Genomic DNA, 119,487 nt, shown 5'->3' with positions numbered 1-119,487 from the left:
TGAACAACGGGATGACAATGCTACAGTGCTTTGTTTTGGGGCCATACCCAGAGGTGCTCTGTGCTTACTCCTGGCTCTACACCCAGGAATCAATCCCAGTTGTGCTCAGGAGACCATATGGGATGCCGGGTGTCAACCCAGGTTGGCTGTGTGCCAGACAAGTGCCCTATCCACTGCACTTTCCCTCCCGCCCTATATACCACAGTTTTCAAGTTGAATTTTTAGCCATGAAAGTTCTCACAGAGCTTTAACAGTAAAGCACTATATGTCCCATGTGTGAGGCTGTGGATTCAGTCCTTCATTGGCACTCTAAGGCACACAGATATACACATGCACCTCATGCACGCTCCTTACAAGCCAGCTTATATTGTGTGTTGTGCTTTAGGGTCTTCACCAACCACTGGAAGAGGCAGAAAGAGGCTGAAAAACCAGTCTTCAGCCTTAATGGTGAGACATTCCAGAACTATACACAAAAACATGACCTGGAGCATCTCATATCATCCCAGTTCACACTTCGTGTTAGGAGGGCCAGGAGAACAGTCCATGATTGGAAGTTTGCCACAAGCGGTGGGGAGGGGGCAGTTAGGGTAGAGAAGAGATCACCGTGACGATGATGGTGGGAAATGACCACTCTGGACAAGAACTGAGTGCTGAAAGCAGGGAAAGGGATATGCTTGATAACCTTTTAGTACCTGTATTGCAAAACATAATGCCCCAAAGGGGGGAGGGGAGGGAGAGAGAGAGAAAGAGAGAGAGAGAGAGAGACAGACAGACAGAGACAGAGAGACAGAGAGAGACAGAAAGAAAAGAGGAAAAGTGCCTGCCACAGGGGAAAGCTGGGGGTGGTGGGAGGGAATCGGGGACAATGCTGGTGGGAAACGCACACTGGCGAAAGGACTAGTGTTGGAGCTTGTATGACTGAAACCAAATCATGAACAACTTTGTGACTGTGTATCTCATATGTATCTATTTGTAACTGTGATTCAATTAAAAAAGAAAAAGATTTGTTGTTGGGGGCTAGGGAGATGATAGCTTAGTGGATCAGGTGCAGGCTTTGCATGTGAGGGGTCTGGCTTGGAACCCCAGTGCCTTATAGTCCCCCTAGCACTGCCAGGAGCGACCCCCAAACACCATGCTTGAAGTAGGCCCCGGGGCCCCCTGCTTAAGAAAAAAAGGTTTGTGGGTCTAGAGTGATAGCACAGTGGGTAGTGTGTTTGCCTTGCAGGCGGCGGACCCAGTTTCAATTCCCAGCATCCCATATGGTCCCCTGAGCAACGTCAGGAATAATTCCTGAGTGCAGAGCCAGGAGTAACCCCTGTGCATCGCTGGGTGTGACCCCAAAAGCAAAACAATAAATAAATAAATAAATACATAAATAAGAAAAACCATCTGTGATGGGCTCCGACTTGGCTCATTATTGCTCTGTTTGGCTTAAGCCCGTGGACTGGAGTATTACTAGCCACGTGGTTCACCAAAGTTACATCTCGGCAGCCGTGGATGAGCCCAGGTCACTCGGGCGACACAGGACAAGTCCTCGCATCTCTGCCAGGGAAAGGGAAGCAGGACTGTGGTACCTGGTGTGACTTTTTTGTTATTCTTTTTGGACCACACCCAGTGGTGCTCAGGGTTTACCTCTGGCCCTGTGCTCACTCCTGGTGGGGCTCGGGGAACCCTAGGGGATGCCGGGGATCAAACCTAGGTCGGCTGTGTGTCAGGCAACTGCCATCCCTGCTGTGCTATTGCTCCATCCCCCAATGTCTGGTGTGTTTATACATGTGCAGGGCTCTGCATTCATGAGGGACATTGAAGGCAAAGGGCACCACTAAGGAGCTGCCGGCTGTGTGACACACTGGAGGGCAGTGCCAGCTGCAGCAACTGTGAGTCTCAGAGGAGCCAAGGGTGGCTCCAACACTGCTGTGTGGGATTGAGGAGACACAGGCATGAGTCACCTCCCCCAGGCCACTGGCATCCCCAGCGTCTCCTCCCCAGGCTTCCAGAGCAAGAAAGAAGTGTGTCCTTGCCAGTAGCGTCACTTCACCTTTTTTTCAGCCTTTCCTCCCTGCCCTGAGCTTTTCTGAGGGGGCCCATGTACAGGGACTTGGCAGGGAGTGTCCTTTCTGGTCAAGTGCTCCACCTATACGACCGGGCTCAGGTTACTCCACTGGCAGCGAACAGGTGGCTATTTTGGAATTGCTAGGCTGATGCCAGGCAGCATAATGAGGCAGCTGGGCTGCTAGTGGGGATAAAGAAGCACAGTGCCCAAAAGAGGAGGGGGGAGAGAGAGAGAGAGGAAGAGGGGGAGAGAGAGAGAGGAAGAGAGAGAGAGAGAGAGAGGGAGTGAGGGAGAGAGAGGGAGTGAGGGAGAGCGAGGGAGAGAGGGAGAGAGAAGGAGGGAGAGAGAGGGAGAGAGAAAAAATGTGGGGAGGTAGGGGTGATGGGAGGGAACCTGGGGACACTGGTGCTGGGAAATGTACACTGGTGGAAGGATGGGTGTTGGAACACTGTAGGACTGAAACCTAATCATGAATAGCTTTGTAAGGATCTATCTCACAGTGATTCAATTAAAATAAATCTTTCTTTTAAAAAAGTGCCTGCCATAGAGGTTGCTGGGTTGGGGCCAGGTGCCGTGGTGGGAGGGAAATGGAGATTATTGGTGGTGGGAAATGTACACTGCTGAAGGAACTGGTGTTTGAATGGTGTCTGACTGAAACCCAATCATGAGCAACTTTGTAACTGTGTATCTTATGGTGAGTTAATCACTGTATCACTGTCATCCCATTGTTCCTTGCTTTACTCCAGCGGGCACCAGTAACATCTCTATTACACTCAGCCCCGAGATTTTAGCAGCTTCTTCTTTGTTATCTTTCCCAACAGTTGGAGGTTCTTTCAGGGTCGAGGGAATAAACCTATTGTTACTGTTTTTGGCATATCAAATACGCCACGGGTAGCTTGCCAGGCTCTGCCCAGTGAGTTAATAAAATAAAATAAAAAAATTAAAAGAGATTTAAATTTAAAAAAAAGCACCCTGTCCAGGGAGTAGTTAGGACATCTTCTAACATCTTTTGCCCTGGGGCTCATAGTCTTCTGCATCTTTTTCCTGATCACTACCTAGGAAGTGGGGGACAGACGTGATTGAGGGCGGGGACTCCCAAGTCATGCTCAGGAGGGCTGGGGGTCCCAAGGCCATTCTTGGTCAGCCAGGTCTATGAGTCCATGCTGGGGCCCAAGGATGTGGTACCGCTTGGTCTCTGCTCAGTGCCTGGAGCCTCGGGCTGCACCCTGTGATGTTGGGGGGAACCAGTGGTCCTGGAGCTGAAGCTGGGCTGGATGCATGCCTCACCAGAGTGTGTGAACCAAACGGTGAGCGAGGTCCTCAGAAACCTTGAGTTTCTTCTCCTTTTTTCATATCTATGTGTTTCCGGAGAGATAGTACAATGGCTAGGGCATTTGCCTTGCACGTGGCCAACCTGGGTTTGATCCCCTGAACCCTACCAGGAGTGACCAGAGCACTAGGATTTCAGGGGAGGTGTTGGCTGGGACTAATGGCTCTGCTCTGTGTCCATCACGCTGCATGAACACCGGCTTTGGGTTCTACAGACAGTGCTGAGGAGTGTCAAGTCAACTTAACAGAAATAGGCAGGGGCTTTCTGAGGGCCCCAAGTGATGAAGTGTGGGCTGAAGATTGTTGCTGCCCTTTTAGGTATAAGCCCACACTAATGGTAGGGCCAAGACAGCTGTGCTCTGCAACAGAGCATGTTTTCGTTGGACTAGTAAAGCCTGCAGCGCCCTTCCCTTTATGGGCACCAGAGAAGACTGACCTATTCCTAGGCAGTGATGTCAGTCCAGTCACAGGACCTCTGTGGGTCCCTAGTGTGGTTCCTAGATGTACCTAGAGGCAATTTCCAGCAGGTGGCGCTGTTGCAGGGACAATGACCTCAAGCTGAACCAGGCCGTCTATTTCCCTGGACTCTCCTTCTCCCAGAAAGAAAAAAAATCTGATTTCTTCTGGACCACTGAGAATCCCCTCTCTAAACCCAGGAGTCTCTGAAATGACAAATCCACTCTGACACTTGTGGGTGTTCACAGTACAAACTTGTGTGAGCCTTCCTTGTTTCTACACTCAACTTTGGCTGGCCCCACAGTCGTGACCCAGCAGTTCCACCCAGAGGGCCCCTCTCGGTTACAGCAGCATAGACGCAAACTCGTTCTTTGTTTCTGGAGGGAGACACCACCCCATTCCTCAGGGCGGCTCTCTTTGTCCGGGGCAAAGAGCAGGGAGGAGCTTGCGTTCTTGACATAACCAGCAAGAATGTGCACGGACACTCAGAACACCTGGCCAATGACCTTTCCCAACATTTCTACCCCAGACCCACTTCCAGCCTGGGCCTGCTTCTGTAGATCTTTAAGCTTTGTTTCATTTCATTTATTTGATTGATTTGTTTTTGTCTGCTTGGGAGGAACCCCCCTGATGGTGCTTGCGGGGGGTGGGGGGGGCATGTGATTCTGGGTCTTCTCATTGAATTCAGGTCTTCTACATGCAAAGAACTCCCTTAGGCCCATTTAATAACCTCCCTGGATCTCGTTTACTTTATTTCCTTCCCCCTTAGCTTCATTGTTGCTGCTGTTGTTGTTTTTTCATTTTTGTTTTTTTCTTTTTGGGTCTCACCCTATGATGCACAGGGGTTACTCCTGGCTTTGCACTCAGGAATTACTTCTGGCTGTGCTGGGGGACCATATGGAATGCTGGGAATCAAACCCGGGTCGGCTGTGTGCAAGGCAAATGCCCTACCCGCTGTACTATCACTCCAGGCCCGCTGCTGCTATTGTGGATGTGGCCAGGGGTCACACATATACCTGACGGTGGTGCTCACACTCAGACACAGTGCTCAGGGTGGGGTCACTCCCTGTAGTTGTGGGACTTGTACACAACTAACTACTGTTACTTCATCCCATCCAGGGCACTTTTAAAAATCATCAATATGGGGCTAAGTGACAGCATAGGGCACTTGTCTTGCATGGGGCTGATCCTGGTTTGATCCTTGGCACCATATCTGATCCCCAGGAGTGATCCCTGGGCACAGAGCCAGGACTGGTGTCCCTGAGCATCACTGAATGTGGTCCAACACCATCACCAACACCTGCCAAAACACCCTGACCCCCAACCCAGACCACCTACAGCAAGATCTCTGGGACTCAGGCATATTTTACAAAAAAGCAAGTCTTCCTCCTTGCAGCAAGGATCCAGAGAATTACTTAAACCAATCAATACACATCTCGTCCTTCCCCAGCCTTCCTTCCAACAGGAATCTTGAGCCTAGTTCTGACCTCAGATACCTAAGTGAAAATGTGATGTATGTTTTTTAGAAAAGCTGTTACATTTCTGATGAGAAAGAGCCGATGAGGTTTGGAGTGTTCTTTCCCCCCCTTCTCCAGTTCTGAATACAGAGGTGACAGCCACAGCTACAGTGGCTGTTCTGAGTAGGAGGCACCAAGGACAGAGAGAGCAGACAACACACTAAGACTGGTGGAATGAAAAATTTTAGAGTCTGATCCCAGGAGTTATCAGTAAGCTGCTAAACAAAACCTAGTATCCATTATTGTCAAAACTGAGTGTGTGTGTGTGTATGTGTGTGTGTGTGTGTGTGTGTGTGTGTGAGAGAGAGAGAGAGAGAGAGAGAGAGAGAGAGAGAGAGAGAGAGAGAGAGAGAACTCCAAATCAATAGCTCTTATTTCTTCATGAGTTTTCTGTTGACTGCATACAGGAGAATATATTTCTCACTGAAATGAACTTGGGGACACTTAGTGACATTTATCACATGAACAAAGGAAACTATACAGAAATATAGGTGGCAGTGTTCTTGGTCATGGCCCACACTAGAAATTATCTAAGTATCCATCATCTTGAGGAAGGCTCAATGAATCTAGTAAATTCATATCACTAAACACCGTTGCAGCAAGCAGATGGGCTCCTGCCTTCTCATATAACATGTTATCTTAAATGTCTGAGATAGAGATTCTAAACATTTCCTTCCTTTCTATATTGCATAGAGAGCTTTTAGAATTCCCAATATTGGGGCCAGAGAGATAGTTCATCAGATAAGGCACTTGCATTGCACACAGTTGGGTTTTTAAAATTTTGTTTTTGGCCCATGCTGGGAGATTCTCAGGGGTTACTCCTGGTTCTGTGCTCAGGAATCACTCCTGGCAGTGCACAGGGGACCATATGGGATGCCAGAGATTGAACCTGGGTCAGCTGCAAGCAAGGCAGACGCCCTACCTTCTGCCTCGGTACTTTCCCTCTGATCCTGTGGGCCACTGGATTTGATCTCTGGCAACACATCCGGTCCACTGAGCCCTCCAGGAGTGATCCCTGAGCACAGAGTCAGGAGTAAACTCTGAGCACAGCCAGGTATGGACCCCAAAAATAAACAATAACAAAAAATCCTAAAATTTTTCTAAAATTGCTTCCATCAAGTTTGGGGGCCCGACTACACCATGACAGTCACATTTCTGAGGGGTGTCCAGGTTCTGTTGTTAACTTTGTTCAGGTGACTCCAGTCTCACAGCAACTTTGAAAACCAGTGCTCTGAGACATCACTGAGTGAAAACTGTATTTTTTTTCATTAAAAATGTATTTAAAAATTGTATTATGGGGGGCCGGAGCGATAACACAGCGGGTAGGGCGTTTGCCTTGCATGCAGCCGGCCCCGATTCGATTCCCGGCATCCCATATGGTCCCCCAAACACCACCAGGAGTAATTCCTGAATGCAATGCCAGGAGTAACCCCTGAGCATTGCTGGGTGTGACCCAAAAAGCAAAAAAAAATATTGTATTATGGTTTAGGTTAACATGGTGACAACAGTGTCAGAGTTTATGGTGTTGATGTACAAGTAAGCGCACCCCCTGTTATCAAAGTGCCCTCCACCACCCCTGCCCCCTCTAAGTCCTATTTTTATTCTGCCCCCACTTTGTTAATCAGTTCATCCAAGGTGCCAGACGCCCTACCTTCTGCCTCGGTACTTTCCCTCTGATCCTGTGGGCCCTCTGATCTAGGGACCATATGGGATGCTAGGGACCAAACCCAGGTCAGCCATGTATGAGGCAAATGCCCTACCCACTATACTATCTTTCTGGCCCCAATTTATACCACTTTAAAAACTTTTTTTAATTGCATATTTGGGCCACACCTGGCAGTGCTCAGGGTGGACTCTTGACTCTGCTCTCAGGGATCACTCCTGGTGGGCTCAAGGAACCATATAGGATTCCAGGGATCAAACCTGGGCCAGCAAATACCAGGCAAGCTCCTTACTCACTGTACTATCACCGCCCCATATATGCCACTCCTTTATCCATCTGTCCTTGAACATTTGGGCTGTGAAAACGAACTTTAGGGTGGGGTGATGGCTCAGTGCCCAGTGTGTACCTTGCAAGTGTGAGGCTCCTAGTGCCATCACACGCTGTGGCACTACCGCTGTGTGAACCCTCCCCCACTGCTGAATGTGATCCACAGATCTGCCATTCACAAGGAAGCATGGTCCCCAGGAGCACTGCAGCAACAAGAAAGGAGAGAGGAAGAAGGAAAAGGAGGAAGGGAGGGAGGGAGGGCAGGGGGAGATGGGGGGGAAAGCATTATGGTGTGGGAAATAAACTACCCAAATCAACAGGGAGGAAACTTGGTTATAGTAACTTGGCAAGCTGGGAGAATCCAGACCCAGACCTCCTCCCATGGAAAGTGCCTTGTTCTTTAACCTTGAGTGATGGACAGCGAGAGAGGTTAGAACCACAGCAGGCTTGCATCACAAAAAGACAGATCCCCATCTCAGTGAGTTCTTTTCTTGGTTTGGTTTTTCGTTTTTGGACCACAGCCACTTTGGTGCTCGGGATTTACTCCTGGTGGGCTCAGGGGACCTCTTGGGATGCAGGGGATGGAATGTGGGTCGACTGCATGCCAGTCAAGCCCCCTTTTCCTTCACTCCCTTTATTGTTATTTTATCTTTGGTTTTTGAACCACCCCTGGTGGTGCTGAGTTTTTTTTTAACTCCTGGATCTCCACTCAGGAATCACTCCTGGCGGGCTCAGGAGACCATGTGGGGTGCCAGGGATGGAACCCTGGCGGGCTGCCTGGAAGACAAATGCCTACCTACTGTACTATCTCTCCTCAATTAGTTCTTTAACTTGGGTCTTCATTTGACAAACACAAGCATCCTGTTATTATTCTTTTATTTTATTTTATTTTTTGTTTCGGGGCTGCAACTAGTGATGCTCAGAGTTTACTCCTGGCTCTGCACTCAAGGATCACCCCTGGTGGCGCTTGGGTCAGACCCTAGGAGATGCCTTAGATGGAACCCGGGTCTGCTGCATGCAAAGCAAACGCCCTACCCGCTGTCCTATCTCTCCTGGCCGGTAATTCTTCTTTTTTCAATTGTGTCACACTGAGCTACATAGCTACAACGTTGCTCATGTTTGGGTTTCAGCCATACAATGTTACTGTTACAGTCATTCCTAAGTTTCAACTTAACTTCCCGCGGCTGAGTTTAGAGTAGTGGGCAGTCAAAAACAAAAATAAAGAAATAAATAGTGGAATCTAAGACATTTTAAATCCGACTTTGTTGATTTCACATTGGTTTGCATAAAATACATTTCCGATGCTAGAAAATTTCTGTAATAAAACTTCCACCTCTGGGTACGCTGGTGGGGGGTAGTGGACTGGTGAAGGGATTGGTGTTGAGAGGGTTGAAGGTGTTGGTGTGGAAGGGGTTGATATACGCCTTGAAACTCAATCATAAGTATCCTTGCAGCTTTGAACTTCACAGTGATTCAGTTAAAAAAAAATTAATGAAAAAAATTAAAATTCCCCCCAAAAGTAAAAAAAGGGTAGTGGACAGAGAGGGGCTGGGGGAAGGGGAGGGGGCGCTGGTCAGCATCCCAAGGGACCAGGGAGGCCTGAACGGTGCCAGGACAGGAGGCGCGCGCCGGGCCCCGGCCCCGCCCTCCGGCCGGAAGTCGGTGTCCCGGGAGGCTCCGGCTTCCGGCGTTGTTGCCCACGTGACTTCCGGTGGAGACATGGCGGCTCTCTGCAGTGTCCGCTGGCTGACCCGGGTGAGGCGCGGCGGGCGGGCGCGGCGGGCGGGCGGCGGGGCCGGGAGGGGAGGCCGGGACCGACCTCACGGGTCGCGTGTCGGCCGCAGGCACTGGTGGCCGCCCCGCACCCCGCGCCATGGAGGAGCCTGGGCACGTCGGCCGCGGCCCAGGCCGCCGCGCGGAGCCAGGTGAGCGCCCGCCGCGCCCCGCGCCCCGCGCCCCGCATCCCTCCCCGCGCCCCGCATCCCTCCCCGCGCCCCGCATCCCTCCCCGCGCCCCCTCCCCGCGCCTCCCCCCCTGCGCGCCGCATCCCTCCCCGCGCCCCCTCCCCGCGCCACCCCCCCCCCCGCATCCCTCCCCGCGCCCCCTCCCCGCGCCACTCCCCCCCGCATCCCTCCCCGCGCCACCCCCCCCGCATCCCTCCCCGCGCCACCCCCCCCCGCATCCCTCCCCGCGCCACCCCCCCCCCCCCCGCATCCCTCCCCGTGCCACCCACCCCCCCAATCCCTCCCCGCGCCCCCCCCCCCCCCCCCGCATCCCTCCCCGCGCCCCCGGCCCCAGCCCCGCCGCGGCTCCAGCTCCCCGGCCCGCCCGCAGGCCGAGGACGTGAAGGTGGAGGGCGCGTTCCCCGTGACCATGCTGCCGGGCGACGGCGTGGGCCCCGAACTCATGCACGCCGTCAAGGAAGTATTCAAGGTGAGCCGCCCGGGGGAGGCGCGGGCGCGGGCCGGGCTGCGGGTCTGCTCCCACTCCCCGCCGCCCCCTCACCCCGCGCCTGGCCTGGGGGCACCTGCCCCTGCAGGCCGCCTGTGTCCCAGTGGAGTTCCAGGAGTACCACCTGAGCGAGGTGCAGAATATGGCCTCTGAGGAGAAGCTGGACCAAGTGCTGAAGTCCATGAAGGAGAACAAAGTGGCCATTATTGGTACGTGTGTGTGTTGTGTACTCGGGTCCCCCCCCCCCGCCCCCACCCCAATGTCATTTAAAAAGTCAGAGGAACAGGCCGGTGACCATGAAGCTCCCCTCTGGCTTGCTGATCCGCCAACGCCCCCTTGGGAGCCCAGGAGTCGTGTGACAGCTGACTCTGCAGGCTCCCCGGGTGACGGAGCGGGTGCCAGGCCTGGCCTGGGAGTCACTCCAGGTCACCTGGTCTTGTGTCTTAAGAATACCACTTCTAGCAGCTGCTTTTCTTCGGCCTTCCCTTCTCCATAGTAGATTGTCGCCGTTTCATTCAGTTCCCAGGCCGTGTCCCCACTGCCCCAGTCCTTTTTGTCTTGGAAGGAGCTGCCATGACTTTCTCAGGCCCGGCCTTCCTTAGCTTGGGAAAGTTAGTTCTTTGTGCATTGCTCCCTGTTAGGACCCACCTTGCTCAGTGAATTAGCACCCTAGGGTTGTCCCCAGTGATTCTGACCTGCCCTCTCTCCAGGCATAGCTGCTGCCTTCCAGTAACCAGTGTGAGCTGTCCCAGTTCTGGGGCCAGGACTGTGGATTTAAGGAATGTGTATTGGCGGGGGGGTGGAGGAGCGGGGAGGTCCACCCTCCTCAAGCTTAGTGAGGAAGTCAGCCTGACTTTTTCCACCCATGCCTGACTTCTGTCTTAGAGATGTAGCCACTCCAGTTTCTGTCTCCATATTCATAAGCCTGTCTCTCTCTCTCTGCATCTGATTCTCCTTTTCTTGGGTAGACTTTTGTCATTGTATTTAAGGTCCATGCCACTCTAGGATGAATTCAAGATCTTTAAACTGCTGTACCTCTTGCATATACAACTTTCCAAAATCAGGTCATTTTTGCTTGTTGTTTTTGGGCTACGCTCGATGACACTCAGGGCGTACTTACTCCTACTTACTCCATTGAGGAATCACTGTCAGTGGACTCCGTGGGGAGTGGGGAAGGGATGGACACACACACATGACCATAGGGATGCTGGCCATTGAACCCTGGTTGGCTGTGTGCAAGGCAAGCGTCTTGCCTGCTGTACTCTATCTCTGGCCCACAATAAGGTCGTTTTTGTAGGTCCTGGGGGCTTGTTTTGCCTTCTTGGGTTTTTTTGTAATTTTATTTTATTTTTGTTTTTTGGGTGACACCCGGCAATGCACAGGAGTTACTCCTGGCTCATGCACTCAGAATTACTCCTGGCTGTGCTCGGGGGACCATATGGGATGCTGGGAATCGAACCCAGTTCGATCATGTGCAAGGCAAACACCCTCCCCGCAGTGCTATCACTCCAGCCCCATTGTTTTGCCTTCTTTACACATTTGACTAGTGTGGCTGAAGTAGTGGGTCTTCTGGGACAGTGATTTTCCCGAGGGAGTATTCTCTCTCTGCTCCCATACGTGCTGCTGATAATTCTCTCAAGATAGTCACGCCAGCTGCACCAGAGCTATGCTAGTCCAGTGGGTAAGACACTTGCCTTGAACACGGCCATCCTGGGTTTGATCCCTGACACCCCCTGGGCCCCACCAGGAGTGATTCCTGAGCACAGAGCCAGGAGTCAGACCTGAGCACTGCTGCTGGGTGTCACCCAAAAACAAAACAAAAACTGGAAATTATATAAATAGTTGCATCTTCTGTATGACTTGTCTCCCAAAGCACTGTTGTTTGTCCCTTGAGGGCAGGAATCACAATTTTCTGGTGGTTGTCCCTACTACTGGTATACATTTACTACATATTGACTGAAAAAAGAAAAAAGGACATATAAGCAGAGAAATGTCAAGAAAGGTCATAGACCGAACCCTGGATTTTGTTCTCCAACTGTTCAACCCAGACTCTCAGATTATATGAAAAAAATCTTCAGTCATTCTTTTAGGTTATTTTGATGTTACCACATCACGGATGGAATATAAAGCAGTGAACAGAGTAGTTTTTGGTTGTAACTACAGTGTTTGCCTTTGTTCCTCATTTCATCATGTGGGTAATGCCTGTCTCTAGTGATTCTGGCCTGCCCTGTCTTCCAGGCAGTAGGGATTCCTGATTTTTTTGGGGGGAGCTACACCCAGTTGTGTGCTCAGGGCTTACTCCTGGCTCTGTGCTCAGGGATCCCTTCTGATGGGTGTGGGGGGCTCATTTAGGACCAGGGATCAAACCCGGTCAACTGTGCTCATAATAAGCGCCCTGCCCACTGTACTGTCGTTCCAGCCCCCAGGTCCCTGCTTAGAGTGGGATATGGGGCTGGGTTTGCCTTAATCCCTGTGGGGATTACCGTCTTGGTTCCCTTGGAGCCTGTGCCCGATATTCCTCCCAACACTTCTTGCAGGAAAGATCCACACCCCGATGGAGTATAAGGGGGAACTGGCCTCCTATGATATGCGGCTGAGGTACGTGATGCGGGAGCTGTGGGTGAAGAGGGTACCGGGGGGGGGCGGGCAGGCACCGTGCCCCTGACTCTGCCCTCCTCCCAGGCGGACGTTGGACTTGTTTGCCAATGTCGTGCACGTGAAGTCGCTTCCTGGGTACATGACCCGGCACAACAATCTGGACCTGGTGATCATTCGAGAGCAGACCGAAGGCGAGTACAGCTCCCTGGAACACGAGGTGAGGCCCCAGGAAGCGGGCAGGGCAGGGGCAGGGGTGGGGGTGGGGGAGCAGCAGAGGGCCTGCCCTTCTTCCCAGGCCCTCCAGCTGCTCCTTTCTCCTCCCCGCAGAGCGCCAAGGGTGTGATTGAGTGCCTGAAGATCGTCACTCGCACCAAGTCCCAGCGCATCGCCAAGTTTGCCTTTGACTATGCCACCAAGAAGGGGCGGAGCAAGGTCACAGCTGTGCACAAGGCCAACATCATGTGAGCCCACGGCTTTGGGGTGGCAGGAAACCCCGTACACTTTCTCTTTGGCTGAATCTCTTCCCTTTGGTTCGTGGACAGGAAACTCGGGGATGGCTTGTTCCTGCAATGCTGTAAGGAAATTGCCGAGTTGTACCCCAAGATCAAGTTTGAGACGATGATCATAGATAACTGCTGCATGCAGGTGAGGCGGCTTCGGGGCCGCTCTCCGTGGTGCTGGGGGCAGAGGGAGGGACTCTGCTCCATGCCCATGTCTTGTCCCCGCAGCTGGTGCAGAACCCTTATCAGTTTGATGTGCTTGTGATGCCCAATCTCTACGGGAACATCATTGACAATCTGGCTGCGGGCCTGGTGGGGGGAGCCGGCGTGGTCCCTGGCGAGAGCTACAGTGCCGAGTACGCAGTCTTCGAGACGGTGAGTGGGGCCTCCCTGGCCCAGGGTCTCCTCTTCCTAAGTGGTCCTGGCCCTGTGCTGCCCCTCCAGCACACTGCCTTGCCTTCTCCCCACCCCGGGCCCTGCTCTGACTTCCGCCCCTCTCCCCACAGGGCGCCCGGCACCCGTTTGCCCAGGCGGTGGGCAGGAATATTGCCAACCCCACAGCCATGCTGCTCTCAGCCTCCAACATGCTCCGGCACCTCAAGTAGGTCACAGTGGGCTGGGGGCAGAGGTGAGGTAGTGTGAAGGGGGCGGACAGGGCTGGCATCTGAGTCTCCTCCTGTCTGCATTGGCAGTCTCGAATACCACTCCACCATGATTTCCGATGCCGTGAAGAAGGTGATCAAAGTCGGCAAGGTAAGTCTGGAAGGGCTTGGCGCTCCTCGGGGCCTCACTGCTGTTCTCTGGAGAACCTGACCGGGGCCTCCTTCCCCTCCAGGTGCCCACAGCACCTGCACCTACCCGACCTTTCCCTCCCTCTCGGCTGCCTGTCCATCTCTGCTTCCTGGTCCCCCTCGGGACTCCCTCTCCTGCCCCACCCTCCAGCCCCGGTGCCTGCAGGTCTGAGCGAGGCAGGCCGGGCCTCCTGGCGAGTGGAGCAGCCGAGGGACGAGCAGGCGGGGCAGAGGATGAGACGCCAGGCGCCCCCTTGGCTCCGCCTGGAGGCCCATCCTTGTTTGCCTTCTGTTCTTACTTCCTGGGTCTGTCTGTTCCTCCGAGGCATTTCATCCTGTCACCAGTCTGCTTTGCCCGTCTCATTGTCCTTCTCAGCCATCCCGCCTGCTGCACCACCTAGCTCAGATAGGGACTCTCAGGAGAGAAGAGCGGATGGGCACCTCCCTGCATCTCTGCTGTATGGCATCTCCCATCTTGTTCCCCCTTTCTTGGATTCCATCTTCCATCTCAGTGCCCTGCCCACCCCCCTTCATGGGCTCTCTTCTCTTCTCCCCCACGGCCGTTGCCGCTGGTGGCTACAGGTGCGGACTCGAGACATGGGCGGCTACTGCACCACCACCGACTTCATCAAGTCCGTCATCAGCCACCTGCACCCCCAAGGGGGCTAAGCCCATTATTCTTTGCAGCCTAACAAGGAAGGACCATCCCACCCACACATCCCTTCAGTACAGTGGACCAGCCAGAAGCAAGCCCTTAAGCTAGAGCCAGACCAGTCACTCCCGCTCCTAGGTTGTCCTGGGGCTGGCTCCCTCAGGGACCTGTATAGCAGCTAGGTGGGGGGTGGGGGTAGGGATGGGGCCTAGGCCTCAGGGATGATGGCAATTCTCCCCCCACAGGTCCGAACTTCCGACATGGGTGGCTATGCCACCTGCCACGACTTCACTGAGGCGGTCATTGATGCCCTGCCCCACTCATAGGCCCCACCCACACCCATAGGTGGTATCCAATAAATACACTGATCACATTCGAGGTGGCTTTTTGTCTTTATTGGGGGGTGGGGGTGGGGAACAGCACTTGAAGCACATGCCGCCCAAGGGAGAGGAGGGGAGGGAGTGTCCTTTAGTCATCCTGGGGGTGTTTTTTTTGTTTTTTCTTTTTCTTGGAGCTGCTGCTCTTGCTGCTGCAGCCAGCTTCCTCCGGCCCACTGCTGCTCAGTGGCTCCTCTTTGAAAGAGAATTTCCGCTTTTTCTTGGAAACAGCCTTGTCCCTGGCTTCTTCCTGATCACTAGGAGGTGACCTCTTCCTCTTGGGAAGACTTGTACTGCAAGTCGCCTCTTCGAGATCATCACTATTAATTTGCTCATCCTTGGAAAATGATTTTTTCTTCTTGGGCTTGTAGGAGACAGAGGGCTCCTCCTCTTCCTCCATGCCGTTCTCCTGAGGCACCTCCTGCACCTCCCGATTTTTTTTCTTTTTCTTCTTTTTGGGCTGTTCATTGGGCTCCTGCAGGGGCAAAGGGCGGGAGAGCCATGTCATCCACCGTGCACACAGAGGCGACCCTCCCCCCTCCACCACTCCAGGCGTAAGGAATCAGGACACTGGTAGGATGTGAATGGGAAGGTCTACCACTGCATGTAGTTGGGAGCCCTTGAACTACTGAACCAACCCACCGTGTAGCCAGCCACCTTTGCTCAACTGTGCACTGTGACCCCAGACGAATGATTCCACCGCAGTGCGTTGGAGGCCCCCCCCCCCCACCCCACTGTGCAATGCCACCACCTCTGGACACAAGAGAGCAGGCCGAGCAGTTCACACTTCCCCGCTGAGGACTCCTGGGAGGCAGCCGAGGACAGAACGCACTTGCCCAGGGGAGGGGTATGTGCTACAACCAGCTCTGGGCTCTCAGCAAGGTCTCTCAGCACCTAATTCCTTCCTATAGGATCAAGAGGTAGTTTTGAAGATCGTTGCAGGTCATCCTCAGTTCAGTGCGCAAGGAAGCCTGCACTGGAGAGCACGGTGCGCTGGGCACGTCCTGTATCTGCTGCTGGAACTCCCACCTGGGGCCACGTGGACTGCCCACAGCACTGACCTCACACTCCTCGGCAGTCTCGGGCGTGCTGCTGGTTCCTGAAGAGGCCAGGGCCACCGCGGCCAGGCGCTTCTTCTCCTTCTTCAAGCGTTTCTTCTCCTCCTTCTCCAGCCTCCTGGCGATCTCTGCAGCTGCTTCCTCTGCCTGGCCGGAGAGAGGTGCTGGAGCAGCTCGGAAGGGCCTGGGCTCTCCCGGCCGCCTTCCCAGCTTCGTCGGATCAGGCTCATTAAATCAGTTATTTTTTGCCCCTCCACTCAACAAGGTCAGGCCCAAGAGAGTTCATCATCTCCAACACAGCCAGCTACAGTGATGCCCACCCTAACGCCCTCCACACTGACCTCAACCATGGCCTCCTTCATGACATCCAGATTCTTCCGTGGAATCTCTCCCGTCTCATAGAAGGACAGCCGTTCCTCAACTTGCTCTCGAAGCTTCTCCCCAAATACACTTGTGGGCACCTCTGGATGTGTGTGTGTGCGGGGCAAACAGAACCCGTCAGCCCCTAGGGGACAAATGACCCCCCACAGCGCCAGTATTCCCTCTCAAGCTTCACTCAGACCCAGAGTATCACCACTCACTAGGCAAACTGCTGTTGACGAAAAATACTGACATCACTGTAGAAGCTCCTCCCCGCCCTCCCAACCCCTCTCCTGCCAACGCCTCACTACCCATACCAGAGAAGCAATCGATTCGTGAGGCAATACTGCATTTGTTTGCCAGGTATCGGGAGATGCGGCCCTTGTTCTTGGCAGCTGCTCGACCAATGAAAGTAGAGTGGAAAATGAGTCCATATTTGGGAGTGTTACCCCTTGTCTTCAAGGCTCTGGGAGAAGAATATTCAGCAGAGACTTTACGATCAGAAATCTCCACCCCCCCTTATCCAAGACAACTGCCCCCAAACCCTCTCCCCCAGCCAGGGAGGCCCCAGGCAAGGCTGGGCCTCTCCCCAGCAACCCGCAGCGCCCAGAGGCAGATGGAAGTCATCCAATGTCGCTGACCTGGAAATAACGCTGGGCCCTGGGAATCACTCAGACACCAGGACGGGCCCATCACCCCCACAACAGAGGCCTGTATAGGTCAGGGAGCCCTGGTCAGCCATCACTGTGATCCCCCAAACAAAGCAGTGGGCACCAGAAGTGGCACCTGAGTGTGGGCCAGGTGCCCCCACCGGTACCTGAACAGGGCCTTTTCAGCCCCAAGGATCTGCACGGTGGACGCTGGGTACTTGGCCAGGTTGGTGAGACTGCCAGCGTGAGCAATGAGACGTGCGCCAACCTGGAGACAGATTCAAGAGTGGGTTGGAGGAGCCGGGCCAGCAAGCTGCCAACCACAGGACCACCCTCTGCCTCCAAGCCAATAGCTACTGGGTGTACCCCCTTTATGTACCGCTTCCCCAATCAGGGCGGACAGGCTGGGGGCCACTTGGCTCATCTTGGACCGCAGGTAGGTGTGCAGACTCTGCCGGTACTCTGACAAAGACACCACCCGGCTGGAGAAGCTCTCTATATTGATCAGGTCGATGGCCGATATATCCATGCCTGAAAGAGAGAGACCAGTGTGAACACAGGTGTCAGCCCTCTCCATGCCCAGGGCCTCCTCCTGGAGGCCAGGCTCTGCACTGACCCATGGAGGACCGCGAGGCATCCAGAATGGCCCGAGCCTTGGCCCCGTCCATTGTCAGCTCCTCCAACTTCTCTAGCTTCTCCTCGTTCAGCTCCCGCCGGTTCCCAATGAACTGTGCAACGCGGCAGTATGTAGCATTGTCGTTGATGATCTTCACCAGCTCCGGGAAGTGATAGCCGTACCATTCCCTGCGAAGAGTCACAGTCACTCCCTGGTCCAAATGGGGGAAGAAAAAAAAAAAAAAGCTACGGCCTGAATCTACCCACCCAGAAGAAACAAATGGATCAATTTCCAACCCTCAAGTCCATGTCACCCCATTCACAATACAGACCAGGCAGAGGCCTGGGCTGGGGTGTATATGGGGTGGGTTACTATACCTCCTCTTTCTATACAGTCAGTGTAAAGAACACAGCCTGTGGTAAGCACTGGGAGGCCCAGCCAACCCCGCCTCAACCCTCCCCAAATCAACCCTGATGGACGATACTAACGGCAAAAGACCCCAAAACCAACCAGTGCACTAAGCCAATGCCCCAGACCCACAGGGGCTGCCCCACATCTTACCTGACACGCATGGAGAAGGTATTGATGTCCTTGTCCAGCTGGTCCAGAAGACTAATAGACTGGATGATCATATTGTCCACCCGGTTCACATTGAACTTAACCTTGGCACGAGAATAGCTGTGTCCCAGCCCCAACTGGGCTTTACACGCGGAGAAATCCGTCAGACCATTCACCAGGTTGTGGAAATGCAGGCGGATCCCTGCGGGAGGGCCGGAGGGCCGGTGAGCAGGGAAGGGCTCCCTCTTGGCACCCGCAGGTGCCAGCCTAGCAGAAGGGGGCAGCAGCAGCAACCTTACATACTTTTAGCTAATTCTCCTCCCCTAAGAGGCAAACCCTGGTGTGAAGGCCAATGACCTCACCTCGCATAATCTCCATGATCACGCCTCCTGTCTGGCAGTTGAACCCCAACTCCTCCTGGATAGCGGCACCGATCTTGGTGTCTCCAACCCCCAGGAGCACCTTCTTCTTCTTGGATGGCAGGTAAGTCTCCAACAGCAGGCGGAGGTCCTCATGGAGGATCCCTTAGGGCAAACAGAGCTCCCACTAACACTCCATCCCAAAGACTCCGCCCCCTTACTTGGCACCCCCGCAGAGCATGCTGGGATGGCATGCCTAGCCCCGCCCCTTTCAGGCTTTGCTCAGGGACAGGTTGACTTCAATGAGTGCACTCAGGGGATTGACAGATCCAAGTCATCATTGCAAAGCCTCTTATCAAAGGGGAGAACAGGCCTCAGGCCTGCCAACACCACAAACCGGTTTGCCCTTAAGGAACGGTTTGCCCTTAAGGAACGGAACCACCACTTCCCGTTAACGGAACAAAGCAAAGGACCTCATTTAATTGAGCTTAGCATTAAACCAGCCACCCATCTAATAATGGCACATCACTACTCTGCCCAAGATGAAGTGGGTGCCTTCAGAACGTTTCCCCTCTCACGCTGCCTAATTCTTGAGGTCTATAAAGCCATTTTAATTTACATCCGGTGCCTGGCCGATACTCCGGGATGCGCACGCGATTCAGGCCAACTCAATTGCAGAAAGGGACGTCCTATCGCAAGCTCACCCCCCCCCCCCGCCACCTCCCGCGCAAACCCCGCCTCAAATACTCAGCGGCGCTGGGCCCACCTTCAGACACGGCATTGGCATTTTCTAAGGCAAGCTGGGACGAGGAAAAGGGACAAAAGGCCACAAGACGCACGATGTTGTGGAACTTGCCCAGGTTGAGCACACACTCCTCGACCTGGCGGGAGAGAAAAAGGAGAGCGCGGTAGAGGGCCTCCTCCCGGTGCTGGACTCCCGAGGCGCCCTCTGCCAACGGTGGTCTCGATTCCGGACTGACCGGGAAACGAGTCCCGGCTCCCGGTTCCGACGCTGGGAGGCGTGCGAAGGATGGAGGCCCGCGCGCCCCCCGCCCCGCCCGACCCCGCGCGTCTGGACCGCGCGCGGCGGCCACGTGGGAGCGCGCGGTGCATGACGGGGTCGGCCGGGGCCCGCCGCGCGGCCTGGAGCCCCCCACGGCGCACCCACCTGCGGCAGCAGCAAGCTGATCTCCTCCACCTCCTTCAGGGCCAGCAGCGCGTAGCCCACCGCGTGCTCGAACAGCACGTGCAGCAGCACCTGCAAGAGGGCAGCGGCGCGGGCATCAGAGCCAGCTCCGCGCAGAGGCACGGCTCCGCCCGGGTTCCGGTCTGCGCCCCGGTTCGTGCAGGCCCGAACCCCCGGCCCAAATCGCGGCCTGGGTCGCCCCTCGCACCCCTCCCCCACTACCCACACCTCTCCTTACCATGGCGCCTGCTGTCGGCCCCGCGCCCAATGCGGCGCAGACGCTCCGGCGCGCAGCACTGGACTCCGGAGGCCACGCCTCCGCTGTGTCGCTGACCAATCAGGATCCGGGCGCGGTGCCGTGGGCCAATCAGGAGCCTGGGACGGTACCACTTCGCGCCGCCGCGGGGGGAGGCGGTCGGTGGCGGCAGCGGATGGTGGCGCCCCGAGAGCGGGTTGCGCCGGCCTGTTCCGGCCTGGGCTGCGGCGTGTGCGCGCGCGCGCGGGACCCTGCGGGGGCACTGCGGGGGCACTGCGGGAGCTGCGGGCTGGGGACCGGAGGGCGTAGGCGTATTGCCCAGGAATCAGTCGTCCAGGCCTGCGTATTTACATCCAGGGACCGCCGGATCGCCGAGCTTGGCGACGCGCGGTTGCGGGAAAGGAATTTAGGCGGGGCCCCGCAGCGCTCACGCCGCTTCCTGTGGGCCCTGATCCTCTCTCCGTGCACCCGACGTTTCCAGGACCCCGTCCTCGGCCGCTGGCCTTGTAGTCCACGCGGCCCAGGACCCCGAGGGACACTCGCCTCCCACTCCTTCCACCTCTCCCGTGACCGATCGGGAGGGCGGCGCGGCTCTGCGGGAATCGCGCTCCTCTTAAAGCTGGATTTAGGGGGCTACGCAGCATTTTTATTGCTGATTATTTGGAAATGAAGGTAGTGGTTAGTAGAGAAACGTGGTCTCTGCCGGCAGCTTTCCCCTCCCCGCGCCCCCGCAGGCCCCCGGCCCCGTTTGTCTGCCACGTGTTTGTTGCTCACCCTGTTGAATGGCCCCAGCGGACGCCTCTCCGCGGCCTTTGCGGAACTAGGAACTGCTTTGAAATTTCTATTGCTTAAATAATCTAGAGCTATACACCCCAAAATCTGGCTAACCTTAAACAGTACGTGTTATGGCAGCTTTTAAAAGAACACTAAATTAAAAAGCCACCCCCCCTTTGTTTTTTTTCTTTTTTTTTGGTCATCACTTAAATTCTCTTAACTGCCTTTAATGAATTGAGCAGTCTCATTTTCTTCGGTGCATATTACAAATAATCCAGATACTGGGTTTATTCTTAGAACCTAATTACTAACTATCATAAAATTTGATCATCTCAGTACTGCTCACTACTGCTCCAATCTGTTGATCACTGATTCACGAGTCTGAATCAGTGACTAGTTCACGTTTTAAAAGGAGATGTGTGTTTTTGAAACATGTGTGTTTTTGGTTTGTTTTGTTCTGGGGCCACATTCGGTGATGATACTCAGGGCTTACTCCTGGTTGTGGCCTACCTGCTGGCACCTTCCCTCTGGCACGGTTTAAAACAAACTAATTTAAAAAAAAAAGTGTGGGAGAGGTAGGAGAGAGAGGTAAAGCTGGCCTGGGCTTAGATCCTTATCTCACGTGGCTCTTTCCTTCCCAAAGCCAGGGGGAGGGGCGGGCTAAGGTGACCCTCCTCCTCCCCCATCCCTACAGCCCCAATAGCTCCTCTGGTTAAGGCCTTAGAGCTGAACTGTTGGCCCCGTTGGCTGAGAATCTAGAGGGAGCCCATTTGTACTCCCCAGTGCTTTTGTGGCCCCTGAGAGGGGTCCTTTGGGTTGGTGGCACTGGCACTTGAACTCTGGTGTTCTGCTCTTCCATGACAAGGGTTTTCCATTTGTCCTGGAGATTTCATTTTCTGACCCGTGGACTTCATACTTCTCATCAGTTCTAGAAACTTCCATCCTGTCATTTCCAGTACTGGTGTGTCCTGGTGATGGTTTATTTTATATGTCAATGTAACTGACTTGAAGGATGCCCAGAGAGCATGTAAAACTATTATGGTCAGGGGTTGGAGCGATAGTACAGCAGGTAGGGCGTTTGCCTTGCACGTGGCCGACCGGGGTTCGATTCCCAGCATCCCATATGGTACCCTGAGCACCGCCAGGAGTGATTCCTGAGAGCAGAGCCAGGAGGAACCACTGAGCATCTCCAGGTGTGACTCTAAAAGCAAAACAAACAAAAAAAAACCTTCATTACAGTCAGGGTGTGTCTGAAAATGTCTCCAAAGGAGTTTGAGCGGGAGGAGCTGAGTCAAGCCCATGTCCTGCCCAAAGATGATAGGGGTGTGTGTGTTGAGGGGCAGGGGGATCACCCAGTGCTTGGAGACATGAGAACAGAAAGAGGAGGAAGTCAGGGTTGGTTCTCACTCCACTGAAACAGCTATCGTCTCCTGGCGCAACATACCAGCCCTCCTGAGCTCAGGCTCAGGTCTGGACTCGAACACCAGCTGCTCTGGCGTGGGCCTTCCTCCCCAGACTACGTCACACCCCCACCCCACCTCCATCACCAGCATTCCTGCTTGTAGTTGGCAGTTGCAGGCCTGTTACCTCGGGAGCCAATCCTTAGAAACCTCCCCTTCCAAAAAGCTCGATCTGATTTCTGTTTCTCTGCAGTGCTCGGGGGTTACTTCCGGCCATCTCAGGGGACCGTGTGGTGCTGGGATTCAGCCTGAGGCTCCAGTCCGCAAAGCGTGTGCTCTCACCCTTTGAGCTATCTCCCGGGCTTCTGTTTTATTTCTAAGTACGATTCTTGCCTCATTCACTTAAACTTTGCTTTTCTTTAATGGGTATTTCCCTCTGGGTTTTGCTTTTTTTTTTTCTTTTAGGGTCACACCCGATGATGCACAGGGGTTACTCCTGGCTCTGCACTCAGGAATCACTCCTGGCGGTGCTCAGGGGACCATATGGGATGCTGGGAATCGAACCCAGGTCAGCGCATGCAAGGCAAACGCCCTACCCGCTGTACTATCACTCCAGCCCCTCTGGGTTTTGCTTTTGCTGTGTTCTACAAATTTGGGATTGAAATCCTTCATTAAAATTCCGTCCCAAGTTTATTCCTTATTCTGATGGTTTCTGCAGCCCACGTGCTGTTTGACTGGCTGTAAGGTTGATGTCCCCCTGGCTTTCCCTTGCTATGTTGTAAACATTTGTATCCTCTTTCTATTTCGAAACCCCAGCCACCCATCACTGCCCACAACCCTGATTTTGCCCTAGGAAGGACGTTTACCCTTTGGACGAGAATGCCAGCTGCTACTCCTGACCAATTTTGAGATTGCACAGACATGTGGGCTCCTTAACCTGAGATTTACTGTCCTGATATATGATCCTGGCTTCTGTCAATTTCAATTCAGTTCCTTAAGTGCCCGTGTGGCCCTGGCAGCTGTCATCATTACACATGCATTAGACCCAGGAGACTAATTTTAATCTGCAGAAAACTCACAGACCTGAAGATGGGAGCGGGAGTGGGTACTGGGAGGACTTAGCTGAGAAATGAGCCCAAAGCTACAACTATTCATCTTTTCACAACCCAGTGGAGCAATTCATTTCAGATGGCCCGTCACGGGCCCCAGAAGACATACATAAGCTGTGAGCTAGAGGGAAGCTTGGAAACTGTATGATCTAATATCTTTCGTTTAATTTGGGGATTGGGGGCCATAACCAGAGGTACTCAGGGATCACTCCTGGCTCTGTGCTCCGGGATCACTTCTAGTGGTGCCCGGGGAAGTTGGCCATGTGCAAGGCGAGTGCCGTGACCCCTGCACTTAACTCCAGCCCTCTGTGTCTGAATGTCTGTATCTAGATATTTGCAAATGAGAAATCAGTCATCAATTCTCAGAATTCAAAGCTATTTTCAAAGCTTAGTGTTCAAATAGAATTGATTCCACCACTACTACCAATTAGCTCTGTGTGTGTGTGTGTGTATGTGTGTGTGTGTGTGTGTGTGTTGCCTGTTAGATACCATTCTAGGACCTGGGATACAATATTAAACAGACCATCTTTGGGCCAGAGGGGTAGTATAGCAGAGCTAGGGCATTTTCCTTGCATTTGTCCAACCTTTGACCCCTCCTCCAGCATCCCATATGGTTCCTGGAGCCCACTAGGAGTGATTCCTGCGTGCAAAGTCATGAGTAAGCCCTGAGCACAAGTGGGTGTGACCCAAAAATCCAATAAAAACCACCAACAACTGAACCCCCCTCCTCCCCCAGACCTTTATATAAAAACAAACTTCCTGCAGTGATAGAGTTTGCTCTCTAGGGGGAGAAGGAAGACCAAGGAATTCGTAACTGTCAGGTGTTAGGTAGGGGTAAATGCTTTGGAATGCGGCCTTGTCTTACAGAGGCTGATGAAGAGGCCACATTGAGCACCGTCTCCAGCCGGGGAGTGGGGAGTAAGTAGTGCCGAGATGGCGGTGAGTAATCAGGACACTGGTGAGGTTCTGATCGCAGACACTGCCCCAGGACACGGGGTTGGCATGGAAGGCAGCCTGCGCCCTGCGTAGCTCAGGAGGGCCACATGCTTAGAAGGGATCTGGGGGCACTCAGAGAAGCATTGCCCAGTTGGAGAGCGGAAACAAATGCCAGAAACAGGAATCTGCTGGAGGTCTGAGTCACCCCAGCCCAGTCAGTTTCCCAAAGGACAGAAAAATCTAGCAGGTAGGTTCTAGGACAGGAAGCTTTTGGCGAGAGCAAGAGGCAGTGGGTTGAACGTGGGGCACCTCTGGATCCTGCAGCAAGTAGAATCAGAGATGGGTTTGGAAGTGAGGGCTCAGGAGCTGCCCTAAAGCAGCCAGTCTCAAGGGGGGGGGGCTGTGGGCCTCTAGGATATTGTACAGGTGAAGACCATGTCCATGGGGCTATAGCACGTTATAGCACGAGATTAGAGAACAAACTGGCTGGACTAAGGGACACTGGAAGGAACCGAGGCTGGCAGGGGACTGTGGCTGGGAGCAGCTCGAGAAACACTGTCCTAGAGGACAGGCTGTTCTGGAGCGGGGAAGCTCGGGATTTCATCACCCTGCTCAGGATCAAGCTTTATTTTATCTTACTTTTTTGGCTTTTGGGGTCACACCTAGCCATGCTCAGGGGTTACTCCTGGCTCTGTGCTCAGGAATCATTCCTGGTGGTGCTCAGGGCACCATATGGGATGCCAGGGATCAAATCCAGGTTGGCTGCATGCAGGGCAAATGCCCTACCCACTGTACTATAGCTCTGACCCCTGACCCGCCCCCCCCCCCCCCCAGGGTCAAGCTTTAAAGTCATGTAGCGGGGCTAGTGAGAGAGCTCAGTGGGTATGGCATTTGCCTTGCATGCAGTGGACTGCATAAAACCCATGGCATCTCATGGTTTCCTGAGCACCACCAGGAGTCAGCCCGGATGTGGTCCAAAGACAACCACATATGTAAATGTCATGGAGGCCCTGGCTGGGGTGGCCTCAGCTCATTCCCTGTAGCTGTGACTGTCGACCCCTGGGGTGGGACCCTACAGGGTAGCCCGTGTGCCTCTTCATTTGCTTCCTTGGGTGAACACTAACCACCTAGGGCCCCGGTGAGGGGGATCTATGGAATGTGCCGTTTCAATCCCAGTACCTTGGGCCTGGAGGAACGCAGGCTTAGAGCCACGGGCCTTGCAAGCACGTGGTCCTGAGTTCCAGTCCCTGTTCCACAGAGAAAGAGCCCGATTCTGGCCGCTCTGTTGTTTGAGCCTGGCGGCTCTGCTGTCTGCAGCTCCCAGTGTGCGGTGATCTGGGGCTGCATCACAGCCAGGTGTGTGTGTGTGAGCACCGCGGGGGGCAGGCGTGCAAACCTGGACGATGCTGCTGCTGGGTGTGCGGGCACCATAGCCTGGTGTGTCTGCAGCTCCAGGCACCGGTCACTGCAGCTTCATCAAGAGGGGAAGGCGGCGAGAGGGGTAGAAAACCCCAGGGACTATTTCAGGAAAGGCAATTTCATAGAACCACCACAAGATGGCACTATTCACTCGCGGTGAATAACGAAATCCGTATCTACAGCCAAACCCTACAATTTAGATTTTTTTTTTTTCAGAGGTGGTGGTGGTGGTGGTGGTAGTTTTATTTTGGTGGTTTTCAAGCGGTGCCCAGGGAGCCCGGGGACTGTTCTTGGCAGTTCTAAGCTAAGCTGGCTGAAGGTTGTTTGCCAGGGTATGAAAACGACTTGCTAACTCAAGCTGTGCAGTTTTGGGGGCCACTGGGACACCCGGCGATGCTCAGGAGCTACAGGGGCCACACTCAGCAAGTTGCTGGGGATAGAATCATAGTTGGGTACAATCCCCTCCCCCCCACCCCAGACCATCTCCCTGACTGGCCCCTGACCTCCCCTTAACTGAATATGTACAACGTAGTCTGCAGAGGTAAGGGAGAAAGAAAAGCATCTGAGAACTGTCTTCCAGCCCCACTTCGGGTACAGAGCAGATTAGAATGAAAGAGGGTAAACGCTTGGCTGGGATGACGTATTTTTTATGTTTTTGTTTTAGTTTTTAGGCCACACCTGGCGATGCTCAGGCAGGGATTCCTCCTGGCTCTGCACCCAGGGGGCCATGTGGGAAGCTGGAGATCGAACCCGGGTAGGCCGCGTGCAAGACAAGTGCCCTCCCCACTGTACCACTGCTCCGGCTTGGTTGATGGTTTGTGTGCTCAGGTTCCATCACACTGTCTCTGGGAAGGGATAGGGAAGGGAGGCGTTTGGGCCACACTCTGGGAGCTAGTGGGCTGGGAAGTGTCTCTTCCTGGCCCTGAGCTCAGGAGTGCCCCCTGCTGGTGGTTGGGGGGACTGCATGTGGTCCAGGCACTTAGAATCAGGTGGGCTCCATGCCAGGTGAGTAGCTTTACTCCTATGAAGGCTGGCCCAGTGTTTTGTGTGTTTTGGTCTGGGGGCCACTCCCAGTGGTGCTCAGGGGTTACTCCTGGCCCTGCACTCAGGGATCACTCCTGGAGGTGCTCAGGCTGGGAGACCTTATGGGATGCTGGGGATGGAACCTGGGTCAGCCGTGTGCAAGGCAAACGCCCTCCCTGCTCTGCTCTACTATGGCTCAGCCCAGCGTCTTTTTTTTTTTTACTTTGAATTTAGTACAAAGCCTGGTATTTAGTCTCACATGCATCAATTTGTTGAATCCGAATATAGTGTGGGGGAGGGGTCCCGCTGCTCTTGCTAGGAGGAGGGCTGGTGACCATGGTCTCCGTTGGCGTCCCCTGCCCCGCCTCTGACCTTGGGCCTTCCTTCAGTTGTTGCAAGCTAGTACTGCACTGGAGAATAAACGATCTGGCACGGCACTGGGGCCAGGTGCCAGCTCAAGACCAAGGCCAGATCCCAAATTTGATGGCCTGGGCAGAATTGCTGGTTTTGCCCTTGGAAGCTGTATTTCTCTTTTTGTTCCTAGGGACTGAAAGTAGTGGAGTCCCTACCCAGCTTACCTGTAAATTTTAAAGGTGGATCCCACCCAGGAGAGCTTATGAAATTGTTGCGCGATGAAAGATGAAAAGGAAGTTTATCGACAGGACTGGCCCCACAGGAAGGAGACGATGGAGATTTCATAAAATATTTATCCCCCCCAGCTTTGCCTCCCTGCCCTACTTCCTCCATTTGCTTTTCTTTTGACTCCCTGTATACTTGGCTTTGTTTCCTCTGACATAATATTTGTGCTCTTCCATCCTCCCCGCCCCCACTGCCAACCCCACACCACCACTTTGCCACTGGCCACCTAGGGTCTCTAACAAGAATCCAGAGAGGTTCCTTGTCTTGCACGTGGCCCACCCAGGTTTGATCCTTAGCACCTCCGACAGTTCCCCGAGCCCCACCAGCAGTGATTCCCGAGCACAGTCAGGAGTAAGCCCTGAGGACCACCTGGTGTGGCCTAAAACACCAAAGCAAAGCAAACCAAAAGAATCCACTTGGGGGGCTGGAGAGAATGTCCAGCCGTCAGGGCACTGGCATGCGGCTGACCTGGGTTCAATCCCCAGCACCCCAGATGCTTCCCTGAGTCGTGCCAGGAGTGATCTCAGAGCACAGAGGCAGGAGTATGGCCCGAGGGCGGGAAATTCAGCCTCTGGGTGTGGCGCCACCTGGTGGTTGTAAATTCTCTCTCTCTCTCTCTCTCTCTCTCTCTCTCTCTCTCTCTCTCTCTCTCTCTCTTTCTCTCTCTTTTTAAAAAATTTTTAAAATTTTATTGAATCACTGTGAGATAGTTACAAGCTTTCATGTTTGGGTTACAATCTCACAATGATCAAACACCCATCAAGTGGTTGTAAATTCTCAAGGGCAGCCGGTGTCTCCTGGGCTCTGGCCAGGGGTCTTGGGCAGAGTCCTGTCTGCCGGGCAGGTTTGTTTCTCACTGACCCCTGCAGAGGCCCAGGGGAGGGACTGGCCGCGGGGCGGCGTTTGGGCAGGGCTGCTGAGAGGGTCTGTGATGACCGCGGAGCAGCGTCTGTGCCCTGCGCCCTTGGTGCCTGCCCTGGCCCCCGACCGTGCAAGCCTCAGGGCGATCAAGGACCCTCGGGAGCAGCACCAAAGGCGGGTCCTCTTCTCTTTTTTCGTAAGTAAGGGTCACAGCAGCAGTGCGGGATGGGGATGGCTGGGGTCCGAGCCCCGTGGTGCCTAGCAGGGCGCTGGGGTGGGGGAGGGAGCGCGCAGAGTCCCAGGCAGACTCAGGGCACCGCAGACTAGACGTCTGGCCTCTTCCTCTCTCCCAAGTTGTGTTGTTATTGTTTTTTTTTTTTTTCTTTCAGGTAGAGGTGGTGCTGGGGGCAAATCCCAGGGTAGCAGTCAGGGGGTCACTCCCACCAGTGCCCAGGAGTCTGAGCAGCGCTGGGAAGGGCACCCCGGGCTCCCACGTGTAAGACCTGGGCTACGCCCTCTGCGCTGCCTCCCCGCCCCCCAAGGGGTATTCTTACGGGTGCCGAGCACGTGATCACTAGAAAGGGAACAAAGGAGGAGAGTAAGACCCGGGGCCTGCGTCCTGTCCTTGGCTCCGAGTCAGGGTCCTCTGAGCTCTGTCAGGAGCCGGCCCTTTGCACAGAGCCAAGAAGCCCTCAGCACCGCGGGCAGTAACCGCGTCCCTCCCCATGTAAAATAAATAAAAACTGGAGTGTTTTTTTATCAGAATCAGTTTTTAAAAATTAAATCAACATAGTTTACAGTAGGGTTGATATTATTTTTCGGTCACTGTCACTGTCATTGTCACTGTCATCCCGTTGCTCATTGATTTGCTCAAGCGGGCATCAGTAACGTCTGCATTGTGAGACTTGTTGTTACTGTTTTTAGCATATCGAATACGCCACAGGTAGCTTGCCAGGCTCTGCCGTGTGGACGGGATACTCTCGGAAGCTTGCCGGGCTCTCCAAGAGGGGCGGAGGAATCGAACCCGGATTAGCTGCATGCAAGGCAAACACCCTACCAGCTGTGCTGTTGCTCCAGTCCATTATTAATTATTATTATTATTATTATTACTATTTTTGCTTGGGGGCCACACCCAGCAGTGCTCAGGGCTTACTCCTGGCTCTGTGCTCACTCCCAGTGGTGCTCGAGGGACCCTCTGTGTAGCTGGGGCTCACCAGAGGGCTGGCCACATGCAGGGCTTTGCCCCTGGCTGTCTCTCCAGCCCTGGTGGCACTCTTTAACCCTTGCGGTGCTGCTTCATCAGGCCCTCCCCCAGAGTGCCAGCATCCCAGGGCCCCTCCCCCACGTCACTCCCGGCTCCCCCACATCTCAGGACTTGTTTCCGTTGGGAGTTGTCTGATCCCTGGCATGTTGTTTTCAACACAAGAGCCCATGCGAGCTCACTTGCTGGTATCTGTCTCTTTCTTTCTCCCTCCCTGTGCTTAGCATGACCGCCTCTGAATCCTTCGACCCCCTCTGAGCCCTTCCAGGCTGCAGCCGTAAGGCTTCGTGGTTCTCCTGGCCGGACACGGTGCAGCTGTGCCCGCCCGCCCCCTCCCTCCTGCCCTGGGGCTGGCCGCCTGCAGGTCTCGGCTGCGGTGACAGCTGTGCGTGAGCCGGGCCCAGGCTGCTGCGTGTTCCTGGGGGAGCCGCCCAGCAGAACAGTCCCTGGATCCTAGGGAAATTCTAGCCTCATTTTTTTTTTTAAATTTGAGAATCCTTTTTTCCAAAGAGGCTGACCCAGCGAGATAGCGTCCTGAGATGGGGTCAAGGTCAGAAGCCAGGACCCCTGGGCCTCCTCCTCCAGGCTGGGGGACTTGGCAGGAAGTTGTGTCCTGTGACATGAGATAAGTCCGAGGTGGTGCTCTCGGCCTGCTGCCTCCCCCCAGGTCTGAATCAAGGGAAGCCCCTGAGTGTTCAAGAGCTGGAGGGTGCTGAAGGGGAACTGGGAAGGGCAGGGGGGGGAGAGGGCAGAGGCCCCCTGCTGGAGCCGGCTTCTCCCCTCCCCCCGCCTGGAGCCCAGCCTCTACAGTCCAGGAGAGCCGGGAGAATGGGCGGTCCACGGGGAGGCAGGAGAAGCGCACTGGTCTGAGGGGTGTCAGCGGGGCGAGTCGGCGCGAGACGGGGTCCCCGCGAGTCCCCGCTGTCGGTGAGGAGACCCGCGAGCACGCTTGGCAGAGGCTGACCTCCGGGGCTGAGTTTGCCGCCTGCCGCCCCTGGCTGGAGAGGGCAGGGGCGCAGGCTGCGCGGCCCCCCGGGGAGAGCTGGGGGGACCCTCACTCTGAGCCTTGGCGGGGGCCGGGTGCTGGCTTTGGCTAGTGGAGTCAGAAGTGGTTCCTGGAAAAGAAAAGCAAGAGCAGAATGAGGAGGGGGGGCGCCCCTCCTCCCCCCTCCCCTCCTCACCAGCCGTGGCTGGAGCTCAGGGACTGTGGGGACGGGAGGGGACAGGTCCCCCTCCGCTCAGCTTTGTCCAAGGTGCCCTCCCTGCTGGACTATCGCTCTGGTTCGGAGAATAAGTTTTTTAGGGAAACTTATTTTGGTTCCTATTTTTCTCCTTTAGTGTTTCTGCCCATGAGTGTGGAAATGCATCCTATTCAACTCTTCCCTGCCCTTTTTTTGTGATATTACAATATAAAATCTCATAAACGCCATTTCCAGACCCACTTGACAATATCAGATGATTTCCAGCATTTTTCTTCAGCAATTCATAAACTGCCAGTCAGTCCCCTGGTACTTGTTATCGGGGACCCAATACTGGAGGGTGTCAGGGAGGTGCCGGCTGGTCCTACCAGAACGCCTGCAGCGTGGAACAATCTTTCACGCATTCTGAGAGACTCAGTAAGAATCAGTTTCTTTGTTTGGTTCTCAGGGCTTACTCCTGGCTCTGTGCTTAGGGGTGGCGCCTGCTGGGGCTCCAGGGACCACATGGGGGTGACGGGGATTGAAGAAAGGTCAGTCCCAGGCAAGGCAAGCACGTGTGGACTCTCTCCAGTCCAGGGACAGGTTTTGCTTCTCAGTGGAAAGAACCGCCGCCACCCCCCCCCCCCACACACACACAGAAAAAGCTGCATCCCAAACTGGCCTTCAGCTCCTGTGTTTTGTTTCATTGTCACGATGAAGGCTACAATGAGTGTGGGCTGAGGCTGTTTCATTTAAAAAGGGGACAGTCCTTGGGAACAGGGCAAAGCTCTGAGCTTACTCGGGCTCTGTGCTCAGGGGTCACTCCTGGTGGGCTCGGGGGACCATTTGGAATGCAGGGGCTATGTGCCAAGTAAACACTGTTGTACTATCACTCCAGCCCCAAAGGCTCTCATTCTAATGTTTTGTTATTTTTTTTTAATTTTTATTTTTGGGTCACACCTGGCGATGCACACTCCTGGCTCTGCACTCAGGAATTACTCCTGGTGGTGCTCGGGGGACCATTTGGGATGCTGGGAATGAACCTGGGTCAGCTGCGTGCAAGGCAAACGCCCTACCTGCCTTGCTATCGCTCCAGCCCAAAGGCTGTCTATTTTAAAGAGAATTCCGGGGAGCTGGAGAGCCATAGCGTCTGCTTGGCATGCAACCGATCTGGGTCCATCTTGGGCACCCCGTGTGGTCTCAGGAGACTGCTAGAGGTAATTTCTGAGCCATAGGACCAGGAGGGACCCCAAAACCAAAAACGAGAGAGAGAGAGAGAGAGAGAGAGAGGGGGGGGGGGGGGAGGGAGGGAAGAGAGAGAGGGAGGGGGAGAGAGAGAAACAGAGGGAGGGAGGGAGAGGGGAGAGAGAGAGAGGGGGGGGAGGGAGGGAAGAGAGAGAGAGGGAGGGGGAGAGAGAGAAACAGAGGGAGGGAGGGAGAGGGGAGAGAGAGAGAGAGAGAGAGAGAACCCAAGCTGATAGCTGGCTCTGGTGGGAGGTGAGAGGCTGCTGGGTACAAATCCCATTTCTCCACAGAAATTACTCTCATGGTGGTGGAGGGGCAGTGACTGTATACGCCTAAGGTGTGGATGACTTGTATCTAAAGTAGAAATAAAGCATAAATGTTAACACCACGTAAGCCATGTCACTGCAATAAGAAGAAAGAGGGGCAGGAGTTAGCTCAGTGGATGGAACCTGTGGTTTGTGTGCACACCGGAGGCTCCGGGCCAGTGCTCAGCACTGCATGGTGTGGTGCTGCAGTGATGCCCCCAGTGGCCCCCAGCAGAGCAGAGTGTGGGCAAGAAGAGAGGGAGGGAGGAGGAAGGAAGGACAGAAGAATGGAAAGAAGGAAAAAGGAAGGGAGAGGGAAGGAAGGACAGAAGGAAAGGAAGGAGGAAAAAGGGAAAGAAAGGGAGGGAAGGATGAAGGAGAGAAGGAAAAAGGAGGGAAAGGAGGGAAGAAAGGAAGGAAAGAGGGAGGGAAGGGTAGAAGGAAGGAAGGAAAGAGAGAGAAGGAAGAATGAAAAGAGGAAAGGAAAAATGGAAGGAAGGAAGAATAGGGAGAGGAGAGAAGGTGGGAAGAATGGAGGGAGGGAAGGAGGGAAGCAGGTAGGGAAGGAGGAAGAGGGAGGGGAGGTGGAGGAGGATTCACTTAGAGCAGCACAGAAAACAGTTCTTGTTGCCAGGCAGCGGGATTGTGTCCGCCCACAGGTAGGGCACCCAGAGGGGATCTGGGCGGGCCGGCAAATTAGTAGCCAGACATCAAAGGCTCTGACACGGGCAGTGAGAGCCTCTGGAGAGAAAGTGAAGATGACTAAGTCGCTCTGACAGGCTCCCCCTGGCTGAGTGCCCATAGCCCCTGCGAGAGCAGCATCAAGAGCTGCATCTTTCTCCAAGCGGGGTTCGGGTGCGGGCGGGTGGAGCCAGGCTCTGGGAGCCCCCCCAACCGTGCCTGCCCCAACTTCACGCAGTCCTTGGTTGTGTCACATCTCACCAGCAAGAGGCTGGGGATGGGGGCAACAACCTGCACGTGGGCTGGGGTCCAAGAACCCACCTGCCCTTCTTTGTTCTGGTTTCCTCTGGTTTGCCTTTGGGGCCACCCCAGGCAATGCTCAGGGGTTGCTCCTGGCTCTGTGCTCAGGAATCCCTCCTGGTGGGGTTCAGGGGACCATGTGGGATGCTGGGATGGAACCTGGGTTGGCTGTGTGCGAAACAAGTGCCCTACCCACTGCACTATCTCTCCAGTCCCAATTCTTTTTTTTGTTTGTTTGTTTTTTTGGTCACACCCGGCAATGCACAGGGGTTACTCCTGGCTCTGCACTCAGGAATTACTCCTGGCGGTGCTCGGGGGACCATATGGGATGCTGGGGATCGAACCTGGGTTGGCCGCATGCAAGGCAAACACCCTCCCCGCTGTGCTATCACTCCAGCCCCTTTCTCCCAATTTTTATTTTTTAATTTTTTAGGCCACACCAGGCAGTGTTCAGGGCTCACACCTGGCTCTGTGCTCAGGGATCACTCTTAGTGGGCTTGGGGGACCATGTGGGGTTCTGGGGATCTAACCCGGGTTGGCAGCATGCAAGTCAAGCGCCTCCCCACTGTACCACCGTGCCAGTCCCTGCCCGCCACTCTTTACTGCACTTTTCAATTTATTGCTGCCTCTTATGTCTCGACTGCATATTTAAAAGTGGTAAGAGAGTAGCTCTGAAAGGTTCTTATCACAATAAAAAAAATGATGGTAACTGTGTGGGGATGGATGTTAACTAGACTGCACCGATCGTAGTTCAATACATGCGCACAGCGAACGGCACTGTCATACACCTGAAACTAATAGGGTGTAATAAACCGCAATGTAAAAGAGACTCGATTGCAAGGAGCATAAAGAACAGTCGCCATAGAAACCGTGGGCAGAGACAGAGGACAGAAATGAGCCCAGCAGTGGGGAGAGGGTGGGATGGCCCCTCTTCCCACGCAGCTGCCCTGCTCTGTGACTCGGCTCCTGGCTCCAGGAGATTGGCCAAGCACTTGAACCTGAGCCACTGTGTGGAGAGCGGGGGCCTCCGCCCCCGGCATGAGGTCAGCGCTGTGATTTACTCTTATTTTAATGTGTGCAGTTCCATATAGCTGAGAGCTGTCAGAATCCTGACTTCTGGGCCAGAGCTTGCTCTGCATGTCACCCCGCCTGGTCTGGTCCCCAGCGTCGCCGTTGTCCTCTGAGCCTGGCTGGGACTCACCGCGGGGTGCAGCGGCAGGAGTAAACCCTGGGCACCTCCGGGTCTACTGTTTTTTTTTTTTCTTTTTGGGTCACACCCGGTGATGCACAGGGATTGCTCCTGGCTCATGCACTCAGGAATTACCCCTGGCGGTGCTTAGGGGACCATATGGGATGCTGGGAATCGAACCCGGGTCGGCCACGTGCAAGGCAAACGCCGTACCCACTGTGCTATCGCTCCAGCCCTGGGTCTACTGGGTGTGATTCCCTCTCGAATTTTTCTTTTGGACCACACCAGTGCTTATTCCTGGCTCTGCCCCCCAGGAGTTACTCCTGGCAGTGCTCGGAGGACCACATGGGATGCGGGAGACTGAACCTGGGTCAGCCGCGAGCAAGGCGAGGCCCTGTCTGCTGTGCTCTGGCCCCTCTACTTATTCTGAGGGTTAGATGGCTCCCCGACATGCTCAGCGGCCCGGGCTACTTTCTGCCTGGCTGTGCTGCTCAGGGCTCACTCTAAGTCTAGTGGTTTGGTCCTGCTGGGGCCCCCAGGGCTGCCCTGGGGGGTGCTTGGGTGGGGGCACACCGCTCGAGCCTGGAGCCCGGGTCCTCGTCCCTGCCAGGTTTGAACCATCTCCCTGGGCCCCAGAAGCCTGATTTTTTTTTTTTTATTTTCCTTTTTGGGTCACACCCGGCATTGCACAGGGCTTACTCCTGGCTCTGCACTCAGGAATTACCCCTGGCGGTGCTCAGGGGACCATATGGGATGCTGGGAATCGAACCCAGGTCGGCCACGTGCAAGGCAAACGCCCTCCCCACTCTGCTATCGCTCCCAGAAGCACCGAAGCCGGTAACAGATGTTGTTTCTGTCTTTGCTGGTTTCACGAGGGCCGCATGGACCCCCAGTCCCCTCCTGGTGGCGTGCAGTGCGGGGATCATGCCCAGGGCCTCTTGCAAGCCTGGGCACATACATGTTCCACTCTGGAGCCACGATGCCCCTCACACCTCTCTGTGTGGCCTTGTGACAACCACGCCCCCCGGCTTACCTTCCTTGGTGGCGTTTTCAGAACCACCTTTAGAAACATCCTGGGAATCTCTGCCTGGGGCTCTGCCTTTGACTGATTTGTGGCTCTTCTCAACTTCTCGGAGCTGCAGGGAACAAAGGTCTCTGGGTCTGGGCTGGGGAAAGGGGTGCTGGGGGTCTCTGAGTGCGGGATGGCGAGAGTCTTGGGTGACGAGCCTGGTTTCAATTCTTTTTTTTTTTCTTTTTGGGTCACACCCGGCGATGCACAGGGGTTACTCCTGGCTCTGCACTCAGGAATCACCCCTGGCAGTGCTCAGGGGACCATATGGGATGCTGGGAATCGAACCCAGGTCGGCCGCGTGCAAGGCAAACGCCCTACCCGCTGTGCTATTGCTCCAGCCCCTGGTTTCAATTCTTAATGGCACCCTAGCTGCCTTGTGGTCCTCAGGACTGAACAGAGTGGGTGTCCTGGGAGCCAGGCTCACACAGCGCTTGAAGGAATATCCGGCCAGGACAGGACCCCTTCGTTCCTCTAGTGATTTCTCTGTGTGGCGAGGAGTCCCCGAGTTAATAGAGGCAGTGTGGGCAGGGACGTGACAGACAGCGAGGAAGAGGAGGCGAGAGGCTTGGAGAGGGCTGGGGTCCGCCCTTCACCTCGTGGGTGGGGCTGGATCTGGGCAGGCAGTGGCCAGAAGCCAGGGGTAGTGGATGTTGAGAGGCTGGAAAGGGACTCAAAGACCCCCGGGGTCTGGGACACAAGCCATGTGTCATTTCGGCCACACTAATTCCTTTCAGTATTTATAATATACTTTTACTAAAATACTTGCTATACCACACCCAGCAGTGCTTAAAGGCTTCCTGGCTCTGCGCTCAGGAGTCACTCCTGGTGATGCTCAGGGGACCGTATGTGGTGCCCGGGGTTGGACTGGGGTTGTCAGGAAGCACTTCATTCTCTCTCTCTCTGGTCTCTAATTTTTAATTAATTTATTGTTTCTCTTTGGGCCACACCCGGCGATGCACAGGGGTTACTCCTGGCTCATGCACTCAGGAATTATTCCTGGCGGTGCTCAGGGGACCATATGGGATGCTGGGAATCGAACCCGGGTTGGCCTCGTGCAAGGGAAATGCCCTTCCCGCTGTGCTATCACTCCAGCCCCCTTTGGTCTCTAATTTTTATTTATTTATCTATTTATTTATTTATTTATTTATTTATTTTGCTTTTTTGGGTCACACCCGGCGATGTACAGGGGTTCCTCCTGGCTCTGCACTCAGGAATTACCCCTGGCGGTGCTCAGGGGACCATATGGGGTGCTAGGAATCGAACCCGGGTTGGCCGCGTGCAAAGCAAACGCCCTACCCGCTGTGTTATTGCTCCAGCCCCACTGGCCTCTAATTTTTAAAAATTAAATATTTATTTATTTTTTATGATCTTGGGGTAGGTTAAAGCCACACCTGATGGTGCTTAGGGCTTAGTCCTGGCTCTGCTCTCAGGAGCCACACCTAGTGGTGCTTACGGCTTAGTCTTGGCTCTGCTCTCAGGAACCCCTCCTAGTGGTGCCCCAGGGGATGATATATGATGCTGGGGATGGGACAGGGGTTGGCAGAATGCCAGGCAAGACCTTAGCTCTGTGCCATTTCTTGGTCCCCTATAATATAGTTTTAATCTGAAGAATTCGTTTTGGGGATTGGGTTCGTTATGTAGGAAGAGCAGCTGAGTTTCTTACAATCTCCCCTGCTCTGGAGCAGCCTCTGAAAAGTTAACCCGTTGCTGCCAGGTTCCCTCAAAATGCCTGCTATAGGAATGCAGAATTCTGCAGCCATTCCCCAGAATGAGGATGGGGAGGGGGGAATTGGCCTAGAAGAAAGCCCTTCTGGGCAATGTAATTTCGGGGTTGGAGTGGGTAGGGCACTTGCCTTGCTGGCAGCAGACCTGGGCTCCATCCCTAGACCCCCAAACCCACCAGGAGTGATTCTGGAGGGCGGAGCCTGGAGTAAGCTCTGAGCACAGCTGGGTGTGGCCCCCAAACAAAACAAAACAAAACAACAAAATAATCTTCTAACCCCTCAGTCAGCCACCCCCACAGACTCACCGCTTGGATTTTCTTCCTCAGCAGGGCATTAGCTCGAGAGAGGCTTTTGGACACGGAGTTCAGGTAGTAGATGGCCAGACTGCAAAAGACAAAGGTGTCCCTGAGGTACTTTGATCTTGGGAAATGATAAGCGTTTCCTTGCTTTTCTCAGGGAATCAAGGTGGGCTTCCTGTAAGAGGGGCCAGTGGACAGCAGAAGGCTATCCTACAGTCCCAGATCCTCCTCTCAGCCCCCAGGAGGAGTCCTCAGGAGGAGGCACTGGACACCCCCCTGTATTTCTTTCTTGGCTAATTAGTAGATATTTTATTCTAGGTGCCTGCTGGAGGTGAATTCCCCCGTGTCTGTTACTGAGCAGGACCGCCTCGTTCCTAGATGCTATTCACAACACGCAGCCTGTGTCAGAGCACGGCAGTGCTTCTGCCACCTTCCTATCCTCTTGGCCTGCTGCCCGATGTCCACAGGACTCTGGACTCGCACCCTGGACACAGGCACTTTGGGGGAACTGTCGGTTCTGGCAGCCCCACCAGGGGGCGCACTGTGCAAGCATCATTCATGTCAGCTTCTCAAGTGTGGTGCACAGTGGCCTCCGCTCCTCAGACACACACACACACACACACACACACACACACACACACACACACACACACACACACTTCAGAGGCTTGCAGTGTGCAGTGTGACCCACTGGATACTGGCTGGAGATCCCCAGGGGGGAGTCAGCCAAGTTTGACAACCACTGAATAAAATACTTTCATGTGTGTGTGTGTGTGTTGCGGGGGTTGGTGTGGGGTGGGAGGCGGGGAGCAGGCAGGAGAAGGGGCTCCAAAGTGCTGCTCTGGAGACTAAGTGATTCTCAGCCAACCAGACCAGATGGTCCAAAACCAGGGCCAGAGGATGCAGTGAGCACCTCCCTTGCGTGCTGGGGACCACCTGGGCTACCCTGCAGGGGTCTCCAGGGTGGCACTTGGCAATGCCAAGGGCTCAGGCAGTGCCAGGAACTGAACCCAGGTCAGGCACATCCAAGGAATGTGTCCTAATCGCCCTACTGTCTCTTCAGTTCCTTGAACTACTTTTTATCTAGGTCTTCTTAAAAATTCCTTTTAGTAACGGTGACATATACTAGTAGAAAGGTCACCGTTTAGCATGCACAATCCAGGGCGGTAAGTACGTTTGCTGTGTTGTAAAGCCACCCCCGACACTTCCAGACTCATTCATTACCATCCCAAACAGAAGCTGCATCCATTAAGCAGCTCCTCAATTCTCTCTCTATACTCAAGGCTGCTCGTTTCTGAGACTTGCTCCTCTCCTCACTCCCTGCAAGCCAAGCCCCTGATGTGTGTCCCTGGGCCTGGGTGCTTCTCTTAGCATGGTGCTCTCTACTCTTTGAGTAGAAAAAAGCAGAGCCTAACTTTTTCAAAAGCAAAAACCAAACCAAACCTAAAACTCTCCATTTTTAACTGAACTAAATGTTTTATAGGTGAAAACTATCAAGGGCCGTGAAATGCATCTTCCTAATGAAGGAGTCACTGAGCTGAAGATTTCCCTGACGACTATGAAAACTGAGTTTCCTTCTGTCTCCTTTCACCAAGCTCTCAGTGTATCCCAGCGAGGGTAAGGGGAGGACAGGAAGTTTGGAGGAGAGAGGAGCGGGTTTTAACCGATAATCAAGAACTGATCAGGTAGGGCGTTTGCCTTGCACGTGGCCGATCCGGGTTCGATTCCCAGCATCCCATATGGTCCCCTGAGCACCGCCAGGGGTAATTCCTGAGTGCAGAGCCAGGAGTGACCCCTGAGCATCGCTGGGTGTGACCACCTTCCCGCCCCCCAAAAAAGAACTTATCTTGGGTTGGAGCGATAGTATAGCGGGTAGGGCATCCGCCTTACACGTGACTGACCAGGTTGGATATTCAGCATCTCATGTTCCCCCAAGCACCACCAGGAGTGATTTTTGGGCGGAGAGCCAGGAGTAATCCCTGAGCGTTGCCAGGTGTGGCCCAAAAAAGAACTGATTTTTTCCAAAGACGTTCTTCTATAACCATAGTCTTTGCCTGAGCTTCTCTAACTTACATTCCAAAAAGATCTACAACCAGGACTGGAGAGAAGGTATTGCCTTGCATGCAGCAATCTAGATTGAATCCCTGGTACCACATAAGGTCCTTGAGCACTGCTAGGAGTGGACCCTGAGCACAGAGACAGGAGTAGGAGAGCTGGGAGTATGCCCTAAGCCACGACCAGCTGTGGCCCAATAGCAAAAACAGCAATAGCATTCCCCCCAAAAAACACCATGTATTACTGTAATTCCGTTGTTTGTTGATTTACTTGAGCGAGCACCAGTAATGCCCCTATTACACTCAGCCCTAAGATTTTAGCAGTCTCTCCTTACTCGTCTTTCTCAACGCTCTTTCAGGCTCAGGGGAATGAGACCTATCGTTACTGCTTTTGGCATATCGAATACGCCACGGGTAGCTTGCCAGGCTCTGCCGTGCGGGCAGGATACTCTCGGTAGCTTGCCTGGCTCTCCAAGAGGTATGTATATATCTGTTACTGTATTTAAGATATGAATACGCCATGGTAGCTTGTCAGGTTCTCCAAGAGAGAGAGCTAGGTTATTAGCTTTCGGGAGCTTGGTTTTATAGTTTTATAGTCTCTGGATGTTGGCTGTTAATGGGATTACACGGCACCGGGGGCAGTTTCTGGGTGTGACTGCCTAGCTACTGGAAAATGGGGGATCTGGGTGGAAGAGGCCCAGTCCCAATTCAAGCAGCCTTGGTGATCTCAGCCCTGGGTCCTGCACACCTGGGTTCCTCCGCCGGCTTCCCCATGTGTGAGGCTTGTCTGAATGTGTGGAGTGTGGTCCTGAGCTATTTCTGTAAGAACTCCTTACAAAAATAGTTAGATAATTCAGGTTTCTTTTTCCTTAAGTACTAACCTCAAACCTTCTATGGAGTCCTTTATCTCCGGAACCCAAAAACACCCTAATAAACAAAAAAACCCAAACCCCCAAAACCCAAAACTACAACCTCCCAAGACCAAGAGAATCCTATATGACTCAAGAGTGATGAAGGTAAATTTCTAAGAGCCAATTTGGTCCCACAGAATTTTTTTCCCATAGTCCAATACCTTTGTCCAACCTGTGTTTGTTACTGATGAATAAATGTTGCTCACACATGAATATTTTTGAATTTTTAAATGCTAATAAATAGCAGGAAAGCAAAGTGAGGCATTATGTTACAACTTGATAGTTTGTCAATAGCATAGGATATTTCTTTGTTGAATCACAAATTTTGGGTACTTAAAGAACAAAATTTCATGTTTATATGTAAAAAAAAGAGTGAGGAAGGGAGAGGAGAGATAGTGCAGTGGATAGGGCCTTGCCTTGCACACAGCTGACCCAATTTGATCCTTGGCATCCCCTATGGTCCCTTGAATCAACCAGGAAGGATTCCTGAGCACAGAGGCAGGAGTAACTCCTGAGCACCACTGGAGTGTGTCCCCAAAGCAAAATCCAAAACACAGAAGAGTAATAAAGAATGGAACTAATTTTTTTTTTTTTTTTTGCTTTTTGGGTCACACCCGGCGATGCACAGGGGTTAACTCCTGGCTCTGCACTCAGGAATTACCCCTGGCGGTGCTCAGGGGACCATATGGGATGCTGGGAATCGAACCCGGGTCGGCTGTGTGCAAGGCAAACGCCCTACCCGCTGTGCTATTGCTCCAGCCCCAAGAATGGAACTAATTTTCTACCCCATAAAGCATCATGAAGCAATGTGATTCCCTGAGCCCTCAGTCTGCCGAGTGGCGAGTGGCGTCCGTGGCACCGCCGGGAGCTGGCCAGCTCTCAGGGGCTTCCAGCTGCTGATTTACAGCTGGTGCCCGAGCCCACCGGGTCATCCCTCTGCAGGTCGAGCTGCCCCAGTCAGCCCATGCCGTGGCCTCTGAGCGGCCCCAGGGACTTCTCTGACTCTGGCTTGCAAAATCTCTGCCAAAGACGACTTCATTATTGCATTTAAATAAATTCTGGGTGCTCTAAAAATAATAAAAATATTAATATATATATTTTAGATAAAAAGTAGGTAAAGGGATATCCTTGATAATGTTTCAGTGTCAATATTGCAAACTACAATTCCCAAAAGGGGAGAAAGAGAGAGAGAGAGAGAGAGAGAGAGAGAGAGAGAGAGAGAGAGAGAGAGAGAGAGAGAGAGAGAGAGAGAGAGAGAGAAGAGAGAGAGTTTTGTTTATATCACTAAAATTATATAGGAAGATGTGTGGGTATTTTTTAAATTTAACCATGCACACAATATATAGATATCATCAAGATCAAGATATATTTATGATAGTGAAAGCAGACATTTCTTTCAGGCAAACCATTCTATTTACGAACACAGAACTTTAGTGTTGGTCAAAACAACACTAAAACAGATAAACCTGAGACAGAATAAGACCTGACAGAGTTCCCCTCCAAAAGAGCCACTGATTCAGTTCCCATGATCTGATCTGTGCAGGAGACAATTTTGTTTCTATTTTCTTTGCAGGGGAGCATCCTCTCAGCCACTCTTGGCCAGTGAGGTTAGCATCTGAGTGTGAGGGGCTAATCACGTGCTGCTCAAGCCCTGCAGTGCCGGATTACCCCTGCAGTGCTGGGGGCGGTGCCCTCAGGACTCTACCCGTGATGCTCAGGGGACCATGTGGTCCTGGGGATTGACCTGGGATTGGCCTTGGGTAAGACATGAGTCTTAATCCCTGTGTTATCTCTCTGGCCACCAGGAAACAATTTTGATCGATATTAGAGAAAGTAAAGAAATTTTTTGTTGAAATTGTCTGCCATAGAGGCAGGGGGAGTGGGGTGGGAGGGGGGTGGGGACATTGGTGGTGGAAAATGTACACTGGTGGAGGGATGGGTGTTTGATCATTGTATGAATGAAACAAACATGAGAGCTTTGTACATGTAGCTCACGGTGATTTAATTAAAAGAAAAGAAAAGAAATCTTTTGTAGTTTTTTTGGGCCATGCCTGTCGGTGTTCAGAGCTTGCTCCTGGTTCTATGTTCAGGGGTCACTCCAGGTGGTGCTTGGGGGACCAAATGGGGTTTCAGGGATCAAACCAGGATCAATTATGTTCAAGCCAAGTGACTTAGTCCTTCTTTTTTTTTTTTTTTTTTTTGCTTTATGGGTCATACCTGGCAATGCACAGGGGTTACTCCTTGCTCTGCACTCAGAAATCACCCCTGATGGTGCTCAGTGGACCATATGGGATGCTGGGAATCGAACCAGGGTCGGCCACGTGCAAGGCAAATGCCCTACTCGCTGTGCTATCGCTCCAGCCCCGTGACTTAGCTCTTCTATTATCTCTCTGGTTTTAAGAATTTATTTTAAGGGACCGGGGATGGTGTTGGTGTTAGAGCACTTGCATTTGTGAGTTCAATCCCTAGCACTAGAAAAAAAATTGGTTTTACAAATGGTAAATACTTAGTGTAGGTTAACTGAAAGATTCAACCTGAGGAATGATAGAAATATAGTTTTATAGGAGAGACTGGAGAAATAGTGTAGTAGGTAGGGCGCTTGCCTTATATGAAGATTGCCTTTGCCTTATATGAAGATTGCCTGGGTTTGATCCTACTCATCCCATATGGTCCCCTGGGCACTACCAGGAGTGATTCCTGAGTTCAGAGCCAGGAGTAACTCCTGAGCATCACTGGGTGTGGTCCCCAAACAACAAAAAATATATGTATACACAGAGTTTTATAGAAAAGTTCAGATGGCAGATGACTTTATTGTAGGCAGGCAGAAAGCCCCAAAGCAAACTAGCCCAAAGGCACGGAGGTATTTGAGATGCAGAAATCCTTTTGAAAAGGCTGGGAGCCCACTGAGATGCAGAACTAAGGCCCAGAACATCTGCTGTGCCCCTGGAGAGGAGAGGCTCCAGGGCAGAAACATGGGCTGTGATAAGACTAGGAAAAAGACCATCAATATTCCCAGCTCTTCCCCTTGACAACGTCCTAGCAACGGACTTTACCTACACAGGAGTAACTGAAGCAAGGCGGGGTGGGGGCTTTAGAAAACCTAATACAACTAACTTTTCAGAAAGAAGCGAGAGCGTTTGCTCTGTCCTGGGGGGTCACTCTCATCTCAACTGGGCGGATGTTCACCCTCCACTGTGGGGCCGCCCCCATCATTTCTACGTTTTAACTTGAGGGGTTCACGCTCGGGTTCTTTCAACATGTTTCTCTTCTTTCTGCCCATGTATATCCTGGACAGAAATATTTCACTTCACAATTCATTACCGTTCTGAAATTCTTTTTTGTAAAGGAGACAGTGAACCTGGTGGAGTCAAGGACTGACTTTCCTTCTCCTGCAAAAAGAGCAATTCCTCACCCCAACCTGAGGCCATGCATCCCTATGAAACTGGGTGATGGGGACAAGTTTCCATGCCATAAAAATTAAGTGGAACTCAGGTGGAGCCTGAAAGCTGCCTCAGAAAGTCAGACAGGACCATCCACCTGGGCATGTGCTGGGTAGCAACTTTACCCATCCTAATCCTCTCAGGCATTTCCTGGGGTTATGGAGTGGGTTGAGTAGGAAGGCTCTCTCTTTCTCTCTCTCTCTGACTGCCTCTTTCTCTGCCACACCCAGCAGTGCTTAAGACTTACTCCTGGCATTGCACTCAGAGATCACTCCTGGTGGGGGTCAGGGGACCATACGGGATGCTGAAGATAGAACCTGGGTGGGCCATGTGCCAGGCAAGCACCCTACCAAGCTCTACTGTACTATTCCAACCCCTCTATTTCTCTCTCTCTCTCTCTCTCTCTCTCTCTCTCTCTCTCTCTCTCTCTTGCCACACTCAGTGGTTCTCAGGGCTCTTTCCAGGCTCTTCCCTCAGGGATCACTCCTGGCAGCTTGGGGAATTGGGGATAGAACCCAAGTCAGCTATGTGCAAGGTAAGTGCCTTACCCACTGTACTATTTTCTTTTTTTTGGGTCACACTCTGTGATACACAGGGGTTACTCCCGGCTCTTCACTCAAAAATTACTCCCAGAGGTTTTCAGGGGACCATATGGCATGCTGGGAATCGAACCCGGGTCAGCCACATGCAAGGCAAATGCCCTACTTGCTGTGATATCACTCCAGTCCCCCCAATGTACTATTTTTCAGGTCCCAACACTTGATTTTTTTGTGTGTGTGCCACACCTGGCTGTATTCAAGGTTTACCTCTGGCCCTGCACTCATGGATCACTCCTGTGGGCTGGAGGACCATATGGGATACTGGAGATTGAAGTTGAGTCTACCACATGCAAGGCAAGCATCCTAGCCACTGTGCCATCTCTTGGATCCCAACACTCAATCTCTTGAGGCTACTCCCTCCCCTGCTCTTTACTTCACCTAAGTCACTAGCGACACAGGAAGCGAGACAGCCAGGAGTCAGGTGACCTAGAATATTTCAGGAGCTGCCCAGGAGACCTACTGCTTTCAGGGAAACCCACCTCTCCCACTTGGAACAACTTCAAGTCCTCTCAGTTGAATGGGATGGGCTGAGCCAATCAAAACCCATCAGGCTGAAGTCCCCTGGCCACCATTCCTAAGCATTTCCTTCATTTTCCATCCTAAGCGTTTTTCCTTCTTATAAATGACTCCCGAAAAAGAGCCAGGGAGGCAGATTTGAGCTGCACTCTTTGGTTCAGACAATTATGCCAGCTTTTTCTGCAAAAGCCCAAGTGGTCATCTTGAGTTCTGTGTACTTTGGGTAGAAAGAGCCCACATTTGGCAACAAGAGAAGAGAAGGGAAGACGAGCCAAGGCAGCCTTGCCAGCACCTACTCAGTGTGTGTGCCCAGCGGGCCTCTCCTGCCAGGGAAGAACAGAGCGTGTGAGGGTGTCATGGTCCTGGGGCCTGCTTCTTGCAAGCCTATTTCCTCTCTGTCTTTTCCCTTGCTCCTTTCAAGGGGCAGTTTTGGTGTTCTAGAATTTCCTCAGGCCATCACTGGGCAGTGGGAGCTATCCCCATGATGCCAGCCTTCTTCAAGCCGGGACTGGAAGGAAAGGAAGCTTGAAACCTGGGTGTAAGGAGATTCTTTGGTTTTATTTTGTTTTATTTATTTATTTATTTATTTTGCTTTTTGGGTCACACCCAGCAATGCACAGGGGTCACTCCTGGCTCATGCACTCAGGAATCACCCCTGGCGGTGCTCAGGGGACTATATGGGATGCTGGGATTTGAACCTGGGTTGGCCGCGTGCAAGGCAAACGCCCAGCCCCGATTCTTTGGTTTTAGAGAGCCCTTTCGCAGGCTCTAGAATGATGGCAGAAACATGAACCCAGGACCCCGCAATTCCCTACCCAAAGGTCTGTCTTAGAGAAGCACTCACATCTGTGCCAAGAGACACACAGGTATTGCAAACTCATCTTTGCAGTAGATAAAAGAGGAATGGAACGATGGCCTGTGGTTCCCCATGCAGTGGGCCGAGCCACTGAAATGTGCTGGTTGCTCACCAACAATAAATTCCCAAACATAATGTTGAGTGAGAAAAGCTAAAATTTTAAACTCATAAAACAAGAGTGCATTCATGGATAATAAGAATATGTGGGATAGCACAGTGGGTAGAGTGTTTGCCTTGCATGTGGCCAACCCGGGTTCGATTCCCAGCATCCCATATGGTCCCCTGAACACTGCTAGGAGTAATTCCTGAGTGCATGAGCCAGGAGTAACCCCTGTGCATCACTGGGTGTGACCCAAAAAGAAAATATGTATGGAAATGATGAAAAACACATCTAAATGGTTGCTATTTTTGAAGAAGAATAGAAGGGTTTAGGTGTGGCTTGAAAGATGGTTGTAACATTTGAGTTTTTTTAGAAAGAGAGAGAGACATCTGAAATATCTATAAGTATTAAAATCTGCTTAACCTTGTGATGTTATACATGTTTTTTTAAAATAACAATATTTTATAATTTTTTTTGGGGGTTGGTCACATCTCATCGTGTTCAGGGTTTATTCCTGATTCTGTGCTCAGAGGTTATCCCTAGAAATGCTTGGGGCATGATGTGGTGACAGGGATTGAACCAGGGTTGGCCCATGTTTCATAATTAAAAAAATGTATACCCAGTAGGGTTTTTCTGGGTTCACACCCAGTGGTGTCCAGGGGTTACTCCTGGCTCTGCACTCAGGGATCACTCCTGGCGGTGCTTGGAGGACAGACAATATGGGATGCTGAAGATAGAACCTAGGTTGGCTGAGTTCAAGGCAAACGCCCTACCTGCTCAGCCTTCACTGAATCCAGTAGATTTTATCTTATTATTATTTTTTTAATGTAGGAGTACTGTTATTCAGTCACTGATTAAGCTGACTGAAGCAAGCATGAACTTCACTATCCAGTAGGTTTTTAAAAAGAAAAAAAGTATTATTTTTACAAGTGCATTGCTGATGACCCCTTGATGGTTCACCACCTCATCGTGGTGGTGGGTGGCAATGGTACCAACCAGCGAAGAGTGAACTAACAGGTACTGCCCAGAAATGCAGACAGGTGCGTGTTTGTCAGCATGCAGATCGTTACAACATGCCAGTTGATCAAATGCTTGCATTCAGTAGACTGGGAGCACCTGTAAGGACAATTAGAGGCTGCCCTAAAATCCTCTGTCCCTCTTGGAGAGCCCAGCAAGCTACCGAGGGTATCCTGCCCGCACGGCAGAATCTGGCACAGTAACAATAATGGGCCTCATTTGCCTGAAAGAGCCCCCTTGGGAAGGACGAGCAAGGAGAGGCTGCTAAAAATCTCAGGACTGAACTAGGCTGCCAAAACGAAGAAGGACTAAAATGACTGTACTTTCAATGCACGTACGCTGGCATCAGAAGCATCCATTGAGGACCTGATGGTGCAAGTGCAGAAGATCAAGTACGACGTCATTGGACTGACTGAGACGAGAAGGCATCAATTACATCACGTTGTTTTCGACATTGGAGAAGAATTGTTCTTTGGAACATGCGACAGTAGAGGCGTCGGTGGTGTTGGTGTCCTCATCAACACGAACTAGGCCATGAGCATCTATTCATTTGAATGTCTAACAACCCAAATGGAATGCTTATGTTTGAATAGATGTGGCTCATTGCCGGCAGTTTCTTTCTTTTCTTTTTTTTTAAATTTTTTCTTTTTGGGTCACACCCAGCGATGCTCAGGGGTTACTCCTGGCTTTGCACTCAGGAATTAGTCCTGGCGGTGCTTGGGGGACCATATGGGATGCCGGGGATCGAACACGGGTTGGCCGCATGCAAGGCAAACGCCCTACCCGCTGTGCTATCGCTCCGGCCCCTTCATTGCCGGCAGTTTATATCTTCGTCATCTATGCACCAACATCCAACTATGACAAAGAAAAATTGAGAATTTCTACATGGAGCTGGAGAAGTTCTATAAAGAAGACCACACCTTCTACAAGGTCATTGTTGGTGATTTTAATGCCAAGGTAGGACCAAGAAGGTCACCTGAAGAACTCCACATTGGGACCCACGGCCTAGAATGGAACAAACAGGGTGAGAGACTGTCTGAGTTCATCATGTTGCCCAAGAACATCATTGGTAACTCACAGTTCCAGAAGGCTGAATCTAAACGTTGGACATGGGAGTCTTCCGGTGGACAGTTCCACAATGAAATTGACCACATCATATTCAATTGATGGTTTTGCCTGACTGATGTCACTTTTGTTCCAATTTCCAAACAGGATTAGACCACCATCTCCTTTATGCAAAATTCTACTTCACGGAGTGGGGAGAAAGGGCTGCAAAGTTTAAGAAGAGAACTCCCAGAACGACCACCAACTGGGAGCTCTTTGGTACTACTGCAGCAATATGAGAAGATGCCGTCGTTGACAACATCGATGAAGAATGCGATTGACTGATTCAGCACTTTCATGACTGTGTGAGGAATGCCGAGAGTGAGAAAGCCACTAAAAAACACCTGTCTTCCATAGAAAGACTGCACTCATCTATGGTATATAGAATAACAGAGTGGGAGACTAACACCCAAGAACTGTAGAAATAAGTACCAGGAGGTTGACCCCATGGCTTCGAGGCTGGCCTCACGTTCCGGGGAAAGGGCAACTCAGAGAAGCGATCACCAACTACATTGTAGTCGAAGGCCATGTGGGGGAAGGGAGTTGCGGGCTGAATGAGGGCTAGAGACTGAGCACAGCGGCCACTCAACACCTTTATTGCAAACCACAACAGCTAATTAGAGAGAGAGAACAGAAGGGAATGCCCTGCCACAGTGGCAGGGTGGGGTGGGGGGGGGAGATGGGATTGGGGAGGGTGGGAGGGACGCTGGGTTTACGGGTGGTGGAGAATGGGCACTGGTGAAGGGATGGGTTCCCGAACTTTGTATGAGGGAAGTATAAGCACAAAAGTGTATAAATCTGTAACTGTACCCTCACGGTGATTCTCTAATTAAAAATAAATAAGTTAAAAAAAAAAACACCTGTCTTCAGAAACTCTCAAGTTCATTCACCAATGTGGTTTGGTACGAGCCTCAGGCAATCACAAGCTAACGTCTGAGCTCGCAAAGCTGTGCAGAGAAGCGATAAAGTAAGACCTCAAAGAGAGAAGAGCAGCAGTGTTTGCTGATGTGGCAGAAGCCGGGAAAAGTATTCGCAACACCCGCCTATCTTTCGCCAACTACAAGACCAAGATGATTGCCCTCCGACGTCCTGATGGATCTATCACATCTTCCAGAAGGGCAATGGAAAAGGTTATCCACGACTTCTACTCGGATCTCTTCTATAGCTACGTCTACCTGCCCACATACCAAATTCCGCAGGATGGATGTGTCGTTCCCAGCACTCTCCCTTTCAAAATCCGGCACAACATTTTGTCAGTAAAGAAGAGTACAGCACCTGGTCCAGACAAGGTCAGACCCAAACACCTGAAGAATCTGCTGCCAGTACTCATCAATGCACTGGCTTGGCTCTTCACACTCTACCTGTCTGAATGCAAGGTCCCATCCCAATGGAAAACCAGCAGGACCATTCTGTTGTTCAAAAAGGGAGACATCCATGACATCGGCAACTGTCATCCGATATGCCTGTTGTCTGTTGTCTACAAGCTGTTCACTTGAATCATCCTGAATAGGATTGGCAGAACACTAGATGATGGTCAACCATGTGAGCAGGCCGGGTTCTGAAAAGGATTCAGCACAATTGACCGTATCCACACAGTGACCAAGCTCATTGAGGTTTTGCGAGAGTTCAAGATGCCGCTCTGTCTGATGTTCATTGAGTTAAAGAAGGACTTTGATTCTGTTGAGACTGAAGTGGTCATCGAAGCCCTAGCCAAACAGGGCATTCAAACTCAGTATATCAGGATCCTCTGTGAGCTGTATCACAGATTCACCACCAGGATCTCACCATTCTTCAAGGAAGTGATTATTGATGTAAAGAGAGGGGTTTGGCAGGATGATACCATTTCACCAAAACTCTTCAGTGCCACCCTCGAGAACGTCATGTGATGAGTGGAATGGGAAAGAATGGGAGTGAAGATAGACAGTCGGCAACTACACCACCTCTGCTTCTCTGATGACATCATTCTTTTTTTTTTCTTTTTGAGTCACACCTGGAGATGCACAGGGGTTACTCCTGGCTCTGCACTCAGGAATCAACCCTGGCAGTGCTCAGGGGACCATATGGGATGCTGGGAATTGAACCTGGGTTGGCCGCATGCAAGGCAAATGCCCTACCCCTGTGCTATTGCTCCAGCCCCACTGATGACATTATTCTAATAATAGCAAACATTAGCCAAGTGGGACAAATGCTGGCTGACTTCGACTGTGAGTGTGGAAAGGTCGAATTGTAGCTCTATCTTGTGAAGACAATGTTCATGAGAAATAACTAGTTCCTGACGTTCCATTTGCTCTCAATGGAATGAACATCTCTGAATGCAGCAGTTATGTGTATCTGGGTCGAGAACTCAACATGACGAATGACTTGGTGCCAGAAGTGTGCAGGAGGAAGAGAGCGGCATGGATGCCTTCAAGAGCATTGAAGAAGTTGTTAAGAGGGCCCACTTCGCCACGCCCGCAGCCCTAGTATGACTGAGGAAGACAAGGGAGCTGCTTTGGACACCAGCAGCCCGCCAGCAACCTGCAGTATGTGATTTGAGCGTTTCCGCCAGGCCCCCCGTGCGGGGGCCCGGCGTTTCTCTCTCTCTTTTTTTTTTAATCTCTCTCTCTCTCCCTCAACCTCTTCTGGGCACAGCACAGCCTCCACCCCACTTCTCTGAGCACAAAATGGAGAGACGCACCCAAATGCACGGCACGGCTGGCGGGGGATCGAGGGCGGGGAAGTACCGGTCTCCGCCCACTTCGGACACTTAAAGAGAGTGCAGCCACGTGGGCTTTCCCACTTCGCCGCGCCCGCAGCCCCAGTATGACTGAGGAAGACAAGGGAGCTGCTTTGGACACCAGCAGCCCGCCAGCAACCTGCAGTATGTGATTTGAGCGTTTCTGCCAGGCCCCCCGTGCGGGGGCCCGGTATTTCTCTAGGTTTTTCCATCCTATGAGCACCATAAAAGGGTAAAAGATTCTAGTGATAGAATTTCAGGCAGAATTTTCCCTGGACTTTATACAGAAACCCAAAACCGCGCGGCCGCTGCTGCGGCCGCACGACCTAATGTCATCTAATCATCCCCAATTCTTTTAACCTCTCTCTCTCTCAATCCCTTCCTCCCGAGCACAGCGCAGGGTCCTCAGCTTTCTGAGTGCAAAATGGAGACGCCGAGCCAGCTGAAACAGGATGCGCGCGCGGGAGACCCCAGGAGGGTGGGGGCGGTGACCCCCGCCCACCTCAGATAGATACTTAAACCCACCTCCCCCACTGTGCGTTCCTTTGGGCCGTGCTGTGGATCGAGCATGATGGAAGAACCCAAAAGCGCACCCTTGGACTCCAAGCAGCCCACTGAACTAATTCCGGCACGGGATCGGAGACCCCACGGCGGGCTGCGAGAGTGGAAACCAGGAATTTTCCAATTCTTTTAACCTCTCTCTCTCAATCCCTTCCTCCCGAGCACAGCGCAGGGTCCACGGCTTTCTGAGCGCAAAATGGAGACGCCGAACCTCTCTCTAGTTTTCTCCATCTTATGAGCACCATAAAAGGGTAAAAGTTTATAGTGATGTTATTTCTGGTTGTACTTTCCCTGGACTTTATATAGAAACCCAAAACTGCGCGGCCGCGACAGCCTAATGTCATCTTAGCATCAGCAATATGTAATGGTTCCTTCTTAATGGGTCGGACTTTTGTGGGAGATCCTAACAAGAATAGTAAGTCTGTTGCTGAAATATTGAAGGCAATCAAAGTGGTAGCCATCTCTCTAGACTGAACTAAGCTATATCCCCACGCCGGCTGAGAAGAAATATCCTTCTTTCTCGGGAAGAAACGCGGCGTGGTGTCAAACATAGTGTGATGTCCATTAAGCAAACAGACCTGGTGGCGTGGGAATGGGATATAAGGGGAAAAATTATGTACATGGAACAGCGGGACGCTGGTGGAACCTCGAGCCAGAGCCGATACCAGCGCAAGACCTTCGGTTCCAGAAACTGCTTGCAGACACTCTACTAGACTATCAACTAAGCCAGAGCCCCACGCCTGCTGATGACGGGAAATAACCATCCTCTTCGGTTTTTTTTCCCTTTGTCAGACAGCGTGGCGATTACTAAACAGGCGTGAACTCGGTGGCGCGGGGCAAGGGGGAAAAAGAAAAGTTATGTAACAAACAGCGGGACTTAATATCTCTATATTCTTAGCAATGGAGAACTATCAAATGCCTCCTTGGCAATAGGACTGTCTTTTTCTTTTTGGGGGGAAACCCCAGCAACGGTAGTGAGTTGTGTGTTGAAACATGGAATGTAATTGAGATAAAGTATAAACGAAGTGAAACTTATCACGTACAAGGGTGGGGACTGGGGAGGTGGGAGGGGGTGGCAGATATACTGGGGAGTTTGGTGATGGAAGATGGGCACTGGTGAAGGGAAGGGTGTTTGAGTATTGTATAACTGACATAATCCTGAGAACTATGTAACCCTTCACTTGGTGATTCAATTAAAAAAAAAAAAAAGAAGTTGTTAAGAGGATGAAGAATCTGCGGCTCCGGGCACATCTTTTCAATTCCACCGTTATTCCTGCACTAACATATGCCTCAGAGATCTGGGCCCTACAAAAACAGGATGAAAATGCTGTATGGGTCTACCAAAGAGGAATGGAAAGAGCTATGCTTGGAGTATCACGTTTCACTCAAGTGAGAGAAGGAATCCAGAGTTCTGACCTCTGTCGACAATCGAGGACCAGGGATGCTGTCTCGTTTGCCAAGGCTTCGAAAATCAGATGGGCTGGACATGTAATGCAATTTAGAAATGACCGCTGGACTAGAGCTGTTACCGATTGGATTTCACAGGATGTCAAGAGAACTCCTGGCTGCCCATCTATGAGATGGTCAGACTTCTTCGTCAAGACCCTGAAGGAACAGTTTGAGGCTCTTTGTGTTCCTAAAGCGAGCAGACGCCATTGAGCTACACTAGGCTGGAGCGATAGCACAGCAGGTAGGGCATTTGCCTTGCATGCAGCCGACCTGAATTTGATTCCTCCATCCTTCTTGGAGAGGCCGGCAAGCTACCGAGAGTATCCCGTCTGCCTGGCAGAGCCTGGAAAGCTACCCGTGGCGTATTTGATATGACAATGGAGACATTACTGGTGCCCGCTCGAGCAAATAGATGAGCAATGGGCTGACAAGTGATACAGGTGATACAAGTGATTGCTGATGACAGTACCTCAAGTTCAGGATTCTTGCTTCCCACATTTTTTTTCTTCCTTTCCTACTTTCCTTGAGCATTCATTGTCTTTTATGTCCTAGGCATTAGGCCAGTGTTGAAGATACAGAATGAACCAATGTTCTGATATGCAGGATGCTCTGGGAATGGCCAAAGCATCCCTGAGACTCAGCCCTCTGGCATTTCTAGGGAACATTCTAGAGGGTGTTACAGAGAATCAGAATCCACACCTATGCCACATATCTGAGTTTCTTTCAGTAACTCCAGTACCATCTGCATGTGTGAAGTTTCCTCTCCACCCCACCCAGAAGTCATCTCAGCTCTGATGACTGACACATCAGTCAAATCACCAAGGATTAGTCACCTCCATCTACACACACTTTCACATCTCCCAGCCGCACTCAGCCTGCACCAGGAGCTGGTGTACAAATGCCCTGGATTGGGGCCAGAGCAATAGAAAAGCGGATATCGCCTTTACCTTGCATGTGGTCAACCCAGGTTCAACATTTGGCATCCCATATCCTATATGGGATGCCAAGGTGGTACTCCTGAGCATCACTGGGTGTGGGCCACCCTCCATCCCCCCAAAAAGCACAAATGTCCTGGATCCCCCCATCCCTGAGCAGGGAGCAGCTCCCTGGAGTGCCCCAGCAGCATGAAAATCCTTACAGTGATATGACGCATCTTCCTGTCCCTTCCTCCTCTCCCTTCCCCACCCCTTTGACTGGCATTTGAATCTCAGTCTCAGGATCTGCTTCTGGGAAATGCAAACCATAGAGTTCCCCAAGGAAGGAGCTGCCATGGAAGTGTCAGCGGTAAGGGGAGGTTTCCATGTGGCAGAGCCAGAGCCACCCCAACTAACTTACAACATCAGCAAAATGGCTGGGATGATGAGGCCCGGGTTGGCGAGGAAAGCAAAGATCTTGCCCAGGAAGGTGGGGAAGTCGTTTTCGATGGTCTCTTGGATGACTTCATACATTCTGTTTTTCCCACTGGAAAGGGAAAACAGGTTACAGCATGCCACCAACCTCCTGGACACACCCATCCCACGTCCATGCCCCCACAGGAGTGGTGAGCTGCCTCTTACCACTGCTTTCCCGTAAGAGCCAGAACTTCGCTCTATAGGGGCTGGGTAGAACGGGTCTCCATGGGGGCCGCCATTTTGGATTTTGTCTAGGACTTATGTCTGGGAAGCTCCCTGGCTCTGTACTCGGTCCCTCACAACTTCTCACATTCCATTCATCACTATGCCTGACACCCTTTTCTTCAAGATGGAAATATGGTTTCCCTCTGCTCTCCTGAGTGGCGGTCACTTTTGATGTAGCTGTAAGACTGACTTGGAATTTTGGGTGTTGGGGGAAGGTGACTGGCAAGGATAAAGTTACTGTGATGAATGACCTCACTGTGCTTCTCAAAAATACCTACAATTGGGTCCAGGCTGCTGGAAGATTGAAAGGCTTAGGCAGTGGGGTGACGTGAAGTGAGGTCGTTTGTGGTGACATCTGTGACTTGGCTTCCCAAGCCCATTTATTAGTCTAGAATTGGCTCGCAGAGTCCGAAGCAGACCTGCAGAGAGGAGACCTGTGTTCCCTTTGGCAGGTGGCCTCTTGTTTTTCATAGCTACTGAGTGGCTAAGTCAGGAGGCTTGATGTTCACCTAAAAGCCTCAGTATTGCAGCTTAGAAGTGAGATGAATCTGTGACACAGGTCATATCACTTTTTATTTATTTTGGGGCCACACCCAGCAGTGCTCAGGGCTTATTCCTGGCTCTGTGTTCGGGGATCACTCCTGGTGGTGCTTAGGGGATCATATGGGGTGTCGGGGAACAAGTGTAGGTCAACCATGTGCAAGGCAAATGTCTTTCCCACTGTACTACCTCTCTGGCATTTCTGCCCCCCTCCTTTTAACCTCCTCAGATAAATCTCCAAATTCATCACAAATTCACAGCTGTTGGACATAATCCAGCTAAGCTATCTCCAGAGAACATGAATTCTCCTTTCTTCCAGTTTTCGAAATCACGTTCCTCATTTACCAGTAGTGGAGTAATTACATTGTGTTTGATTGTGGGAGCTGAAGAAGTGTATCCAGAGAAAACAGGCTTGTTTTAAGAGTTAACAATTTCCATCAAGAGCAGCTGCTTGAAGAACTGAAGACATGAAAGCAGTGTCCTATTCAAAAACAATGTGAATGATTTCCAGCACTTTCCCATGGTTCTTGATGAGTCAATTGGCTGATGCTACTGATTCTGCTCCTTTGCTAAGGAGTTAATGCCAAGTTTGAAGTGAATGCAGATTGGATTTCTATGACTATTCTATGTGGAACAAAATATGGGTGAGCATATTTTCAAAGAAGTGGAGAAAACACTAATTTAGGACAAGCTGAACTGGAATCTGCTATGATGTGCTAATAATGATCAAAATAGAGAGAGAACAGAAAAGGGCTTAGCTGGACCAATTTAAAGAGCTTGTGGAATTTTTTTAGGTGTGTACTGACTATGGAATTCATTCTTACTCATCAGTAGGTAATTTGCAGAAAACAATCTATCAGCTGTGACTGAAATAGCAGCATCAATGGAGAACCTCATTTGCTCTCATGACTAGTCATTTTTAGGTTCATAAATTTTTGTCAAAAAATACACATGAAATACCCTGACTTGTTCTGCTATTGTTGGTGGGGTGAGTGCTTTAGGCAGTCTGGGCGAGTCTATATGAGGACCAGATAATAGGGGAGTGAAGGTGTTTGCCCCATACTTCTTCCCCCATTTAGATCCCTGTGAATACATATGGTCCCCCCTCACCCCAGGACAGAAGCTCCATAAAGATATGAATTTTTGCTCTTTTTCTCCCCCTTCTATCCAGAAGACAACTGCTCACCAATCAAACTAGACCCATCAACTGTTCCTCAATGGTGTGTGTGTGGGGTACACCCCAATGATGTTGGGGACTAGGACCATATCTGTTGATGCTGGGGGATACTCCTGGCTCTGTCCTCTGGAGTGACCCCTGGTGATGCTAGGGATTGAACTAGGGGCCTGTTGCATGCAAGGCAAGTACATATCACTTTTTCCTTTATTTGGGGGCCACACCCAGCAGTGCTCAGGGCCTACTCCTGGCTCTGTGTTCAGGGCTCACTCCTGGTGGTGCTTGGGGGACCACATGGAGCGTCGGATATCCAGTGTGAGTCAACCATGTGCTATCTATCCAGCCCCACACCAAGCATTTCTAAATGAGAAGGTGGCATAGACAAGGGGGACATGTCTTCCATCAGCTTGAACCACAGAAAACCTTTTTACTCAGTAGATGGAGAGCTTTGCTTGTACATTTGAAATGATCCCCATGGACACAGTGATTTTGAACCTCCCTATTTCTGCAGTGACTTATCTCTTTAGACAACGTCTGCTGGACTCTGTAGAGTTTGTACACTGAGCTCTCACTGCAGGTAAATTCTTTGTGCAAGAGTCCCAAAGATGCACCACTTCTAGTGGCACACGTGTGATGGTGGGAGTGGGGGAGGGGGAGGAGGGGCACCAGGTGACCTAGTTTAATCCTTCTAGGGGCAGACCCAGCTCTTGGCACACCTGAGGGCCCTCAGTCGAAGGAGGACGGGAGGGACCTGATGATGTAGGCCACGGGCAGCGGGCTGGGGAGGAGCACCAGCAGTCATGCTAATCTCAGCTGCAGGAGATGGAGCCAGTCAAAGAGATCACGGAAATAGCTAAGAGGTAAAGACAGCAAATACTTAATGGGCGGGGGGTGGGGGGGACACACAGGTCAGGAAACTTCCTCTCTGTCCTCTCACTATACCAGGATGGAAGGCGGAAGAACAACAGTTCTCTCACAGGCCAGAAAACAAAGCAAAGTCAAAGGGCTAAAGAGCAACGGGGCATTGGACCTTGAAGGCAGCCGTGGTACCCCGGCAATGAACCAGGGAATAGCAAACCTCGGACCCAGAGTAAACAGTAGGTGACAGGAGAAGTGGCATTGTTCCCCGGAGAGGGCGGTGGTGTGTGGGTGGGGTGGAGGGGGGGGAGTCAGGACATGTAATGATGTCAGACATGGGAAGCACAGAGAGGCTTAGACATTGGAGTACCCGGAACTACCTTTTGAACCTGTAAACTGAAGGAAATTTCCTATCATAAACATCTGGGGGGTTTGGGCGAATTTTATACAGTTTTCCCTGAGGACCCTCTTGGGAGCTATTGAGTTGGGCTCTAACACTTGTAAACGTGTGGTCATTCCATCCTTAGATCAGCCCTGCCACGGGGACCAGGCACCCATCAGAGTCGCACTGGGGGCAGGAGAGATAGTACAGCGGGTAGGGCACTTACCTTGCACGCTGCAGACCCAGGTTCAATCCCTGGCACCAAATATGGCTCCCTGAGCCCTGCCAGGAGTGACCCCTGAGTGCAGAGCCAGGAGTAAGCCCTGGGCATGGCCAGTTGTGCCACCCCACCCAAACCAAACACGGGAAAGAAGAAGAAGGAGGAGGAGGAGGAGAAGGAAGAGGAGGAGGAGGAGGAAGAGAAGGAGGAGGAAGAGGAGGAGGAGGAGGAGGAGGAGTTGTACTGGGCAATATGGTAGCCATTTCACTACACAGCTATTCAACATAATGAGTTCATCTTAACAGCCCCATGGGGGCTGCAATGAAACGGAATGAATTAATGGGAATAGCCACAAGGTTATTAGAAGTAATTAAGAATAAAATGGAGAGGCCGTTTCTCCGCCCTTGTTCCAGACCCAGCACAGGCACGGGGAGTCGCGCTGGTGGCGGGACTTCCCTCCTGCCCTGGGGATGCCCGGCCGCCCTGGGGCGCACCTGAAGGGCCCGCAGTCGAAGGAGGGCGGGAGGGACATGATGGTGTAGGCCACGGGCAGCAGGCTGAGGAAGAGCACCAGCAGCAGGAGGCCCATGTAGAAGTTGTTGGACCGCGAGGCTTTGAACACGCGCTCGTGGGGCACGTTGCTGCTCATCACCGCCCAGCACTGGAAGTACATGGAGGTCAGCAGGCGCAGCACGTTGACCGCCACCAGGCCCGGCGCGTAGAAGGAGCCCATCCTGGAAAGCAGAAACCGCGTGCCTGCCCGGCCCGGCCACGGGGCTGGCCTGGGAAGGAGGTCAGGGCAATGGGAGGTGGGGTCGGGGGCGCGAAGTCCAGCTGCTTCCATTGTGGGTGCCCAGGGGAGCGGCTGCTTGCTTGACCCGGATGCTCGGGGCCAGGCCCACACCAGCCATTCCTCGGGGGATGCTTGAAGCAGTACCAGGCCCAGAAGTTTGTTCTTTTACTACCCTCCCGCCTCCAGACACTAGCCTGTCCTCCGCTATTTCTCTATAATGCGCCCCCCACGCCCCCCTCCACGCCAGCAACAGTACTGCAGCTCAGAAAAAGATCAAAAGACATTCAATTAAGAGGCCTGGAGCTTAGTTGCAGAGCCTTTGCCATTGAGTCACTCCCTGAAGCTTTACAGCCTAAACTCTCCTCTCAGAGCATGAAACCCTTGACTAACTTACTTTCCCCCTTTTCTCCCCCTTTTCTTCCTTTCCCTTCCCTTCCCTTCCCTTTTCTTTCTTTCTTTCTTTCTTTCTTTCTTTCTTTCTTTCTTTCTTTCTTTCTTTCTTTCTTTCTTTCTTTCTTTCTTTCTTTCTTTCTTTCTTTCTTTCTTTCTAATTTATTTATTTTTGTTATTTATTTTGGGCTGGAGCGATAGCACAGTGGTTGGGCGTTCGCCTTTCACACGGCCGACCCGAGTTCGATTCCTCCACCCCTCTCGGAGAGCCCGGCAAGCTACTGAGAGTATGGAGCCTGCACGGCAGAGCCTGGCAAGCTCCCTGTGGCATATTGGATATGCCAAAAACAGTAACAATAAGTCTCTCAATGAGAGATGTTACTGGTGTCCGCGCGAACAAATTTGTTTTGGGGGTCCCACCTCGCGATGCTCAGGGGTTAGTCCTGGCTTTGTACTCGGAAATCACTCCTGGTGATGCTGGGGACCAGATGGGATGCTGGATCAAATGCTGCATGCAAGACAAGTACCCTACCTGCTGGTGTATTCCTCTAGCCCTGTCACTTCCCTGTGTCTTCTCTCTTCCTTTTCCTCCTTCTCTCTTCCCTCCCACCTTATTTGGCAATGCAGGGACTCATTGTCCCTTCTCCTGCTGTCCCGTCTGTCTTTTTCTCCTTCCTTCTCTGTGTCCATGATGGTACACGAGTGGATTAGACACTTCCTTCCAGTGAAAGCAGGGAGTATAGAGAGTACTGATGATTTTCTCAGTCTCTTGCCAGATAGTTAAAGTGCAAATCCTGGGATTCTATTTTTCTTTTTAACACTTCCTCCCCTCTTTCCCCCAGTGCAACCCCCTAATGGATAACTCACCAGATCATTCCTTGGTTGAAGATCAACCCGAGCACATTTCCACTAATATCAAACTCAGCATATGAGGGCTGGTAAGAGAGGAAGGAGGAAGAGGAGATAGAGGGAGAGGGAGAAGGAGAGGGAGAAGGGGAGGGAGAGGAAGAAATGGAGAAGGGGAAAGGGACAGAGAGAGATGGAGAGGGAGAGAGAGAGAGTGTTAGTTGCATGCCTACTAACCAACTGGCCACACAAGGGTCACTCCATCCGAGGGATCCTGCTTCAGTGAATATGGTGGAGCCTTATATTCAGGGTTCTTTTTCTGTAGCACACTTTAAAGTTATATTTTCATTTTCATACAAGCAGTGCTTAGGGGTACTCCTAGCTTCATGTCTGGGGGTTGCTCGTAGCAGTGCTTGGGGGACATGCAGTGTTGAGGGAGTAAGACCCGAATTCCCATGTGCAAGGCATAGGCTCTAGTCCTTTGAGTTATTTCCCCAGCTTCATGTTTTCAATTCTTAAAAAAAACCTTTTGAGATAAGTAGTCAAGTAGGGCATTTCTCTAAGCAATGAATTTCTGGAAATTGTGAGATTCGAGAAATGTTTAGAGAGACAAGATATGATCTGAAGAGGAGTTAACTATGCACAGACCTGAGGCTCAAGACACAAGCTAGAAGGCTCAAGATCAAAACTCAAGTTCACGATGCCAGCCTTGAACCCAAAAGCTAGGTCCCTCGGGAGACAGCTCAGCAGGAACAAAGGGCCTGATAGCACTCAGAGAATGAAGACAATGCCAGAATTCAAAGTTCTTTTCAACAATACAAAATATACTATTTTGGTTCTGCTTTGGACCAGGGATTGGGGTTTGGGATAGAAGCATCCAAAATATGGTGGTGGGAAGGTGTAATGGTGGTTGGATTGGTGTTTGACTATTAAATGACTATTTCATTAGAAATATTATGAACTACTTTATGAAATAAAAAAATTATTAAAAAAAAAAGTTCTTTTCCTCGAAAACTTTCTAGCAACGAATGTTTTCTGCACAGAAACAAACCCTAAGCTAAGGCACCTTGTAAAGTACCAGTGTCATCAGCCCCTGCTCTCCCCCCCCCCACAGTGCTCAGTACTTCTGGCTCTGTGCTCAGAGGTCACTCTTGGCAGTGCTCTGGGGACTATATGTGGTGCTCGAGATCAAACCTGGGTCAGCTATATGCAAGGCAAGGTTTGGTTTGTCCTCCACTGTATGACTGAAATGCAAGTACAAAAGTTTATAAGTCTGTAACTGTACCTCACGGTGATTCACTAATAAAAAAATAAAAAAATTGGGGCTGGAGCTATAGCACAGTGGGTAGGGCATTTGCCTTGCACACGGCTGACCCGGATTCAATTCCCAGCATCCTATATGGTCCCCTGAGCACCGCCAGGGGTGATTCCTGAGTGCAGAGCCAGGAGTAACCCCTGTGCATTGCCAGGTGTGACCCAAAAAGCAAAAAAAAATAAAAAAAATAAAAAAAATAAAAAGATTTGGTCTGTCCTGACTTGCTCGGGCTTTTATCTCAGAGATAACATAATGGTCACTCTGGCCATGCCTACATCCCTCCCATGGGTGTGTAATTTCTTCCTCTGACTCTACAGCTCTCCATCCTGGAACTGCCTGTGCCTTTCTTGTGGGTTTCTCCCACTTTAAGGGTTCACTTCTCTCTGGAGAAACCTACACTCTTTCTTAAGTTCATTTTCCCCTAATAAAACCTTCAAATCTGTCTTCTCTTGAAAATATTTCTCTTGGCGGGGCTGGAGCGATAGCACAACAGGTAGGGCAGTTGTCTTGCACGCGGCCAACTCAGGTTCGATCCCCAGCATCCCATATGGTCCCCAGAGCACCGCCAGGAGTAATTCCTGAGTGCATGAGCCAGGAGTAACCCCTGTGCATTGACGGGTGTGACCCAAAAAGCAAAAAAAAAATATTCTCTTGGCAAAAGACAAAACCTGTTGGAGGTCGATGCTAAGAGCTGCAGAATAATATTTTGGGCACAAGTGTGCAGGGTGCCTAGCCACAGACCTGCCAATCCTGTTCTTTAAAAACATCCGCTACCCAGGGTAGGAGGAAGCAGAACACTGTTTACTACATTCAGAAACCATGCTGCATAATCAATACCACCTGCAAGAAAAAAACCCTCTGCCCTAAGGCCAGCCAACGCCACCAGCCCTCATCCCAGCTTAGACAGCTCTCTGTAGTCTTGCCCGCTTCCCTCTCACAGGGAACTCGATGCATCTGTTTGTTTCTTAGATGCCCCTCTGCAGCCTTAATTCTTTTATCCTGAAAGCACCAGCCAAAGCCACTCCCGTCGAGACCGATTTCTCCTAAGACAAGAGCATACCCTCACCTCTGCCTGAGAACCACAGCTCCCCGAACGTCTGGGTGGCAGGGACCAGCTCTTGTGCTGTGTAGATCAGGTGGGTCTCAGGTGCAGCTGGACGGCTGCCACAGCAAGGCTGGCGGGATGCCAGAGCCCACACCACACAGGAGCTCCTGCAGATTTGGTCTGTCCTGACTCCCCCCCGGGCTCTCATCTCAGAGACAACATAACGGACAGTAGGCAGGATCCAGACCATTCTAGTGACATTACCTGTTCTCTCTCTGTATCTGCTTTCTTCATTTTCCTTATGCATTTTAATGGCCACTGTTTTGAGACTCACATAGCTGAAATGTTTTCCCAAAAATGGTGAGTTTTTACCTCTTGAGCCTGCAACTGACAATATGTAGCCCCCTGACCCCAAAGAAACATTTCCTGGGGTTTGGGTTATACCTGACTGTGCTCAGGGTTTACTTCTGGCTCTGTGCTCAGAGGTCACACTTGGCAGAGCTCTGGGGACCAAATGTGGTGCTGGAGATCAAACCTGGGTCAGCTGTTTGCAAGGCAAAAGCCTTAAACCCTGTCCCAGCACTCTGGCCCCCAAAAGGATATTTTATCAGTGCTCTATTCATGAATGCTCCTTGAAAATATAACCAAGGAATCTATCTAGTAAAGAAATGCAAATCATGAAATGAGCAACCAAATGCCAAGAAAGCTTTAAAAACACATAAAATCAATCACATTTTCAAGTCTACTTTATCACCCTTTTCTTCTTATCCTCTATCCTGAGAGCAGTTGGTAGAAAAGAAAGAAATCTGCCAGACTATAGGATTTCAGAATGGTGGGGTATGTGTCAAGTGCTTGAAGGAACCCAAAGTTTATGAGCACTGGGGAGTGAGGATTTTCACAAAGCTTCAACTAGCTTCCAAAAACACAGATAAGAAGACCCAAATGATGAAGGATGAGAAGTTAGGAAAGAAAGGAAGGCCAATGAAGACCGAATGAAGAAGGAAAAGTGCATAAATCACATACACAAGAGTCGTGTGTGTGTGTGTGTGTGTGTGTGTGTGTGTGTGTGTGTGCAGGCAACCAGGAATTGAGCCAAGGGGTTCACACATGTGCTCAAGAGAAACCAAGCAAGGAAGCAAACAAGCAAGAAAGAAAGAAAGAAAGAAAGAAGAAAGAAAGAAAGAAAGAAAGAAAAAGAAAGAAAGAAAGAGAGAAAGAAAGAAAGAAAGAAAGAAAGAAAGAAAGAAAGAAAGAAAGAAAGAAAGAAAGAAAGAAAGAAAGAAAGAAAGAAAAAGAAGCACCTTTTTTGAGCACAAGTTTCTTTCCCTCTGTTCTCTGGTAAGATGATATATTTGCCTTGTTGCTAAGAAGGGACTGAGAAGTCTTGTGAAAAACCGGCCGGTGACTAAAAGAGAAATTACCAAAAAAAAAACCCTATTCTGGAGCTTTTCATCCCCAGGGACAGGCCGGGGCAAGGATGATCCACATCAATGAGATGTGTAGGCGGTTAAGGGGGGATGTCCCCACCTCACACGTGAACATACCAGTGACTATTGGGTGGGAGGGGGAGGTGTGGAGGGAATACACAGAGCTTATGAGGTGAGACGCTCTGTCCGCTCCTGGTGGCAAACTCACGCAGGTAGGAAGAGCACTTCCCAGGCCAGGTAGGGGAGAGGCGTTTGCCAGGTGGAGAGGCTGAGTCGAAAGAGGTTTCTCAAAGCACAGTCCATAAACAGGACTGATGGTGGTGTTCCTGGCGTGTTCCAGAACTTTCTGAGACACTAATAACCATACCTGCCCTCCCAGACCTCAAGATTTCATTAGAGTCCCAAATAAAGAACTCCCATTTTCCACTGTCCACGTTCACAATTTGCCCCCTACTGCATGCACAGTGCGGACTAGGGGGGCCTTTGGCACCCCAGATGGGAGCTGATGTGATTGCCTTCCTCTCCCTGCTCATCACTGAGGTTGGGCGGCCTCCTTGCCAAGGCCATTTCCCAGAGAAAAAGGTCTTCCTGTTACACACGGGAAAAGAAGGTAAGTTCCTCTAAGAAGGTAAGGTAAAAACAAGAAACCTTAGAGACAGACCTGTAGGTTAAGTACTATTCCACAGAGCCCAAACGGGCACTAGCAGCTAAAGAAACACACAAGAACGCATCGATGAGAATGGCTCAGAGTCCCGAGCATCTGTGACCTACAAAGCCAGCCTCTAGGTCCCAGCACCAGCAGTAGTTCATGAACCGCACGAAGCACGCACGCAGGAAATCCCCCAGCAGAATGGTGATGTAGGTGACCAGCATGTCCGACACCGTCAGCCGCATGAATTCCTGCAGGAAGGAACGCGGGGAAAAGGGTTGGTCAGGGCTTGACCTTCCCCACTTTCCCTGACTGCCTTCAACCACATCAACCGCACAGACTTCCCCGCCTGAATTCTCCCCTGGCACTCTGGTGAAAGTGCTCAATGTAGGACACAACCCTTCAGGTGACTGATTGCAGAGCTTAGCAATAGTTTCTGAACCTGTTGCGGCTGATAATGATGCTAGCCTTGTGGGATTATTGGGAAGCTTCATGATTATGTATGCAAATCTCCTGGCACATTGACCCTGCCCAAAGCTTGGTAGTTATCACAACTGTTGCTCTGAACTAGAATCTGAAGGCTACTTGTTTGCCCACCGACTCTGAAGTGCCAACTGTACCCACTAAGGTAGAATCGGACCACTGTCTGGGGGTGGCACCTGGCTTTCCAAGTACTGCCAGCTACTTGGAATTTTTTCTTGGCATATAGATAACATAATGCCGGGCTTTCCCAGAAGTACACAGCAACAGAGTCCAAAGCAAAGCTTTCTTTGTGCTATAGAGTATTCATAATTTTTGTTTTTTTTAAATGGAAATGATCTACTGGACATCATCACACCGTGTATTTTGACATCTGTTAAGTGCACTGGCATGCCTAGGGGACCCAAGGTCTCACTTTATTCAGTTTTACGATTGATCTTAGCCTTAAGGCCAAGAAACAATGATTGGTTGATTTATCTTTATAGCCTCCAAGGTGGGCTGAAGTGATAGCAGAGCAGCAAGGCGTTTGCCTTGCACGTGGCTGACCCAGGTTCAATTCCTCCACCTCGGAGAGCCCGGCAAGCTACCAAGAGTATCTTGCCTGTACAGCAGAGCCTAGCAAGCTCCCCATGGCGCATTCGATATGCCAAAAACAGTAACAACAAGTCTCACAGTGGAGATGTTACTGGTGCCCGCTTGAGCAAATCAAGGAGCAACGGGATGACAGTGACAGTGACAACCTCCAGGGTGATTGATAAATGTTTGCTCTGTGAATGGCTGATGAATTTTTAGGATTCTCCTCAATAAGAATCCAGGTTAGGGGGCTGGAGCGATAGCACAGCGGGTAGGGTGTTAGCCTTGCATGCGGCCAACCCAGGTTTGAACCCCAGTATCCCATATGGTTCCCTGAGCACCGCCAGGAGTAATACCTGAGCATAGAACTAGGAGTAACCCCTGTGCATCGCTGGGTGTGACCCAAAAAGCAAAAAAAAAGAGAATCCAGGTTAATAAGCCTAAGTAACAGACAAACCCATGTGTTTCCATCTCCACTCTGGGAAAGGTGATACTCTGGCACCTGGGATGCAGGTGGGGAGATACAGATGGACAGGACCCAATGCCTCAAACCCATTATTACCAACAAGTGGTAGGAAAGGCGTAGGGCAAGAGGGACGCTCCAAAAACATGAGACAGGAAATGAGACATGCTATGGCAGAATGTTTGCAAGGACTACATAGGGGATATGCTCTCCTCTGCAGAGGGTGGGTTTGTTGACTTGAAGACGCTGTTATATGCAGAGTTTATAAATGCAGTGAGGAAGCCCAGTTACTTTGTCCATGAGAGAGTGGAAGATTTGAAGAGTATGGAGATGTCTGGACTGGCAGAGATGAAAAATGGTGAATTTGAGTCTTCATGAAGGAAGGGAGGCAAAGGCCCCTGGATCCAGGGGGTGGACCTGTGGGTAGTGTTTGGTAGTGTGGGATGTAGCCTATCTTCCATGGTGCCCCTCAGCCACAGTTAAAAGCACACCATGTGATGCTCTAGGTGGGGAGTTTCTTTAGGGAGGGCCAGGAAGAAGTTACTCACTGCATGTCAGTGGAGAGGCAGAGGGAGGAGGCCTATGCAAAGGGATGGGCTGGAAGGGGAGAAGGCAGGGAGTCCTCTGTTGTCTGGGAATAGCTCCAATGTTGCAGAGGAAGGCAACAGACCCTCCCAGATTCTGACATACACACTGTGAAAGCCACAGAAGTGGTGGTGGACGCGGACATGGTAGGATACAGGGAAATGGTAGTTCTTTTGTTTGTTTGTTTTTGTTGTTTTGCTTTTGAGCCATACCTGGCGATGCTCAGGGGTTAGTCCTGGCTTTACACTCAGAAATTACTCCTGACAGAGCTTGAGGGACCATATGAGATTGCAGGGATTGAATCCAAGAGATGGCAGTTCTTAATTTGGGGGGATTCTAATGAAAACCATCCACTCTCTTTACAAAGAAGAGCATAGATGCATATACGAGCAAAAAAAAAATTGTACCTCAACTTTAGTCATTATTTTCAGGGAAAGAACTACAGGCTTTGTTGAAATCTGCTCTAAAACTTGAAACAAATCCAGGAGGTATTGACTGTACAGAACATACATAGAAATAAATCCAGAGGATTGGTGTACAGAACATATAGAGAAATATGTAGGCCACTGAAAAACTAGCAGTGAGAAACTGGAACTTCTAAAAGAAATACGGACTTGAGATTTGGCGGCTTATAAATGAAAATGTGGTCCTGGAGGGACAGTGCAGGGCCTTGTAAGTGTACAGCCCTGAGTTCAAATCCTTGGTGTCCCACATGCAGGACAGCTCTACTCTTTAAACCTGACACCTCTGTTTTCTGCCATCCCTGGTACCAGTCACTTCCAGGTGCATTCCAGCCAGTTGTGTCTAAGCACAAAAAAAGGGTATGACCTACAATTAGTACCATAATAAAATGATGTCTAAATCCCAGGGCATCAGTAAGCACCATACTCATAACTCATGTGCTCCCACCGAGAGTGAAACCCCCAGTGAGCATGTGTGAAGAACCACCTCTACAGGGAAAAATCTCTGTGAGTGCTGCCCCCTGAGGTGCTTCCTCCATTCCCGTGCCCCTGGACATCGCAACTCAAAGTGTGTGGGCACCATGGCTAGGCATGTGTGCTACCCTCGGTCATCAACAACAACGAAAGGGGGGAAATAAAGAAAAGGCAATGGGACCACCAAGGAAGAAATAACAAAAAAAAGTGAGAGTAGCGGTCAAGCTCTCCAGGACAGCATGGCTACTCACAATGCCCACAGCTGTCTCCCAGCAGGAGCCCCGGGGCACATCCGCAGGGTGCAGGGGTGGCCGGGGGATGCTCTCATTCCAACCCGAGGAGTTGTAGTAGTTAAACAGAGTCCAGTGGGTGATGTTCCTTATCGTCTCTTCTTGAGAAAGCTAGAATGGGGGTGGAGATGCGGGCTGAAAGGAGCCAGAGACGTCCTGACTGTTGTCGCAGGGTCACTGAAGTGAACATGTGCCATCACACCCCACCACGTGGCCTCTGCCCTCCCTTCAATACAGTCTGTCCAGAAATGCCTTTCCCAGCTTTCCAGTCTTCACAGAAGAGGGAGGGAGCTACTGGCTGAAGTCCTTGAGTCTTTTAATTTTTTTTTAAAATTTTGCTTTTTGGGTCATACCCAGCGGTGCTCAGGGGTTACTCCTGGCTCTGCACTCAGGAGTTACTCCTGGCAGTTCTTGGGGGACCATATGGGATGCTGGGAATCGAACCTGGGTTGGCCACGTGCAAGGCAAACTGTGCTATCCACTGTGCTATCACTCTATTCCTGAGTCTTTTAATTTTTGAATGAAGTTTTATTCATAAATCATACAACCATTCTTCCATCCACCCAGCTAATCAGTCATTCTGCTTTATTTGGGGTATGGTCACGGGGGCCAGTTCCCCGTGATACTAGAGCAATCTGGCTCAGCTTGGTGATGTGGGACTGTTCTGTCCAACAGTGCTGGGGTCACTGGGGCCATAAATAGAAGTATTCTGGGACACTTTGAGGTGGGGAGGGGGAAGCAATGCCAGGGATGGAACTGCAAGGCAAGGCATGCACCCCTAGCCACTGAGCCATCTGCCTCACCCTCGTCATTCTTCTCCAGGGAATAATTTATTCAGGGCTTATAAGGCAGTGGTGAGAGCAGAGTGTACGGGCGAGCCAGAGCTTTTCCAGGAAGCTCAGTCTAGTAAATGACAAAAATGACCAGATGGAAAATGACAAAACAGTGTGAAGAGAGGTATGGGAGCCAGGAAGCATCCAAATCAGCGAATGGCAATCACAGAAGACTTCCTGGAGGCAGTAATAACACAGGAACCAAAACCTCAGAGAGAATTAGTCAACTAGTCTCATGAGGGGCAAGAATTTCACTGGATGGAGGGAATTCCATTGGATGTGAGGCTGGGGAGGCTGGGGAGGCGGGAGCAGAGTTCTGGGTAGGAGGGGAGTCAGAGATGCTCGGGGCGGGTAGTAAGGGCCAGGGACAGTCTCTTCCTTGCTAAACCTTCTAACAGCTCCTGAGGTTCACAGGAGCAAGTGGTTCACGCATGCGCGGAGGAGCCGGGAGGCGTGGCATCCCGCCCCTGCCATCGCGCTTTGCCCCCTCCGCAGTTCAGCCATCCTGCGTCCCGTCTGCACCCGCTGCTCTGCTGCCCCACGGCTCCCCGGGGTTCCGCAGCTCCCCCGTGTCCCTTCACGCCGCCCTGGGCTTGCCCCCCGAAAGCCGACCTCACAGCTGCTGCCACGCTTGGCCCCCCCGCCCCCGTCACTGTGTGCCACCCGGGATCTGAACTGCCCCCCCCGCCCCCGTCACTGTGTGCCACCCGGGATCTGACACTGCCCCCCCCGCCCCCGTCACTGTGTGCCACCCGGGATCTGACACTGCCCCCCCCCGCCCCCGTCACTGTGTGCCACCCGGGATCTGACACTGCCCCCCCCGCCCCCGTCACTGTGTGCCACCCGGGATCTGACACTGCCCCCCCCGCCCCCGTCACTGTGTGCCACCCGGGATCTGACACTGCAGCGGGGGGTGCGGCCTCTCGCCGTGGCCCATCATCTCTCGGGACACTTGCCCGGCTGGTCAATGTTTAGGGCAGCCATGGGCAACATAGGAAAAGGCACAGGTGGACATTTCAAAGGCACCAAATGATGGCATCAAATGTGGAAAATGACCAAAGGAAAAAACAGTCAAGAATTCCAGCGAAGGGGGCTGGAGCGATAGCACAGCGGGTAGGGCATTGCCTTGTACGCGACCGACCGGGGTTCGATTCCCAGCATCCCATATGGTCCCCTGAGCACTACCAGGAGTAATTCCTGAGTCTAGAGCCAGGAGTAACCCTTGTGCGTCGCCGGGTGTGACCCAAAAAACAAAACAAAAAAAAAATTAAGAATTCCAACGAAGGGTCCAGAGAGAGAGTACAGGGCTTAGGGTGCTTGCCTTGCATGCAGCCGAGCTTGGTTCAATAGCTGGCACCACATACAGTCGTCAGGCATGGACCAATAATCCCCAAATAAGCAAAAAAAAAATTACAGAATGACACAACTATTACTATCATGGCCAAGAATATTTTTTAGGGGCCGGAGCGATAGCACAGCAGGTAGGGCGTTTGCCTTGCACGCGGCCGATCCGGGTTCGATCCCCGGCATCCCATATGGTCCCCTGAGGAGTAATTCCTGAGTGCAGAGCCAGGAGTAACCCCTGTGCATCACCAGGTGTGACCCAAAAAGGAAAAAAAAAAAAGGGAGGGGGACAACAAAAAAGAATTTTTTTTTTAAAAAAACCTATTTCTCATTTATTTATTTATCAATTATTTTTGGGTTGGGACCAAACTCAGGTGCCAGGGGGGTACTGTTGGTTCTGTGCTCAGGGGAACACACACGTATTCTGCAGCAGCAAAATAATAACAGTGGCTGTTTCTGGCTCAGAGGATTCTGAGGCTCCCTCTTTCTATTTCACTTTTTAGAGCTTTCTAAGATGCACTCAGTGCCTGTGACTATGGTGAGGATGTTATAAATGTTCTAAAAAAAAGTAACTACAGGACCAGAGAGATAGTAGAGCAGATCGAGGGGTGCGTAGCCCAAGGCCAACCCAGGTTTAATCCCTGGCTCCACAAATGGTCCTCTTAGCCCTTCTAGTAGTGATCCCTGAGCTCAGAGCCAGGCCCTGAGCACGACTGACCACGGCCCAAGAAACAACGGGAAAAAAATATAGTAAGGAATGGCAGTCACCAGGAGCTGGGCAGAACATGTGGCATTACCTTGAGGTGAACATCATCCATGAGGGCCAAGAGAAAGGTGTAGAGGTTTCCCAGGAAGAGAGCAAAGATTCGACCCAGCTGCCACTTCAGTCCGACTCGTGGGTGGTAATTCTCCAGGATAGCGATGGTTTCAAAGAGAGGGGGACAAAACATCCCGAGCAAGGACATCACAATTTCTACCTGAGACAGTGAGACAGCCAGGTCACTAGGTCATTGAAATTACTAGGTCATTGAAATCCCCATCTGTGCACCCCCAAGGCTACTCCTTTCCACCTCCCTGTTGCCACCCTCTCTGCCTCAGGAATGTCTGCGGTCCCCACAATTTGGGATGTGACCCTGGCTAAGGCAGCCAACATCCTCTGAACAGCTCATATATATCCCATGCTCTGTCCCACACGTGATTGGCTGCTAACATCACCGTGGCTGTTGGCATTGATAAAACAAGCAAACTTTCTTTGAGAAGTCAGTGAGTTAAGCCCTGGGGCACCTCTTTATGTTCTGTAAGAGTTGGGAGCTGGGTGAGGGTCACCAGGGTAACCCTCATCTCCCAAGCATGGAGGACAGGAACTGATAATAGAGGGTTGCAGCCAGTAGTGTGCATTGGAATCAGCTCGATGCTGGAACCTCCAGCCCTACTTTTGTTGCCTTTGTAACTTAGGAAAAGTTACATCACTTCTCTGAGATTCTTGTCTCTTTTTTTTAATTTTGATTGTTTTTTGTGGGTTTTTTTTTTTGGCTCTTTTTTTTCTTTTTGGGTCACACCCGATGATGCACAGGGCTTACTCCTGGCTCTGCACTCAGGAATTACTCCTGGCGGTGCTCAGGGGACCATATGGGATGCTGGGAATCGAACCCGGATCGGCCGCGTGCAAGGCAAACGCCCTACCCTCTGTGCTATCGATCCAGCCCCCCAAAACTACACTTTTATTTTCCTTTTTGGGTCACACCCGGCGATGCACAGGGGTTCCTCCTGGCTCTGCACTCAGGAATTACTCCTGGCGGTGCTCAGGGGACCATATGGGATGCTGGGAATTGAACTCAGGTCGGCCACGTGCAAGGCAAATGCCCTACCCGCTGTGCTATCGCTCCAGCCCCGAGATTCTTGTTTCTTCATGCACAGAATGGTAATGACAGTCCTTAGTGTTAAGAGAGAAGAGATAATGCACATAAATTTACTAGCCTGAAGTCTGGTATGTTGTAAACACTCAATTCTGGCTCCAAGTTTTGGAAGAATTCAGACTTTCAGCAGATCATCTTGCACCTAAAACTGTTCACCATGTGAAGAAAACATGGTGGGTGGCCAACACTTCCGGGCTGGTCCTGACTTCCCTGCTCTGTCTTACACCAACTGGTCGGTTTGATTCCTCCTTGCCATCTACCTCCATACGTGCTCATGTGATTATTCTCCCCTAAAGCACCATTGTCACAGCGTATCCAGCACTGCTCGTTGAGTGTTTGTCCAGTGCTCCGCCTCATTCCTGCACAAGATGCTGGTATTTTCAAAGCACATGGACAACCCGCACCCTCTCTCTGCAATACATCCCTAACACCAAACAGATTTGTTTGGCTATTCCTGCCTGTTGTTGTGTGGGCTCTGATTTATTCTTGTCAAGCTCGTGCTCTCTGCTTAAAAGCAGAATTTATCTTGGGCATCTTTTGTATTCCTCTCTTGTACCTTATCATCCTTATGTTTTAGATGAGTTAATTGTAAGAAGCATGATAAGTGTCCCTGGAAGAATAACATAGTGTCTGAGGGCACCTGCCTTGCAGACACACAGCCACGGGTTCACATCTCCAATGTTCCATGTGCACTGAGCACAATCTGGTGCTGTCTGAACCCAGAGTTCTGTCATCTCCCAATCCTGGTGCTGCAAGTGGTGTGTTCACCCTCCTTCCCTGCCCTCTCTCCTGCATTTCTTGCTTAGCAGCAACAACAAAAACAAATCAGTAACAATAATGAAGGGAAAAGAAGGAATTAAAATTTATCTGGGGTGGGGGATAGAGAGAGAGCACAGGGGTAAGGTACTTGCCTTGAACATGACTGACTCTAGTTCTATCTTTGGTACTGTATATGGTCCTCTGAGCACAGCCAGGAGTGATTCCTGAGCACAGAGCAGGAGAAAACCCTGAGCATTGCCTGGCACTAATCCCTCCCAATACTTTGTTTTTGCGCAGGGGGGGCACACCCTGTGATGCTGGGGGTTACACCTGGCTCTGAACTCAGGAATCACTCCTGGTGATGCTCAGGGAATCATATGGGACGCCCAGGGACCAAACCCGGGTCGGCTGCATGCAAGGCAAGCGCCTTACCTGCTGTACTATCACTCCACCCCCCACCCAATTCTTTTTATTTATTTATTTATTTTGCTTTTTGGGTCACACCCGGCAATGCACAGAAGTTATTCCTGGCTCTGAACTCAGGTATCACCCCTGGCGGTGCTCAGGGGACCACATGGGATGCTGGGAATTAAACCCGGGTCGGCCGCGTGCAAGGCAAACGCCCTACCCGCTGTGCGATTGCTCCAGCCCCCCCACCCAATTCTTTTTAAATCAATCTAATAATGGTTGCTTTTAAAACTAACTTATATTTAAATCTATTTTTATTTGTGTTTTATATTTAGGCTATCACTTTCTTTCTTTCTTTTTTTTTTGGAAGTAAACAGATTTTATTTAGAGGTTTTAGAGATTTTTGAGGGAAGGAGGAAGGGATAAGTGGGAGAGAGAATAGTAAGAATAACACGCTCAAGAGAGAATGCGGGCTTCTCCAAGGGTGGAGAGAGCTCTACACACATCCTAGCACTGGACACGAAAGCATGGAAGGACACATCTCAAGAGGGGAGATGCGGGTGACACGTGCTCGGGCACCGCATGTACTCGGCCACGTGGGCACAAGCAGCACATGGGCTCAGGCAGCATATGTGCCAAGGCTGTCACTTTCATACCTCTATTTTTGCATGTTTTGCTGGGGGGAAATGGTTTCTTTTTCTTTTCTTTATTTTTTGGTCCCAGGGACTGAAACTTTGGTCTCATACATTTGAGATATATGCTTTATCATTGAAGCATATACCGGTCCATGGTTCTTTCTTGTTATTTAACTTCCCTTAAGCTTTTGTGGTCATCCCCCAGGGTTATCTAGGTGGTTCTCTTTCTGATCTCACTTGAATTTCCTATATCTATGGTCAAATGATAGGTGATTAGTTTACCCACATACCTAAAGTCTGATTGGCTCTCAACTAGAATAAGGGATATCTAGGTCATAGGGTCTCATTATATAGCAAGCTAATCCAAGATTGCTCATGTGATGAAGGTTCTCAGGACAGAAAACTCCAATCTATAAGCACCTTCCCAATCTGCTTTCATCACAGTTGCTACGATCCCATTGACTAAAGAAAGTCATGTGACCTGGCCCAGATAGAATCAAAGGATGAGCTACAGATTCCACCTTTTCCTGGGATGAACGAGAAAATTACGTTGCAAATAACTGTGTAGAGAAGAATAGGAAAATTGAGATTGGAGAGATAGTAAAGTGGTAAAGTCTTACTCGTGGCTCACCTGCATTTGATCCCTAGTGCCCCATATGGTCCCCTCAGCCTAATCAGGAAGGATCCTGAGCACAGACCCAGGAGTCAGCTCTGAGCACTTCGGGGTAGTGCACCCACACACACACACAAAAAGGAAAACATTTTTCCATTTTATTGCCAAATACCATAGGTATAAAATTCCAAAAAGAGATGTCTGGATTTAATATAATCACAATAAAACCTGAGTTTATTGTGACTTCTTTCAATGACTGAAATCACTCTGCAAGATATCAGTATGTTGTAAGGCAAGAATAGATAAATAGATCATGGGATAGAAAAAGGAGTTCAGAATCACATCTCTGCACTAACAGATACTTGATTTATGAAGTATGGCACCGTGGAGCTGTAAGGGGGAAAAAAATCACCTTTCGAATAATTGGTGTCCAGATAACTGACTATCCAGTTGACTGACATGTTAATTAAATCTAGCTTTAGCTGTGAAAGCCTGCCCAAAGGCCTAATAATAGGTGAATACTTGTTCAAGATGTTCATGCCACTTAACTGGAAAGGAATGTAATTTCACTTTAAAAAACAAGTCTCATAGACTAATACCCAAGGACAATAGAACAGGGGCCAGGAGGAATGGTCCATGGTTGGAAGCTTGCCACAAGTGGTGGTGCGGGAAGACAGCTAGGATAGAGAAGGGGCCGCTGTGACACAGATAGTTGGATATGATCACTCTGGACAAGAACTGAGTGCTAAGAGGAGGTAAAAGGATATACATTATAAACTTTCAGTACCTATATTATAAACCATAATTCCCAAAAGAAGAGAGACAGAGACCGAGAGAGAGAGAGAGAGAGAGAGAGAGAGAGAGAGAGAGAGAGAGAGAGAGAGAGAGAGAGAGAGAGGAGAGACAGAGAGGGAGAGAGAGGGGGAGAGAGGGAGAGAAAGAGAGAGAGGCAGGGAGAGAGAGAGGGAGAGAGAGAGAGAGAAGGAAACTGTCTGCCATAGAGGCAGGCTGGGGGGAGGAGAGCAGGGGGAAACTGGCTATATTGGTGGTGGGAAATGTACATTGGTGAAGGGATGGGTGAGGGATGGGTGATGGAACATTGTGTAACTGAAACCCGATCATGAACAACTTTGTAACTGTGTGTTTCATGGTGATTCGATTTTAAAAAAGTCTCAGAATTCAGACTTTCAATAATTCCAAGGAATGATGTGATTTCAGAATCTGCCGGACTCATGCACTTGAGTAGAGACACCCCTTACCTCATTCCTTTCATACCAGCTGACATTCTGCATTTTGGAGAACTCCTGGGATCGCTTCACCACGAAGTAAATGAGGTACCCACTTCCGCACAAACAGCAGATGATGAGGAAGTTGGCCAGGACACGGAGGAACCGTGTCAGGTGGACATTTTCTTCTTTGTTGCTCTCCTGCTCATCCACTATTGATTCCTGCAAGTGTGGATATAAGCCGTGAGCACCAGCGGGTTGCATCCTGCACGAGGAACCGCTTTTGTTCAATTCCTGAAATGACCACTTCCTGTATTTCCAGAAACAGCATACCGAGAAGGTGATGAAAAGCACCCTTCACCCTAAGAACTTTTCCTTTCCTTAGGAATGTGCATGTTATTATTGTTATTTTGGTACATGTGATTAAAAAAAAAAGCTTAGGTTGATTGAATACTGGTGTCAGTTGTGTGCTAAACACTTGCCTCCAATGATCTCGTTAAATCCTAACAACAAACCAAAACCGTGACTACTGTTAATACCCAAACCCCAGAGTGATCAGTAGATGTCTGACTGGAATGGATTTAAATCTATAAATCAAGTAGATTTAAATGATATTTAAATGGAGTTTTCTTTTTTTTTTCTTCTTGGTCACACGCAGCAGTACTCAAGGCTTACTCCTGGCTCTGTGCTCAGGAATCACTCCTGGAGGTGCTCAGGGGACCATCTGGGGTGCCAGGAATTGAACCTGGGTCATGGTTTCTACTCTCTGGTCCCCTAAATTGAATCTGAATGATGTTGACTCTTGTAATCCAAGCACTGGCAAAGTTTTACTATAAACAGTTAGAGAGCAAATAGTTTTTACTTTGGAGACCATATGGTCTCTCTCACAGCTACTCAACCATGCCAGTGTAGCACGAAGACAACCACAGACAGTGCGTAAAAATAAATGGACATGACTTGGCCTCAGTAAAATCTTATTTAAAAAACAGGCAGCAGATTGGATCCCGACCCGGGGCCACGGTTTGCTGACTCCTGTCCTAATTCATGAGCATGGTGTTTAGGGTTTCTTTATTTCTTTAAACACAGTTTTAAAACATTTGGTATAGAAACATTATACCCTTTTTGAGGGGAGTAGTTTTAAATTTAATCCTAGGAATTTTATGCCATTTATATCATTTTACTATAAATGGAATTACAAAATATTTTCTCTTTTTTTCTTGCTGCTATTATATAAAAATACCATGGACTTAAGTTATTAGCTTTGTGTTCTACATGAGAGTATGGCAGGGCCAGAATGGAAAATGCCAAAGTATCTGGGAGGAAACTATTCTATTTAATGAGCAGTTACTGTGTTCAGTTCGGGTTGGATTAACTCATTGGGCAGTTAATGTATGCAGTTAATTATCTCACTTATTCACAAAAGAAATGTCTTACAGTAAGGCTAGAGTGATAGTACAGCAGGTAGGGTATTTGCCTTGTATGCAGCGGTTCAATCCCTGGTATCCCTTACGGTCTCCCAAGCAATGCCAGGAATAATTTCTGAGTGCAGAACCAGGGGTAATCCCTGAGCATCACTGGGTGTGATCACCCAAAAATCCAAAAAGAAAAAAAAAAAAGAAAAAAGAAATAAGAAATGATCACAGGGGCTGGAGAGAAAGCACAGGGATTAAGGAACTTTTACTGCTGACTCTAAAAGTGACCCCAAATACTCCCCTTTCCTTCCACTCCCCAACCCACCCACAAGAAACAAAAACAAAAACCACACACACAATATGTCTGTTGCACTGTCGTTCCATTGTTCATGGATTTACTCAAGCGGGCACTAGTAACGTCTCCATTGTGAGACTTCTTGTTACTGTTTTTGGCATATCGAATATGCCACTGGTAGCTTGCCAGGCTCTGCTGTGCAGGCGGGATACTCTCGGTATCTTGCCAGACTCTCTGAGAGGGATGGAGGAATCAAACCCGGGGCAGCCATGTGCAAGGCAAACGCCCTATCTGCTGTGCTATTGCTCTAGTCCAATATAGCATATAAAATAAAAAATAAGTCATAGAGTGAGCTAACTAACGAGTGGAAGCAGAGGAGTGTGACATCCAAGCGAACACATCTGTTTTTTCCTCCCTGGCGCTGAAAGCCATCCTGAGTTCCCCATGGGCAGTGTTTCTGCAGTCTGCCCGGTCCAACTTTATCTTTTCCCCAGTACCTGGCAAGATAGTTACACAAATCTGAGCTTGGCTGTCGGATCTTCTTCCTTCTACTCTCCCCCAGCCCTTCCTGCAGAGGACCAGGGCTGCTGCCTGCTGACAGATGCCGATGGATGGCAGGCAGGTAGACCCACCAGGCCTCGACAGCTCGTGATGTAAGCCCGAGTCCGGTTGACTTGGCAGTGGGTGGAGCCGTGTTCAATTCAGTTCTCTCCCCCTTTTTTCTCATAGCAAGAGGGAGTACCCCAAGGCAGACCTGGAGGGAGGGGAGACTATTAGGCTTTAACTCTTCCTCCAGGCCTAGCCGGGAGCAATAAAGAAACTTTAACACAGGGAAGGCCGGGCTGGTAAGGTCTGCAGGAACCTCTGAGTGTAGGCACAGACACTCAGGCTCTGTCAGCACCACAAAGGCAGCAGTCAAGCTATGTCTGCATTCCACGTGATCTGTTCAGCTTGGGAATTATTCCCTATCACCCAGATTGCAGGGAGCAGTGGTCTTCAGACTGGTGGGAGGTAGGGAGTTCTTCATAGGAAAATAAAACAGTTCCACCTTTTACTCGGGACCCAGGTCTTTGCCTTCACTGCAGAAAAGAAATGAAGGAAAAGGTATATTGCAAAAACAGACGAAAGTTTTACTGAAGGCTTACTACAAGCTCTAAGGAAGACAGCTGCTCTGAGGGGAACAGGATTTAGGTATTTTAAAGGGCTTCATTAACACGGAGATCAATATTCAGGAGAAAGTAAGGCTTTTCCAAGGAAAGCAGATTTCTTAGTTTTAGGCTACTCCTCTTTTACACCAGGTATGTGATGGTATCAGATACATGGGGGGGGTGAGTTATTATCATTTCATTACAATTAAATTGCAATGATTGAAAGGGTCAGATTTGGGCATATTCTTTGCTGCCTTTAGCATCCTCCAGCTCCAAACAGTTCATCCACGTGACTTCTGTAGTTCCTATGGATTAGGGGTGGAATAAGAAGTGGTCAGAGAATGTTTTCAGAGAATCCAGTGGGAGATTTTTAACCTTGCTAGCCTGTGTCATTTATGAAGCTCTTTGAGAATCTGGGAGAGAGAAAGATACGAATAGCAGAGGCAATACCCTTGCAAAACATGGCATATGTTGCAAGGTTATGTACATTAGCTGTTCTGTGAGTTAATCCAACTTAAACTGGATACAGTAAATGCTCATTAAACAGAATAGTTTTCTCCAAGATACTTTGGAATCTTCCCTCCTGGCTCTACCGTTTTCTGGTGTAGGATGCAAGACTAACAATTTTTTTTTTTCCTCTTTAGGTCACACCTGGTGATGCATAGGGGTTACTTCTGGCTCTGCACTCAGGAATTAGCCCTGGTGGTGCTCAGGGGACCATATGGGATGCTGGGAATTGAACCCAGATTGGCTGCGTGCAAGGAAATGCCCTACCCGCTGTGCTATAGCTCCAGCCCCGCAAGACTAATAATTTAAAAATCTGATCATTTTCTACAGTAGCAGTAAAAATAAATTACTTTAGAATTCCATTTATAGTAAAATGATATAAATTGCATAGAATTCTAGGATTAGACTTAAAACCTCACAAAGGGGAGTTTCAAAACTGTTGGGGCTGGACTGAGCCTTCAGGATGAGCCCATGTAGACTGTACCGTACAACGGGCAGGAACAGAGGGACCCATGAAAATGGGCAAAATTCCTTGTGTGTCCTGACTGGTTTGGATGCAGCTGAACATTTTCCCCCTTCAAACTACCTTCAGTAAATAACTTCATAAATTCCAGTATCTTGAAAGGGGCAGTTTTCATTTTTTCACAGAAGCCTGGCTGGTGTTTGGCCTGCAGATCTCAGGTGCTAGCCCGGCCTGATCTTTGACATGTAAATTCTGGGTTGGAGCCCAGCCTAATGTTTGGGACATAGATTCCAGGCTCTAGCCCAGACTAATCTTTGGGATGAAAACCCAGGTTTTTGTAGCCCAAGAAAGGTTTCGGTTTTGGTTTTGTATCTTTTTCCGAGGCCCAAATCTACTGGCCTGCAGATGCAAGGAAACAATACATATTTTGCTGCCTCAGTGTTCTTTCTGTAACTTTTTTTTGATGATGTCACTAATTGCGCCCTTTAGAGGTACCATGATCAAGAAAAGGAGACCTTAGGATGCTCTGCCTTTTGTCACAGGATCTGAGCGAGTCCAGTGACAAAGAAATATAATAATTTCTCTCGCGTTCCTGTCTCAGCGCCTCTGACTGAACGAATGTTTATGCAACACCAAACTGTGCTTAAAAAAATAAAGAAATCCTAAACATCATGCTCATGAATTAGGACAGGAGTCAGCAAACCGTGGCTCCGGGTCGGGATCCAATCTGCTGCCTGTTTTTTAAATAAGATTTTACTGAGGCCAAGTCATGTCCATTTATTTTTATACACTGTCTGTGGTTGTCTTCGTGCTACACTGGCATGGTTGAGTAGCTGTGAGAGAGACCATATGGTCTCCAAAGTAAAAACTATTTGCTCTCTAACTGTTCATAGTAAAACTTTGCCAGTGCTTGGATTACAAGAGTCAACATCATTCAGATTCAATTTAGGGGACCAGAGAGTAGAAACCATGACCCAGGCTCAATTCCTGGCACCCCAGGTGGTCCCCTGAGCACCTCCAGGAGTGATTCCTGAGCACAGAGCCAGGAGTAAGCCTTGATTACTGCTGCGTGTGACCAAGAATATTCCATTTAAATATAAAGAAGGTTCCATTTAAGTATAATTTATATTTGCTGGGTCTAGAGCTGGAGCGATAGCACAGCAGGTAGGGCATTTGCCTTGCACGAGGCCGACCCAGGTTCAATTCCTCCGTCCCTCTCGGAGAGCCTGGCAAGCTACCGAGAGTATCTCACCCGCCCGGCAGAGCCTGGCAAGCTCCCCGTCACATATTCGATATGCCAAAAACAGTAACAAGTCTCACAATGGAGACGTTACTGGTGCCTGCTCAAGCAAATTAATGAGCAACAGGATGACAGTGGTTTGCTGGGTCCACGTTTCCAGGAAAGCTTTCCCACAAATTATCTGGGCACCTTATTTCTCAAGGCCCAGCTGTGAGAAGTCTCCTAAAAACCAGCCTGGCCTCCGGTTCCCGGGAGCTGGGCCTGCCCTGGTTGGCTACCTTGAAGCTGGTGGTGATGGAGGCATATTTGTTATCCGCCGTCTCGGAATTCCCGATCAGGTAGTCCCAGCTGGTGAACATCTTGAAGCTGAAGGTAAAATTGTCATTCTCTCCCTCACTCGTGGTGCCCTGGGTGTTGCTGGCCATCCTGCAAGGCACAAGTTCCTGCGGCTTAGCTCGCCCGGTTTCTCCCACAGGGAGGTTCCCAGGGCACTTTGATCCGAATGTGCCAGCGGCCCGAGAGCAGCCCCCCCACAGGAAGACAGACCCCCAGGGAGGCGAGCCATGAGGGCCTGAGGAGCTCTAGCGGCAAGAGCGCGGGGTCCGGCAGGTCCCTGGAGCGCACGCGGGGGCAGGCAGGCTCCCGCCAGATACACGCCTCTTGGCCAAGTGTTAGACCTTGATAATAGTCTCCCAGGGGACCCATTTCCGTGCCTTGACTCACATGCAAATGTCATTTAGAAACTCTGCAGGGTTTCTAAACTCGTCTAAAGGCAGAAGGCTCCCTTCATTTATGTATTTCCTTGGGTAGAAAATTCTTGCTCGCTCTCTGTCTTCCTTCTTTCTTTTTTCTTTCTTTCTTCCTTATTTATTTTTTCTCCTTCCTTCCTTCCTTCCTTCCTTCCTTCCTTCCTTCCTTCCCCTCTTTCTTTCTTTCTTTCTTTCTTTCTTTCTTTCTTTCTTTCTTTCTTTCTTTCTTTCTTTCTTTCTTTCTTTCTTTCTTTCTTTCTTTCTTTCTTTCTTTCTTTCTTTCTTTCTTTCTTTCTTTCTTTCTCCCTTTTTCCCTCCCTCCCTCCTCCTTCCTTCCTTCCTTCCTTCCTTCCTTCCTTCCTTCCTTCCTTCCTTCCTTCCTTCCTTCCTTCCTTCCTTCCTTCTTTCTTTCTTCCTTCCTTTCTTTCTTCTTTCTCCCTTTCTTTCCCTCCCTCCCTCCCTCCCTCCCTCCCTCCCTTCTTTCTTTCTTTCTTTCTTTCTTTCTTTCTTTCTTTCTTTCTTTCTTTCTTTCTTTCTTTCTTTCTTTCTTTCTTTCTTTCTTTCTTTCTTTCTTCTTCCTTCCTTCCTTTCGCCCTTTCTTTCTTTCCCTCCCTCCCTCCCTCCCTCCTCCCTCCCTCCCTCCCTCCCTCCCTCCCTCCCTCCTTCCTTCCTTCCTTCCTTCCTTCCTTCCTTCCTTCCTTCCTTCCTTCCTTCCTTCCTTCCTTCCTTCCTTCCTTCCTTCCTTCCTTCCTTCCTTCCTTCCTTCCTTCCTGTTTCAGGCCACACTCAGTGGTGCCCACGCTCCTGACTTGGTGTTTGGGGATCACTCCTGGTGGTGCTCAGGGACCATGCAGCGTCAGAGGCCAGACATGGTCCTCCTGCATGCAAAGCATGCATCTAGTCCATTGAACTATCTCTCTGGCAATACTCTCCTCCCCCCTTGTCCTGATAAGACAATGAACCCCAAGGCAGTTTGTCTAACAACAGGTAACTTTCTTAAGCAACTTTTGTTGCAATTACTTGGCCCAACCTTGTCACCCACTATTCTGTCCCCTGCCACTCTATGTTCTCTGGCACTCAGCGTGTGGGAATCAGAGAAGCAGGCAGTGGTCAGGGTAGTGTGGGGTCTGGACCTCTCTGTCTTGCTGGTGGTCTTTGGGAAATATTTGCTCTTCTGAGGGGCTCAGCTGGCTACATTTAGCTTTTTGGATTCATTTGGGAGACACTTTGCCTATTTGGGATAATAGCAGGGAAAGTGGGGCTGGAGCAATAGCACAGCGGGTAGGGCGTTTGCCTTGCATGCGGCCAAACTGGGTTCGATTTCCAGCATCCCATACGGTCCCCCGAGCACTGTCAGGAGTAATTCCTGAGTGCAGAGCCAGGAGTAACCCCTGTGTATCACCGAGTATGATTCTTCCCCCACAAAAAAGCAAAAAACAAACCAAAACAAACAAACCAAAAAAACCAAACAAACAGGGAAAGTATAATGATATGAGGGCTAAGAATAAAACGAACTGTCCCCTTTTGTTTGCTAGCGCTGTCAGGTGGTGGTGCCTGTCCCCTGTGGAGCGAGCAAGGCTCCTTCTTCCGTGCACTCTGCGATCTGTGCTCTAGAGGTCGGGGGAGGCGTGCTCCCAGGTGACCTCGCTGAAAGTGTTTGTGCTAGAGGTTGAGGTACCTCTCCACCTCTGCAGCCCTCACTCCTACCCCGATCCTCAGTATTAGCTGTTAGGAGCCCCTTGACCTAGAGAAATGCCGTTTATTGACTGGCCCAAAGGTGCCTTCAGAGCCTCTGAGTGAAGGGTATCCAGCCAGGGGCTGAGAGATCCATTGGTGCCGCACCTGCCTTGCATGTAGCTGACCCCTGGTCTATCCCAATCCCACCTGGCCCCCTGAGCATCACGGAGTGAGTCCCTGGAAGCCCCTATGCACTGCTGGGGTGGCCTGGGTGACCCCCAGCAACACATGGTCTGAGCAGCGCCACATCCTGAGACCCTCACAGTGAACCAGCAACCCAGTGGGCTGAGAATTTCTAGCAGTGACCCTAAGGGAGGCACAGACCAGCTCACGGGTCACTTCTGAGCAGAGACTGGGAGGCCGGGGCTGGAGAGCACATGGCCGGTCAGTCCCCCAGGTTCCCGCAGACGGGTTTAGATCTTGGTGAATGCCAGGCCAGGTTCTCACCTGCGAGCTGGTGTCACAGAGTAGTGGGAGCCGTGATCCGGGCCAAGCAGACACTCCTCCAGCCCACCCTTCCCAAGGACCGGGCTCACCCCCAGCCGCTGACCTCCCGGCTCTGAAACCCAGCAGGGTGTTTGCGGCTCAGCGAGGCGAACAGGGTTTGTCTCGCTGCCCACGGAACCCCATGATAAGCCCCATGGACTTTGTCTCTGGGTTTCTCTCTAAAGCCCCGCAGGAAGGGCAGAAGACGGTCTTGGGAGGAGAGGGAAGGCCCAGAAGTGAGCTGGGCCAACTCACGAGCGAATGACGATCGTCAGGCTGTAGCCAAACACGCTGACCCCCACCATGAAGTAAGCCATGGGCAGCCTGTACCTCAGCCACCCGATGGTCCTCTGGTTGTTGTAGTAGCCGTAGAAGAGAGCAGAATACTTGATGTAGCCCTGAGGGATAGAAGAGCCAGACTCAGTGTCTGCCAGTTCTGTGCCCGCAGTTTCTGTTCTAGTCTCAATTAATTAACAGGGGCCAGAGGGAAGGAAGCAAAAACCCCGGCTGTTCTTTTCATTTTCATAGTTCTCTGGAATCTATCCATCTTTCCCCTCCCCCATGCCCTCCCTCTTTCTCTCTGTGTCTCTCTCTTTTTTTTCCTTTTTGGGTCACACCCAGCGATGCTCAGGGGCTATTCCTGGCTCTGCACTCAGGAATTACTCCTGGTGGTGCTCGGGGGACCATATAGGATGATGGGAATCGAACCCGGGTGGTCCGCATGCAAGGCAAACACCCTACCCTCTGTGCTATTGCTCCAGCCCCTCTTTCTGCCTTTTTCTCACTCCAGTTTGGGATTCTCCATATCCAGAGTGCATAAACATAAAGAATGGAAAAGAGAGAGTTGCTATCATTTGGAATAAATGTGTGTATGTGTGTGTGTATGCTGTGTGTGTGTGTGTGTGTGTGTGTGTGCGCATGCTACTGATAGCTCCAGCGTCTGTGGGAGATGAGGGTGGTGGAGAAAGAGGGAGAAGGGGCAGTGATGGTGGGGTCTCAGGTTTGGATGGTTTGGGTGGACTGCGTCTACAGTAAGGAAATGAGGAATAGTCATGGGTTTGGTACTCTCTGTGCTGCATTTGAGGAGCAGAGAGTGTCATCTGGGAGATGGGAGGGGTGGGGCAGAGAGGGGTTCCAGGTGATCTGTTCATTCAATTGGTCATTTAAAATCTCAAGGACATGAGGGAAGAACCAGAGTGATAGTACAATGGGTAAGGCACTTGCCTTGCACATGGCCAACCCAGGTTCAATCCCCAGCACCCCATATAGTCTCACGAGCCTGCCAAGAGTGATCCCTGAGTGCAGTCAGAAGTAAGCCCTGAGCACTGCTGGGTGGTGCGACCCTCTTCCCTCCACCCCTGCTAAGAACATGAGGGATAACGGAGATGCCTAAGGGGATGAGGAGAGGGTGGGTGCTTTCTCTTGACCTCCTCAGCTGTGCCCAGGCAGGAAACACAAGCTCTCAGCCAAGAGGCCTCACAAGAGGCCTCAGAATAGAGGAAAATGAAGGAGATAAAGAGCAGAGAGGCCACTGGCCTGAACGGCGTCCATGGAGCTCCAGTGATGGACTCCAGAGCAACGGACTCGAACCAGGGGGACAGTGAAGGGCATCTCAGAGCAGACAAGTGATATCACACACTAGAAATGAATAATGTTGTAATGAATTGGAAGCAGAGAGAGAGAGACAGAGACAGAGAGAGACACACAGAGAGAGGGAGGGAGAGAGAGAGAAAGTGAGTGAGAGTGAGACCGAGAGAGACTGAGAGAGACAGAGAGAGAGACAGAGAGAAAGAGAGACAGAGAGAGACAGAGAGAGAGAGAGTGTGAGAGAGGAGGCCTGGACATCGGGGAGAGACTGAGAACCTAGACTGAATAGACTTTGATATCAGCAACAGGAGTTTGGGTGCTATACCTGCATACAGAACTCAAGGGCCACGCCCAGGACTCATCCCGTTTTGGGGCAACAACAAGACATTCAAAGGTGCCCTGTGGAGCCCGGGGAAGGCAGGGGTGTCACAGACCTGGGCTCTGAGTGGGGCTCTGGGGAGAGACCATCACCTTGTGAGAGCACCTTAGTCAGGGCGCTGGCAGGGTAAGGGGGCCATGGCCTCCGGGGGTTCGCATCTGTCATGGGAGAGTCTGGGAGAGGGGAGGGGAGGCCCGGGAGGAGTGGAGAGGAGTGTTTGTCCAGCTCACTGCAAAATGTGGGGTTCTGGTTGATGAGAGTCTGGTCTCACTAACTGGAGGACAGATTCCTCCGTCCTCCATGCTCTCCCTAGGTTTCACAGCCAGACATTGGACGTGCACTGGCATGGGAGCGACCGTACCTCAAAATCCCAAAGGACAGAAAAGTCCATGGCCTTCTCTTCCTCAGCCCGGGGCACTGTCTTCCGAGGGATGCTCCCGTAGGGCACGCCCATCAGCACCTGGGAGAACATGGGAAGGAAGTGCGACATTCATATATGGGTTACATCTTTTCCCTCTCAGAGTAAAAGACCCGTTTTCTTCTCTAACAACTGTCACTTTCCTGATTGAACAAGTATCGCATAGTCATGGTAGGAAACGTGCAGGAGGACAAGAAAGGACGTGGCTCAGCAGTAGAGCACCTGCCTCCTTTGTGTGAAACGCTAGTCCAACCCCCAGCATCACCCCCATGCAGTCTTGTGGAACTGCTCTTTGTGACCCCTGGTGCCAACCAACTGTGTGACCCCCCTGGTCGTCACAGTACTGACACTTAGGGAAGAGCAGGGTTGGGGCTGGAGCAATAGCACAGTGGGTAGGGCGTTTGCCTTGCATGCGGCTGACCCGGATTCAATTCCCAGCATCCCATATGGTCCCCCAAGCACCGCCAGGAGTAATTCCTGAGTGCATGAGCCAGGAGTAACCCCTGAGTATCACTGGCTGTGACCCAAAAAGCCAACAACAACAACAAAAAAGAGCAGGGCTGGTAGGGCGTGAGGAGGAAGGAGCTCTCCCAGAGAGCATTTATCTTTTTTGCTGTTTCTTGGCAGCCAGACCCAGGAGTGCTTAGGGGACTCTCCTGGTGGTGCTTGGGAAGCATATAGTGCCAAGGATAGAACTTGGGGTTCCAACATGCAAAACATGTGCTGCAGCCCTCTGAGTCCTGGCCCCGGGCCTGGAAGAACAGTTCAAAAATTACCCATCACTCTGTATCCCAAAGATCCTCACTACTAGATATTCAAATACTTCTCCTGAGTTATTTCTGAATTTTATAAATATTTCAGTCTGCTAACTTTTTAAAATCTACTTTATGGCTAATTCCTTACATCACAGGGCATTTCTTGCCTTTTCTTCTTTTCTTTTTTAATTCCCTTATTCCCTCCCCACTTCCCTTCATGGTTGTTGCAATGACTGGGGGTTGCATGCATGCCTGGCTGTGATGCTTTCTGGGGGTTGCACACGGCGGTGTGGTGCTCGCACACTCAGACATAGTGCTCACTGACGTTTGCATGCTCTTAATTGTGGTGTTTGCACAGGTGCTCACTGGGACAAATGTTCTTCGCTGATGATATAGTCAGAGTGCACACGGCACTCAAATGGTTGTGAGCAAGATTGATTTTCACACAGAGTGCAGGTCTGAGGGCCTCCTTTCCTTGCTGGCTGTTGTCTGGTCTCTAGTCAGTCCCTCACCAGGTGGGTGTCTCTGTCCCGGCAGGTTGTTTCACCAAGGCACACAAGTCAGAAACAGAATGAGGAGAAAATACCAGCAAGAGGCAGGTCAGTTCATTTTTTTTATAATCTAAGGATGCAGCAGCCTGTCACTTTGGCCATACTTTGTGGGTTAAAAACAAGTCAACAGGGCCATAGAAATAATAGTGGTCAAAGCGTTCGCCTTGCAGGGGCCTGCGTGATAGCACAATGGGGAGGGCATTTCGACCCAGATTTGATCCCCAGCATCTCATATGGTTCCTCGAGCACTGCCAAGTGTGATTCCTGAGTGCAGAGCCAGGAGTAACCTCTGAGCATAGCTGGGTGTGACCCAAAAAGAAAAAAAAAAGTTTGCCTGACATTGGGCTGATCCAGATTTGGTGCCTTGAACAGCATGGTCCCCTGAGTACTAAAAGAACAACCTCCCCTGAGCACTTGAGCACAGAGTCAGGAGTAGCCCCCAGCACTGCTGGGTGTGGGCCCCAAATCTTCTCCCAGCCAAACCTCCCTCAAGTCTCTAGGCTAAGTTTATAGACTCATATACAGGGAATACACTAAAAGATGGGGAATTTTTGGTGGTTATCTTCAATAGCTGTTTTGACATCAAGCTTTAAAGGCAAGCAAGGTTGCTGGGGTAGGAATATGACTCAGTGGTCGAGCATCTGTCTTGTATGTGTGAAGCCCTGGGTTTGAGTTCTAGTACAGAAAAAAAAAACAATAGCTAGATTGATAGCACAGCGGGTAGGGCGTTGGCCTTGCACTCAGCCAACACAGGTTCCATTCCCAGCATCCCATATGGTCCCCTGAACACCTCCAGGAGTAATTCCTGAGTGCAGAGCCAGGAGTAATCCTGGGCATAGCCGGATATGACCCAAAAAGAAAAAAAAAAGTTGAAGGAAACAACAACAGCAACAACAAAAAACAGGGATGCTAGAACCAAACTCTCAGTGATTCACATTCAGTTGGTTCAATGGTCTAGGATCTCGCATTTAATACAAGCAAACAAACAGACAAAAAAAACCCCAAAGACCAACCCCCCCCCAAAAAAAACCCCACAAACCAAAAAAAAAAACCAACTTTCCAGTGCTTTTGTTCTATAGCTAGTGTTGAGCTGAGAATTACAAATACAATTACAGAAGATGGAGGCTTGGGCTTCCATCTTCTGCAGGCCACCCAGGGATCGGGTAGGGGCCCTGGCCAATGTAGAAAAGTCAGTAAATCCCAACCAGGCTTATTGGAACAGTCAGAGCTATTAATTCCACTTAAATGGTATCAGGGTTGGTGGAAAAGGAAGGTGCAAATGAGAGAAAACTGTTAGCCCTGCCTGACGCTGGAGTACTTGGAATATTCTTATACTGAGACACTTCCGTCTCACTGTGGTCAGCCTTACAACACCCATTCGCCATGGGAATAGCTGCTTGTATACTTTATGCTACAACCCCTGGATCCTGGAGTTCCTTGTGTCTTTCACCTGGTACCCCCTTGACTCTATTTTCAGCTAATTTGAGTAAAATGTCTGATTCCCGTGTCGCCAGTTTCTTACCATTCTAATTAAGAAAGAATCTCAGGAAAAAAATTTAAAAAGAAGGCATCTCAGGATACCCTGCCTCTTCAGCTGCTGCTAGCCAACCTGTTCTCAAGCCTTGGTCACTCATTTCCTTTCTGTTTTTTTTTCTTTTTGCTTTTTGGGCCACACCCAGCAATACACAGGGGTTACTCCTGGCTCTGCACTAAGGAATTACCCCCGGTGGTGCTCAGGGGACCATATGGGATGCTGGGAATTGAACCCTGGTCAGCTGCGTGCAGGGCAAACGCCCTACCTGCTGTGCTATTGCTCCAGCCCCTCATTTCCTTTCTTAATCCATTGCACTGGTAACGTGAGCTGTTGCAGCATGGTGAGTCTTGACCTCTTCCTCTCCTTCCTTTGTTGCTCCTCCTCACCCAGTGCTCCTCAGCCAGTCAGCAACCTTCCCCTATCTTTTCCCCACTCTCCTCCCACAAGACTTCCCCAGTCTCCTGACATCAAGTCAAGGTCTTGCCTGGGCGGGTTAGGCATCTTCTCCTCAGAAAGAGCCAGGCGTGGTATGAAAGCCAATAGACAAGGGCCCTTATTTTTATGTACTTTTTGTTTGGTTTTGGGGCATAGCTGGTGATGCTCAGAAGTTACTGCACTCAGTAATTACTTCTGGCAGTGCTCAGGGGACCCTATGAGATAACAGGGATCAACCCTGGGTTGGCCATGTGCAAGGCAAGTGCTCTACCTGCTGTACTATCTCTCTGGCCCATGACAGGCATCTTTTAAAATTTGGTTGTTGGGGCTGGAGCGATAACACAGCAGGCAGGGTGTTTGCCTTGCACGCGGCCGACCCTGGTTCGATTCCCAGCATCCCATATGGTCCCCTGAGCACTGCTAGGGGTGGTTCCTGAGTGCAGAGCCAGGAGTGGTAATCCTTGGCATCGCTGGGTGTCACCCAAAAAGCAATAAATAAATAAATAAATAAATAAATTTTTCTCTGTGTGTGTGTGAGTATGTGTGTGTGTGTGTAGGACATCCTGAAGTACTGAGGAGTTACTTCTGATTCTGCACTCAGGAATCACTCCTGGTGGGCTGGGGGAAACATATGAGATGCTGGGGATTGAACCCTGGGTCAGCTGTGAGCGAGGCTAATGCCCTCCCAGCTGTACTATCTTTCCAGTTCCAGAGAGCTATCTCTCTTTTTTTTTTCTTTTTGGGTCATTCCTGGCTCTGCACTCAGGAATTTCCCCTGGTGGTGCTCAGAGGACTATATGGGATTCTGGGAATCGAACCCACGTCGGCTGTGTGCAAGGCAAACGCCCTACCAGCTGCGCTATCGCTCCAGCCTCCAGAGAGCTATCATTTAAAAAATTTCTGGGTCCAAAGTATGATCATGACTTGAGAATATATGTTGACCCATTATATATTGACCCAAGAGGACTCATCACCTTTATTTGCAGTTGTGCTTATAAAGGAGTATAAAAAGTAGCTAATAATACCTTTTCTGGGGTGGAGGGGCACCTTTGGTAGAGTTTTGGGGGAAACTGGGGATTTCTGCATGCAAAGCATGCACTTCAGTCCTTTGAGCCATCTCCCCAATCCAAATAACTCTTTTATAAGAACACTTCTAAGGTAACATGGAAAATAATTCAATGGTTTAATAACTAATGTAACATTCCTTCGCTACCAAGTGCTATTATAATATACCATCAGGCTCTTCAACGAATCTCATTTAATTCACATTCTGTGAAAGTCTTTCAATTTCCTGAGAATGGATGGGCAGAAAAGTTTCACAAGGATGTGACTCCACATAGAATTGACTCCATTATGCTCATGGAACCATTTGAAATAAAATGGGATTCAGCGAGCTATCCTAGAACCAATTAAATGTAAAAGGAAGAAAATGCTAAATGTGGACACATTGTTACTGAAGGCTGTTGAAATAAACTCACTGTGTGCCCAGTGCCAGCACGGAGCAGGTTTCCTTTGAGGCAGTGGGCGAGGGGGGGGGGGCGATAGCAATTACCACGTCCTCCGACTCTCTGGTCTCATGCTCTCAGGAGCCCTGGGGAAAGCCCTCAGGCCAGCGCTGGAAACCTGGGATCTCAGTCACCACAAATTTAATGTGCATCTTTATGAAGGTTTCTTATCCTGTTTTAGCTTCTCGATGACCCATCTAAGGATAAAGATCTACCTATGTTCATGATTTGAAAGAATCATGAGCAGCGCTGCTATTCAATGCCAGGTTACGGTTTGTAATAGCACTGGAGCAATAGCACGGGCGGGTAGGGTGTTTGCCTTGCATGTGACTGACCCGGGTTTGATTCCTCCGCCCCTCTCGGAGAGCCCAGCAAACTACCGAGAGTATCCCGCCCCCATGGCAGAGCCTGGCAAGCTCCTCGTGGTGTATTGGATATGCCAAAAACAGTAACAAGTCTCACAATGGAGACGTTACTGGTGCCCACTCGAGCAAATAGATGAACAACGGGATGACAGTGTTATAGTGCTACGATATAATGCACGGCAGAGCCTGGCAAGCTCCCATGGTGTATTTGATATGCCAAATACAGTAACAATAATGGGTGTCATTCCCCTGACCCTGAAAGAACCTCCAATATGGCACCTTTTGGAATGACCTGTAAGGAAAGGCTGCTAAAATCTCAGGGGTGGAACAATGGAGATGTTACTCGCATCCGCTCGAGAAAATAGATGAAAAACGGGATGACAGTGATACAGTGTACAGTGATATGATATAATGAGTTCTCTCTTTGGGGGAGTGAAAGGAGAAAACCTCACTGAGATACTAATTCTTCACTGATTGAAAAATGAATAAAAGGTTAAAAAGCAGTAGGGGGCGCTGGAGAGATAGCACAATGGGTAAGGCACTTGCCTTGCACCTGGGTTCAATTCCTGACATCTCACCTGGTCCTCCTTAAGCCTGGTAGGAGTAATTTCTGAGTGTAGAGCCAGGAGTTATTCCTGAGCACTGTCGGGTGTGGTCCAAAACCAAACACACACAAAAAAGAAGTCGGGTCCACACCTCAACTCAGAAGTACAAGTAGGGCTGGGAAAGTATAAGTACATTTCCTTTCTCAGATGGTGGAGCACATGCATAGCATGTGGGGATGCTGGGTTCATTCCCAACACCTCATGGTCACCTAACAATAGTCAGGTGTATCCCTAGAGGCCCCTATGAAAAATGAGGCTAATGCTTAAAAATGGATTGGAGTGATAGCACAGCGGGTAAGGCGTTTGCCTTGCACATGGCTGGCCCAGGTTTGATTCCTCCATCCCTCTTGGAGAGCCCAGGAAGCTATCGAGAGTATCCTGCGTGCATGGCAGAGCCTGGCAAGCTACCCATGGCATATTCAGTATGCCAAAAACAGGGGCCGGAGTGATAGCACAGCGGGTAGGGCGTTTGCCTTGCATGCGGCCGACCCGGGTTCGATCCTCAGCATCCCATATGGTCCCCCAAGTACTGCCAGGAGTAATTCCTGAGTGCAGAGCCAGGAGTAACCCCTGAGCATCGCTGGGTGTGACCCAAAAAGCAAAAAAAAAATATGCCAAAAACAGTAACAAACAAGTCTCACAATGGAGAAACATTACTGGTGCCTGCTCGAGCAAATTGATGAACAATGAACAACAATGGTACACTGTAGTGCAATGCTTAAAAAAGGGAATACAAGCACTTGGTTCCATTTTTTGGTAAGTGAATTATCTAGCCAATTGATGTGAATATAGGATTTTAGATAAATGACCGATTCTCATGGTGTTTGCTTAGTATACGGAAGATGATGACCACAAAACATCAACACTCTCCAAAAGATTCTTTTCTTACCTCTGGGATTATTACTAGACCAAATATTAAACCAAAAAGAACGAGGTTAACTCCATACATCCATCGGAGGAAGATGAAATATGATGCAACTGAAGAACCGAAGTGACCTAGAGAGAGAAAAGATGGTGGGATTTCAGTGTAGCAGGAGAAACAAGTTAGCACATGCTAACATGTGTGATGAAGTCGATTTTTTTGGTTTTATTTGTTTTTAGGACATCCCCCGCCCCCTGGCAATGTTTGAGGACTACTCCTGGCTCCGTGCTCAGGGGCTACTCCAGGAACTATGCTTAGGAGTCTCTCCTGGTCGGGCTGGGGGGCTGTCCAAGTGGTTTTGGGGATCAAACTGGGTCTGTTGCATGCAAGGCAAGTTCCTTTCCTTCTGTACTGTCCCTTTGGCCCGGAATTAATTTTTTTTACATCAAACTGGAAGAGACATCCTGGTCTCTAGTTTCTTTGTATAAATAATATAAAACTATGTGGTGTTAGCTATCGAAGTTCCCATAATTGAAAAGGTGAAATACAATTTAAATTTTGGTCTCAACAGCCCCAAATCCACAATTTTTTTTTCTTTTTGGGTCACACCGGGCGATGCACAGGGATTACTCCTGGCTCTGCACTCAGGAATTACTCCTGGCGGTGCTCAGGGGACCATATGGGATGCTGGGAATCGAGCCCGGGTTGGCTGTGTGCAAGGCAAACACCCTACCCGCTGTGCTATCGCTCCAGTTTCCCCAAAATCCCCCAATTTTTTAAAATCTAATGCAACAGAATGTACGGGATCATCTGATCAGTTGGCCAAGAACACAACCTAAAACACTGGATAGCTTTGTAGAAAAGCAAATAAAAACAATGACACCAAAATACTCACTCTCAATATCCTTAATCTTCATTTCCCAAGGAATACATTGAGTCTTGAAATTATCAAAATCTCTCTTAAACTTGATCCATTTCTGAAATTAAACAGGAAACCCTCAGTTTCACAAAATGCGGCCTCGGAGCCTGGTGAGCACGTTGATGTTGGTCGGCCAAAGCAAGTGGGTGAGGCTACCATGTTGAAATCTGTGAGTGCAGGGGCTGGAGTGATAGCACAGCGGGTCCCCTGAGCACCGCCAGGGGTGATTCCTGAGTGAATGAGCCAGGAGTGACCCCTGTGCATTGCTGGGTGTGACCCAAAAAGCAAAAAAAAAAAAAAAGAAATCTGTGAGTGCAGCTTGCCAGAGTTAGACATTCAAGTCTTCACTTTCCAAACTCAGATGTGGATGAGAAAAAAGTCAGGGCAACAGAAACCCTTGCATTTGTCTACAACGTTGGTAAAATTTTGGATTTGGACAGTTTATATGAGAACTTAGAAATTCTATATTATTTCTGGTCTGGGAGATCAAGTTGGGTTAGCCACCTCTGATGCAATTTTCTTTATCTTAAGACAAAAAAGTTCAAGGTGGGGGTGGAACTGTCAGAACTGTCAAAAACCTTTGACAGAAAACCAAGTGCCTAAATCTGCTTGGTATTGGTGCTAAACTCTAAGGCTGGTGGAACTGGTAAACACAGCTCAGGCCACGGCTTCCAAAGCTTCTCCTGGAGAAATAACAGCTTTGTGTTTTTGTAAAGAGGTTTAGAAGGAATTTCTCCAGTTTATTTCTAGTTCAAACTCTCAGAGTTTATACCATTCAGAAACTTGAACCTCTGCCTGTCTACTGGGTGGATGCAAGAAACTCTCCAAGGGGATTCTCACTGAAAGCATCACCACCCGCAAAGAGACCCCTTTGGAATTCAAAACACTAATAGGAAAAAAAGAGGCTTATGGAGAAGAGTCTAAGAGCAGTTACTATTGTCTCCTAAGAAAGTGCTCAGGAAGGAAATAAAATTTCCCTTGTAAATTCACAGAAGGATCAAAGGGAAAATCTATATCAAAGAATCAAGTGGGGTTTCCAGATGGGAAGGCATTGACTGTACCCTGATTAGGCATCACAGTTGAAGAAAGGAAGCTGCCTGGCAGAAGAGGGAGGTGCTCACAGATGCATAGAAAAAGGAGTGATGAAAGGCTGGTTAATAATAATGGTAGAGATATCCTGAGTCAGAAAGCGAGGGATGTGGGAACAACAAAGGACGGGCATTGGAACACCAGGCCCATTCAACTCCTTTATCCAGTTCAGAATTTGTGTTTAAAATTATCTTCCTATGATAAAGAGAGGGAGTGCATGGCACTGAAGAAATGGGACAGTGAGTAGGGTGTTTCCTGGTTGTCCGCCTAGTACCCCATGTGGTCCCCCAAGCCTTCCAGAGGAGTCAGCCTTGAGCACTGCCAAGTGTGGCCTGAAAACCAAACAGAGAGAGAGGGAGAAGGAAAGAGAGAGAGAGAGAGAGAGAGAGAGAGAGAGAGAGTGTGTGTGTGTGTGTGTGTGTGTGTGTGTGAGAGAGAGAGAGAGAGAGAGAGAGAGAGAGAGAGAGATGGGGGCTGGAGCAATAGCACAGCGGGTAGGGCATTTGCCTTGCACACGGCCAACCCGGGTTCGATTTCCAGCATCCCATATGGTCCCCTGAGCACCGCCAAGGGTAATTCCTGAGTGTAGAGCCAGGAATAACCCCTGTGCGTTGCCGGGTGTGACCCAAAAAGAAAAAAAAGAGAGAGAGACACACACAGACAGACAGAGAGGACAGAGATAGATCAGATGGGGCGGGGGAGAGGGAGAGAGGGAGATCAGGATGAAGGTGCATGCCTTGCATGAGTCTGATCCCAGTTAGTGCTTTAGTAATTTATGGTTCCCTCAGTATCTCTATTTGCGGCCTTGGAGATTACTGAGTACTGTATGCTCATGTCAGGGTCCTGCAACAACCCCAGGTAGGGTGGCTGAATAGTCTTTGACACCATAGGGCTGGGCATCACTGCATCCTTGCAGCCCAAGAACTAAATTCTCTGGTCTAGTTGACTGGCTGAAAATTCACTAGGAGAGGCCCCAGGGCCCGCTGAGTAATGCTTGGGAGGCCCTTTCCAATTAAAAAAAAATTACATTAGGTTTATTTAATGTCTCAGGTAGGAAGGAAAAAATTTTTTCATCATCTGGCCGCTCCATGACCATTTTGGTTTCCATGGCATTTTTCATTTCAAATAAACAAATTGAAACTGGCATTGTGGTTTAACCTCCCAGGTAAATAATCTTTAAAAAAGATACAAGGCATTGCTGACGTGGACTTCAGAATTTCCAGTGCTTGCATCAATAATTTCTTCCTGTGAATTAATAATCCAGCATCTGGTTTTATATATCAGTCTCATCACATGAGAGACTATTAAAGTGAGTCCTTCCTGAGAGATGGATCCCCGGTAGGAAGGTTGATAAAATCAGTATAAAATATAGGCTTGCAAAGCTGAGGGTCAATAAGGGTAACGACTGTTGCCAAGTGAGGCTCTGGGAGACACCACTTGCCAGTTGGTTGCCTGGCAACCACTGATGTCTCCTGAAAACCACTGATGTATCCTGTGGATAGCTCAGTCTGGAAAATTCTGGTCTGAAGAAGGCACGGAGGCAGGGAGAGGTCTGCTGAGGGTTTACACTGAACCTCTCAATCCTCCTTGGTTCAGAACACTGACTTGGAGTGTGGCCCAGTGTAGACCCCCAACTGCCCAGAACTGTGTGAGATGGAGCTGCTCTCCAGCTATGGGAAGGGAAAAGATTTGAAAGAGTGGTCAGACAAGACACGGGCAAACATCCATCCTCTCAGTTGATGATAAGATAGCCTATGAAAAAGGCTGCTGATCCATAGTTTGTTTATTTGGGGGCTTCACCTGGCTCTGTGCTCAGGGTCACTCCTAGTGTGGATTGGGGGAGATTATATAAGGAGTGAGAACCTTCTCCACTGTGTTTCCTGCTGTCCTATCTCTCCGGCCACTGATCTGCTGTTTTTTTTTTTTTTCCTTTTTGGGTCACACCCGGTGATGCACAGGGGTTACTCCTGGCTCTGCACTCAGGAATCACTCCTGGCGGTGCTCAGGGGACCATATGGGATGCTGGGAATCGAACCCGGGTCAGCCAAATGAAAGGCAAATGCCCTACCTGCTGTGCTATCACTCCAGCCCCTGATCTGCTGTTTTAAAGATGTCATCTTTTAGCTTTCTAAATCAATGAGTAATGCTCTACACACAGACTCAGAGTTTAAGGAGAAGCTAGTCTGATTCATTTATCAATTTAAGGTGTAATCCTAATGTTAAGACCTGCAAGACAGAATGACTCTGTGTGCTCGCAGCATGGACTGCCAAATAAGTCTTATGAAAATGTATATAAAAGTCAAGCATATAAAAGTCATAAAGAAAACTTTGGAGAATCAAATCTGCCTGTGGAGTTAAAAATAATGCATTCGGACTGAGGGTACCTCAGATATAAGAGGAAGAATCTTGACAATAGAAAGAGAAAGATGTTTCCATAAAATTGAATCTTTACTGGAAGTTTTACATTGCTAGAACTGAAAGGATAATTTCTCTTTTTTTGGTGGGAGAGGGGTGGCAGGGGTGTGGGTGGGTGGGTGATCTTCCAAGCACTGGGCAGGGCAGGGCTCCCTGGGGCCACTCCTGGTGACACTCAGCCAGTAGTGCTCAAGCCCAGCAGTGCTAAAGGCCAGCAGAACCACTTCAGTAGTTTTGGGGGGAGCATGCAGCGCTGAGAATTGAGATTAGGGGCTCTGCAGGTCAGTCATGGGGCTTCATCCATTTGTGCTTTCTCCCCAGCTCTAAGAAGGATGATTTGTCACTGTTAGAAAGAATGTATGAGGATAACAACTCTTGTTCATTTAATGTGTAGTGCAAGAGTCATCTGCAAGAAAATTATAGAAGGAAAAAGAGTACTATAATCATCACCATCAATTAAAATCATTCTAGTTAGTAGAAATAAGTACCAGGTTTGCTCCATGGCTTGGAAGCCGGCCTCACATGCTGGGGGAAAGGGCAGCTCAGACAGAGAAGAGAACACCAAGTAAAGTGTGGTGGGAGGACCCGCTCGGGATGGGAGAGGCGTGCTGAAAGCAGACTATAGATTGAACACAATGGCCACCCAGTACCTCCACTGCAAACCACAACACCCAAAAGGAGAGAGAGAGAACAAAAGGGAATGCCCTGCCACAGAAGTGGGGTGGGGTGGGGGGGATGGGATGGGGAGGTGGGAGGGATGCTGGGATCACCAGTGGAGAACAGGCACTGGTGGAGGAATGGGTGCGCAAGCAGTGCATGACTGAAACACAAACACGAAAATATGTGGCTCTGTATCTGTACCCTCACGGTGATTCATTAATAAAAAAGTAAAAAAAAATTATTCTAGGGTTGCTAACCTACACTCTACAGGAAGAATGCTGTATTGCATTTAGAAGAGCTCAACAAAGATATATTTTAATATATAACCAGGTAAAACATGGCTAGAATAAATTACACATGATAAGGAAGAAACCAGATATAAAAAATTATGTCACATTGGCTATACCCAGTGGTGCTCAGGACTTACTCCTGGCTCTGCACTCAGTGATCACTCCTGGTGAATTCAAGGGACACTTTGGGGTGCTGAGGATCAAACCTGGGTTGGCCATGTACAAGGCAAGTGCTCTACTCATTGTACTATCTCTCTGACCCCAGATGTAAAAAACTAATACACAAATCTGTGACTTTCTTTCTTTCTTTTTTTTCTTTTTTGGGTTACACCTGGCGATGCTCAGGGGTTACTCCTGGCTCTGCACTCAGGAATTACTCCTGGCGGTGCTCAGGGACCATATGGGATGCTGGGAATCGAACCCGGGTTGGCCGTGTGCAAGGCAAACGCCCAACCTGCTGTGCTATCACTCCAGTCCCCCAATCTGTGACTTTCTTATATCCCAACAATAAGAGTTGTTAATAGATTATCCACTTGGCTGACCTGGGTTCGATTCTTCCATCCCTCTCAGAGAGCCCGGCAAGCTACTGAGAGTATCTGCCCACACGGCAGAGCCTGGCAAGCTAACCATGGTGTTATGCCAAAAACAGTAACAACAAGTCTCACAATGGAGACTGTTACTGGTTACAATTTGACCGATCGAGCAAATTGATGAGCAACGGGATGACAGTGACAGTGACGGTGACAATAGATTATCCATCCACAAATCAGTGAAAATATAAATTTTGTAGAAACAAATGACGAAAAAGAGCTATAAGAAGAAAATGACCAACTTTGACAAAAGTATAAAAGAAGACTTGGGAAATGCATAGCATTCTTGAATCTTTGAATGCAAAGATTAAATATAGTACAAATACCAAATTTTCCCAGATTAAATCAAGGATTAAAGAATTATGATGAGGGCTGGAGCGATAGCACAGCGGGTAGGGTGTTTGCCTTGCACGACCCGAGTTCGATTCCCAGCATTCCATATGGTCCCCCGAGCACTGCCAGGAGTAATTCCTGAACACAAAGCCAGGAGCAACCCCTGTGCATCACTGGGTGTGACCCAAAAAAGCAAAAAAAAAAAAGAAAAAAAATTCTGATGAAAATCTCAGTGGACTATTCTGGACCCTGGACTTTGACCAAACTTTGGTAGTTACTGGAGGGAAAGGATGGAATGAACAGAGGGATCTTTTTGGCATTGGTATTGGAGCTTTGGTGGTTTTGGGAATGTGAGCATTATACACATAGAAACAATAGGATGTCAACTCACTGCTGAAATATGTAATTCATAAATCAATTAAAAAGGGAAAATGTCGGGGGCTGGAGCAATAGCACGGCGGGTAGGGCGTTTACCTTGCACACGGCCGACCCAGGTTCAATTCCCAGTATCCCATATGGTCTCCCGAGCACCGCCAGGAGTAATTCCTGAGTGCATGAGCCAGGAGTAACCCCTGTGCATCTCGGGGTGTGACCCAAAAACCAAAAAAAAAAAAGGGAAAATGGTAGTTTTTCAAATTACTAAAGGACAGATCCTTCAGTGCATTTCACAATAAATATGCACTATTACCTGGGCCTGGATCAGAAGCCCAGATTATAATATAATGTAGTAAGTGGATTTACTCCTGCCCCCATCCACACCATGAGCACTTCTATGTCTGCCCCAAATCAAATGATGTGTCCTAATTTAATGTTTGGAAAATAAGGTCCCGGAGGTGGTATCATCCTCAGTTCTGTGAGTTTGGTTTTTCACTAGAAACATGAGATACATATAGGAAAATTGACAGGATATGGTTGACTTCCATTCCTGGATGAATTACAGTGGCCAGTCAGACTTCCCGCTGAGGATTTGCCGGGTGGGGGTAGCTAGTGTTCACGTGCAGTGAGGCTAGGTGAGTGTCTGTGACGGTCACCTAACGCAGAGGCTGAAAGAGCCCTTCCATGGGTGTGCTGCCTCAGTACCACACCTTAGCCATCAGCATCTTGTATGCGTAGAGTCGTTTGCCTTTTCCCCTTCCCAAGGCTCCTTCATACTTTTCCACAAATTCTTGGGCCTCCCTGGTTAGAAAAACAAAAATGGGCAGAAGTTTAATTTACATCTAACCAAAAGAAATGAAAGTTGTGAATGGGTATATGTGACCTAAAGTCTTTAGTAAAGAATTTTAAATTTTTAATATTTTAATTTTTTAAAAAATTAAAAAAATTTATAATGTAGGAGCACTGTTATTTATTCAGCCACTGATTAAACTGATTGAATTGGGCATGAACTCTGCATTCATTTTTTTTTGCTTTTTGGGTCACATCCAGCAATGCACAGGGGTTACTCCTGGCTCATACACTCAGGAATTACTCCTGGCGGTGCTGGGGGGACCATATGGGATGCTGGGAATTGAAATTAATGTTTCAATTAATTTCAATTTTTTTGAAATTGGGTCGGCCGCATGCAAGGCAAATGCCCTACCTGCTGTGCTATCACTCCAGCCCCTCCTTTCTTTTCAAAAGTTTTAAAATTTTGAAAGTTAGTCCACAATGTTTGATTACCTTCAATATTCTGGATGGTGGCTTATGGGCATGACCACTGGAGACTGGGTAAAGCGGGCAGTGTGACCCAAAGTCCTAAGTACTTTCATATGACTAGTTAGAAGGTAATTTTCATGAAAGCCGGGCTTTCTTTCTTTTTTTGCCAGAAGTTATCAAAATGCCAATAGTGCTTAGCATATGGTAGGGACTTATAGGCAGAATTTTAGTCCTCTTGCCTTTTAACTCCTAGTAATATACCTTTGACAAAGGGACTATGCAGATGTTCTAAAAATCAGTGACTTTCAAACAGGAAAAATATCTTAGATTACCTGAGAGTCCAATGTAATCCCCTAAGACTATAACCAAGTCCCTTGAACTGAGTAATGAAAAAAATTAACTCTTCTACAGATTGTTAATTTTTTACTATTGTTCTCCACTGACCAACTCAAGCTATCAAATCTCACACCCTCTTTTCATGATCATAGTTGAGCTTTGATTTCTTCATTTGTATAATAATGGAAAGAGGTACAAGATGATCTACAAACTTGTTTTGCAGTGCAAACAGTAATGAGTTGACTGATCATCAAATAAAGATATCCATCAATGACTTAAGGTCTACTTGTTATAATTTTCTTGAAATCACAGACTACCCACAGGAACTGTGCTACTCTCTTTTTGTTTATGTAAAGAATAACCCTGCTAGCTGGAATAATGAATTTGTGGTAGAGCCCAGTCTGATGACTGGTGCCATCTACATAATAATGTAAATTTTTGTACTAGTGTTAATGCCTCAGTGCCAAAAACAGTAACAACAAGTCTCACTTGGAGAGGTTACTGGTGCCTGCTCGAGCAAATCGATGAGCAACAGGATGACAGTGATACAGTGACAGTGATGAGTGCGTTTGCACTCATCAACCAAGAATTTGGAAACAAGCTCTTAAAACAGAAAATGAGAGTCAGAGAGATAATACAGGGTTTAAGGCATTTGCTCTGCATGCAACTGACTGAAGTTTTATCCCTGGCACTGTATGATCCCCTGAGCACTGCTGGGTATGGCCCCCAAACTGCACCTCTCTGCCCCATGCAACAAAGGAAAATTGGAAGAGCAAGGCAGAAGAGTCAGAGAGAAAGATAGGGCATAAGGCAATTCAGAGACACTAGAAATAGCAGCTTCTTGATCTTCTGTTCCTGGAAGGTATAATCCCTACAGGAAGCCAAGAGAAAGAAATGAAATTCCCACAAACCAGTGAGTTTCAAAGATAGTTTTGAGGCCCTGTTGGGAACAGCAACCCTGCCAAGATCTTGATTTCAGCCCTGTGAGATCCTAAGTTTGGTCACACCATGCTGAACTTCCGTGAGCGAATAAGTGAGCACTGTTTCAAACTCTTACGCATATGGCTATTGGCATATCAGTGCATGAGTGTTAAATGGGGGACTGAACATCTAGGAAGGCAGGATGAGAAGAATGTGGCTCTGTTTGTTTACTAGATGTTTGGGGAGGGGGCTGCAGCTGGTAAACACTGACTCTTGACTCTTTGCAACTTGGTCTGTCGGCTGTTAGCTTGTCAGTGATTCCAAACTGGCCAGGATGGGAGTATTCAGACTATGAAATCCAGCAAGTGTATACGAATCAGAATATCCAATAGGGGCTAGGAATGTGACTTAGGGGGTAGGGATTATGTGAGGTCCTGGATTTGATCCCCAGCATCATATGCACCCCACCCCTCAGCACTGCAGGGTGTGGCCCCCAAATCATGAAAAGATCTAATAGACCCCGGTCAGCAGACAGTGAGGGGGGACCAAGCCTTGGAGATCAGCACTGTAGCTGTCCTCCCATTGTTTATTAATTTGCTCGAGCAGGCACCAGTAACGTTTCCATTGTGAGACTTGTCATTACTGTTTTTGGCACATCGAATACAGCACAGGGTGCTTGCCAGGCTCTGCTGTGTGGGTGGGCTCTCTGAGAGGGATGGAGGAATTGAACCCGGGTCAGCTGCATGCAAGGCAAACGCCCTACCTGCTGTGCTATCGCTCCAGCCCTTGGAGATCAGAGGGACAGAAAATAACTTGAATGTGGGGAGGAACAATGGGGACATTCCTACAGGGGAAACTTGGCCCAAGACTTACAGTATATGTAGGGATTAGCCGAATGGCAAAACCCTTCCATACAGACAGCAGCTGGACCAGTAGGTTACTGGCTCATTACCTTTTAGTGCCCTCTGAGCCCGCCAGGAGTGATCCCTGAGAGCAGAGCCAGGAGTAAGCTCTGAGCACTGCTGGGTGTGGTCCCCCAAGCAAAGCAAAAGAAGAACCAAAAGCAGCTGGAATGGAGAAGACCCAAAGATAAGCCATGAAGGAAAGTGGGATACTTGAGTCGGGGGTGAGGAATCTTGGGAGAGGGAAGAAGGGGGGAAGCCTGCAGGGATGGAGACCCCGGGTACCAGCAGACTTGCAGCAGGGAGAGAGACGGGAATCTCTCCAGCTGCTCAGCTGGTAGTCCTTACCCATCCTCAGGCAGACAGGACCCTCCCTCGGGCCTGGACAGGCCAGACTAATGTGGAGAGCTAAAAGGCCATCAGGGGTTTTCACGGGCCTTGAGCTTTCCAGGCATCTGGAGATCACATTTCCATAAGCATCAAGGTTGCTCATTTTCCACTGTTAATAAAAGATGTGTTCCGGTGACACCTGAGTGGGGCTAAGATTCTCTTGGAGTGACAGATGGCTGTTCTGTTCCCAGGAGGAAAAGCCCAGTCTGGGGGGCCGGAGGAAGAAGAGACTGAGGGAAAGGGAGATGGCAAGGCAGAAAGCCAAGTCTGGAGCTGTTCCTCCACCCAAACGGATGCCATGCACCATGGGGAATGATTTAAATGAAAAGGAATCTAAACGCAATTTAAATCCGACCTCAAACTCCATTTCTCAGCTGCATTATCTTTTTCAAGTGCTCGCTAAGAGAACACGGACAGCTCTGTATCCCAGCTCCTCCGCTAGGGCAGATTTTTATCACGGAAGCACTTTCATCAGCCCAGACCGGTTCTGTGGGTCAGCATGAAACCGTTGCAAAAGCAATGAAAAGCCTGACTCTAAATTCAAATCGGCAAACTCCTCCCTGCTTGGGCCATTGACAACGTAAGAAATGTTATCCTTATCATGTCTTTCCCCCTTCATCCTATATAAGAATGATAACATCCCAGCTGAAACCTTCGTGAGAGGTCTTCCTCTCGAAAATGTGAATACATCAGAGCATACCTCTGAGGATCAGCCTTACAAAGAATTTATCAATCCATCACCCTCGTGCCCACCTGCCTTTTCTAAGAAAAAAGGAGACTTTCTTGTGCTTTTCAGATATAAACTGCTGTTTTCTGTGTGTGCAGAGGAGCTGGTTCTCTAAGACATGAGTCTGAAATCTTTCAAGCTTTCAGGCTTGTCACTAATAAAGCTTTTTGCCTACCTACCACCTCCTCTTGATTGATCGGCCCTCCCTGCAGTGCTGAACAGGACCTCTGATCTCGGGTTTCCAGGCACTGGCCCAAAGGCACCTAAAGTCCCCAGGGGGATGCTGGTCCTCCTGCAGCTGCATAGGAAGTAATGTCTGCAGGGCAGTGGCTTAAACTGTTTTCCAGAACCCTAGTGAGGGTCTGCTCTGTTTTTGTGCAGCCAGCAGTGAGACCAACTGTGTCAAAATATTGGCTGCCAAGATGATTTACACATTAAAGGGTGAAGGGTTTGGACTTGAGTAATGAGGAGACTCAGGTGTGGGAAGGAAGGTGGGGGAAGGGGGAAGGAGAATGGCTTGCTAGAGGGAAGGGAAATGAGAGTGACAATTAAGAGTGCAAACTGTGAGATGAACAAACAGAAACCTCTACTAATGAGGTCAGTTCTCAGCCACGCAGCACAGCGGACAGAACCCAACCTGAAGAGACACAGAAGAGATGAGTCTGGCATCTCCCACAGGAAGTGATGTTGCTCTGCTGCCCCAGTAACAGTTCAGCCAATGAGAGACAGCCTTAGCCCAGACCCAGTGACAGCTCAGCCAATGAGAGACAGCCTTAGCCCAGCCAGTGAAAAGCCACTACACTGGGTATTTCCAGTTTCTGCCAATGGGCTCTTGTCCCTCGGAACTTTTCTTTTTTTTAATTGAATTACCCTGAGAACAGTTACAAAGCTTTCCAGTTTAAGTCTCAGTCATACAATGATCAGACACCCATCCCTTCACCAGTGCACATTTTCCACCACCAAGAACCCAAGTATACCCCCATCTCACCCCTCCCCCTGCCTGTGTGGCAGATGATTTCCACTTTACTCTCTCTCTCCACTTTGATTACATTCAATATTTAGACAAAAGACCCACCATTATTATTTAGAATTTTCCCCAACAATCAGACCTGCCGAAAAGGCATCATTAGATAATTTGTTTTCTATTGCTGGTTATGAAGAATATATGATGATTTTGGACTTTTGATATTTTAGTAGTAAGTCTGGAGGGATTTCTGCCCAAAGCTGCTGGGTTCCGAAATTGGTTTGTGTGCCTCCGGGATCATGCCCATTCAGGAGTCAGAGGAACCATTCGTGGACGGCAACTTGGGGCCTCGTCAGGGCGTGGAGAAGGGCCCTCTCCACTTTTTTTTTAATAGTTTATTTTTAATTAGTGAGTCAACGTGAGGGTACAGTTACAGATTTATACATTTTTGTGCTCATGTTTCCCCCCATACAAAGTTCGATAACCCATCCCTTCACTAGTGCCCATTCTCCACCACCAGTAAACCCAACATCCCTCCCACCCTCCCCAGTCCCGTCTCCCCCCACCCCACACTGCCACTATGGCAGGGTATTCCCTTTTGTTCTCTCTCTCTGATTAGGTGTTGTGGTTTGCAATAAAGGTGTTGAGTGGCCATTGTGTTCAGTCTCTAGTCTATATTTGGCCCACATCACCCTTCCCCCACATGACCTCCGACCACATTTTACTTGGTGTTCCCTTCTCTGAGTTGTCCAGAATGAGATACCAGCCTCCAAGCCATGGAGACAGCCGCCTGGTACTATTTCTACTATTCTTGGGTGTTAGTCTTATAGTCTATTATTCTATATTCCACAGATGAGTGCAATCTTTCTATGTCTGTCTCTCTCTTTCTGACTCATTTCACTTAGCATGATACTTTCCATGCTGATCCACTTGTATGCAAACGTCATGACCTCATTTTTTCTAACAGCTGCATAGTATTCCATTGTATAGATGTACCAGAGTTTCTTCAACCAGTCATCTGTTCTAGGGCACTCCCTCTCCACTTTTTAAATGAACAATTTCTTTTCTTTTTTTTTTTTTTTGCTTTTTGGGTCACACCCAGCGATGCTCAGGGGTTACTCCTGGCTTTGCACTCAGGAATTACTCCTGGCAGTGCTTGGGGGACCATATGGGATGCCGGGGATCGAACCCGGGTCGGCCGCGTGCAAGGCAAACGCCCTACCTGCTGTGCTATCGCTCCGGCCCCTAAATGAACAATTTCTTTTGTTCTTTGGTTATGATATGGCTTTTCCCACTTGCTTTTTCTTTCAAATAAACACAGTTTGCTGGTAGAATAATTGGGTGCTTATTTAGGGTCAACAGCTTCTCCAACTCTGTGCCATAAAAACCAAGGAGGTATTGGGGAGAACATGGTAGTATCGGATGGGAATGTATTTAGGAGATGATGGGACATCAACCAGTGTGACTCTCATCCTCATCTCAAAACTGCAGCAGAGTCTGAGAATCATAAAGCACTTTGAATTCCAACCTTTCACAAAAAAGCCAGAAAAGCACTGGAGTTAATAGGAGGCAAAGGTGTGCACTTTACCACTGCCAGAACAAAATTCACAGAGCTTCACTGTAAGTTCAAGTCTGTATTAGGCACTGGGGATGGAGAATAGCTAAGACAGCCTCTCCCTGCTTGCACACTGGCAGTGTGAGAAACATTCTGGATGCAAAGAGAACACAGGAGAGTTTTGAACTTGGGGGAATGGTCATAAAAAAATTCTTCATACCGGGGCTGGAGCAATAGCACAGTCGGTAGGGCGTTTGCCTTGTATGCAGCCGACATGGGTTCGATTCCCAGCATCCCATATGGTCCCCTGAGCACCACCAGGGGTGATTCCTGACTGCAGAGCCAGGAGTAACCCCTGTGCATTACCAGGTGTGACCCCCCAAAAAAAGCAAAAAAAAAAATCTTCATACCCTTGAGGTACAGAGGACTGAAGGAGGTGTGTCACCAGACAAAAAGAGGCGGCGGCCAGGGGAAGGGTTGTGTGTTGTCATGAGTGCCATGACCCGCCGTGCTGCTGGGTGCAGGCCAACAACGTCCCGCAGTTAAGGCCAAGCTCACTCAAGCCTATTTTTGCTCTTTTGTCCCTTATCCCACACTCACCGACCCATCAGAGTGGTGCTTCTGCTGGTGATGGAGGGGAATACAGAGAGGCATGGTGAATCTCTCTTCTCATCAAGCCCCCTAGGGACTGAGCGAGGGAAGAGATTCCTACTAGTGCCTACTAGTAGGAAGGAATTGGTTCTTTATTGGGTGGGTGGTGCTCAGAGGCTACTCTTGGCTTTGTGCTCAGGAGTGGGCCCTCGTGGTGCTGAAGGACCATATACAGTGCCAGGATGAACTGAGGTAGGCATCATGCAAGGCAAACCCCCATCCATCCCCCGGGAATTGAGTTTTGTGGGTGTCTTGTGGGGCCCCCGTCAACCACCTCTCACCGGAGCTCCCTAAGCTTCCTTGCCATGGGCCAGGGCTTGTTCCTCATGGTGGCGATGAGCTTCTTCTTGTCTTCCACCTGCTCCAGAATCTGGGCCAGTTCCTCTTCAGTGAGCGAGTCGCCGGCAGAGGCGCCGGAAGCCAAGGAGGATGATCTAGGGGCCGAACCCGGGCAGAGCAGGGGGAGCGTCCTTAGACACTCTGGAACACAGAGGAGCTTGGGCAGGGTGGGAGGGCTGTGCTTCTGGCTCTGAGCACCCCTCCCTGCTCAGGGCTGCCCCCTAGAAGTCCCCAAGGATCCCCACACCCCCTGGTTGAGAAACACTGTTTGGAGAAATGTCGTATCTCAAAGAAGAGAACACAGGCCCAGATTGTGTGTGTGTGTGTGTGTGGGGGGGGGGGGGTCCTCGAGTCCTCTGATAATTTCTCAATTCAATTTTCTTCATTTCTCTCGCACACCTGCAAGAGGACTCATCTGCTGGGGGCCCGAGGAGCCACCCTGCTCTCATAGTCCCCCCACCCAGAGCTTCTTTCCACTTACAGACATGAGGCATCAAAGGGGAGAGTGCCCAAGTCCTACCCCACGGGCCCAAGCACTGGGCAGAGGCCAAGACACAGGCAAACAGAAGCTGTGGGAGGATTGGGCAGGGGGGGAATCCTTCCCCAGGGAGGGGGACTTGGGCTCCTCATCAGGGGAGGGGGAAGCGCTGGAAGAAAAGGGGGGGCTTTGACTGAAACCCAGCCACACCCCCTCCCCCCAGGGACCCCACACACCTGTGCTTCCTCGATTGCTTCCACATCTCCTCCTGATGCCTTGGCACCTCCTTTTCCTTCTTGGAGGGCGCTCTCTGCTTCCGCATGGAGGCCCTCCCGTCCCTCTTCCTCCTCCCCTGGGGGGTCCTCTCAGCCGCTCTCTGCTCCTCTCGCAGGCGCCCATGTCCCGTCGACTTCCTCCGGGGGGACCCTGGCCTTGGGCTGCCCCCTGCTTGCTCCTTCAGGCCCCGCTGTGCTCCTTGCCAGGCTGAGGCATCCTGGGCGTTGGACGTCCGCTTCCTGGAGGATCCCCTTCTGGACCTGTCACCTGCAGGGGCAGGAATGGACCGTGATGCAGTCACCACCTGGAACTCAGGAACGCCCTTCACCCCCTCCATTCCCCCCAGAAGTCACATTCCCGATGGGTCTTGAGTTCGTTGGCTCTAAAGGTCACCAGAGACTGGACAGGGAGTCTCTTTGCTGACCAGCCGTGCACCTACACCCCTCCTGACCCTCGACTGCAGCGCCAGACATGTGGCCTTCCTCCTCTGGGGTGTGTCGTTCTGGGGAGCCAGGGCTGAATGCTGCTCTGGCCCCCTGGAGCAGGCCCGGCCACGCCATGTGTTCTGCATGCGTCGGCTGGATGTTGGTGCTGCTTCTGGTCCCACACTTTGGGAAAGGTTCTCTGGAGAGTTCAGGTTCACTGCAGCAGAGCCCAAGTGGGGATCCTGCGCATGTGACTTACGTAGAGGGCTGCTTGGGAGACAAGGATGAGGGACAGGCCCTGGCAAAGGTCAGTGTTGAACATGGGCCAGTGCTCAGGAGCTGCCCCTGGCTCTGTACTCAGGGATCACTCCTGGTGGTCCTCAGGGAGCCATATGAGGTACCAGGTGTTGAACGAAGATCAATATGAGACACGTGGACCTTCGTCGCTGGCCTGTCTCTCTGGCCCTCCTCATCGAGTTTTGAGGATATGGAAGAGATGAAGTGTGACCAAGTCTGGGATGTGAGAGTTCCAGGACTGAGCTTCACTCAGACCTGAGGAAAGTGACCAGAAGGCAGAGACCTCTATGGGAACACCACAGGAGGAAGGTGGGTGCACGGCTGTGGGGCTGGAGAGCAAGTGGGTGTTGGGGAAAGATGGGCCTTCGTGGGAGGGGACCAATGGCTGGGCAGAGGGGGACTCTCAGATGCAGGAGTTTACGTCTAAAGGCTGGAACAGTACTGGTCCAGAGCTGATGAGGGCTGTTCCAAAGCATGGGCTTTCAAAACTACCATGCAGAGGTGTCTAGCGAACGGGGACAAGTTAGCCACTATGCCAGAGCTGATGTAATTTGTTTTGTGCTTTTACAAATCTCCCATTCAGTCATTCAAGCCCAAATGCAGGGGATTTCTCACTAAAGATACTTGATTGGAAAATGCTTTTTCTCCCCCCACGAAGAAATTGCAAACATATAGTTAGAGAGAAAATTGCTTTTTCTTGACTAAGATGGTACAAAATGAGGTGATTGAGGGCCCCGGGGGAGAACTCAAAGGGCTAGAATGCTTGGTTTGTGTGCTGGAGCCTGACTGTGATCCCTGAAACCACATGGCCTCCTGAGCACTGCTGCGAGTAACCTTTAATTGCTGAAGCAGGAGTAGCCTCACAGAGAATTACTGGGTGTGGGCCCAGAACAAACAAGCAACAAAAAGTGAAATGATTAGTCTAGTTTTCATTCCCATGGAGTGGAAAGACCTCAGAAGCCATTATTCACATCTTAACAACAAGGGGAAAAAAGCCAGCTGAAAACCAGCAATTCTTCTTAATGTCACTTGATAATTGAGTTTACAGGCCATCTAGAGCCCCAGAAACCAGAGACAGAAGCTGAGAATTATAGTTTACTTGGAGCAGAAATCTTTGACAGGAGCCATTACTGGTGGTGTTCAAAGAGAACTCATACGTACACACACATACACACATATGTATACCCACATATAAATATAATATCTATAATCAGTTAGGCACTCAGACATGGAAATGATTGTCATGAAGGAAAAGAATGATTATTCTCAAATATTCCGGACACACAGGGCATTCCGTGCCATTCCACATGGACAGCACCAGATCCAGTAGGAAGCAGAAACCATGAGGGAAAATGTGAGCAAGAGTTTGTATTACTGGGGCTGGAGCAATAGCACAGTCGGTAGGGCATTTGCCTTGCACGAGGCCAACTCGGGTTCGATTCCCAGCATCCCATATGGTCCCCTGAGCACCGCCAGGGGTGATTCCTGACTGCAGAGCCAGGAGTAATCCCTGTGCATCGCCAGGTGTGACCCAAAAAGAAAAAAAAGAGTTTGTATTACTGTTTTGGAGGGAAGAGAGGGTGAGGCAGGGTAAACACTGCAACTGGTTGCCTTTAAGTTTTGAGGGCTCTGGGAAATAGGGCTTGCTCCTAGTTGTCTAGCACCTGAGGTAGCTAGCGCAGGTGACTAGTAGTCCAGGATGTGAGGAGATAGTTTGCATTATAAGCTCTGAGTTGGTGGGCTTGCATAGGAAAGCATGCTTGAGTATTTTCTATCTCTAGGAATTAGCTAAAACTGGGAGGGACAGCCCCTCCAGGGTCTGTTAAATCCTTAGATGCATCAGAATTCAGGAAGTAAAGGGCATGGTTAATGAACACAGGAGGAAAACAAGCTTCCCCAATGAATTGCTGGAGCTCGGTGTAGACTAGCTTGAGAATAAAACATATGGCAGCCCAATTTTGCAGGAAGGGGCACACTTTGCTGAGTTTGATCCCCAGATTCTCACACTGAAAATCAGAGGAAAACACTTGTGCTTCTGGTACTGGAGGGGGAAAGGAAGCATCCTGAAATACTGACCATAACCCAGAATATCCTGCTTTCCTTAGCAAAGTCCCTTCCTCGAGGGAAATTTACAGGGTGAGTCTAACTGGACTTTTATCAGCCTAACTGACCTGGAGGATGAGACTCCAATCACTTCTACCCTCCCGTCTCCCCTAAGAAGCATTTATGAGTCATAGCTTACAGGCACAGGCTTATTAAGAGACTGAAATCTAATCGCAGGATAATGGAACCCTTTCATTGTCCCCATAGCTAACCGCTCCATCAATGGGGCTGCTGTATAATAAGGGGTGCAGGGGTTGGGGACGTGGCCCATAGGCCTCTAAGCAGTGCTGGGAGTGGTCCCCTGAACACCACTCTGAGTACCCCCAGTCCCCACGGGAAACAGAACAAAATAAGTAAATCAAATTTCTTAAACTAGGATGACAGCTGAAGCAAATGCAAGACTCAGGCTCAAAAACAAAATTAAGTTTCTAGGGAAACTCAAAAATGAGAGAGAGGAGAACAAGGGTACTAAAGGAAATTGAATTCCCTGACACCTACAGCTACAGCAAATAATAAACACAGCTTACCTCCTAGCCAGATAAATAAAATGCCTTATACCAAGGACCTATTTACCTTGGTTCTTTTTATCCTGGAACCAACCCAATTGATTTTCAACAACAATAAAAATTAAAAAAATCACAGGTCATATTAAACAATAAAAAACCCCTCCCACCCCACCATAATTTATTGTTGTTGGTTTTGTGTCTTTTGTTGTTGTTGTTGTTTTTGTTTGCTTTTTGAACCCGGAAATGCTCAAGGGTTACTCCTGGATCTGCACTCAGGAATCACTCCTGAAAGTGCTCAGGGGACCAATGGGATGCTGGGGATTGAACTTGGGTTGGCCAAGTTCAATTGCCCTACCTGCTGTACTATTGCTCCAGCCCCACGATAATTTAAAGGACAGAGAAAACATTAGAACCAGACTTGGTTATAGCAGAAATTTTGGAATTAGTCCAGGAATATGATACAATTATGGTTATTATGCAATGTATTTAATGGAAGAAGTAGGCAGCATTCAAGAATAGATTAATAATATAAGGAAGAGAGATAGAAGTGCTAAAATAAGAATCAAAAGGAAATGATGGAAACCCAAAACACTATAACAGAAATGAAAAAAGCCCTTTGGTGGTCTTTTTTGGTTTGTTTATTATCATTTATTTATTTAGCAATCAGAAATTATCAGTAAAAGAGAAGGTATAATGATATAATGATAGAAAATTCCAAAACTGAAAAACAGAAAATTTTGAACAGTATTTTGCAACCACTGATCTGCAAAAAAGTGATTGCATTTTGACATATGCTATACTTGGATCACATAATATTGCTATTATATATGTTGTTATTTCTTATAATAAATAATGCTTTAAAAATTTTCTGCCATAGCAATTCATGAATTCTCCTACTTCACTGTTCTGAAATGTGAAAAAGTTGAAAGTCACTGGAATGGAATAGTCAAGAATTTTGAGGCAATAATATGGAACGATAGCACAGAGGGTAGGGTGTTTGCGCTGATGTGGCCGACCTGGGTCCGCCTCTCTCGGAGAGCCTGGCAATCTACAAAGAGTATCTCACCTGCAAGGCAGAGCCTGGCAAGTACCCGTGGTATATTCAATATGCCAAAAACAGTAACAACAAGTCTCACAATGGAGACGTTACCGGTGCCCGTGCAAACAAATCGATGAGCAAAGGGATGACAGTGACAATAAGATGCATTACATACCTAATGGTTATATCAGATACCAGAAAAAGAAAGGAATATAAGTATGTGAAGTAATTATGGTTAAGAATTGTTCAAAATTAGTGGAAAACATCAAACTACAGATCTAGGAAATTCAGACTACCAACCAAGATAAATGCAAAAAAAAAATCTTTACTTGACATAAATATTCAAATAACAAAAAACAAAAACCATAGAGAAAAATCTTGAAAAAAGCTGAGTAGTGGAGAGAGGTGTAGACTCATCTACAGTGATTCAAGATTAGGATCCTACAGGAATTTCTCTTCAGAAAAGAGGCAAACAAGAAGAGAAGGAAATAAAATATTTAAAATGCTAAAAGGAAAAGAGCTCCACAACCTAGCATTCTGTAGCCAGCAAAATTACTCTTCAAAAGTGAAGAAATAGGGGCTGGCGTGATAGCACAGCGGGGAGGGCGTTTGCCTTGCACGCGGCCGACCCGGGTTCGATCCCCAGCATCCCATATGGTCCCCTGAGCACTGCCAGGGGTAATTCCTGAGTGCAGAACCAGGAGTAACCTCTGAGCATCGCCGGGTGTGACCCAAAAAGCAAAAAAAAAAAAAAAAAAAAAAAGTGAAGAAATAAAGACTTTCTCTGGTAAATAAAAATGCAGTGGCTCTGCCTTTCAAGCAATACATTTTATAGAAAGAAAAAAAATTGAAGGCCCCAAACTTACTTTTTTTTTTTTTTAATAATGTAGTTGAGACTGGAGCGATAGCACAGGGGGTAGGGCGTTTGCCTTGCACGCGGCTGACCCATGTTTGATTTTTTCGCCCCTCTTGAGAGTCCGGCAAGCTACTGAGAGTATCCCGTCCGCACGATGGGTTGGAGGAGTCGAACCTGGGTCAGCCGAGTGTAAGGCAGATGCCCTACCTGCTGTGCTATGCTCAAGTCCCCAAGGATTCAGAGAGACCACTAATAACAGGCGGAGAGTCACACACCATTCTAACACCAACTGAAGGAAAGCTGGAGTAAGTTTTCATTTCAGACAAAGTAAAGAAAATTACCATGGGTAGCTGGGGCATTGCGTAACTTTTAAGAGGTCAGACTTCTAAGAAGACAGCAGTCCTTAATGCAGACATTCTCAACAGCAGTGCACCAAAACATGTGAAGCAAAAATTGCAAGAAGAAATAGACAAATCCATTATTTTATATGGAGACTCCAGTGCCCCTGCACTAGATATTGATAAATGAAGCAGACAGAAAAACAGTAAGGGTGTAGCTGAACTGAAAAGTACCATCAATCAGCTCATTCTAATTTACATTTATGGGACACATCATCGAACAGCAACAGAAAACACATTCTTTTTGGGCATACATGGACCAGCCACCAGAGTAGATGATCTTCTGGCCTCTATGTTAATAAATGAAAATCATATATAAAGTAGGTGCTAAAAAATAAAATAACCTATAAATTGATAACAGAAAGATACCAAAATATTTGGAGAAACACTATTCTATAACTGGATAGAGAAAAAAAATTTAGAGAAATTGAAATAAAATGAAACTTATCAAAATGTGTGGGATTCAGTAAAAGCAGGGCTCAGAGAGAAATGTACATTATTGAATGCATATACTTGGAAGAGTGAAAGCAATCACCTAAGCTTCTACCTTAGTAGACTAGGAGAGAACAAGTTAAATCCCAGGAAAGCAGGAGAAAAATAATTATAAAAGTTAGAGTGGTAATCAATAAAATCAAAAACATAAAAGTAAATGGAGAAAGAAAGCATGAAATCAAAAGTTGGTTCTTTGGAAAGGTGAATAATACTGATAAACCTTCATTGTACCGAGGGGTGAGAAACTGTGTATCACTGAACAAGTCTCTGAGAGGGGCCAGAGGAGCAGAGGGGAGGAAAAGGAGAAGGAGCACGAAGACCAACCACACTGCTTGAGAAGAATGGATATGAGGGGCCAGAGAGATAGCACAGTCTGGAAGGCTCTCGCCTTGCAAGCAATCAACCAGGTTTGGTTCCTGGCATCCCTGAGTCCTGCAAGGAATGATCCCTGAGTCCCGAGTGCAGAGCCAGAAATAAATTCTGAAACACAGCTAGGTCTGGCCCCAAACTACACACACACACACACACACACACACACGTGCCCGCGCCCGAGCGCGCACATACACACGATTGGATAGTAAAATCAGTATAGGCTGAGAGATAATGCAGCAAGTAAGGTGCTTGCCTCACATATAACTGACCCACTTTCCATCTCTAGCACCACATATTATCCTCAAAGCACCGTCTGACCCCTGCCAGGAGTGATCCCAGAGCATCAAATCAGCTCTGAGCATAGCCTGGTATGGCCCAATCTGTACTTTTTCCCCCCAAAAGGATCAATATATCTTTGTTGTCTCTTTCGAACGCTGTGTGTCTTCAATCAGTGAATAAAACTTTTGTTTTTGTTTCTGATAGTGAACTGCATCAAACATTCTACCAAGAGTTGTAGATGTAATGTGGTGGGGGAGAGAGTCAGACTTTTTTTTTTTTTTTTTTGCAAGCTGCAATCCTGCTGTAAGCTCATTTCCAACAGAACATACCCCACATGAGAGGTGGAAAAGAAGGCAGAATGTGCCCTTCGGTCTTTCCCAAGTTTACGCAGAACACAAGCTGTTTTTATTTTTTAAAATGTTTAGCTTTTGTTTCATAGTCAGACTTCAGTGGATGTCACATAATGCCTAAGTGAGGAGCTAGAAAGGTATTTATCTCCTCATGATGACACCCAAGTCCAGTGCTCACTCCCTAGCCCTGAGAGCACTCCTGTCTGGACACTTGGCTGACCCAGAGCATTTAGGGCAAACTCAGGCTGAGGAGCAGGTCAGGTACCCTGCAACTGGTGGGGGGATCTTCCTCTTTAAGGGTGGTTGCCAAATGGTTCTGGAGAAGGGCTCTGACTCCCCCTTTTGGCGAATGCAGTAACAATTGCAATTATTTGGGGAAAGATTTTTGTCTTTTCAGACTTTTTATTCCCTCCATGTAGATCCCAACCTTCACAGTCTACAGTCCTCCGCTCTACCAGCTGAGTCATCAAAGGGAGCATTGGAGTGATAGCACAGCGGGTAGGGCGTTTGCCTTGCACGCGGCTGACCCAGGTTCGATTCCTCCATCCCCCTCAGAGGGCCTGGCAAGCTATGAAGAGTATCCCGCCCACACGGCAGAGCTTGGCAAGCTACCCATGGCGTATTCGATATGCCAAAAACAGTAACCACAAGTCTCTTAATGGAGACATTACTGGTGCCCACTCGAGCAAACCAATGAGCAATGGGACAACAGTGACACAGTGCTACAGACCACAAAAAAGAAACCAGGACATCTCAGAGGTAACTCCAGACAAGACTGGAAATAAGGAATCTTGAAGTAACTGGGATTCATTTAATTCCATGGACACCCAATAATAATGGCGGCCCCTGAGCATCTAATGCCAGAAGGGACGTTTTAACATCTGGACTCATTTCCTGTCTTCAGTGGGGAAAGGGACATGGCAGGGGCTCTGGTGGAGGTAAAGGACACATTTTTTTGAGTGACTCCATTTAGTCCAGCTCAGGGGACTTGCTGTATAGACCGTAATGAAGTCAGACACTTCTTCTGGGGATGCCACATTGGGAGCCACGAATGCAGCACCTGGAGGCCAGCCAGGGAAGTGGCACGTGAAGAGCCAGGAGCCCATTTGCTCCCTGAGACGCTCCTTCCTCACCTCCTGCCTGGGAGGTGAGGAAGAGGAATGTCACCTCCTCGAATGTCACAACATGTCTAGATCTTCAGTGCCTGGCGTCCAACCACCTGGGCCACTGAGGGGGTCTCCTCCCTCCTGTGCCTTCCGTGGCTCCTCTTGGGGCAGGTTACCCTCCCCCCAGGTAAATCCTTCACCAGTCCCCAAAACGGGGAAGGCACCGAGCACCCTCTACCATTCTGGTTGGTCAATCTGGGGAATCAATCTTGGCGTCTACTTTCCAACATGTCCTCAAGACTGGTGACAGTCTAACGTGTCCCAAGGCTCAAAGTGATTCTCACTCTGGGGGTGTCCCTTGGCACCGGGGCTGAGGACAGACCTTCTCTCCAGCCCCTTGCCTCCTCTCCAGTGGGACGGCCAGCCTGGGAGGTGCCTGGTGTCATGCTGAGTGGACGGGAGGGGAGGAGAAGGAGGAAGGAGAAGACGCAGCCCTGGACCCCGGAGCTGAGCGGGCACTGCAGGCTGCCCGGGATTGCATCTCCCTGTCATCATGTCACTCCACCCCTGTCTCACCTCTGCCCGCAGAGCTGCTCCTCGTCCGCCCTCTCGCTCCACTGCCTGCTGTAAGAGAACAAAAGGGGCGAAGGGTGAGAGTGGGGCTCCTTGCCTGCCCTTCAGCCCTCAGCTGCCTCACACAGGAACCCAGCTTGGATGGATGTTGTAAATAAGTTCCCAGGACCGCTCTTCCTGATATTTTCCTGACACTGCTCCACGTTTAACAATCCTCAGAACCCCCTGCCCAGATGGAGAGGAGAGGGAATCTGCTCTGGGAAGGTGACATTTGCCTGCCCAGGGGTATGGGTGCTGCAGCCCGGACCTCCAGGGCTCTGTGTTCCCTCCTTTGTCCATCCTGGCAAGAGCCCCGCAGGAGGGCTCAGCTCAGGGCCAGGCGGGAGAGGAAGAATCGCCAGCCAGAGGGTGCTCAGTGCAAGTGGCAGCCAGGAGGCAAAGCCAGGTGCCCTTCCCGCCCCTCTGTCCTTTGCTCTGGCCCCGCAGAGGGAAGGGTGCACTCACCTTTGTCCCCCAGGTCCTGGAGCTGGCGGCTCATGGTCAGCGAGGCTCCCTTTCAGCACCCCCCTGGCCCCCACCCCCGCTCAAGCTGGTTCACGCTTGCTCAGCCTCCTCCCTCTTCAGCCGGGGCTACCTTGCTGCCCACATGGTGGCCAACCTCCCCTCTGGGGAGCCAGCCGGGGGCCCCTGCGCTGGTTTAGAATGGAATGTGGCTGGAGCAGCAATGTGGGTGGTGGGGAGAGCAGCGGCTGGCTGGGAAGGTGAGGAGGTGGGTCCCTTGCTCCTCAATCCCGCCAAACACTCATCCTCTCAGGTTTCCCGGTAGGAGGCCTCACATTTCAGGCATCACTTACTGGGGAAGGGGGGGATTGCCAGGAACTGCCAGTCCCAGCCCTGGGAGGTGTGAGGAAACCCTGGGTTGCTTTCCTCTGTCTTGAGTCTCTGGTTCGGACAGACCTCAGGAAATTTCTACAGTGTTGGTGCAGGTTAGCCCTGGGGATAAAGGCAGGCCCTCAGACTGACTCTGGGCCTCTGCCTCCCTAGGACAGAGAAGGCCTCAGAACTCTCAGGGTATTAGTCTCACATTATGTATTTTTTTTCTTTTTGGGTCACACCCGGCAATGCACAGGGGTCACTCCTGGCTCTGCACTCAGGAATTACCCCTGGCGGTGCTAGGGGACCATATGGGATGCTGGGAATCAAACCCGGGTCGGTTGCGTGCAAGGCAAACGCCCTACCCGCTGTGCTATCACTCCAGCCCCTCACATTATGTATTTTTATATTCCACAAATAAGTGCAATCATTCCATGTCTGTCCTCCTTCTGACTCATTTTACTCAGCATGATACTCTCTGTATCCATGCATTTATAAGCAAATTTCATGACTTCATATTTCCTGGCGGCGGCGTAGTATTCCGTTGTGTAGATGTACCACAGTTTCTTTATCAAGGTGTCTGTTCTCGGGCCCTCAGGAGTGGACTTCTTGCTCATCTTGCTCTCAGGCTGGGCATAGTAGTTTATATAGTGCTGATGGGAAAGTGAATTAATAAAAATTGATGGGAAATGGATCAGCAGGAGTAAGCAGTGTCACAGTTATATGCTGTAATGGTACTCAGTTATCACGGGGTGTTTTCTGTAAATAAATACATTTAAAATTGGGTGCCTTGGGGTGGTTCCTACCCCAAGATGACCTGGTGGCTACCAGACTTGCATTGCAAGCGAGAGAACATGAGCTCTATCCCTGGAGCTGCCCCCTGGACCAAGAGCTATCCTGGCAATGTGCTGTCTGTGATCCTTGCTGCCACAGATAATTTCTGGCCACACTTCAGTCAGGGCAGCACTGCGATTTAAACAGATATATATATATATGTATATATATATACATACATGTAAGAGGTTGGGGAGATGTTCCTTGGGGCTGGAGTGCATGTTTTGCATTCAGAGTGCCAGATTTACTCTTCACAGCATGGCCTGGTCTCTCAGCCTTGCCAGGTGTGACTCCTAAGCACCATGAGATGTGGCCCCTTGTTGTAATAGATGGGACTAGCTTCAGTTCTTGTAGTAAGAGCAACACACACTGACTACCAGATGTCTGGTTACAGCTCTTTGTTCGTGGCGTGCCAGAAGAGGAAAACACAAATACCCATCTGCCGACTGCCTGGTGGAATCCACAACAGCAGCAGCAGCAGTAGCAATTGTAGTCACAAAATAGCAACAGCAGCAAACACAACAGTATTCCCACCTCTAGCCATTTCAGTTGATGAAAAAAACAATCGAATGAGTATGTATGCATATGTAAATAAACGACCAATCAGACATCTTGATTCTTTGGCTTCTCCCTTTTCTTTTGAGTCACTTCCTGTCTAATACTGCATCTTTGCATCAAGATGTGTGACTCTTTGGGCAGGATGTGACTCACACATCCTGCATATGTGTGAGCACAGCGAAGCACGTGCAAACCCAGACAATACCACAACATCTAAGTTGACGGAAAGGAAGGGGGGGAAATCAGTTTGCCTCGGTATGCTGGATGGAAAATGGGAGAAGGATGGATAAAAGTCTTTGGACATTGTGCCGATAGCAGGATTCCGTTATGTATCTGTGTGCATGGACTGATGGGGATGATGACGCCTGACAGGCGTGTCACAGAATGATGGTTTAGTGTCATCGTCATTGCATTGAAGTGACAGCATCAGACTGTCAGTGTTCACACACTGACACCTTTAGACACCTTTACCAAGGGAGTATCTTTATTTCCTTTCAGTACCACCTCCTCCTCCCGGTTGAATTCTACCCTCCACCATAGAAATTGCCCCCTCCCTGTCCTAGTCCCCACTACCTTCAAATGGCACGTTTCCTACTGAACACCAGTTCTCATGCTCTTTGTTTCCATTGTCTTTGGGTATTTGTTATTTCACCATTATGTTTCTTTATGCTCCTCACATGAGAAAGATCATTCTGTGTTAGTCTCTCTCCTTCTGACTAACTTAATTCAGCAAGATATTCCCCAAGTCTCTCCATGTAGCAGCAAATTTCACGACTTTATCTCTTCTTGTGACTAATATTCCATTGTGTATATAGTTGCCTTATCTGATCATCTATTCTTGGGCACTTGGATCGTTTCCAAATATTCGGCTATTGTGGATGGTGCTGCAAGGAACATAGGGGTGCAAAATGTCTTTTCTCCATCTTGTTTTTGGCCCTTGGGATATATTTCAAGAAGTGCGGTATATTCCAAGAATACGCTCCTGAGTCAAATGGAAGATTCACTTCTTAGGTATTTTAGGAATATCCATATTGTTTTCCAGGAAGGCTGGACCAGTTGATATCCCCACCAACAGTGAATGAGAGTCCCTTTTTCCCTGCCTCCATGCCAGCA

The 119,487-nt window shown here is 49.8% G+C and overlaps 3 protein-coding genes and 5 non-coding genes across 10 annotated transcripts; 1 reads left to right on the top strand and 7 right to left on the bottom strand.

Moving 5' to 3' along the window:
- The first annotated feature begins 9,022 nt into the window (after positions 1-9,022).
- IDH3B (isocitrate dehydrogenase (NAD(+)) 3 non-catalytic subunit beta) lies at positions 9,023-14,715 on the top strand. Of its 3 annotated transcripts, XR_008629257.1 has the most exons (13): positions 9,024-9,100; positions 9,190-9,270; positions 9,680-9,778; positions 9,885-10,005; positions 12,334-12,394; positions 12,479-12,611; positions 12,722-12,855; positions 12,937-13,039; positions 13,123-13,269; positions 13,401-13,495; positions 13,587-13,647; positions 14,268-14,475; positions 14,583-14,715. XR_008629257.1 is itself a non-coding variant. In XM_055131897.1 (12 exons), the coding sequence occupies exons 1-12, from the start codon at positions 9,065-9,067 to the stop codon at positions 14,661-14,663; spliced, it is 1,152 nt and encodes a 383-aa protein (XP_054987872.1). In that variant the 5' UTR covers positions 9,023-9,064; the 3' UTR covers positions 14,664-14,715. The 3 variants fall into 3 exon arrangements, 2 of the variants coding, with proteins under 2 accessions (XP_054987872.1, XP_054987871.1); XM_055131897.1 differs by lacking the exon at positions 14,268-14,475 and having other exon boundaries at positions 9,023-9,100; XM_055131896.1 differs by lacking the exon at positions 14,583-14,715 and having other exon boundaries at positions 14,268-14,576.
- Position 14,716: 1 nt separating this feature from the next.
- Positions 14,717-19,807, bottom strand: NOP56 (NOP56 ribonucleoprotein). Its single transcript, XM_055131895.1, has 12 exons — positions 19,740-19,807; positions 19,484-19,573; positions 19,082-19,196; positions 18,319-18,480; positions 17,960-18,158; positions 17,399-17,586; positions 17,162-17,313; positions 16,950-17,050; positions 16,450-16,598; positions 16,114-16,235; positions 15,776-15,919; positions 14,717-15,189 (listed from the first exon to the last, which is right to left on the bottom strand). Exons 1-12 carry the CDS (start codon positions 19,740-19,742, stop codon positions 14,806-14,808), a joined length of 1,809 nt encoding a protein of 602 aa, XP_054987870.1. The 5' UTR covers positions 19,743-19,807; the 3' UTR covers positions 14,717-14,805.
- On the bottom strand, positions 15,990-16,066 carry LOC129403980 (small nucleolar RNA SNORD57). Its single transcript, XR_008629598.1, has one exon. It is a non-coding gene; the product is annotated as a small nucleolar RNA SNORD57 (small nucleolar RNA).
- On the bottom strand, positions 16,325-16,395 carry LOC129403981 (small nucleolar RNA SNORD56). Its single transcript, XR_008629599.1, has one exon. It is a non-coding gene; the product is annotated as a small nucleolar RNA SNORD56 (small nucleolar RNA).
- On the bottom strand, positions 16,798-16,884 carry LOC129404066 (small nucleolar RNA SNORD86). Its single transcript, XR_008629664.1, has one exon. It is a non-coding gene; the product is annotated as a small nucleolar RNA SNORD86 (small nucleolar RNA).
- Positions 17,703-17,833, bottom strand: LOC129404029 (small nucleolar RNA SNORA51). Its single transcript, XR_008629639.1, has one exon. It is a non-coding gene; the product is annotated as a small nucleolar RNA SNORA51 (small nucleolar RNA).
- LOC129404071 (small nucleolar RNA SNORD110) lies at positions 18,594-18,661 on the bottom strand. The gene has a single exon (XR_008629669.1). It is a non-coding gene; the product is annotated as a small nucleolar RNA SNORD110 (small nucleolar RNA).
- Positions 19,808-29,874: 10,067 nt separating the features above from the next.
- On the bottom strand, positions 29,875-116,647 carry TMC2 (transmembrane channel like 2). The gene is made up of 21 exons (XM_055132138.1): positions 116,614-116,647; positions 116,113-116,160; positions 107,274-107,580; positions 106,502-106,654; positions 99,225-99,315; positions 92,739-92,820; positions 91,871-91,977; positions 85,175-85,273; positions 83,103-83,245; positions 80,154-80,301; positions 74,844-75,032; positions 70,051-70,230; positions 67,038-67,187; positions 63,873-64,001; positions 59,336-59,403; positions 57,780-58,019; positions 53,831-53,956; positions 37,179-37,257; positions 35,111-35,213; positions 30,238-30,294; positions 29,875-29,891 (listed from the first exon to the last, which is right to left on the bottom strand). The coding sequence occupies exons 1-21, from the start codon at positions 116,645-116,647 to the stop codon at positions 29,875-29,877; spliced, it is 2,550 nt and encodes an 849-aa protein (XP_054988113.1).
- Positions 116,648-119,487: the final 2,840 nt, after the last annotated feature.

The sequence above is a fragment of the Sorex araneus genome, chromosome 3 (assembly GCF_027595985.1).
Source record: "Sorex araneus isolate mSorAra2 chromosome 3, mSorAra2.pri, whole genome shotgun sequence".
Classification (NCBI taxonomy): domain Eukaryota; kingdom Metazoa; phylum Chordata; class Mammalia; order Eulipotyphla; family Soricidae; genus Sorex; species Sorex araneus.
Note: the sequence above shows the minus strand (reverse complement) of the source record. Positions and strands in the feature narration are given on the sequence as shown.

Excerpts from the sequence above, each read along its gene's own strand:
- TMC2 (XM_055132138.1), bottom strand. The coding sequence starts at position 116,647 with ATGAGCCGCCAGCTCCAGGACCTGGGGGACAAAG. Across the intron at positions 91,978-92,738 it reads GAAGATTAAGGATATTGAGA|GTCACTTCGGTTCTTCAGTT; the intron begins GTGAGTATTTTG and ends TTCTCTCTCTAG. Across the intron at positions 30,295-35,110 it reads TGAAAACGCCACCAAGGAAG|GAACCACTTCTGACTCCACT; the intron begins GTAAGCCGGGGG and ends TTTCTTTTCCAG.
- NOP56 (XM_055131895.1), bottom strand. Across the intron at positions 17,587-17,959 it reads ACCTTCTCCATGCGTGTCAG|GGAATGGTACGGCTATCACT; the intron begins GTAAGATGTGGG and ends GACTCTTCGCAG. Across the intron at positions 15,920-16,113 it reads TGAAGGAGGCCATGGTTGAG|GCAGAGGAAGCAGCTGCAGA; the intron begins GTCAGTGTGGAG and ends CTCTCCGGCCAG.
- IDH3B (XM_055131896.1), top strand. The coding sequence starts at position 9,065 with ATGGCGGCTCTCTGCAGTGTCCGCTGGCTGACCCGG. Across the intron at positions 12,395-12,478 it reads TCCTATGATATGCGGCTGAG|GCGGACGTTGGACTTGTTTG; the intron begins GTACGTGATGCG and ends CCCTCCTCCCAG. Across the intron at positions 13,648-14,267 it reads AGGTGATCAAAGTCGGCAAG|GTGCGGACTCGAGACATGGG; the intron begins GTAAGTCTGGAA and ends TGGTGGCTACAG.